Genomic DNA, 129,172 nt, shown 5'->3' on the forward strand with positions numbered 1-129,172 from the left:
AGGTTCGAATCCTGGGTCTGGCAAGTACACATATTGTTTATCAATTTATGTGTGAGTCAGGGTATGGACCTAATAGGTTGAGCAAGTGGCTGACATCCATTTCTCGTAAAAAACAAAATCTGTTAATACAAACCTCTACTCTGTGGAGGCCCATATGATCCTATTAATATCGGACATGGTCGAAAAAAAGATATACAAATACACACAAAATCTTTTAATTGACAAACAAACACTCTATCTAGTGAGAATTAGAGAATTTCTAGCAGGAGCGGAGCTCGGAGCAGGAGCACGGAGAAGTGGAACAATGAGGTTTTACCCGTAGCAGAAGCGGAGCCGGAGCACCGAAAATTTGTAGTGCTCTACTGCTTCAGATGTTTTTTTAATATTATTAAATTTTCGTCCAAAAATTCAATGAAAATATTATATTTGACATGAAAACGAATTCAAGCGACATGTCGAGTCGTAGCCAGTATACCCACTACCAAGTGAGTATCAAGAGGTTATTTTCCGTACTAAAATTAATTCTAAGTGAGAAGAGGCAGATAATGAAAGACGATTTGCTGTAGGATTTTGTTTTAATAAAATTATTAATGAAAGTGACGAATAATAAACCTTGTTTTAAAACTACTTATTTTATTATTTTTTAACATTTGTATACATATACTACCTAAACTTTTTACCCGGAGCGGAGCAGACCCTGGAGCGGAGCTGGAGCAGACCCTGAAGCGGAGCTGGAGCTGGAGCAAGTATAAAGTCCCAGAGCGGAGCTGGAGCGGAGTAACTCAAAAAGGGTCCACTCCAACCTCTGGAAAATGCCTATGTCTATGAGCTTTTCCTGCTTATAACCTGGTTTTCATGATGTGTATTGTAAAAGTTAATATTATTAATAATTGTTGATGATAAATAAAAAATCGCCTGTACTGAACAATTGATATATTTATATTTTAGCATTAGATGCACATGTAAGATAAACTGTTTACACATCTTTCTCCGTGAAATTTCTTGCATAATAATAGTTTACCGTTTGAAAGGGTGAGTATTTGGGTGAGGTCATCTCAGTTTAAGATCATTGCATAACATTACATATTATAACTGCTACCCGATGAGAAAAAAAACGTCCAAATCAGTTAACCGGCAACTGTTATATAAACAATGAACAATTTAAGAACCGGCGCTTCTGGTAAAATGTGAACTTGGGTAATTAAATTCCTAAAAAACGTTACATTTTCAACGAATGCGAGACAGTTAGTTATGCCGTAGAGAGAAAAGTGGCCGAAAATTACACTACCACTTTGACCTCGAAGGTTGCGTTTATTAAATAATTTTAATGATGTCTAATTTCGTATAATTCTCGAATTATCCAGCGATTGTTACATTAATTTTATTATATTTTTTTTATGTACAGTAACTCGCGCATTATGATTTAAAGGTGGCATACTATTAAGAATTTTAGCAATGTGAGAAATTTAATAATTAACGTGTCTTAATTTTATCTAATGCTAATAAAATGTCTCTAATTATAATTGTCTCTTGTAAAAATCTCACGAAGAAAGCATTAATTTGTGAAATCATTAAAACGAGGAGATTTCGTTTGATTATAGAATCTCAAAAGATTAACATAATATTGTTACCTTAATTTAGATCATAGATAACTACTAACTAAATACGTACATATTATTAAAAGTTTATAGTTTATGGTATTATCATAATAGGTGGCTTAATAACACAGTAGAGGTCGTAGTGTCTTCCATCTCTTCATATCCCACTCGAGTGTCCTTCCTAGCGCTTTTATCGATACCGTCCGGTTACATTATTGTAAATTGTTGTGCTCATATAATATGCAGTTCGCCGTGTGCTGTTGTATCGCAATGAGAAGGCCATATATCATTGATTTAAAAAAAATAGCGCGCTGTCCGTGAATCATTTCACCGTGAATTATGTTGTATATGTGTTACGTTACAAACCATTTAGATGCGATGCTTATTAACGCGACACACTAGTGTCTCCGTCTGAATGCGCCCATCTTAGATTATAGAAAAATAGCGCCCATTCATTTATGTGTATATTCTGCATCTCGAGACACTAGTGTCTGTGAAACGGCTCTAATAAACCGTTTACATGTTCATGGATTTACTGCTGACAGTACGTATTATCGCGGCCATAACAAGCAAATGCACTATAAACACGTATTATCGTGAAAGTTGCAAGGTTGCATGCATCATCTTTTGAGTAATCAAAACTTTCCACCCCTCTTAAGCCTCTGCTCCTCTAAGGGCAGAGTGAATGCTGCTCCCAGTCAGTTCCTTTACAGTCATCTGCTTCGCCTTATGTCCAAAAAACTGCATATTGAGTCTCAGATATATTGTCGAGAACCGTTTTTTTATCTACAGTCTCTGAATAGTCTGAATGATTGACTGGCTCTTCCTGTTCTCTGTCCAAGATATACGAAGCATTCGGCGTCAACACCACATTTTTCGAAGGCATCAATTGCCTTCCGATCGTTTGAAATATTAAATTTACTATCGAATAGTAAGTCCCATACTAAATTCACTCACACAGGGAGCGGTACCGGATAGCTGGTATGATTACTATATCATCAGTTTTACAGCTATCTATATAATTATTATAAATGATAGCTTTTTAAAACCTACTCAAATTAAACAAACATTCTTAAATAGGTAACTAACGATATCTATGATTTTTTGTCCTTGGAAACCTCATTACTTACATAATAATCACGGACAGCGACATTAAAATGTAATGGCTGGTCCACTTTTTTAGTTTCATAGTTGCGTTGGAGTTGTAACCGATATCATTAAAACTGTTAAAGATGCTTAGTGAACATAATTATGTATGCCATCATCTGACACAGTAAAGGGGAGTAATGATAAATAATTACATGACGTTGTACCTACTAATCGTTTCTGGGCATTGTGAATTAAAAATCAATTTCCATAGAGATCCGTCATCAATATAAGTAATAATTGAACATACATCATTTGAAAACATCTCATGCATATACCCACTTGGAAAAAATACGACACCCGACGGGACTTGAACCTGTAACTACTGGATTCTCTACAGTGTCTTTTTACAATTAAGCTACGAGCATTCTACTTAATTACGATGATTTTAACTAGTAGTTCATATATGAATTTCGTATTTTTTGCTATTTTTTTTTCTATTGGGTGCTTATATGTTTGAGATATTTTGAAATTATGTATGTTCAATAATCGCCGAACTAAAAGCACTCTTTACAAGAGACTTGTAAAGCCAGTGCTCACCTACGCATCGGAAACCTGGACATTAACTTTGCGAAATGAACGAGCCCTGAACATTTTTGAAAGAAAAATTCTCCGCCGTATATATGGACCGATCAGAGATTGGAGGAGACGATATAATGCTGAGCTCTACGGGCTGTACGAAGATTGCAGCGCAGTTCAGTCAATTAAGATTGGGAGACTGCGATGGCTAGGTCATGTGCACCGTATGAATGACAATGAACCGGCAAAGAGAGTGATGTCCAGCAATCCAATAGGGCGTAGAAGAAGAGGCAGGCCAAAGATTCGCTGGTTGGATGGAGCTGCCAGTGACTGCCGTATTCTGGGAGTACCGAATTGGAAAGCGGCCACACTGGATAGGTACAGGTGGAGGGAGCTGTTGGAGGAGGCCAAGACCCACACCGGGTTGTTGCGCACCTGATGATGATGATGTATGTTCAATAAAATATATAGAATGATACATTTTGAAATCTTGTGGCTTATTCGTTGAATAAAAGAAATAGTTTATTAAGTAATAATTATTGTTAAGGTGTCTAAAAGACAAGGCGGCATGGCGCGGACGACACAAACGGATTCTAACGATATTGCTCTTGATCTTAGTCTTAAACAGTAAAATCGATAGGTCGTAGGTCGTAGGTGAGCATCCCAATAACGTTAAAAATTGCAGGCCAGACAAATATCATTTAGAGAAGTTTCATAGCACTTTTGTTATATTTTTCTCCGAGCACATCTCCGATTTCCCTCCTGCTTCTTCCGCTCCTTGGAGTCCAAAAAATATTTTTTTGGTAGAACTGACATTTTTATCAGCGCAACTATTGGATAGTTCAGTCATATGTGTTTTGAAGATAACGTAATTTTACGTATGAATGTTCAAATAATGTTTAACATTATTAATATACTAAACTATTGCCAACATTAAAATAATATGCAAACGATATTTCAATTCGACAGGTGGTTTTGTCTATGGATTCGTCAAAATAAAGACATAAAACAGTTGAACTGTGACAGTGTTGCAACAAGTAATAATGATTATTCTCATTACTATCACGGTTGAAGAAACTAAATAATCTGAAAAAAAATGTTTTCTGTTGTATGTTTAATACAATGTAACTAACTAACTTATAAAAACAATAATTATCAGCTGCTGAAGATGTACTGTCTTGAATGTCTCCTAGAACTCCTTCCATAGTTATTAAGTTTTGGATCCATAATTTTTTATGGTGTTTCTTTTTGGATGATTTTTGTGTCTTGAGTACCATCATGAAACAGAATTTGTTCAAGTAATTGACAAGTATTCCAGCGGGCATTAATTGACTAATATTTAATGAAAAAAATCTCACTATATTGCAGATGTAAGAATGCACGGTTATAGATCTGTGGGTCACAGGTGCAAATTATGGCGATTTAAACTGAGAGAGGTACATTCGTGTAGTTTTTTTCAATCAGCAGTGTTTGAATCAAATGCATGTTCCGAGGCACACAAAGTAATAAGCACCTGCATTTAATTTCAGCGAACGTTATAGTAGGAACTACATATTTAAGATCTGTCACGCACTCACATGAACAATAGAATTTATTTTTAAACATCTCATAGGAGAAGCTTGGTTGATTTAGAATACTATAATATATTGAGGGTTTTGAGATGTGGCTGTATAGATGCATCCTCAAAATTTATTGGACTGATTTAGAGACAATAATTAATGTTGCCGTTGACAGATCTAGTGACAATTATTAATGTTGCCATTCTCAAATGAATGGGAAAGACCGATAAGTTCTGCGTAGTATAAAAACTATAAAATTACCGTAGAAACCTCGGCCACATTATGGGAGGAGAAAAGTACAGCATTCCCCCAATTTTTCTCCAACAAAAGATAATTTTAAACATAGCAAAGGACGAAACCGCATTTCGTGGGTAAAAGTGTAGCTCCACCGAATTGTTACGGGTAGTAAATGATAGAGCAAATATCCCCTGAGGTAAGGCTACTTCCGTTAGAGGGTGGAACGATAAGATGGATACGATACTGTCAAATTAGTACAACCAAAGTAAAGTCAGAAATAAATGCAATTGAACTATAAATTAAAAACCGCACAGCCATAAATCAAACTTTCTAAGAACGTCAATCTAGTGTTGCGTACGAAGACCGCGCACATCTACTGGTCGCACGTAACCTCTCGAAACGTATAGATATTTGGATGCGACAATCGGCGAGCCGGTATGGGAATGACCAATTTGTATGTATTCGTATTCGTTCTGGCGTCTTCGACACGCAGCCCGAAAAGAATGCAATTAGTTGATAGCAGTACTAGATGGTTTTTCAAACTTAAAAGTCGCATTCGACCAAACTGCAGAGCTCCATTTGGCAACGTGTGTTTTGTGCATAACGATGGCGTCACATCGACGTATTCGGCACTTTGTAGACGAGGCGAGTTTAGATGAGAGAGCCGGCTAAGAATTACTATATGCCAAGAATTCTTAGACCATAATTCTTTCCGATACAATTCTTAAATTATTAAAATTCATCCCCGCATATATTGGAAAACATATCTTTGATGATTGTGTAAATAATTACGTATTATATATGTATGAATTGCTGTACGAAATAAAAACAATACGTGAAACTATTAAACAAACGTTTTAAACAATATAAATGAGACTTGTTTACATATTTTGTCTACAGCTGTTTCGTGTACATTTCTGCATATGATCGGGAAGAATTGTGCGCGAAGAATTTTCCAAACACCGTATAGGTACACTGAGTTGACCGAATTGATATCAATTAATCTTTCAAAAGACGTCTTTGAAAATGAATATAATATTCATATACTTAAAGCGGAAATGGTGACATACCTCATTTTTCCTTTTGTTATTATTAATTTTTCTTTTTAACTGTAAAGAAAGTGTCATATATTTAACGGTAAGTATGAAGATATTTTTATTGTTTCCGGAAAATCTCACCTCCAGTTACTGGCGCGATGTGAGAAAACAAGAAATAATATGAGAAAAAATAATAATTATGTAATATTTAGCGAGGAAACTGTACATTTCCCAAACAGACACGTAAATAAGTAAGTATGCTTTAATGAGTATTATTCGGAGTTTTTTTTACACTTAGGATTAACAATACTTGTCTTATTGTTATTATAATAAAACAATGCGTGAATAAAATTGTAAAGAAAGCAATGGCTATGGTTTGTAGTAATTTAATTTTTTCAATTACATGTAAGTACCGAATTATTCTTATCGTTAATCTATTTAATTATTATACGCGATAATCGCGCTGAATCTAATTATAAAATCTTCAGATGTTAACATATTATCATATAATGGTAATTGATTAAATACGTACATAATAGTGTGTGTATTTATATGATATAATAGTAATTGTAAACTTAGGTGATAACTGGAACCACACTGAATAGAAATACCGAGTCGAGATAGCCAGGGGTGCTTTTATTCGACTAAAAAAAATATGTAACCACGATCTAAACCTAAAAATAAAAATAGTTAGATGCTTGTTACCTGCTACTACCTGGAACAGTTTGGCGGAACTACGTTGTCCTCTGCTACGCTTACCGTTGATCTTTCCTTGGATGAAAAGATTGGAAATGCTGTACCTTTGTCCTTTCATAATGTAGATGAACTATTGCAGTTTTCTGGTTTTGATACTACGAAAAACTTCTCGGTCCTTTCCCATTCATTTGAATATGTTAAAATTTGTCTATACCGCCATATCTTGAAAGCCTCAACTCTTCGTGACATCTCCTGGTTCATGCCATAACATCATAGAAGAGGATTGAGAGAACATAACAACGGACCATACGCAGTTTCAGACCTAGGTTAAGGTCTCATTTTGAGAAAAGCACTCCTTGAGATCTCAGTTCTAGTTTTTTTTTATTTTCTGAGAATGCCCCCCATTTCTCATTGACCCACGTTCCTAAATATTTATAGTGGATCACATGCTCAATTGATTTTAATACGGATACTAATTTTGTTTTCTTGAGGTTCACTTTTAAACCATACGAATTGCTGACCTCATTAACTCATTAATCTATCATTTGATGTAAATCCTTTAAACTATCAGCAATAATCACTATGTCATTTGGTACACTGTATATTATTTTATTAGGTTTCCCATTAACTATAATACAATACCTGCCGATTTATATTGTAAGGCTTCTTTGAAAATAGCTTCCGAGTATAGGTTAAATAGTAGAGGTGATAGTATACATCCCTGTCGGACACCACGACGAAATTTTTAGCTCTCCACTGATTTTGTTTTCAATCATAATATTATATGCTGTCTGTTTCCAATATATATTATAAGTCTTTAATAATTCAAAATAATTAATTGATAACATCCAAAACCTAATTAATTTAATTATTATATTTTTTTCATCATGTCATGTATTAAAAGAAGAAAGCTGATGATGTTCGTGTGCCACTTTTTTCACACATATTATGGAAATTGATCGTTTGAGAGACATCGAATCCGTCGTTTATAATTTAAATTACCATACCGTATTATATTAACACGTTAGGTAAGGTTAGGTTACAACACACAGTCATTGGGTAAACAATACAATGGCCTTCGAAGCGGACAAAAGCTTCCGTTATCCCGCAAAAATATCGAAGATGAAATAATTCGAATTACATGCACGGCGCACAAAGTCCCGAGACGAATAGAATTACGCGCGCTATGAATTACGTTTTCGATCTATAGGTAGAGCAAACATCGCGTGGGAACTGGCCATGATATACTTCCACCGGGACAGGCCGGTTGAGCGCCGCTGCAGGGATTTTGACAGAAGGGTGACTATGCACCACGATTTACTATAATTATCATAGTAAAGTTATATTGAAAACCAGCCATCCAAACGCCGAGATCCTGAACGCGTATTTTTCCTGAAAAGCAATCCGCTCTTGGGTTTTTTTTTTACGCAGGATGGTCTTTCTTCGTTTACAACGATGTGTACAGCACTCTCTCAGTAAACCGCCACCCCATAAACCAGACAAGTGTCCAATTAGTGAAAGCGGCGGATTATAGTGCATACATACAACATATGGTAAAAATTAAAACAGGTGTTTCGTAAAATAGTTTTTTTTTTGGAGAAATTTGTACTAGCAAATTATGGTTTTATTTATAATCAAAATCAAGTATTTACTAAATTATATATATAACTAAGTTTATTAACTAAATAATAAACAGTAAATCACTTGACACAACCAGTGAGGAGGATATTTTTGAGTGACTTAGGATTCCTGGGTTTCCCTATGACCAAAAGCTTCATTTTGTGTGTCCCGGTTACACTGGAGCACGCCATAAGTGATGTGGTCCTTGGGCATTTTACTCCCTGGTACATTACTTTCTTCGCGATGAATGTACGCTTTACGAAGGAGAAGTTTCAAAATAAACCCGTCTCATCTGAATTTGACAATCGATTACCGGCGAATTATAGAGCCTGATTTTGTGCTTTCACCTAGTAAAAATTAGTGGGGATTATAGTAGTTGTCGGATAATCGAGTGGCAGATTACTGAGAGTGCACTGTATACAGATTCAGATTCAATATTATTTTATCACGCCATTTTGTTTCTATCATGTTTTAATTTAAGCAACAAGCAGCGCCACGGCCCTGATAGGAATCGACGACGGTCCAGCAGCAGCACAACAACATATATCTCATCGGCCTCTGGCGGTCGCGAAGCCCTCGGAGGCCGAAATAGAAAAATGGAATCACCAAAGCCTACTACAGATGACTCCTACATTATTATGTAGGGGATAAAGGCCTTGCGCCTAGGTGTCTAGAGCCTTGAGCCTAGGCTCTAGACCTTCTTTATATCCGAAAGAAAGAAAGAAAATACGTAATACCAATATCAAAAATGAAACTTACTTTATCACACTATCAACTCTCTAGACTGTAAGCAATTATTAACATTACTAAGTCACTTTTTATTTCATTATCACATGTATCGTAGTCCTTACCTGAAAATTACTAGAAAAACTTACAAAATCAACGTCACCCTTGACTCAGACTTTTCAACAACTTTCCTAAATAAATTTGGCATTTTTACCTTTAACTTCGTAATTTATTATTGTTATACATTTATTTTTGTATAATATTTGTTAACCAATAACAACAACACGTTAAAGAATACAATTTCTATTAGGTGGGTCAAAACATCCCATTTACGAAAGACAATGTCGTCTATGCTCATAGTATACAAATCAATGTGATGCAACTGTTTGCCGTGCAGTTGGCATCATAATATTGACATATTGAATCAGTTTAGACAATCTGGAATGAACTAAAAAAGATTTTATACTTTCCAGATCAGACTACGGCCGCCTTAGACCAGTACAAATAAAAACCAAATGTGTAACTGCCACATACAGATGAAGCTTTCTTTTCACACTATATAAGACCGTATGGCCCAAATGAAAGTAGTGTAGTAATTAAGATCAGTAAAACAATCACACTGGTCACCGACAATGAGGAAGCAATTGGTAAAGGTGACACAATAATACTAGTGGATTTATTTAAAAATACAAAAAATGCTACAAATATAAGGAATATCCTAATTTTACAACGTTTTTATTAGCTCGTATTCTTATTTGTCCAGTGGTTGTTTATCCGGTACAAATCTTGCCCGACTAGCTAGACATTTGAAACTTTTAGAATATATCAGAACACGATGCCAGTGCATTGTTTTAATACTTTTAGCCATCTTTAAGTAGCATTGAATTCATTTTCAGTTAATTCTGTTTTGCATGAAAAATTATTATTATTATTATAAGTTTTAAAAGTTGTCCACTATTATTGGTTGCTAAGTGGGTGGTCCTAGCAACTAAATTATTAATATATACGTGCGTTACTATGGAAATCAAAATGATATTACAGTATTCTATATTTGTTTATTTGTTTGTTTTTTATTTACTTCATGTCAAGTACAAGTTTGAGCATAATAATTGACAGAAAATTTAAAAACGTTGTATATAAAAAGTTCTTTTTATCTTGTAATTATTTTTACTGAGCACCATTTGTTTAACGCTGCTGCAGAGCCTTAACCTTGGCAATAGGTAAGGGGCCCATCAAAGATCCTGGCATGGGGCCTACTTTAGGATGTGGAGGCCATCGTATAATATTAAATAACACAAATCATTGTCACCGTATTTTGAAAGTCAATACTGTTATGCCGATTAAGGTAGTGTCATTTTTATTTTCATTGAATTCCACTCGGAGCTTTTAATCGTACACTTTTTTACTCTCGAGAACATTGCCAAAGTAATCTTGTATTGTTTTTAAAGCTAAGCGATTAAAACAGTAAGCTCAACGATTTTCGATACCTCCTCATTATGCTTAGTGAATTTTAAAGAGGAAGTAATTAGATACTTAGTGTTATTACCGTGCGATTTCAATTCAGCATTCTTTTACATATATTTTTTTTTGCAAAGAAGTCATTTGAAGAGATTAAAATGAAGTTTATACTCAGTTAATTAAAATCAACAGTTAACTACGAATATTAAACACATACCTGTCTTTGTATTTCATGACAATAAGGATTAAACGGAGTTTTTTTATTGGTTGTTTAATTTATTGGCATGGGAAAAGAAAATATGTATGACAAAACCCGATGTTAGACTTTAAACCTTTACCCGAATTTTTACTTATTACAACGTTTTTCTTAGCTCGTATTCGTATTTTTCCGGTGCTTCTTTGTCCTGTACAAATCTTGCAATCGATTTTTAACCAACTTCCCGACTAGCTAGACATTTGAAACTTTTAGAATATATCAGAACACTATGCTAATGCATTTTTTTAATACTTTTAAACATCTTTAAGTAGAATTGAATTCATTTTCAGTTAATTCTGTTTTGTATGAAAAGTTATTTCGACACCATTATTGGTTGCTAGGGCTCTGGGGTCCAAGCAAGTAAATTATTAATATATACGTGCGTTACTATGAAAACAATATGACATGTCAAGTACAAATTAGTTTAAGATTGTCAAGTCAAGTTTATATGGTTCAACAGAAAATTTAAAAACGTTGTATATAAAAATTTCTTTTTATCTTGTAATTATTTTTATGATAATTTTGTCGTTTTCATACAGGTGCGTATTGCAGTTAGTAGTGAACAGTGGCACATTTAATTGCGAATAGACCCGACGCACTGACTGATTTTGGGGTCCCATACGATAGAAAAATAACAATATAATTTTAATTTTAAAAATAAATCCATGCATTCAAAGAATTCATTATTTTTACTTTGTATATATTATAGGTCTCATGAGTTTATATTAAACACGAATATAATGGAAGTAAGTGAATTACAATAGAAAAGGTACATTTAATCGAATAATTTTAAAATATATATACCTATATACCTATATTATATATGTTTCCATTAATGCCATAAAATGTGACGGTTGCGCCGCAGGCGAAAAAATCTCACAATCACGGAGTTTACGATCAAATATGTAGGTGTGTAATATTCGTAATTTCTAATTTTGTCTCTAAACAACGTATGACCGGCTGACTTCCACGTATCATCACTGGTTTTATATATTATATGAGTCGTATAGTATCAAAAGTAGATCTGTGTGTTATTCATCATTTCGAGAAATGACGAAAAACGTTTTGTTGGGTTTTTAGTGTTATAATAGCATGAAATATGTTTCTACATTTAGAAATTAGAAAAAGTTCTACTTTTGTTTCCAAAGTATTGAACAGTTCTAATTCTGATACCAAGCCCTATTTTCCATCACAATTTTATACCACACAGATATGATTTTGATTCGAATATTATATTGCTAGTCGTACATTTTGGTCACAAGAATACTTTGGCATACTTAGTTTAATTTCGATAAATTTGCGACAGTTCTACTTTTGATACTATACGACTCATATGCACTTATATTAATTTACCAAATTATAAATGTAGGAATTTCTCAGTAACATATGTGTCACTCTGTTTGTGAGAAATGCTTTTTTCACCTGTATCTTGAATATAAAACACGTAGTTTAATCAAAGAGATTGGATGGTGCTCTTTTTCAATATTCAATTTTCAATCTCTTTGATTTTAATGATAGTCACTGAATGATTTTTCAACAGAGAGTTTTCTTAGAATATTGTGCATTGTGTCTTCACTAAGTAATTCTTATTGTTCATCTAGGAGTCAGATTGTATTTTTTGTATCAGTTGAGAATATCGTATCAAGTGGACGAAACCAGTCATGACCATTATTGAGTTATGTTTAATATATTTTATTTTTTAATGTGCGTACCTACATACAATTCTGGATAAAAATAGAAGGGTACTGGAGTTAAAAAATTGATTAGGGGAGGACGTTATCCAGGGAGTTGACTGACATCTTTACATACTTTTTATGCTGTTCTAATACTGTTTTTAATACTTTTTTTTTTATTTTTTCATGTCATGTTGTGAACATCGTGTTTATATAATTTATCAAGTTTACTATAATAAATAAATTTTAATTTGAATCTTCTGTGTGCACATATGTGTCACATTAAACAGATATGGTGAGGTGTCTTTATCTTTTTCTAATCGTGTCATCCCCTAACGAAAATCGGCCACCATCAGGGCGATCGTTATTCTACCATCTGCTACACGGGACAGTATGGTAGAGTTGCAATCGTACCAATCACAGAGTTTATAAAGATGCATCCATACACTCACATCTCATGGTTTAGCATCCATACCTTCATAATATAGAAAAGAATTGAGGCACCATATCTTTATCTTCATCCATGTCGATAAACTTTCTCGACATGGTAACACTATAATTTTGTAATAATGACATAAATATCGATGCCGACGACCTATGTCTAAAGATGTCGTTTGACATAATATTTTTTTTATGTCAGATTTACCCCTGTTTACTCTTATATCTCTGAATTCTATGGTAATACTTCAATAATTGGTGCATAGATAATCCGCGAACATGTTTTATTGGTCGTCACAGTAACCATTCAGATGCTAGTAACTGAATGTTCTCATCAATTTATCAGACGGTAAATATTTAAATTAAGAAAATAAATATGTTTAGTATAGAAAATTGGGGTGATTTTGATCCATCAGTATTAAATGGGTTCACGAATTTTATTGAAGTTATACTTCTTTTGGCGCGTTTGGAAAATTAGATCAGAGTGTATTTTTGACGTGTGACATGTAACACATAATTTATTTTTTCACATGAAAATAAACGCACTCCATTGGATTCGAACCACCTATTGTTCGGTTATCAGCCGAACGCACTACCTTTCGCCACAGTATGATACTGCAATCGTCACGATTATACAGTATAATATTATAGTTTAGAATTGTTCCATTGCCTAGGCAGCGAATTTTTTATTGTCGGCCATTTTCAATTCCTTACGTAAACAAACGATTAAACGTCAGATTGACATTTGGTACTTTAAAAATAAAAACAAGAGTAACCATTATATAATTTAGTAATATAAGTTAAAGTGTATAGAAATAAACCAACGGCGTTCCAATAAACGGTCCTTTCTCTTGAATGTGTAATTTAACAAGATAATTAAGAGCTAGTCAAAGAATCTAGTTTATCACAAGTTTTGTTTTTGTTTTGTTACGCCAAATAAGTATAACTTCTAACGCGCGTACATAAGTACACACACCGATTTTTCTTTATATGTTTAGCAATCATTATAAATTAATGCTATTAAATAAAATAAAACACGATGTATAGTACTTATTTCATATAATTTAATAGTAATTAGGATCAGTTTTGTCCACTAAAATGGGATATTTTTAACTAACAAATTTTATAGTTGTTTTATATTAAAAAATCAAACAAGAAGATACGCACAATGATTAAATAATATAATTATAAAACATTAACAACCGAGAACTCCACCACCAATTCCAAAAAAAATCCACCAATAATTGACGGTTAAAATCGTCCAATAGTGGAAAAAGCGGATGTAAATCAGAAATTGGTAGGCGCACATATATTGCAAAAAGAAAATATGGAATGATCGAAAAATCTCAATTGCACTATTATGCAAACATTAGTGTTATCCATATTTTTGTACGGTGACGGTGTAAGGACAACGTAGAATCGATGTCTTCAAAATGCTGTGTTGATGCCTAAAGTTTCGGATTTTTTGGACAAGCACTGGACGAACCCATCAATCATCTAGAGACTCAAGATAAAGTAATGGCTGTCGACAACCTTTCTGAGACGCATTCTGCAGTTTTTCGGATATATTGTACGTCGTGTACCTGATAAATTGACTGATGTTTTTGGGTAGCTTTTAAGAAAGGTAAAGCAGAAGAAGAGCCTCGGAAAGAGACCAAGTGAAGGTGATTGCTGAGGGTAGCCTTTGTTTGGCGCTGAGAGAAGCAGAAGACTTTTAGTATATAATATTATCTATGAACCATCAGAGGTGGAGAGTTTTCACCTCACATGAGATAGCTGCATATCATTATGGTTACTGTCTTCAGCCATAAAGTAAATAGAATTCCGATAGGCTATATACCAATACACTAAATTTTGACGCAGGGTATTGAATATGTGAGTGCCCTATGAAAATGAACCACGCATTATAAACGTGCAATAGTGTGTGTAATACACGAATATTAAATGAGCGTCAATGCATAAACCGAAAGCAGTTGTCAGTATTCGACATATTATAATGTATTCTTGATACGTATTTAAAGTTATTCTTTATTCTTCCTTACTCGAGAACGGTTGCCAGCTTCTCCTTACCCGTTAGGTATTTCAGTTCCCTTTATTTCTGAGTTCCTTGGTAGGAATATCTTAGAAAAATGAACACCTTAAAAGTATATGATAGTTTGGGAGTCGAACATTAGCAAAACTTTAATCCATGGAGGATGTATAACATTTGAATTCACAGTAGGTATAGATTTTTGTATAAGTTTCGTTCTGTGTGCTTTCTCATTAGAAATAGAGGTCGAAAAAATGATTAAGAACTAAGGCTATAAAAATCTATAATATATTAACATTCATTCAAATTGTAGGCTTCTTGCATTCCATCCGGAGAAAATTTTCCCGACATCTAGATGGTTAAAATGTGTCTAAAATCACGAATTTTTCACATAAAAGATCTGTGTTATTTGTCTATCCGATATTACGTGAAGACATTTCCATGCCCATTATCATAGTTAAGTACTGTTTGTTATAATAGTGACCTGCAGAATAAGACGGCACAAAACGGGAATGAAATCAATTATTCGAATTCGTCAAATCGAACAAATTTGGTCGCCATTGTGAAAAACTAACCAATTACCTCGTCGACATTTCGTACGTGAGAAGGATTTATTCTGAATAAACTAAAATTGTTGACAGATTACAGTCGAGTGAATGGTATAGCCATTTACCATAGTCATTAACTATGGGGGATATCTATCATAGAATGTGATTACATACTAATTATTCATTTTTTGAGTGATGAGCGTATGTGCGCGAAACATGCGGACAAAAATCTGACATCTGTCATTTTGAACAGAAGTTAAATAAATAGTCTTAAAATGTCGTTTCCCACATGTAATTAATATTAAGAGCATACTTCAGTGAAACGGCAAATACTTTTCAACTATAGGTGCGACGAAATTTTGGGCTCACTGCCAATCGGAGAGCGAAAGTCGAGCTGTGAACACGTCAATTTGTTTTATGATGGCGTCGTGGGAATTAATTCTTAAATCGTGTAAAGATGACTAAAAAACGTTACCCATTTACTTGAAAAAGAAAAAAATGTCAATGAATATATTATTATTATTATTACTAATAGAACAATAAACATAACATTAAATGGACGCATGTTGAATTTTTATAACAAATTATGTTTTGTTCAGCACGCGTCGTTTGCATAATCTTTGCGTCGCATAGTCACGATCGTTTTAGACCGTGCCCCAGCTGAAGTATAGCCTTAATAATAATAATTTGTTATTGCTTTTTTAAGGCGGGTGACTAAAATCTAGCAGGCGTCACTGACGTATTTATTTACTTACTACTTCTCATCGCTTCAACCGAGGATTTCCCTCACCCCGCACCTTTCCGGCTTCATTCCAAATACCCAGACACTCCAAAAATGTAGTCTAGCTATTAAAACTTGGCATGCAGCAATTACCACGTGACTGTTCAACAATCTAGTCATCCGGGTCACGATCCTCGGTTATGAGTTTCTGATAAAGAAGAGGATGAAGTACCTATACAAATTATTTGTTTTTGTTCCTGGGGGGGCAGTCCGGACCCGAAAACCCTCTTGTGTGCGCCAGTCAGGTCATATTTTATCCTTTGCTGTACCTCCTCTGGTATGCTATGTAATTGGTAGATCCAGCACAGTCTTTGCATTCATAAACATATTATAATACATATTGTTGTTTTTCGATGTAATATCATTGACGCAACGTAATACTTAATGATGAGTTGGGGATTAGTTAGCGATCATTCCAAGTATAAAGTCTATTAATATAACTTACACTCCGAGGAGATTCACTCATGCTCTGATTATGAGCAAAAATGCTAATTTACTTACGCAGTGCTCTTATGATAATAGTTATGGGTAATTGTGCCGCAGAGGTAGCCATGAGCTTTTATATATTTTTTTTTTACGAAAACAGTTTATTCCATGTAGACAATTATAATAAATACTTACCTTTTTTTGTCGTTCGATCCAAAAATCGTTAATTTAAAATTTGAAATTTTCATACATTTTGATACATTATTATCACAAACTAAGATTTTATGAGGTAATATTAGGTTAGGTTAGGTTTGGTTTGGTCCAAAAATAAAGTTGTAAAATCTCATGGCCACCTCTGCGGCACATTTACCAAAACCAAGTTATGTCATAACCGAACTCACATACTCATCAAATATAAAATGGAGATAGCTCAGGACCTGGTGTAGTGAATATTTATGTGAAACTAACTAATTAAGCATATTTGCAATAAATGATTGAAACCGTCAATAAAATGGCAACATCGCTTTCCTCGATGAAAATTATTGCCATTTTTAAATTAAGATTTTCGTTAAATTATTTTTTTTTTAATTTACCTACAATATACAAAAGCAAATTATGAAAACAGCACAATATAAATTAATAGTTGTTAACATAATCAACAAATAATTGATTGATTACTTTATCAGTATTTCAATTGTACATGCACGCAACGTGGATAAAGTATCCACGCGTTAATTTTATTTGTTATTGAAATGGCAACACGCTTTTTTTGTTCATTGACATCATTCACAAAATACTTGAGAGTATTCATATTATATTTTTGGTTGGTGTTTGTGTATATAATCGGTACTCGATACGATCTAAGTTAGTTAGTTAGTCCGAAACTATTATTTACAAAAATAAATTATTTCACAGCTACTGTCATTGTTGTGTCAATATTTGGCGCAAGTGGCGCCACCACTTCGTCATTAAGCATTAGTTACTGATTTACTTAAATAAGTACTACATACTATAAACATACCACATAAGCGTGAATTTCGATAGTTTTGACATAATACAAGTCACGTAAGAACAAGAACCAAATGCCGCCTATTCGACGCTTGCATTCTGACGGTGCTGCTTTACGGTAGCGAATCATGGCACCTTACGAAGGCTCAGAACAACCGTATACTGATCTTCGAAAACAGATCTTTTCGACGTATACTGGGTGTGCGGTGGTATGACTTTAGGAGCAACGAGGAGATAAGAGAATGCACCAAGCATCCTCGAAGCCTGAAGAAGCGATGTTGGACCTGGCTCGGCCACGTGCTGCGGATGCCAGAAGAGAACCTCAACCTGGCTTGCCTGTTCTTCAAGCCGATCGGATTCCGGCGTCCTGGAAGGCCGCTAAATAGTATCTATAAAGTATATACGGCGGAGCTACGGGATGCTGGTTTGACCTGGAATGAAGCAAGAAGACTGGCGAGCGACAGGGATTTTTGGAGGCGCCGCGTGGTGTCCATATACTCCAATAATCAATCCGCCCCTTAATTATTAAGGGGCGGATATGGCCGAAGAAGAACAGTAGGGAATTAGCAATAATTAAGGTTACCCTATGCAATTCATGCGCAGTAGAAGAAATCGCAATCTGTGCAATATCAAGGTTAAGTTATACTAAATCACTCTGCATAGGGCGCTTAACCTGTAGGCTAAAATAAACTTCTGTTATTGCTACTTTGCTAGTTGACAGTGAAGAATTATTATTAATTTCACAGTCACCTACTTTATCATCTTGAATAATATTTTCATTCAGTCATTTTTCATTGTGATTATTACTAAAGTTGTTACCGTCATGGTAGAATTTTGCAATTGATAATAAATTAATAATACATTTTATGTAGGATTGTGTGAATAAATAAAATTATATTATTCGGACTTGCCTGTCATGTCACGCTCTATTTTACAAGTGAACGCATTATTTTATAAACTCATACGTATGTTTGTTTTCGTAATTATAGTGTGAATTAATTTAATGTAATGAATCGCACGTTTACAATAATACAATGATTCTTTTTACATGTTTTTTGTACTATCAATATTAACATTATCAATAGATACGGCATATCTGCAGGGACGCGCCAAGCGGCAGTGTAAACAACCATGCGAAAGGATTCAGAGGGCGGGAAAGCTCCAAAAGTAAATATTAATTTATGATTTTGTTGATAAATATAGGTACATATTTTATTTATATATGTTATGTTATGATTAAATAAATGAGTACTTTGCTCTCCGTCAAAGGGCGGCAATTTACATAGAGCGGCATAGTAAAAAAGTGGCCTGCGAAATTCTTTATATACTTTTAATTTTATTTAAAAAAAAGATATAAATAAAAGTGTGCTTCCATGCTCCATCAATCACCCACACCACATAATATAAAACATTTTAAGTCGCTGCACGTTATACCTTGGAATGTTATATATATTTTATTCGTCAAATTTGTCACCATAATAATATGATTGTTATTATAACAATAAAATTATTATTTCTTCTGTGCTTTGACATCCTTCATATTTATACATAAAAATGGAGTTTGGGGGTAAGGTGAAGATTTTGAGCTGACATCCGGGCGGTAGCCTATCAATAGATCATCATAAGTTTGCCATAATAATGACTTGGTTTGAACTGTCAATAACTTATTGGTGTAAAATCAGTTTTACTTTTACACTAATATAAAACATAAAAGCTATTTTATACTTATTCCGTAATATATTTTTTAACGATTAGGATTTTCTCCATATGTCCAACAGGACAATCTTAGCTGTTACGAAAAATACATTCTTACAGTTTAACGGCCCACATGCTCAGGGTAGGTCAAAATGGAACTTTTATGGAATTTTCAGAGTATAACCCTGGACATTCCTTAAACGTTGTAGATAATCTATTTATATAATTTTGAAGTCTTATTATCTTTTATATTTATTTTAAATATTTGATGACTGCATAAAGTATTTTTACTTTTAAACCTCTCGCTCTAATGTTTTAGAATATTGTCGTATTTCAGTACGTCCATATGAAGAGGTGTTTAGGAGGAGAGATTTTTTTGATTTATTAATTTTTAAACGCATTTACAAAACCATTAGTAAAATTAATGTTAACATTATATAGTGACATATTTACGATAAAAAATTATATTTTACAATCTTTGTGATCCCAAATTTGACAAGAATTAGGCATTTTGTTATTCAAAAATGGGCACGATTGACACATTTTAAGATAATTCTAAAGATACTGATTATAAGCTATGTCTTTTACTATTCAAATGTGATAAACATCTTACGAATAATGTTTGCTTTATAATAATTATTGACCAAAGAATAAGGTAGTATTTTTTTAAAATACGCCATTTATATTGGCATTTCCCAGTGGCTAAGCTACAACATACGGCTATAGCCATAAATTGACAAACGATAAATGAAGTAGGGAGTAAGATCATGTTAACGCGCGTGTTTGAACTAAAACTAAAACTAGTTGATTTAGTTTTAACTTAAATTTTAATTTATTTAAGATTAGTACAATTCCATTTGCATTTCAATAATCTGTATATATATATTTACAATTGGCGAATATGCATAGTGTCCATACACTCTAACGAAGGGTCGGATATGATAGAAAAGTAATAAGAGATTTATACGAAATTTAACCAATCCAATCTAATGCATAAAGTAATCTTTAATAAAAAATACTATCTAAAAAACGATTATGAAGGATTATTAATGAATAAAATGTAGCCCTACAGTTACATTGTCAATACATACATAATAATAATTTTACAACGAACCAAAAAAGATGTTACCATAATGGGGTTCTGTCATCAAATTTATCTTATTCAGTACATGAAATCGGACTTAATAAGATTTTATCGGCTAGATATCAAGATTAAAAGGTTGAATTGCCAGCACAAAAGAGAATTTGTAAGGTAACGATCTAAATAAACAGAGCAACGGTTCAGGTGTAAGTAAGTAGGTACACGACGTATTTCATAATTGACAGGCGTTTGGAATAGATTAGGCATAAAGCATTGACCATTTTAGAATAGTTTGTTGGTTTAGAATTAGACCAAGAAACGTTACTTTGAAAATGTACAGTTCAAAGTGCTACAATTTGACTTGCATTTTCACGTGAATATCGATTACTTTTGGCAATGTCTTCCAACAATAAACGTTTGTTAGTGCTTTATAAATTGTCACCTGTTAAATTCATTGTTACAACTGTACATAATTTGGACTAAATTCCAATAGACTATTATAATATAAATTTAATAAAGTTTCCAATGAATTTATTTATTTATTTCGAATATAGTATTATGGCTTTTTTTTCTTTCTAGATGCTTTTATGGATACCTCGCATTTACTATCGAGGTTTCTTAAGGACTGGCACGCAAACTACTCTACTTGATGCTAGTCAAATGAAAATTGTGCCGGCTGAGAGAATATGCCTTATTGAAAACTATTCATCTACCCGCATTGGGTATTGCTAATTTGAATTCGGCCAGGACCTATGAAACCGCCTTGCAAAAACCCTGGAAAATTCTTTGTAGCGCAAGGCGGTGATGATTCTGATGAATATTTTGTCGTATTCATTGGGATCTGAGGACTGCGATTTGTAGTCGAGTTTTTCCCGTGGTAAAAGAAATGTCGCATAGGACTGATATTCTGAGCATATACTTATCCTATCTTATATGATTGCAGTCACTGAATCTGAAAGGCATGAATCATCATTACATGTCACCAATGTATTATGGCATTGCAGCTATTGGATAATCCCTCATAATATATGACAGAATACAACTAAGGTATACAATAATTATAAATAATGGCCATGAAATAGATAAGAAAAATACAAAACCAAATATTAAACATGAAAGAAGAAGAGTATGCAAGTTTTTATATATTATAAAAGTAAAATAATAAAACAATTATAAATTTAACCTGTTTAATACATCCACAAACATTACATAGTTAAATATATATATATCAACTTTCATGGTGTCACCATTGATTAATCGCACGATACACAGCATCGTGAAATATCACACCCGTCATGTGACAGGATAGCATGAAGACCGCAGAATTAAGAGTGATATTGGTGGAAACATGAAAATTAATACTTGCCGGTATAAACAGATTATAAATGAACTCACGAATAAAATAAACGATGGACGAGGATTGCATTGATAGTATACATAAAAGACAAGGAGCCGAAAAATTATCGGTAGGTGTAGAATAATCGTGAAAACTCAATTTACATGTTAATTTCGAAACTGTTGAAAAGACTAACTAGGTTATTTTGTTACACCTTTATTGCCAGAATAATTCGTTTATTGGGAGAAGAAGTCAACAGTAGTAAATTACCATATTCATCCCTAAACGAAGCACATAGACCTATACAGAATGGAGATAGAGTTTTTCGAAAAACAGTAATAATTATTGTTAGTCATTCGTCGTACTAATTGAGACGTTGCATAGATTTAAATACAGAGCCTTGGAGAGGAGGTCGGAGCAGGAGCGGAGCCGGAGCACCAAAAATTTGTAGTGCTCTACTGCTCCGGATGTTTTTTTTATTATCAAATTTGCGTCCTAAAATACAATGAAAATAGTATATTTTGACACTTTGTAACTCTGGAATTATTTGAAATATGGCAACACTGCCGAGTGATAAATAACCTCACTTTTTTGACAGAAGAGACAAATAATGAGAGACGAATTGCTGTCGGGTTTAGATTAATAGAATTAATAATGAAAATGACGATTAGTTTAAAACTACTTTTTTATTTTTTTTAAATTTTTATAAGTACCTACATATAATATTTATTAAAACTTTTTGCCCGGAGCGGAGCTGGAGCGGAGCAACTCAAAAAAGGGTCAGCACCAACGCTCTGTCTAAATACGCATGCATTTTTTTACCAGCCCACGGCTATGTTTTTATACAAAAATATTAACAAAAAAGGTAATAACTAGCTAAAAAAATTAAAAAAATATTATTTTATTAATATGTTATCACACAAGACTTTTAAAAATGAATAAAATTAATAATAAGTGTAAACATATTTATATTTTAAAACCAAAACAACAACACATATTTTCCATATAATATAATTATTGTTCTCTCTCAGTAATTCGTACAGAAAGTTAACATACTTTGGTCATATCACGCGGCATCCCGAGATATATCAACTTTTTCATTTTATCATACAAGGGGTGATTTCCGGTAAGCAAGGCTCTAGAAGAAAAAGAACCTCCTGGTCGACGTCCGACGATAGATTCGGCACAAAAGAATATTAATTCATCGTATAATATCATATTAATAAAATTGTTAATAACACACGAATTAATAAACAGTATTCTGGATATACGCCTTATTACTTAAATGGAGTAAAAGTACAAGTATGAAGAAATGAGTTATAGTGAACTTTGCCTTGCTTTGTGCAAAGTGCACAAACACTGTTAATAATAATCAAATGACTTCCGTATTGCCACTTTAAATGCTTGGAAGTATTATGGTATCTCATAAATAATCTGTTACACATATTTCTGAGTGATGAAAACGTCTATAATAATATGTCTTGAAACAATTTTATATGCTAGTTTTTATTATGGTAATATGGATATTAGCATATATAAATAGAAACATAATTTTGTTACATATTTAATATTTCATCCATTTAATTATTTATTTAGTAAAACAAAACATTGCGGATATAACAAATCTAATTTCAGAATGTTCACAACATGAGATTTACATTATAATAAATATTACCCTCACAAGATAGAAAAAGAAAAAATTAAAAAAACAAACAGTTTTATACAGTAAAATAAAATTTCAAAAACAAAATACACAGCACACCACCGAAAATGACTATGTCTTTGAGGATTTCATTGACTAGTCTTGCACCCCTCACGGATGGTGCCTGATAAGCTTGACTCGATAAAACAGTTCTGACTCGCAATAGGCCATGGCTGATGCAACCACGTAGGCAATTGACAGTCGCATATAAATTTTAATTCTTTAGACGCCAGGATTGGAAAACATCCTTCGTGATAGTAGGGAATAATGTCTCAATAGCAGAAGTGACCTACGAGATTCAAGAAGTGAAAAGTGAGCATACCTTATTATTTATTTTTCTATAAAATATTTAAAGTTATTTATGACTTATAGTTAGAAGAATATTATCTAATATGGTTTGTTTTAGGCAGGATTTAATTAAATTTTACAAACTTACCAACACCATCTGCAATTTTTATTCATAGGTCAATGAAAACAAATAACGATGTCTGACAAAGTTTAGTTAGTGTACACTATTTATGTCGGATCTTCACAGCCTACCTCCACCCTCCGCCACTGGTATGAGGTCCTTTTTTATTTGACTTCCATGTCTATAGATACGTATTTGAAGATCTTTTGTTATAATATTATTATTATTTTAATTATAGAAAATGCATAACTCTAGTAAAATAAGTAGATTATTAAACTGATACTGAGGCTAACAGGTCAGACAAGGGGTAAAAGATTTGATGTCGTCATGGAAAGAAGCGATCTGCAGCTCTGCGATGAATGTGACGTTTTGGAAAACATTGTATATTATAATATCAGTACAATGCCTTAAATATGAACGACACAAGTACAGCTGCGAATTGCGGATATATTTGAGAATGTCGACGAATTTAAAGGTGTCCTGGTGATGGGTAAGATGGAAGAGCTTGGCAAAATTATTGTAAAGTTCTTTAACAGAATTGGAGTGACGACCTGATCGACGGATCCTGTTTTAGATAAAAAGAGGTGATATGATAGCAAGTCGCTGTCAAAGCCTCGGTAAAATTGTAAAAAAGTAGATTATTATGACCATTATGACATGATTAACAAGATAAAAATTAATGTATTTTTATATAAAATAAGTCATTTTATTATTACACAATTTGAAATACACTAATAAAAACAAAAAGTATACTTAACTCTTGTAAATTGAACACAATAAAACTTATTATTATTTGATATCATAATACAATCACAACGGTACTGCAAATTCCCACTTCCTCAAAAATAACGAACAAGTGGCTATCCAACTCACGAATATGTCGTTTGATTAAAAGCTTTCAGTGAAATAAAATTCAATCCGATTTAATGGTGGGACAATATTATTCATCATCGTTAAAGTCATTGCGGACCTGTCTCTTAAATTTATTATCATCTAACGTCATATGTTGACATGGATTGTTATAGGTTTTTTTATTGTACTAAACGTACAAGGAATCTCAACTTATCATCTGACATAATAAATATACATACATGATATTATAAATTTCAGAAGTGTAATGGCTTTTATTGAAAGTAGAGAAGAGTTATTTAATTGTGACATATTGTTACGCGAAATGTGGATACACTCCCATCATAAATAGTTTGATAGGTACATGTGACAATGCCATCTTGCTAGATGGACTCCCCTTTCAATTCATTATAAATAAAATAATATAAGAAATACCAATGCTTCTATTTCATTTAGATACTCTACCGAACAGCGATGGTTTTTTATACTATAAAATATCACTTTCGTGTTATATTTCGTAGACCAGCATTTTTTTTATTTTTGAAGTTTTTGAAGTTATACTTCTTTTGGGGCGTTTTGGAATACAGATCAGAGTGTATTTTTAGCGTGTGACGAAGTTGCGCGCGCCGATGTTACACATAATTTTTATGATTATATTAATTTTGGTCTCAAGAGTTCATGCGCATGCGCATAGTGTCATTTAGTTAGTCGTTCAATACAACCAAGTAAAGAGCACGTGCTGTAAACATAACCAATATTGTGTCATAATAAATATATGTTTATAAACAAACTTCTGGAGACCAACATTCTACACTGTTCAATTTATATTCATAAAACTTTATTTATATTGGAGTGTATATTTATTTTTCATTGTAATGATTGTGTATCAAGATTTGAGGCTATATCTATGTATTATTTATGAGTATTATTTATCAATAAATAAATAAATTTTGTGAATGTTGAATTGGTAAATAATTTTAAATCATCATGGGCACTTCTGAATCGATTATAACCGCTGTATAGCAAAAATGAGTTTTGGTCCAATACAATAATTAAATTACAATTCTAATATTATGTGCTATATGAGACACAGATGCATCGCGTACGTTTTCATCAACCTAATCCACTGTAATATTAATGAGACTCAGGTAACGGCTTATTTTGTTTTGTTACGCCAAAGAAGTATAACTTCTAACGCGCGTACATAAGTACACACACCGATTTTTTTTTATCGATTAGTTGTTACTTTCTTCGTATTTTATTAAAAATATAACTTTAAATCAATAATTTAAATATCTTAATATGGATGTACGCTTTAGGCTTCGTGTGTCTTGGGTTTGAATCCCATTTTTAACAAAAAATGACATGCTGTTTAAAAAAACACCTGTGAACACTGCAACACACTATAATAGTATAGTGATTATACCATAAACTAATTTTTGATAAAAGATAATGTCGAGTTATTAACTTATAAAACACATATTGAATAATGTAGAGATCGTAAAAGATTTTCTAAAATACTCTTCATAAAAGACATTTGATAAAGATCTTTTATGGCCTAATAGCGGCCTTTGACTAACGACACATATATTTTATTTGTTCTTGAATAATAAATCTCAAATATAACTGAGGATGACAACATAAAAGAAAATGAATTAATCTGCGTTATGTATGGCGCTTGGATATGATATTCTTTGTCTTCGATACTTCTGTAGCCCAAATCGATATCCTCAACCCTCCGCCTCCATGACACCCAGTCGTCTACTGCTCTCCTAAAGTCGTCCACCAGCAGCAATTGCTTGTTGGGTTTGCAATACCGAATAAATATATCAATACCGGTATTTCTTATTGAATACCGGTATTCGTCAAAACTAATGATAGAAAAAAAAGAAGTTGGTACCTATCAATAAATATTAAAATATATTTAAAATACTATTTTTTGCAATCTAACTACATTTATTATTTTGACCTTTATAAATATGTATAGATGATAATATTTTAGAACTGTTAATTTTTACAAAATACTAGTCCGGGTACAAGAAAATCTCTCTGAAATACGCTTGTTGGATGTACCATCAACGTTGGATCAAAAGTTATAGAATAACTGGAGATATTTGCCACGAATGTCTTCTTTTTCGAAATAATATGTTAATTCATCGCGACAATTCTATAACTATATTTAAGGGATTTTGCTTTAATATTATGTAACTTTTGTTGGTTTTAGTCAATATATTTGCGTTTTGGCAGCATAAAATTAATACGCTATCGACCGTGTTTAGGAAAAAGGACGTAACCCATACAAAATAGATTTTACAGGAGAGGCAACAAACGTTTTCTGAATGGTTTTGGTTTAATATTAATAAAAAAAATAGGCACATACACGGGTGCATGATGATTGATGATTTGGTGTAATATGTTTTCGATCTACTAATAATTTAAGAAGTTATTACAAAAAATCATTAAAATTGAGGGTAAATGCTTTTTTCCTTAAATTAATACTTAATTAAAGCTCAATTAAAACCTAAATTCAGATAATAGGCCGGCATTTGCGGCTTACTTCCTTTCTACAGAATGTGTATTTAGTTTTGATAAAAGCACTTTTCGAAAAATCGAGGATTACGCCCGTTTTTCTAAACACAGTCGAATATTTAAACAATATAGTAGTAAATAATGAAAAAATAACATTAATTCATTTACGAAAACATAAACGTGTATGCTTTATTAATACCGAAAATACCGGTATTTCGGATTTTTGAAACCAGTATTCCGGTATCGATAAATAATTGAATACTGGTATTGAAATCCCTAATTGCTTGGGATCCTTCCAAACATTATTTATGGGTATTCTTCTTATTGGTAATCCATCGAGCTTCTCCTTTGGAATGCTAGAGTTGATCTTATTTTGCAGATGTCTCACTCATCACCGAGGATATTATGTTAAATAATGCTCGTAAATAAATAGTATGTAAACATTTAAGTTTTCATTAACGAGTCTTCGTCACTGACGTGAAATACACCATGAAAAAGGTAGATAACAATTTAATAATAACGTAGACTTATGGTAGCAAATAATGTTGAAATTTAAATGGAAATGATCCCAATTACACGGGGACGGCTGCAAATGCCTAACATCTAATGTCAATGTCATCCTCTCTGGCACGGTGATAGTTTTTTTAACGGTAGATTGACTGTGGGACTGATCTGAAAACTTATTATTAGCAACATTGTCTTTCGCCGAAAATTTTCGCCAGGCAACTAAAAGAAAATGGCGCCGGCTACTTTGCACTGACAATGACACTCTTGGGAATTCAATCACCGCGAAGAGATGATAATGTCTCTTTCCAACGGACAACGTCTCGTAATCACGTTATTATAATATACTCGTAAACTGTGACTAAAATAATGACATTTTGTTTGAAGAAGGATTAAGACATGGAGCCAACTGGTTAAGCAAAGTATTGACGAATTCACTGACCATATTAAATAGGTAGATTATATGGTTACATGCAATATATTGTAAATAAGACAATGTTCACACTGAAACCAATTGGGTTATTTAAATGATCTTTTAATTGTGAAACAGAATTGATAATATATATATTTTAAGGCTCGGTGTAGCGAATTAAATAGGTAATCAAAATTTTTGATGAAAAACGATTTATATTCTAAAGACATTCAAGGCAGATAGCATAGAGTTTACTATATTTTTCTATAAATTATGAATATTAATACAATTGTCAGAAATTTAAATCAAGCGATTTGCCCCGGTAAAGAACGAGGTCCAATTGCTCATAATTTCTGTGTAACAACACAGCTTTACATACTTACTTGAAATAATTGTAGGATCACGTAAAATAGTTGCTGCAAACCTTACACCTACTTTTGGACATTTACACTAGTACTTAAATAAAATATAACAATAATAATTGTCTGCGTTGTAGTCAACTCCTTGTTATAAGGTCTCCAGAGGCCGGTTTAAGCCTAGTCCCCTAAAAAGATCGATTCTGTGGATCTTATTTTGGGTTGGATCGACATAAAGCATACCTTTCTTGCGATATATACATAGATAAAACATATACTCTGAGAATATATAATAATTAAGATCCTTTAATCCATATGTATAATAATCATTTTAAAAAGCTATCAATTCTTATTGAACACAGATTTTAGTACCTACACCTACTTGAAAAAAGTGTTTGTATCGAGTGGAAACTTCTTTCATCGGATTACATCAAATAATGTGCTTTACCAATTATTAAGTGTCGGTGCAATAATATTAATAATAATAAATACAATAATTCTAACAAACTATCAGCTATCCGAGGTATTATATTGAATTCTTTTAAATTGTATTCTTATATATTTTAGTTGTAATAATTTTAATTAAACCATTGTATTACTACATTTACATTATTACACGATTTAAAAATATAGCATTCTTTATTGATCACTTTTTGTCATCTCAGAACCATGTCAGCTAAAAAACATTTTGGTAAAACATATCTACCGAGCGTGACCTGCATCCAATACTAATTACGCCGAAATCGTCTGTACTTCCGAGGTCCGAGGAATGGTAGTTAGCTCAATCCATTAGGTCCCTAAACTAAATCAACCATATATTGAAACATATTTTTTTTTCTACCAGCTACAGAATCTAGTCTGTGTGGCAACCTTTGTCACCATTCAGAGATGTGATCTAAATATTGCAGGGTTTCCAAGGAAAAGACGTAAGAAGTTACCAATGATCAAATGGAAATTGTGCAACCATGTCCTATACTCTGAAGCGATTCAAATATAATAATATAAAACTAACATCGATCAAAATATAAATTATTTTGTCTTTTTTTACGACTAAGAAATTTGTATTGTCGTAATAGATTTTAGGGTTGATTTGAGTTACTCCATCTCCGCCCGTCGTGTATATTCAGCCCGCGATTTTTGCGTAATTGTCGAAACGTGTAGAATGAAAAGATTTTAGTACCACACTACCTACCTTGTCTCGAAACGAAGCTGCATGGGACTAATGTAGCAATCATGCTCCTTGGTACTTAAAGAAAGTGTTTATAAAATAAACAAAGAATCTTGAGTTGCTTTGCCGTCATTTATATTCAGTGACATGAAGTGTCCTCTTTACCCTCTGCCGAAACAGAGGAGTTGAAAGTGATGAATTTAAGATGGGTTATCATCGCGTGTAAGAACGATCTCTGTATTGTTTATCAACTTGTCTAACCCAACTCAACAGTACGTTTCAATACAGTATCTATTGTGAATGGTATCTGCTATAAGCGCGAAACATTGAGAAAAGAAGGAATCCAATCCAAAATTACGATAGTTGTTTTCTTTTCACAACGAAGAAAATTTTTAATTGTTTCAAATTTAATGTTCTATATTTAAATAAATATATAATTGTGCATTATCAAATCGAAAACCTCCTCGCATATTATTATGGTGGCCGATATTTTGAGATGAACTTCGATCTAACATTCCTTTCCCTCAGCCGATTTACGCTACCGCTGCTAAATTAGTTAGTTTTACTCTAATAACTAAACAAATAAAGTATTAAAAATTACTCACTTTATTGGGATCGAACCATTAATTAATCAATTATTGATATAAGCGCAACATTCTCAAAGTAAATAAGTTAATAATAAAAATAAACAGAGATGCGACGCTTTATTCATTCGCCACTGATTTATCAGCTCGCTGCAGAATTCCTTCAACGTTTTATAATGTCGCAATACTCTGCACAAGAAAACACTCTGCCTTAGACCTCCGAAGCGCCAGCACGCAACGGCCGTCGGAAGAAACGTCGGATTTTCTTTCGCGATCGCAATTAGACATCGACGCGCGGTCGATGCCGAAACCCGCGCCGTACAAACGCGAGAAAACTTTCAAGTTTAAATGAAAATCCACCAGTGATATAAGTTATTATAATAATTAAACAAAAATGTTTAATAATATTAACAATATGATAGATTATATTTTACATCCGTGCGTGTGTTTAAAATCAGTTTTTTAAATAAGTTAATATACTTTGAATGAACATTTTAAAAATTGTAATTATTGCAGTTGATATTATTTTATTCTGAGTTAAGTATATACGTGGAAAATTGTCTTGTTTTTTTAAGAACTATATATGAAAAACTTTATAACAATGTTCAGTGCAGTGCATCACAAAACATCGAGGTAAGATTATTATCTGTAGTAAAAACGTTGTGTTCGTTTAAAAAAATCTCTCACTTATACCAACTTTATTACAGCTACGCAATTAATATAATATATTACAGTAGCATATTCTTAAATATAATGTTATTAACATGTGTTCAAAGTATATATCTCTTCCTCGTCATCACCTTCATGGCTGAGGATCGAGGACAGCGCAGTTTTGGATAAACTTTCTTCAACTTTCTCTCTAAGCCTTGTGGTAGATTCTATCGGTTTCCAACGAATTCTTTTACTTGATTACTCCACTTCACCGTTTTACACCCTCTGTCGCATACAGATGATGGTTTAGAGCTGATGGGCATCTTGTGGTATCGAAGCGTTGGTTCTATGTTCCATCCAGGACATCCCTAGCAGTCGTCGCTAGGACCACGTCTCTTTGAATTTGCATGTATTAAACGCATGGAAATGGAAAACATGAACTCTGCACCAACTACATCTTTTAATTTGTTGAGATATTACGATCTCTTCATATATTATGTATTTATCAGTCGGGTCGTAGCAGATTTGACCGTTGTCATAGTGCGTTTTATTTTTTCTCACATCTCCCCGAATCACATATAGTTAAAAATAAAAATAGTACTTTAATACATATATTCAAGGTATCACAGTGCACAAAATTGGACCGCATTTAAAGTACCTACGCAATTCACTAATGTTGTGCGTACTCATGGTACTTGAACATGGAAAAACTAACTTACAAATTGTATACTCGAGCGAATTAACTACAAAGATTGCACGTTGCTTACGAGGAATAGTTGTTAGTCATTCGCTTAACATATTGAGTATCTACTCTGAACATTTTTAAATTATCAAAGTCAATTTTGTGAAGTCTGCATTTTTTTATTTATATATTGTTAGAATAAGAATGTTTAATTCAGTATGGTGCATTTAATTATTAGTTAGTTTGTGTGATTTTTGCACAATACGTCTGAAATAAAATTGTTATATGCAATGAAGACTATCATTTTCTAAACATTGTACAAAAAATAGTTTCATATTATGAAAGTGTTATTTTAACATTCTTTATAATTTACTTATATCGGCGGTGTTGTTAAAAGTCACGTTTTACCATTTCGTGAGTTATACAGATAATCTACGTATTATCCAATTATCAAATATATATTTGGTTGGAATAATGACATCTTTACTTATTAATTTATTTACTATTAACCCCACCACGATAACAAAAAAAACATAAATTCTAACTAGCAACGTACCTATTATAAATATCAATGTATCTTTTTGTATAACAAAAAATAATTTTAATATTGAAAATCATTAATGACTAATGATACAATACTATTGATGATCTATTGGTTTGTGTACAAGTACGTATTTGTTTGAATTATTATGTTATAGGCCCCTTTGGTGTTAGTTGCAAGGATTTTATTATGCTTATACTCAATTCATGATAAATTCGCATTTTTTCAAGATATTTGTATAATTTAATTGTTCGACTGTTGGATAGCTCCCCTTTTAAATCTTCTGCTGAATCGATTGCGTTATCTGCGTCAAAGAAATTACTGCAAATACCTTTCTCAATATATTATTTTCAAAGATTTTCAACGTCCTCTTATCTTTATCAGTATGGCCTACCATGAGTAAGGTTTGATAGTGTTTAATTATAATATATCAAATATTATAATTACGATAGTAATAATTTTAAATCCAAAACAGTAATATTTACAGGCCTTGAAGGAAGTCTTTACATGCATTCATCAAGTAGTATGCACTCAGTCCTATATTGCGGTATAAAAAATGTTTTCCAATAATATTTAAACCTTTAATATTGTGTACAACATAATATTAAGCACTCCTTATGAATTTTGGCATATCATATAAAAATTAACTGTAGGGTTTTTCACCACTGCAAATATCTGTACTTGTTGGGTTTGAAAAGGGGTCTTATTTAACTCCACAGCATCCAAAATTACCATTTACGAGACGGTGAAAATACTTTATCTTTCACTTATAAATGTTTATAAACATCTTTATATTTTGGCGACCAATTTGCGGTGAATTTTAATCTTTCCTCATCCTGGACCAGTCGTATCAGATCACCAACGCGTTTGACATTAGTCTACTTATATTAATAAAGTAGCCAATAAAATCTTATTCCACTCATGCCTCTGCTGCTCTCTATTTTTTACTGCATAATGAAGTAAAGTAAAATATACTTATAATTGCGTACTATATAAATATCACCTCATACAGGTTATAATACAAGGGAGAGCTCCAAGAAAATTGAATTTTAAACTATCATGATTAGGGATTATTTGGATATAGTTTCATAAGAGTACAACCTCGTTATTCTGGTCTGCGTCTCAATGATGAAAATTGCTTTAATGATTACCAATATTCGGAGAGGAGGCAGAATAATTTCTAAATATAATATATATATATATATATATAATACGTATAACCCACAGAACATATTAATAAAATCAGATAAGCTCTACCCAAGTCCCCAACACATTACATCTTGAAGCAGGGTTTTGAATGTGTGAGTGTCCAACGAAAATGAAACAAACATTATATACGTGTGATAGTGTGTGTGGCAACCTTCAAATACACCAATATTGAATGAGTGTAAGTGCATAAACCGAGAGCAGTTTTTATAATGAAGGACAAGATTAGAATGACGTATTCTTGACACGTGTTTAAGTTTATCCCATATTCTTCCACACTCGAGATCGGTTGCCTGTTACTCCACACACGTTAGGTATTTCAGTTTCCACTAATTCTGTGTGCCCTGGCATTACCAGTATAGATTCCACATTGACGAGTTAGACGACGAGGAAAAATCAGTATACATTGCAATCAGTAGATACGCAAAAAAGATACGCATAATAAAAATGTAAAGATTCTACAGTCTTACTAGAAGTGTAAGTATGTGACCGTAGCGTACTAAAGATGTAAGCTATTTATTAATCATGTAAACGCAGGTATTAGCCAATCTTACAAACACTTTTCCATTTGAGCGATTTTGATTGCACATGCGTACTGCTTCAGGTACCTATACAATATTGACTATAGCAGGGTTTCTCATTTCATGGCTCGCAGAAACAATTTCATATAATATCATGCCATCACGGGTTGAACTAAAACCACTATTAATCCATAAAACGAAATGTTTCTTCAAAGATTATTAACATATTTAAAATTCTTTTCCTCAGACATAGGTTATATCTTTATATTTTGTTTTAAATACACACGTAATTTTTTTACTCAACCTTTGAATCTTTCTTGGCTTGATGCCAGTCATATTGGTCGGTATATTTGTAAAAAATACAACATAATAAAACATATAGAAAAATAAGTTATTTAACGAAAACAGTGAAATATTAAGTATGTGTACGCACAAAAAGTATACTTAAACTAAACAGACGCAAACTAAACATATACAAATGTAACATATCAGTAATAAAATAATCACAATTAATGCTCTGTGGGATCGAGACGCTTGTTTACAATTTTACAAGTAATTTGTTGATATTTTACTACTAGAAGATGTCACCAGCTTTTTTCGTTTATATTAAAGCAACTATTCCAGTGAAATACTCTCATATAAAGAATTTGTCAAAACATAAATCATACATACGGTCACTGTGGCTATTTTTAATATCGACAAATAAATTCATTTGAATTATCAGTGATATCAATTGCAAATTGTAGTGAATATTTAAATATTCATAATTACGTCTATACTACTACAAAGCCAGACTGCCTTATTCCAATTTTCCAGAAAATCTATCAGGCTTAATTCATAAGATAGGTATTATAGAAACCCTTAATTCTAAAAACAACAAAGCCATAGGAACAATAATCTTCAATTGGGTTTTTCCAAAAGTGTTCTTTTTGACTTAGTGATGTAGTGTGGGTCTTAAGTATAGAAATTATCTCTATAAAAGTCAATTCAAATATACGATTAGTATCGAGTCTTTGCTACTGAGTGAAATATACTTAGGTATTTAATTTTATATATTGTAAATAATTTCTTCTGGATCAAAATTGTACCCTCTTGTCTAGCTTATCAAAGATAAATATTGAGAGCTATAATACTAATCAATATGCTCCTTAAAAACATATAGGTACATGTACGGTAATGTGCGATATATTTTTTTTATTTTTATTTTATTGTATATTTTACTTGTTATAGTGGTTTGATTTTTCGATACTGGAGTTATTTATGTTGGCAGGTATTTTGGGCTATGAATATAACGACATTATGATGCTGAGCGCTGCAATTCCAAAGTTATAACAGAAAGAGAGAGTACGTTGTATTAATATTTGTTCTTTATTTTGCCGAAAATTGGTGTAGCTGCTTTTAAGTCATTGGACGTTAAAGACGTACCTAGCGCGCAACGATCAGGTGGCCATTAGATATAATTAGCATGCTATTTAATTGTGGTAATTAAAAAGTAATTATCTAGTCAGCAGTCAATTTGTTAATTTATTTATTTTACTAGTCAGATTTATTTCTACAGACTTTAAGGAATATTAATTAAACATGGTCACATGTACGATAATTAGGTCATATGTGGACTTTGCATTGTATTAATTATCTCAACTGCTCCGCGACGTTAAGTAGATGACTCTTTTCACATTGATGCATGGGTATGCGACCATGCGTTGGATCCACAATATGAGTGATGTATATAACGTGGTTAGCGAATTGTAAATCTGTCTTACCTGTTTTTCATGATAATTTATATACCCTTTATATATTATATTATTCTAGTAATTTACATTATGTCTGTCTGATCCATATAAACTGCTGGACAAATTCCACACTGTAGTAATTAAACACCACTTCTCTGTCTATCCGATATTTACTTACTTTACATATATGTAGGTATAGTATGCTTCTTTAAATAAATAAATAGGACCACAGTTTCGTACTACTTGAAAGACTCTGGTTTATGTATACAACTCTAAGTATACTGTGCAGAGTATGAATTCTCACCAATAAGTATGTATGTACTATGATATACGATACAAGAACAATACCCTCGATGATGTATTGTGCAAAGAGAATGAGATTACTTATTGGAGTGGAATAAAGAAGAAAAAAAGCAATGCGGGTGAAATTGCCTACCGATTAGGATCTGACAGTCGGTAAAAGAGGAATTTTTAACCGTTTTTTCTTAACTTATGATTTCGTACTGTAAGGGGCGGCACACTTACCGTTTTTTTCCAGACGTATTCTGCAGGCACCAAACTAGAAGACTCCAACCTTCGCACTGGATTAGCCAGTTCCTCACCGGCCATGGCAACTTCGCCGCCAGACTCCACGAGTTTGGCTTGATAGTAGATGGGCCGGGTTGTACCTGCGGGCATGACCACCAAGATGTTGAACACATCCTCTGGGATTGCCCGCTTATGGAATTCGAACGAGCGGAGCTGTTTGCCAGGGTCCGTCCTCACACGGGCCCAATTGGTCATGGAGATCTGGTAGCAACCGAGGCCAACTTTGCGGCATTTGAGAAATTTGCAGCGTCGTATGGGGAGCGGGATAGTCCCGACTCTTCCGTAGACTCATCCATTTCAATTCGTGACACTCAGTATGCGGGTACACAAAGCGCTTAACGTCAGCCAAAAACAAACATTTTCTTTCTTAACTTTCTTCTTTAAGCACTACGGTGCATGGTTGCAGCATCAGTCCCGTGCGGCTCCGTCTCGGGACGGAATGAGCACTTAAAATCACTTCTTTCAGACACGTTTAAAGCGTCATAGAAAGCGGCCGTGCATATCCACGGTTGTGCATATATGACGGGTGGTGGTGGGCACTTTAACGTATGTATGTTTTACAATATGTTGTCTTGTTTAGTGTCTGTTATTAGTTTAACTTCTAAGAGCCTGATATATGGTAGTATGTCACGAATATTTATATGCTATTTCACCGAGTGTCCGCTGAAAAAAATTAAAACGAACGTGGTGCGTGTAAGAACATGCGCACAGGATTAACTTGCGAATATTCACGCAAACAACAACCGAAAACATATGACTCTTGATGCATTTGAAATATTTACAACTGCGATTACATTCGAAAATACGAATGACTACTCACAGAAGTACTGTAATTTTCTAGTTTTTATATTACGCAGAACTTATAGGTCCTTTCTCATTGGATTGAGACGTTAACATTAATTTGTCACCCGGTCAGTATGTTATGCATCCGTAACTCCCCTCTATGATATCTCTGGAATGACGATAAATTGTATTTTGTTTAATTCATTGATACCGTAAGTTACCGATTATGTACCATTGTTAAGAATATTCGATCGGTGTAATTTCTACAATTGCAATGTACTCAATATTATATTATTGATCCACTCCAATGTATCCACACTATCTAGCTGTGTTACTATAATTTTATAAATCCTTGTAGATGAACTAACCGTCACTAATATTACTTACTTACTATTTTATATGTATTTATGCTATTTTAAATGATTCTAATATTATTCAATTCAGACCATTCAACCTGTTCAAACCTAACTCAGCTTTACTATCCTGAGTTCTTTCTCTTTTATTTACAACATGTGACTGTACTTTGAGACCATGATGAACAAACATCACTGAAGATTAACATTCATCGAGTCTTATTACTGACATACACCTTCCACTGGACCACGTGAAGAATCTGGGCCCGTTGGTAAGGGTTTCCGTTGCCGAAAATATAATAATTACAAGGAATTTTGAGGATGCCTCTATATAGCCTCGATTCTTCAATCACCACTAAAAACAACAATTAAATCATATTACGTTTAAATTACCTAATATTTTTTATTGTGCCGTTTGCACAATTTTACCATTATAATATGAGAATTAAAAAAGTATTTTAATAATAATTATCGGGAATTTGGAATAATATAAATAATATAGCAAGAATTATGACTTCGTATGCGACCTTATTTGAGTACTTGTTTCGTTAATTTTGCAGCTGTCATATTTCAGTGTTGTTTCGATTTAACGTAGGTAACTCAATATCCCATGCATCTCGGACTAACCCACTACGTGGGAAGTTTCAAGCATATTTCAGTGGGTAACCAAAACTATTAAAATACATAATGGCAATTCCAGAACGTTTATTGTGACGTTAAATTGGTACATAGTATAATGAAATGGTGGCATATTGAAAGGTTTTGCTTTAATTATTTCTTACACGGGTACTATTATTTGCGATATTTTTTAATGTTGTTCATTTATATATTCTAAATAATGATGGTTCACTGTATATATTTTTAATCTCATTATATCTCAATACAGCCTTTGCACAAAAATGTGTATAATATTGTTTTACATAATTTTGCAATTAGAAATGATTGCCAGTTAATTTAATTATTAGCCTTAGAAACAGTACATATTCTATATTTACTTTAATTTATTTACGTTCGATATAACCCAATATTAAAGAAGGATTTCTTCAAAATCTTTTATATTTGATTATTTAAAATACACGATTTTATCTATATCTTGAAAATCGTGATAAAATGGGAACAAACACAATAATATAATCATTGAAACCCTGTTATTTTTTCGTGGCTTAAAATCCGTGTCATTTTTTCTCACACGAAAAGTTATGTATTTAGTGGATATATTGTATGAAAATAGTGTAAATTGAATGACTGTAAAGTAATCACTGATATTATGATAGATTTTCATTCATTAAATTAAGTTTCTTTGCTCCAAAATTATTATGGTATCTGGGACAAATACCGATACGTTTTTTATACGTTACACATACGAATACAACTTTCTTTAAGTGACAGTTTGCATGTTTAGTTGACAATTTTTTCTGTACTGAAAAACTCTCCAACACCCAAACACAGTAATTTAAACGTTTCAAATAGTATCAAACATATGATTACCTAAATTATTTCACTTTATATACTATCGTATAAATAAAAAGTGGCACATATATTATATATCATGTTAAACTAGTGTTACTGGGGTTTGTAATTACAATCTTACTGACCAGGTAAAATACATAATATACTAATTGATTTAACTTTTAAATTATTCCATTTGAATATTTTTTAGCAACCTTGGTTTTGCTTTACGGCATCTTTATACACTGTACACGTAATGTGGCAAATATACAACTGAAAAAAGCTGGAATAACTTTCTACTGTACTAAATTTATCAGTAAATAATTGGAGGGCATTGGAGAATCTTAGGTTAGGATTTACATTTAAATATTTACTGTTTCTCTCTTCTCCGCCATTCCCTAATGGCCGGCTGAGGATCGTGACCACTCTGAGCGAACAAGACTCTCCACCTCTCTCGGTCATATGCATCTCTCAGGACAAAGTGAACGCTGCCCTCAGTAAGCTCTCCAGTCTCCACAGGTTATCTGGTCCGCGTTGAATAATATATCCAAAAAAACAACATAATGTGTCTCAGATATTTTATCGAGAACCATTTCTTTATCTGGATTCTCTGGATGATTTTCTGGTTTTTCTTGTACTCTGTCAGAGAAGTGATCTGAAGCATTCGGACCACATTTCAAAAGCATCGGTTGCCTTCCAATTTGTTGCCCCTGGGGTCCGTGACTCAGATATGGAGAACACTAATATTTGCAGAAGCATCATTTTCGTGGCAATTGAGATTTCTAGATGCTTCCATATAGCCTTAAGACGTGTAATCGCATTTTTTTAAAATCTATATGCGCTGTGTGTAAGTACCTACTACATATAAATATTAAAAAATCGTCAAAAAACAACGTCAGGTTATGATTTTTTTATGTATGTGTAGGTAATGATACCAAATACAACCCCTTGCGAAGAGACGTCGCCAACCCCATACCAGGAACTTACATAAAACAACGACTACCGTCCCGTAAAATCACTATATGCCCCGCAAGTTTGCAACCCCCGATAAATATTATAAAATAAATATTTCGCAAACGAACATGAGGTTTCTGAACGTCCCCAAACTACCTGTTTGCCCTTCTCTTGACAGACCAAGCCAAAATTTACCGTTAGATCTCCAAAAATGATTATCTCAATATCAAAAATGTCAAATATCAAAAGTATTAGATCTCCAATAATTTTAAACATTTTCTCTTCGTGACATACAAAATTTCGGGTTTGCTGAAGGGTGTAACTTTACCTAGGTATATCTCTTAACGTGTTCGCTCTCAACCGGAGCATATGAAGCTCCAAAGAGTGGAGTTTACATTGGGTTCTTGCTCTGGATCAAAAATATACCTACATTAAAAAACAACATACATACTTACATGTATTTTTCTCAGCCACGGGATCGAACCCGTGACCTACGGTTTCTAATATGGCCGCTCCAGTATCCAGACCACCGCAGGTGCGTTAAGTGTGAATAATTTACCCCAAGATACAATAATATGAGTCCTGAACAAAAACTAGTCATAAGTTCGAGTGAGGAAGTATTCTACAATACCCCTTAAACTGTTATAGTCAGATAGAAGACATGTGAATAAAAGAATTAAGTTTTTAAACGTGAAGCCGGTAGATATTAGTTTGACGGGTGTGCTTAGAGTAAATTATACGAGTTCGTGTTGCTTAAATATACAGTTTTTGTGCAAAATATAAAGTTAGTAGTAAATATGTTTAGTTAATTTATTGGAAAAATGGTATTGTGTTTAAATGTGTTAGTCTTACTGAGAAGCAAGATGATGGTATAATGTTTCATAAGTAAGTTAATAATATTAATAATTACAGGATAAAAAGAACTTTTTATATACAACGTTTTTAAATTTTCTGTTGAATCATATAAACTTGACTACACTAACTTAAACGATCAAAAAAATTTGTACTTGATAGAAATAATACTGAAATGTCATATTGATTTCCATAGTAACGCACGTATATGTGTCGTTACATTTCGAAGTCAGCCAAGTCCACCTTTAGGTATTTTTGACTTTTTTGTGAATTGCTGAAGAAATACTGCTTTCTAACATTTCTGCATTATCAAAATGTGGAAATTATCAATTTTAAATATTCTATATTCGAAATAATATAAACTTTCACCTTTGTGACTGTGTATTTGAGAAAACAAAAAGATGTTTTTCTCCTATTCACCTATTATGGACTTGGCTGATTTTGAAATCTAGCGACGCATATATTAATAATTTAGTTGCTAGGACCCCAGACTCCTAGAAACTAATAATGGTGTCGAAATAACTTTTCATCCAAAACAGAATTAACTGAAAATGAATTCAATTCTACTTAAAGATGTTTAAAAGTATTAAAAAATGCATTGGCATCGTGTTCTGATATATTCTAAAAGATTCAAATGTCCAGCTAGTCGGGAAGTTAGTTAAAAATCGATTGCAAGATTTGTACCGGACAAAGAACCACCGGACAAATAAGAATACGAGCTAAGAAAAACGTTGTAAAATACTGTGCGTCGTACACAAAGAAAACGGTTTCATATAGCCGGACAATACCCCGCTTCTATGGTATTTTTGCTCTGAGGTCTTAAATGTTCCGCAACATAAAAAAAACGGGAATCACTGTGCTGACGTATCTAATTAAATATTGAGATTTTGTATGTAATGCTGTGTCCAAAAAAACTTCACTGTCTCTAATCCGTCTATTTACAAAAAAATGAAAAGAAACATTGTACCAATTATTATTCTGCATCTGAAAATTGTTCCAATTAATGGAAATAAACAACGTTAAAAACGAACCATACGTAACTTTTTTGTTTTAACCTACTTTTCACCCATTATCAATTCAGTCCATATACCTACCTAATTGAATCGTAACAAAGGTTCTCCAGTGTACGCGATATGAACGAAAACAAAAGTGAATAACCACTATTTAATATTAATATATGCGATGAAGTAATCCGGTGGTCAGTGTATGGAACAAAATAACAGATACAAAGATGGCAATAAACTTGTGAGAGTGGTATTCGGTTCTATTATGGGATAGTATGGAGTATTTTAGTCACCTAGAGTCATAAATCATATTTTGCAATTTTGTCATTTTTGAGTTAGGTATATATACCAAGTGATTCTAAAGGCATTAATAAAGAAATAATTACAAGATAAAAAGAACCTTTTATATACAACGTTTTTAAATTCTGTTGAACCATAATATAAACTTGACTTGACTAGCTTAAACGATCAAAAGGTCCGTGATTTAAGCGACGAAAAGCTATAAGTCCTAGGAGGGGTAAATGTGGAAGTCAGTGACACCTGCGAGATTTTGTTAACCCCAACCCCCTCCCGCCGCCTTAAAAAATAAATTATTATGGATATTTTTTTTCGAAATGGAACCCCCCATACCATTTACTGGTATAAATACGTGGTGTCGGCGTATACTATCGTGGCTCCCGAGATAGGAAAATTTCCGTGTTGTTTTTCAACGTGTGTTTGTTTATTGCTGGAATAAAATTGAGGAGTATATGGGTATGAGGAATGTAGCTAGATAAGTACGAGGTTAGCACCGCAAACACAGTGAGTTATATTTTTTTATTCCGTACCGTCTATAGAGACGATATTCTGACCTGACCACTGCCAGAGCCGAGTTAACTCGTCAAAGCATGTATGTCGCGTCAGGTCAAGGGCGAGTTAACTCATGCATTCCTGTAAACGTCAAAACTTTTGAATAAACAGCTGTTTGTGTATATTTTCTAAGCAATATTTATCATTTTAGTGTGAAAATAAATTTGGTAAATTTTCACAAATATTAATCCCATTTCATATTTTTAAGGGATTTATTTTATTCTAAAAATAGCTGGTCTACAAAGTATCCACCTAGTAAAAATTGGCTGGCAGTGGTAAGGTTAAGCGCATACTTTTTAAAATGACAGAATGTCGTTATTTTCCCCTTTACCCCTCAGGTCTAGAAATAGTGCCATTATAATTGCATGCATATTGCCATTGAATTTACAAAACGTCACAATGCAACTGCAGTGTAGCAGTTTTAAATGGTTAGAGGAATCACACTTGCAGAAACCCGAAGAGCTGGATAACGGGAGGTCGTTCCGAACTGGTGCGTCGCCATCTTCATAATCTCAGTTCTTCGCAAACACCTGCCATGGTCGATAGCGATGATCGAAAAGTCAGCGGCGATGAACGGCGCCTGAATTGCATTAGACATGGGTACCTACCTTGCTCTTCCTTTTCAATGGAAAAATTGATAATTTATAATAATATTATTATCATGCTACTTTTTAAACGTGATATTTTATAGATATCCAGCATTTACTTAGTGATAATACAGCATAATTAAATTTATACAGTTAGCTTATTACTAAATAATAAATGAGCAAAACACGTGCACTAAACATTTTTTGAAACTTGACGATTATCAAGTGATACACTTTACTTAGTTTACGAATGTTAACGTCTTGTCTCTTTTGTTAATTCAAAGTAGGTATTTTATTTAAATACGTTCTGGAAACGTGTATTTTAATTTTAAAAGTATCCTATTGTAAGTTCGTATGTCGAATACTAAGTATCACTGAATATAATTTTAAAAATTAAATATCAATAGGTTAGAAATATGATAACTGCTTGAGGCGCATGACTATTAGCTATCGTTTTCGTTGTAATTAGGTAGGGTGGCTGAATTGTAAACTACAATAGCGTTAATCCGATAGATGCGTGTACTAAAATACATGAATGAAACGTGTGTGCTCAGTTATGTCTGCATTCATCAATTTAAAAATTTACCATTGATATTATACCCATGATGGCCGCGCGGCTTAAGCGCTGGTCTATAGTGTCGTGGGTCCCAGGTTCGAATCCTGAATCGTGCAAGTACACATATTGTTATTCAATTTGTGAATGAGTCAGAGTATTGACCTAATAGGTTGAGCAAGTGGCTGACATCCATTTCTCGTAAAAACAAAATCTGTTAATACAAAAATCCACTCCGTGAAGGCCCATAATATGATCTTATTAGGATCCGACATGTTCGGAAAAAAAATATTGTTGTTTAATTCGATAGCTATTTTGATTATGACCCATAAATGCCATAATATTCTTTTTTTCTAATTAAAACAAATAAAAAATTAACACTATTATCAAGACAACCGAAACAGCTGATCTTATTAGGATCGGACATGGTTTTTTTATACATATTATAGATTGGAGATGCTGCAGTTATAAAATCTTAATTTTAAATATTTTATTGTATTTATGTTATTAGTGTGAATGATATGTATGTGCGTCCAATAGCTTAAATTCAAAGCGATTAATGAATTGTAATTGTAAAAAGTAAACAGTTATACAAAACAATAGTAAAACAAGCATTTTTTGGTATAGTAAACTTTTAACATACTCACCTATTTAAAATTACGATAAAAAGCGTGCGTGATATTGGAAAGATGTCACATAATGTCACACATCATAAAAAAAAACTGTTAAATTACATAGCTAAGTTACACGGTAATCGACATTCCGTTGAAACATTACATATTAAAATACAAACAGCGTAGTTTCACGTTACATTGTCGCGTTATAACAAACTATTATCAATTATTCGATAAAGATTAAAAATCATTTTCTGAGTATTGAACTCAAATCCGAATTTTTGATAGTTTTTCAATTCGCGCATAACAGTGAATAAAATAATATTAATCGATAGAGCTTGATAAAATTGTGACTTTATATTTATAAATAATTTAACGGAAATTTACTCACCCGGAAAGTGAAATAATATATTGTCAAGTTTTTTTTTAATTTTTTCATAGGTTATTGAGACCTAGGAAATTTTAATTATTAATGTCGAATAAAATAAAGACGTTTTATATAATACAGAAAAGTAGATAAAATGATAATGTACTAATTCTAGAACTATTAGCAAATATTTTGAATTTTACATACATCGTACATTAATAAGCCTGAAAAATTTTTATACAATGTATCGTCGATATTTAGATCAAAAGTTCGTAATATTTTCTTTATTTATTTATTATATTATAAATTTTTAAAGTACAAAACGTGATTCACAAAAAAATTAAATATAATATAACGCATCACCGTCTGCTATGTGTGACTTTTGTGACTGTAGGATAACTACCCTCTGGACAAAAGCACCCCGGATATTAACCTCATGTATAAAAAAACGTAAACGATTTAGCCTCATATTGTGTTGTCGGTAGATTAAATTGAATATGTCAAAAATAATTAATACATAAGTGAAAAATAAATTACATCATTTTGGGTAAGTAGCTACTAGTACTTATATAACTTTAAATAATAATATCAAAATAAAGAAATTTTCTGTACAAGTTGGTTATGTGGAATACAGCGGCAAACACATTTTGAAAATAGCCGATATACTGGGTTCTTTGCTAAGTTAACCTAACCTAAACTAGCCCAAACTAACAAATAATCCAGTATATAGGGTATTTTCAAAATGTGTTTGCCACTGTATTCCACATAACCGACTAGAATCAAATTTTCTGTTGAATATCTCAATATTTTTCGTAGGTAGGGAATTTTTCTCCCTCTGTCTATCTCTAAAGTATTATGTTAGTGTAATTTGAAATTTGTATTCATATTTTGTCCGTGTCAAATGATGTTTTATTTTATCAAAGACATTTTAATACATTAATTTTGTTAAATAAATATTAGAGTTTTTATTCGGGAAAATTTTGAAACCATGGATATTGTCCGGGAAGTTATTATAATATACAATCGTTCATCAAACATTGCAGAAGAAAAAACTTGATTAAAAGGGTCTTCATTAATTATATGAATCTGCGAAAATTCTTAAAAAAACCTAAAAAGTTTAGTCAAAAGGGAGTCTTACATTTTTAACACATTACTGAAATATTTATGACAATTCGTGTATGTAGGTACCTACCCAAAGTGTAGATAATAATATCTTTTTTCTTTTAAAAATACTACTGACAGTGACGACCTCTGCAGATAGGCATAGCATGCGTAGCTTTGGGGTGGCACATTCTAAAGATCTACCATCGTAAGTTGGCAGCCGGTCGAATTTGAAACTAAAATTGTCTATCGAGGATAAATTTGTTACAACTGTCATTTAATTTTACAACATGTTTCTCGAATTATGAATTGCATAATATTTGTACAGAAATCTACTACCAATAAAAATTATAAATTACCATTTTTTGTTAGTTATGGTAAAATTCTCAATGTCATACTAGCGCCCTCGCTGAAATGCCAATTTATGATGGTAGATCTATAAGGTGGCGGTAAATTAAGGAAAGGATGTGAATCATCCAATTGTTAGAGAAGAATATATGGAGATGCTATTTTTTGTCTTCGTCTCTAAAGAATGGTCAAGGTTTATGAGTGTATATAACAACATTTTAAATAGAAATCATAATAGAAGAGTAAATTTACATATAAAATATAGTCTGGTTCAAGTTAACATGTTGTCAATGTATGTTACCTGCTGTAGTTTACCTTTCTGTACACGTGCCAGTCAGATAGGGGTTCACGGAGATTTTAAAAATAATTTCAAGGATTCCGCAAACAAAAAAAGGTTGGGAATCACTGTAATCGGGCGGTAAGGAGTAGCCTTGACTTTGAAAAATATAAAACACTAATGACCGTAACACGCTGCATATAATTATTTACCAATTGAACATAAGTATGTACGTAATCCATCTCTCTCGGTGAGTCGTTGTAAGAACCGTTTCGCATTATGATGACCCTGAAACGTTAAGTATTACCATTGTCCAAATAATTAATTTCAGTAAGATGATTTTTGTTGTCATTTAGAGAAGACGGGGCATGTCCGCTATGTTATTACCGTTGTCATACACTGCTCATTGCGGCGCAAAAAAACGCTAAGTGCTTTTAAATTGTTGGTGTGATTCGGCTATATACAAATTGTTTCCTGCTTTAAACGTTTGACCGACGAACGGTGCGGAATAAACGACATATGCCTAATAATGATTGCCTCTTTCACTGGAAAACTCAGTTTTTTATATATGAAAATAGTTGCATACGACCTTAGCATTCATAATACCTACATGATACTGTTATGAATATTGGTAGTTTGCTAGGGCGAGGCGATTTATAACAACAGACCCATTCGCAGGCTCCTGGTTTGATTCCTGATGATGTCATAATAATAATATAATATATTCATGCGATTATCTCAAAGCCTGGGTGTTTGTGATTACTTCACTTCTATTACTATCTACTCTACTGTTTCACTACGCTACTTTTATTGGGCCTCACCATCTGTCGTAGTATTAAAAATAATATAATATACTATGTACTTATATATTATGTATACATATGTGATCATGTCTGATCCTAATACGATTATATGGGAGTTATGGGACTCTACAGAGTGGAGGTTTGTATTAAAAGATTTTTATGGATTTGGAGATGGTGAATGTACCCAGATGTCAGTAGCACCGGTTAGATTTTGTCACCCCCCATTATACGGCTGTAAAATAACAATATATTATATTATGTTTTTTTTTCGAAATGCACTCCTGCATACAATTTTTCTGTTTACGCGGCTACAATATTAATTACTAATAAAATGTAATATTATATTCCCACGATGGCCGAGTGGTTTATGCGTTGGTTTATAATGTCATTAATCCCAGGTTTGAATTCTGGGCCTGGCAAATATTCATATTTTTTTTCAATTTGTGTTTGGAGTCAGAGTATGGACCTAATAGGTTGAGCAAGTTACTAACATCCATTTCTTGTAAAAACATAAAACTGTTACACTCTGTGGAGGCCCATATGATCATATTAAAATCGGATATAATCAAGAGGAGAAGAATTGTTATATGATTTTTCATAATGAGTATTTTTATATATAATATTTTTGTCATATAACAATTCTTCTCCTCTTGATTATATCCGATTTTGTTAAAATGTTTTTGTTTTTTTTTTGTTAAAATTGATTGAGATTTGTTAAAAAACAAACATTATGATTCAAAGCCTTAAGATCGCAACACCTGCGATTTTCATCCCAGGTGTTATTATTTTTATTCGATTTCGCATTCATCTTCTTCCTAACTCTATGTAGGTCTGGGCTTTATGCAGAATCTGCCTCTAGCGAAGTCTGTCCAAAGCCACCTCCCTCTAGTTTTTCTCCCCCAAGATATTTACACTCTACTTGATAATAAGCCTCCGCCTATATTCTCATAATCTCGTCCTACAGAATATAACATAAAAAAGTATTTTTTTGCTTCTTATTGTATGGACCACCACAGATTCATATTCAGATATACTGTAATATGCTCTAAACTTCAATTATTAAATATTGTAAATTAACCTAATAGTTTTATATGACATTCATTTTATTAAAACAAAACCAATTTAATATTCATTCTCCGTTACAAATTAAAAATAATCGTATGTCGGTAAGTAATAGCTGTCATTACTTTATTTTATTTATTCTTTAATAAATCTCAGAAATCCAATAAAATTCCGCGAATCAATTATTGTCATAATCATCTTTTTAATTTAAGTAAACTAACTACCTATCTATTTCGCTCCACAGAGTTCATGTTGGCGATCCTTGCTAATAATATTCGAATACGTGATAGCCATAAAATTCATCTTTGAAATGTTTTACCGTGAGAAGTTCGCCCTTTCGATCAGTTGAGTATTATGATTCGAATTTGGAAGCAATGGTATTATTGTCTTTGACCGATACCGAATACGTATTGTACAAACAATAATATTATAATTTTGTGAACATATTATTATTGTATTATATTGAGCGTTTATGGATTTAATTTAAATATGGAACAGTTTTATAATATATAATAAAGGTATACTTGATCATCTTTTGTAAACTAATTTAAAAACGTGTATTAGATAAACATTATTTACATAACCTTTTTATAATTATTTCAATAACACGTATAATATAATATACCTATATCATAATTTATGTGCCATAAGTGGTTTATGAATTATATTCGATATAGTATTATAGAAATAAACCTTTTCCTAAAAGTTGAACATTTTTATCAATCGTTTCATTTGACACAATACACTTTCTAGTCATCGCGATATAATCGTACCTGTTATTAGTGACATCAATGCATATTATGATAAAAGTTCTAGTTTTATTTTCGATGTCTATTTTTTTGTTATCTTGAACCTTAGACAAAATGTAATTTTAGAACTATTGTAGTCCTATATCACAGTTAAATAAATACATTTGTAAATTCATTCTCTGATTCAGCAAACCTATTCAGTTTATATCTAGGGCACGAACTCAATGATGTAAAGGAATAACTAACATTCGATAATTGGGGTGCTGAATATTAAACGAATATAAGTGCGCTATTGACCAAATTCATTAAATCAACTTCTAAGTTATATAATATACAATATTCTGTAAATGAGGCAATGTTTGAAATGCTAATGTATTATGCTTTCAAGAAAAAATATTGACGTATTTTTTATGTCCATTTACACTTACTGTATCAGGTCAAACCATTCTAATTGGATACTTTGCTATAAAAATAATAACAACATTTTATGCACTAGGTCTATGGATATAATCTAACGTTAGGACGCAAAATGATTATAATTACCTATAAATTAATTTAAATTCTACATAGTGTTGTTGGTGGGCGCGCGGCTTAAGCATCGGCCTACAGAGTCGTAGGTCCTGGGATTCCTGGGTCCTGGGATTCCTGGGTCCAAATCCTTGGTCTGGCAAATACACATATTGTTTTTCAATTTGTGTATGAGTCAGAGTATGGACCTAATAGGTTGAGCAAGTGGCCGACATCCATTTCTCGTAAAAATAAAATCTGTTAATACAAACATCCACTCCGTGGAGGCCCATATAATCTTATTAGGATTGGACATGGTCGGGAAAAAAAAAATTGTTGTTTAATTCGATAGCTATTTTGATTATGACCCATAAATGCCATAATACTCTTTTTTCCAATAATTTAAACAAATAAAAAAGTAACACTATTATCAAGACAACCGAAACAGCTATCGACTTAAGAAAACATCATGTAGAATTTAATATAATTTATACTATCATTTTATAAAATGGAATTCAACCAAGCAAATGCTGTCTCAATTAATTAAAAATGTTAGGATGCTTGTATCCTTTCATTGAAAGTAGTTACATGTCCAAAACCTGTTTTTACACTTAATATGTATGGTGGTGATGTGAAAACTGATATGACTACTATTTACATATTTATCATGTCACCTGTCTACCTTTCATTCTCCACCAATAATAATCCACCAAATACCTTAATTATTTAGAGCAACTATTTCGTAAATATTTCACTATAATAATGTTAACAACAATTTTACTAATGGTTTTATAAATGCGTTTAAAAATTAATAAATCTAAAATATCTTAACACCACTGCACATGGATGTACTGAAATATGACTATATTCTAAAACATTAGAGCGAAAGGTTTAAAAGAATACTATTTTATGTAATAAAAATACTTTATGCAGTCATCAAATGTTTAAAATAAATATAAAGGATAATAAGGCTTCAAAATTATATAAATAGATTATCTACAACGTTTAAGGAATGTCCTGGCTTATACTCTGAAAATACCATAAAATCTCCATTTTGATTTTAAGGTCGAAAATTGTATAATTCTTAGAAATTGATCAGTAATAATACACTTCCTGATTTTTATTGCCGTTTCAAGAAGCGCATTTTCAAAAATATCACAGTGGTAATCGTACCAAAAACATATTAAAATTTCTGTCGGCATTTCGGAACAAGCGTACGGATCATCTCATTTAGATGGTGAGGGAGAGCGGGAGATCTAATAAATCCCGCCCCCTTTTCAGTCATTTCCATTTGCAAGTGCGCACGACTTCATATTTTCACCGCACGTGATCACTCTCCTTTATGGGATGGGATTTGCAACAATTCGTTTTATTAACATTACAATTTTTACAATGCAGAGTGCAATTTACCCCAACGCCCAACCGGAGGACGTGATTATTGGAAATAGATCCTTCTAGAGCAGGGTTGGCGAACCTTTTTACGTACGCGTGCCAAAATTTCCCAAATATTATTTTTCGGCTGTCTGGCGTGCCGAGCGGTTTTTCATGGGGGAAAATAGTTTTTAAGAATACTACTAAAAATGATGATGTTCTAGATACCACTCATAGAACATAGCACAACTATAGCTTTATCACTTTTTTCAATTACTTACGTCATTCATTTCAGCCCACCAATTTCGACACTGTCTATCAGAATAATTACTACTACTAGCTCGATCATATTTTTATTTCTTATTTGGTGAAGTCATTTTTTGAGGATAGAAATGAAACTTTTTGTTAATGTATTAATTATTCTGGCTCTTTACGCATAAATCGACAACAGAATTGCTCCGATCAGATCAGGCATTCTCTCGCTACAGTGATCTCAAGCATTGTAAATCGATCAAAATTAATGGTTCGCGGCGTGGCATCCCCCGCCGCCTGATAAGGTTAGTGCGATAATATTATATATGACGAATAAAGCCTAAGGACCGACCTATGCAATTATATATTTACATTAAACATAATGCTTATTCTTGAAAAGTATTTGCCTGCTATTTTTTATGTAATGCGATCTGTTCTAGAGTCTTTATTACGACAACATCTTTTTGGCTACGTGTTAAAACTGTGAACCAACATGCTCCGCCCATTTTTAATCGCACTTCCATTATAAACTAACAAGCTCCTCCCATTTAGTAGACAACAGCGCCTAGAAGTGTAGCCAAGAAGATGTTGTCGTACAATATGATCAATTATTATGGATTGCATATCTCATTGAAATATTACAATTAAAATGTATATTAAAAAATTAAATTATCATTTTTTCAACTAGGGGTGGTTTTCCGTGAGACGTTTACTTAATCTTAAAAGGATGTGTATTTTTCACAATCTAAGGGCCTTTGCTCATGGAGAAACTAAAATCCGACAAACTGGTTGCTGATGGAACTCATAAACTGGCCAATTACTGATGCTTCGCACACGGCGCTACTGAAACCGAATCGTATAACCTCAAACTGTCAAACCCAATGTCTTTCCTACTTCATTCTAAGTTTTTCCGTAATATATTTACGGGAATATTCTGGCAGCCTGTAATTATAAAGGCAAGAGTATTTCTCAACATCTGTCACATATTCTAAATTAAAAATCGGTTCGCCTATCTTTAACTTTTGACGTCTTGGCTTATTATTGCTGCTTATTCAGTTCAGTTTAGAGCTACCAATTTTGGTAAGAAAATATGATTTGTCATCGAATATACTGATATTGGTACCACTGTTGTATGGGTGACTGGAAACTAAGATACTGCAATATTAGAGAGAAAACCATATTTAAAAAAGGCCGGGATCTATATTTTAAGCTATGTAAGCTCACTGCTCATTAAAATTTGTAGCCTTGTAGACAATAGGTTATTTTTACTTCACTATTTTTGAGTTCCATCTCTAAGAAGAAGGTATTTTTCAATATCTTTGAATTCAATAGATAAATTCAAACGCAAGTTTGTTCAAAACGTTTAACTCTCGTGAAAAGTAGTGATTTTAGATATGTCTCTCATTTCCTTTCGCACAAAAATGCAATGTACACCACTGCAGTGCATGCTTACGTATTACATGGGTTGATCCGAGGATGTTACTGTTCGAATATTGGGTCGTCACAGACGCTACAGCCGTTCGCACAATCAGTCTTTGAATCGGATCCGGCGCATCCTTAGCGATTTATTATTGTAAAATAATGGTGTGCCGGATCACGCTTTTCGATTTGAATACGTATTTATTGGTTGTATTCACACAGTTCTACTTTACAATATTATACCTACGTTATCTAAGTCATTAGTCGTCTAGTTTTAATATTACAGACCCAACTAAAACATCATAATATATTTATACATGTCGTCACCTCAATACTACAACTAGATAACTTTGATTTGGTCATTGTTGGGACAATGAAATGTAAACTTGATTATCATAAATCTAGGCTAAAATTATTATTTAAAATAAAAATGGAAAATTGAACCTGTCTAATTCGAGGGCTTAGTGTGAAACAACACTATCTACAAAAGTGCAATTTTACAGGAGAGCCAAAAATCGTTATTTTAGATTCTTGTAACTCAACAAGGGAAATGTTTATTTAAAACCTAATGTTAATATTTTATAATTTATTGTGTATGCTTATGATGATGTTAAAATTTTTAGGGATAGTTTTTAAAAAATATGAAAACAAGGGTAACTTATGTAGTTAGCGTTAAACTTTACTGACGATTTAATAAGAAATTAGAAAAGATTGACAAAACGTTGTTTGACTATCATGTAGCCGTGAATGTAAATTTTTTTGTAGTTAACGTTGTCTGACTTTAAGCACTCGAATTGTGAACAATTAAATGATGTTCAATTATATGAAACAATATTATAGAATATAGATATATTATTTTATTTATTTAATGCATTTATGGTTTGAAAGTTATCCAATATTTTCAAACACAATATGAATACAGTTCCCATCAACTTCTGACTTATCTAGTTGTATCATTTTGCAGAGAAGGGCATATAGAATCTTATTCAGTGGCTAACTCAAAAACAGTGAAAATCAAGTTATCTAGTTGTAGTATTGAGGTGACGATGATAATATATATTCTTTTTTAACACTACAACAGGCCGTAAGGCTCAATGACAGTATAGTAGATAAACAGCTATGCACCTAAGTAGTAGAAGTGAAACACTCAAACACCCAGGCTTTGAGAAAATCACATGTTATGTAAATATAGTGTAACCTCACCGAAAATCGAACCCAGAGCCCCTCTATGAAAGGCCAGCGTGTTACGCACTGACCTACGATGGCCAAATTGCTTGCAAATGAATGAATTTATTTATAATATTATATTTATCGAAACCAATTTTAATGAAAACTATATTTTCTTCTACAAATTACAGTTTCTAATTTTGTATATATCCCACGGTGGCCGAGTGATTACGCGTTTGGCTTATAGTATCGTGGGTCCCGGGTTCGACTTCCGGGTTCGGCAAAAATTCATTTTTAATATATGTTTGGACCTTAATTACCTATGTACCTACATAATAGGTACAGCTAGTGGCTAACATCCATTTCTCATAAAATCGAAAATCTATTGATACAACCTCCACTATAATATAATTTGCTATGCGTTGGCGCATTGAGAGATGTCAAAGAATAGAAAACTTCAACCATACCCAATGCGGTCAACAGCGCATGACGTTGCTCTCACAACTTGACTGTATCGTCCAGAGTGTAGTAAAATGTCGTTCATCATCTACTCGCATAGAGATGCCTAAACTCTTGTTATCCCAATTACTAGCACCAAAGATGAACATAATTAAGGCTAAAAGCTAGGTACACCCCCAAGGAACCGGCTCAAATAAAACAAAAGAACACATGTTATTCTGAATTGTTAGATAAATTAATTCACACAACGAGGAGAATTTGCATGCTTACCCACCATTCGTGTAATTCGTTAATTGTAATTCATTCATGCAGTAAAAACATCCAGAGCCCGGTAAAATACTCATCTAATAAAACCAAATTCGCTTTTAAAGAAGTGAGATTTGTATTTAAAAAATGCATGTTTTTATATGTAAAGCTCTACAATAATTGTTAGTCGACGATTATATTCACAATTTACATTAATGACAAAGCATGTTTAAACACGATTAGATGAAATACAATTTATTTTAAATCCGAAGAAACACTTGAATAGACATACAATAAAAACGATTTTGTGATTATTTTGATCCCTACCTTTTTTGCTTGTGATAATTGCAAACCCTGTAAAGATCTAAATCAATTATTATCGCATGAATTAAACCACCATTAAAATATTTTCATAGAATAAAGTACAGCCTAAGATCATTTCAATTAATTTTTAAACATAGCTCGCGTCCTTTCAACCATGTAGCTTTTTTTCAATGATAGTAATTAAGGTAAGTATTTAGAATCATCTTTAAAGATGATAATGACGAATGACTCAATCCAAACTAGGGTTAGTGAATCGGAATCAAAAGAATCCGTTCTCGTTGATTGGTCTCGTAAAAATCATCACTAATTAAAACGAGGCAGCCTGATTGGGTAATGTTATCACAGCATGAAGGAAATTGATGATTTTTTTCCAATGACGCAATAATGAGTAGCAATAATAATAATAATTTTGATTCGTTATTAAATTATATTGATCCGAATGACTGATTGCGATCACTGACCATTGAACAGAAATATCTCTTTCTGGGGTTAATGAAATGATTTTTCATTATCATGACATTGAACTTGGAGATGTGCTCTATGACTATTAGACGTTCTGAATATGAATAAATTAAAAATCTAATGTATATAATTCAATTCCATGTATTTTATTTCTAAATTCAAATTCCATCAAGTACCTTCGGTCGATAGTATTAATATTATGAATAAATTCACTTGAAAGTAAAATATATGAGATTGTAAATAAATTTATACAAATTTAACATTCTGTAAATGAGGTATCCATTTATAATAATCCTTAATAACTATTTCATGAAAAAATATTGATATATGTTTAGGTTTAACTACACCGGACACGAAACCACCCCCAAACGAATCGGAACTATATTGCAACAATTGTCACAGTGAATTTAATCAAGATAATAATAATAATAATGAATTTTATATGCTAGCTCCTGTTTCAAGTATAAATTTATTTATTTATTTATAAAAAGAGTATTACGGCATTACAACTATTGGCCAATGCGCCATAATACTTAATAAATACAAATGTATAAAAATATCTTAATTACAAATAACAATAAAAAGACAGCATATGTAAATATAAATGAAATATGATAATTTATACAATTATAAATTTAGCCTATTTAATACGTCCACAAACATTATATAGTTAATAAAAAACAAATCAACCTTTATGGTGCCATCAAATAAGCTAATTGCACGATACACAGCATCATGAAACATAACATCTGTCCTGCGACGAGGTATCTTGAAGACCGTGGAGCTACGAGTGATATTGGTGGGAAAATAATAGGTATGGTGATTTGAAAACAGTTGTATTTCTTTCTATAGACTCTAACCACCCCAGTTTAGGTTTCTTGACTTATTTTTTCTTTTGGTCTGTTGGAGAGGATCGTTATTTTTGATAGGGGTTAAATTGGTAGTAAGTTCTTAATTTTGTTTTTATATTGGCTGTCCCAAAAATAAAATCACGGCTCGCACACTGGATTAAAGTATTTATTTACATAACCTACATACGCTTTCTCGGTATTTTATGTCAATTCAATATATTGCGCTGCCTTTATAAAATTAACGAGGAAAGCCTCTTTCCACAGATTTATATAGTTAACATGTATACTTACTCAAATGACTGCTTTGAAACGGTAATAATATGTGAGATGCACGAACTGTCAAATCTAAATCGAATTTACTTATAGATTATCCAATCCTATGATTTTTAGTATTTTGACAATGTCTTCATATTTAATCATGTACTTAATTAACTAATTGGGTGAATCTGAAATTTTAGTGGAACTATTTACTTACTGGCTTTCAGTTATGAAAGGTTTTATACAAATTTTTCAACAACATAATAATACCAAAGTATAGTATTATTGACTGCTTATCTACTCATTGCGACGGATTATCTTTTTATATGCACTGAAAATTGGTAAATAAATGTGATAGCAGTAGTGTGAAGTTCTCTTCAAATGAACTAGGAATACTAAGTCACTTTTAGCCAGTGACATCCCTAGGCGAAGTGCCACCCTTAGGCAGACTTAAAATACCGCCCTCTTTCACTTTTAAATTCAAATTCTATGAAAATTTGTTAGGTTACTTATCTACCTATTTATTTTATCCAACAAAAAAATACATACACATCATCCACTGATGATAAAAGCATATCCACAAAACCTGCTCTCAAACATCTCTTAAGTACATGAAGGTCTGAGGAGCTGACAGGTTTGGAGGCCCCCTGTGACCATTTTATTGACATTAAAAGAAAAAATAGTATAGGTTGCGAGAATTTTTTATGGCATCTTAGAAACCCGCCAAAGGTTGTAATATTCGTATTCGTTCTAAGTATGGCGTAGCTTGCCTACGCCCACGGAACGTCACTGCTTGTCGCTAACTTAATCAGTAAACAAGGGATCCTTTTTTGTTTAAATTTCCTATATTTTATTCAACATCTTTGGCAATACGTGATCTCAAATATATGAATTAGTTGACTTTAAATTTGTAGCCATTGATAGTGAGTGGTGTGCTTAATACGGCCTCAATCATTTTTCAAAATCTTTTACTCTTAACTATAGAAATTGCATTGATTAATTTCCTACTCAAAATTTCAGTATATATAAAACCATATTAACTCCAATTCAATCAACAAAGTGGGGTGAATGTATTTGTATGTAACTACATCGAGTTTAAAATGATACACGTTTTGAAATCATGCAATGTTTATTGAATAACGCATGGGAGCTTTCGAAATGCTGATATTAAATGAATTCTGGAATTGCATCGTTAACCCTTCAGGCCAGGGTGATGGTTTATGCGCCGATTGGATCAGCTATTGCCATGTCTTCTGAGACTGTATTAATTTAACCCTGTGAACAGATACTTACCCCAACTACTTATGGTACTAAAAACCTTTCGCATTTTATGTTATATAAAAGCGGAGACCATATATTACATTTAACAAATATTAATCTATGCATCCAAGTAGGTATATAAAAGTAATATAAACATATCTGATCATCATCAGACGGGGTCGATCCACTCCCCTCGTGCCACGTACATACACCGAACTTGATGAGTTCGTCTATCCAACGAGTTTTAGGGCATCGCTGTGGGCTTGAGTACCACTGCATGACGGCATTTATCCATCGGTTATCCACTCGCCGAGCGACATGTCCGGCCCATTGCCATATTATCTGTTTAACAACCTCTATCACATCGCGTACTCGTGTCTGCTTCCTTATCCATTAGTTTCTTTTGTGATCTTACCGCGTAATACCCAACATGCATCTTTCTAATTTTTTGGTTTTTCTTACATTAAGAGTCCATGTTATACACGCATATATGAACGATAGTAGCACACATTGGTTGAACACCTTACGCTTAAGACGAATACCTAGATATATTATATAGTAAGAAGGTGTGTTTGTTTGTTTGCTCCTTCCAATTTTAGATTACATAAATTCACATATTACGATACCGTTTCCATTATTGGTAGTATTGACCTGTGTGTCCCTGATAAACTATCTTAGAAATCGGGAGCATCAGTTGTTTGTTCTACCATGGTGCAGAACTAACCGGCCATTGGTAATGCCAATTGGGAGGTCAATAACTCTGTCCAACCAAATCACTTCGGATATTGACATATTCCACTTGCGCGAGATGAGTATTATAGATGGGTATTGTTTTATAAATCCTTAAAATAGCGACTGCTTAGCTCATTCGGTGTACTTCCTTGTAACCAATTTATATTTTTTATTTTTACATTTATCTACTGTTTAATAACTTACTACCGCTCCATTTCGTTTATATAATACTGTTTTAATAATATTTCTTTGTTTCTACATGTCATGTAGTGAACATATTAAATTGACACAATCACTGCTAACATTTTAATTACCATATTTAAATAACACGTTAATGACTTTAACTACAATATGTAAAAATAAATAAAATTTGAAAATAATTACTGAAACTTCAGGCCTTTATGGTTAGTTTAGAATGGACGTCAGAAAGCTAAGTGTTGGGATTTTGTTACAGGATATTCAGACATAAATTATAATGTAAAGTAGACGGGTGGTTCCTAAAGATATAATTTATTCATTTTAAGAGTTTTTAAACCATTTTTGTGAGTGGAAAAGAAGGAGAAAGATCATTATTCAGTAGGTATACCTAATGGAATGAATTAAAATTTTCTACAATCAACAATGAGTCAAAACTCGAAATATAACTCGCATACCCTTTTGAATATTCCAATATAATGACTCAATTTGCTGGTGTGAAATCTTTAGTAAAATAATTTTTGTATCTGTCCAAATAAATATTATTAACTATTATGAGCAAAGACTACCAGATTATAATATATGTATTCTCTTTGATTTTAATCTGGAAGGGAGGGCCTCAATATAACTACTTGCCCTGGGCTTCGTCTTTTCTTTGAAAGCTCCTTTACTTCTATTTGGTTTGAGATATATTAATTATAAGTAAGTTTACCCAGTTTGCCCACGGTGGCCGCGCGGCTTAAGCATTGGACTCTACGTGGGTCCCAGGTTCGAATCCTGGGTCTGGCAAGTACACATATTGTTTTTCAATTTGTGTGTGAGTCGGGGTATGGACCTAATAGGTTGAGCAAGTGGCTGAAATCCATTTCTCGTAAAAAACAAAATCTGCTAATATAAACCTCTACTCTGTGGAGGCCCATATGATCCTATTAGGATCGGACATGGTCGAAAAAAAAAAGTTTATATTGTAAGTTTGTAATATAATAGTGTGGTAAAGTTTTACCATACCTTAATCATTTACGAAAAAGGATCACATACCGGTCAGTGTTTCTATCAGAATTTAGTTGCAGGTTGCTAAGCAATTGTTCCGTTTCTTTATTATGGTCACAGAAAGGGTTTTAAATGTGAGAGCTTTTGCAATTGGTTGAGTTACGCAAGTATTACGTCACGCGCGCGAACTTTTGACTCGCGTACAAGTTCATTGACTATTTATTTATTTATTCTCTGTTTTGTTGCAGAATTAGTTCGTTGACTGTTTATTTTATTTACTTACTGTATTTTTCGATATTTTAAAGATCAATTGACCGATACATGCAGCTGTTATTTAAGCTGCCATTGAAAATAACACCAGATGGTATTATAAATACAATTAGGTACTTACCCTCTATTCAACGTTAATTGGTAACACTGAGAAATCAAATAATTATTTTCACTTAATTAAGATATAAGATAATAAAAATAAATAAAGACAAGTTCTACAAAAAAATAACTTTATTCACCCCGCACCTCACCCGGTCTTAATCAGGCGTGTCACGGTACCCTACGTTTGTGTGAAACATCATTTTTTAAACTGGGAATGTGTCAGGAGTAGTTATCCAAGACGGAGGTCATCGTGCAGTCAAGTATGCTTTAACTGAAATTACATTTAAGTTAAGAGTGTCCATGAGAGTGTGGAACGCGTAGAGACAAAATTTAAATTTGTAATAAATCACAAAAGCTAATATAAAACTGCCGAACAATTTAGTTTAGGGATCTTCACGTTGGCAGTATGAGGCCACTAAATCTCTAAACTCAACAAAATTAGCCATTGTAGCGATCAGGTCGGACAATTCGGTGGGCCCAACAGCTGGTTGAACCAACATCAGCAGCTCTTCCCTTTCCATACACATTTTAAAACATTCACAGAGGATGTGGTTTGCATCCTATATTTCTCAGCTACGTGGACATGTTGAACGGGTAACAAGATCAAGCTCATAGAGTCTGCCAGCGAAGCCACCATGACCACTCAAAAACTGACTTAATCAAAGCGGTTATCTTCATTCGCTATTTTGATAGTTGGAAAAAAATATATGTGTGAAACATATATGAGAAAATAAGACTCTCCACTCCACGCGATTATTTGCTTCTTTCAGAGTCGAGTGTAAGCTGATCCCAGGAAGCTTCTTCACTTAGTTGGTCCAGCACGCTGATGCACCTCCTCTGCTTCACTTTTATTGGAAACTACACAAACTCTTAGATTAGTTTCTCCAGATTATCTGGTCCTTGCCGAATAATATGTGCAAAAAACTGTAGAATGCGTTTCAGACTCCACGAAAATATGAAGAACACTACTGATTGGACTGGCGTAATTTTCGTGCAATTAAATTTCTCGATATTTTTTGCGATAACTTTAAAGAGTTTTATCCAATTTTACAACGTTTTTCTTAGCTCGTATTCTTATTTGTCCGGTGGTTCTTTGTCCGGTACAAATCTTGCAATCGATTTTTAATTCTATTAATTATTCGAAATATACTATATATATTATGCCACATGCGTTATCTCAAAAATGTTGTTAATATTGGCGACAAACTTTTATGATTCTTAATCAATGGTTTAACAATGTGTACGTACTTTCCATAATGCTTATGTGTTTACTGGGCTTACTGAATTTTACATAATATAAGAGAAAAAGTAGTTTAAAACTTAGGTTCTTATTTCACTAAAACCAAAAACACTGTTAGTAGGGCAGTATATACCAAATGTTTTATTACCTTAATTTTGATTCATTAAAAAAACAAAAAGCAATAGTATTTACCACGTTTTTCTTAGCTCGTATTCTTGTTTGTCCGGTGGTTGTTTATCCAGTACAAATCTTGCAATCGATTTTTAACTAACTTCCCGACTAGCTAGACATTTGAAACTTTTAGAAGATATCAGAACACGGTGCCAATACATTTTTAAAATACTTTTAGCTATCTGTAAGTAGAATTGAATTCATTTTAAGTTAATTCTGTTTTGTATGAAAAGTTATTTCGGAAGAAATCCGTAATCCAATCCACTATTATTGGTTGCTAGGTGTCTGGGGTCCTAGCAACTAAATTATTAATATATACGTGCGTTACTATGGACATCAATATGACATGTCAAGTACAAATTTTTTTGATCATTTAAGCTAGTCAAGTCAAGTTTATATGATTCAACAGAAAATTTAAAAACGTTGTATATAAAAAGTTCTTTTTGTCTTGTAATTATTTATTTGTTTACGTACATTGTATCTTGGTTTGTACTAAACATTACACATTGCCTAAAGAAACAGGTAACAGGGCAACAATGTCAGGTGATAATTTAAACATGAGGCATAGGTGAAAGGCTACGAATCACGCCCTGATATAGAAAACAAACTTGAACCTTTCGCTTTCCATACTATAAAATACCTATGTGTAAAGGACGATGGAATCGGTATTATGTAGTAAATTATTTTAGTTGAAGTAGAAGGGTATAACAATAAATAAATACCATGGAAGCTTTGCAAAAAGATTTAACTATCTAATAATAGAGGGAGTAACACAAACTTTAAGTATTAAATGGCTTGATAGTTTTTTAGTGTTGTTGAATTGGTAACAAATGACAATAGAAAATATACTTAATAATACTATATTGTATATATTGGCATCATTGTGTGCAGAAAAATAAAATGGCAACCTGCTTAGTCAAATTGTTTGATTTACCTACATACGTATTGTTATTTTTGCACACAAGGAATGAAAAAAATACTAAATATTTGGGTAAGTAGTTATAATATTACGTCATCTTCTTCTTGTGACCCGTATGATTTTACTGTCGAGCAACCTTAATAGCATACGTCCCTAGATTTTATTGATCTGTGCTTTCTTCCATGGCCAGTATATTAAAATATTATCTAATTTCATCTCGTAATCTACAAGTAGTTGAGTGATATTTTCATTGCATTCTCTTATAAAATTAACTTTCTATGTCTAAAATGTTTCCTGCGGCGCAATGTTGTTTGATCAATAAGCATCATATATGGTTAAGACGGTACTTCAGTGAAACGGTAAATAATTTTCAACTATAGGTGCGACGAAATTTTGGACTGCTGGCAATCGGAGAGCGGACGTCGAGCTGTGAACACGTCAATTTATTTCGTGATGACGACGGGGGTATTAATTCTTAAATCGTATAAAGATGACTAAAAAACGTTACCCATTTACTTGAAAAAGAAAACATGTTAATGAATATATTATTATTGTTACTAATAGAACAATAAACAGAACATTAAATGGACGCATGATGGATTTATATGACAAATTATATTTCGTTCAGCACGCGTCATTTGCACAATCTGCGCATCGCCTAGCCACGATCTTTTTAGACCATGCCTCAACTGAGGTATAAGCCTTAAGCATCTGGGACTTATGTTGGTTAATTTAATGTTGACATGTCTGCACCTTTAGTCAAGTATTTTTTTTTAATATGCTTTTGTTTTCTTTGCAGGTGGCGAGAGTGTTGGTCGTATATGTTCACAATTATTTTATTGACAAGGGTAAGTGAAATTCTTAGTTATTTATTTAAAAAAAATAGTAACCCTATTCTTTGAGCTTCATAATATATAAAGCTAAAAAATATATAATTATATAAACTGAAAGCTTTACTAGATTATTTGTTAAAACATCTTTTACTTTCGATATAATGTTTCAATATAAAATTCGAATCCCCTTATTTCATAAATATTATCTTCTTCTTAGTCGTTCCCTCATGAATTGGGATCGTAACTATTGTGTAAATGCAATAATTTTCTGACTCTCTATCTCTCACGGTCTTCTGCTTCTCTCAATGCAGAGTGAAGATTGTCCCCAGTATGCTTCAGCACGCCGATTCCTATCCTTTACTATCCAAAACCATCAGTCTCTCCAGGTTATCTGGTGTGCCCCGAATAAGACGTTTTGTCAAGAGATGTTTCTTTCTCCAATCTCAAGCAAGCCAAGGAATCCAATCTCAAGCCAATTTTTTGATCCCGGGATTTCGGGATTACAATTTGACGATCCCGGGATTGGCATTTTTTCGTTAGTTAATATAAAATTTTTATATATATAAAAAACATTGATAAAATCGGTCAAAATTAATAAATAAATAATTTATACTATTTAAGACATTTATTGTTAATATGTGCACGTTTAACCTTGGAAATACATAGGTGTATTTGAGTAACAATGGAGAAAACAGTTCTATTTATTTATGAAAAGATAACAAATACAAATACAAGTTTAATTAAAATAACAAATAACATATTCTGTTGACAATAAACATAAGCTAACATGAAGTGTTAGTTTTTTTTAATTTTTTCTAATGTTGTTACGATCGCGTAAGGGCCCGTATGGGATCAAAAAGTGGTTATTTATTATCCGCTGATTCCCCCGTGATCAGTGGGTCTCCAGAATAGCAATTTCTGGTAGAAACGTCTTACTACTATTTCTCAAATTCATGTCACGAAAGTGCGAAACATTGTTTTTTTCCCAATCTTTCTCATTTGAATTAATTTATGTGAAAAAATAAAATGAATTGGTAACACATCTAATATATAAAAATTAATGTTTGTGTGTTTGTTTGTTCGTATTTAATGCGCAGCCATACCGTTCATCCGATTGCGATAAAACTTTGTAAACTTATTGCTTGCACTTGCGGGAAGAGTATAGGCTATACTAATATATAAGAATGAATGTCTGTCTGTCTGTATGTCTGTCTGTCTGTGTGTCTGTCCCGTATGCGTTCCTATACCATTCATCCGATTGCAATGAAATTTTGGTAAGTGGTTGTATGCACACCCATGAAGGTTTCTGAATTAGAAAAATCATCATCTTCTTCTTCTTCTTCTTCTTCTTCATTCTATTTTCTTTTATTCGTATGGTTCCTATACCATTCATCCGATTGCAATGAAATTTTGGTAAGTGGTTGTATGCACATCCATGAAGGTTTCTAAATTAGAAAAATCATCATCTTCTTCTTCTTCTTCATTCTATCTTCTTCTATTCGTATGCGTTCTTATACCATTCATCCAATTGCGATGAAAATTTGACCAGTTGTTGTGCGCAAGCCCGCGAAGGTTTCTGAATTAGTACAACCATCTTCTTCTATTCGTATGCGTTCCTATACCATTCATCCGATTGCAATGAAACTTTGGTGAGTTGTCGTCCGCGCGCCTGCAAAGGTTTCTGAATTAGTAAAACCATCATCTTCTTCTTCTATTCGAATGCGTACCTACACCATTCATCCGATTGCAATGAAACTTTGGTGAGTTGTCGTGCGCATGCCCACAAAGATTTTTGAATTAGAAAATCATCTTCTACTTCTATTCTTATGCGTTCCTATACCATTCATCCGATTGCAATGACATTTTGATCAAGTGTTGTTCCCTTGCCCGCAAAGGTTTCTGAATTAGTACAATCATCTTTTTCTTCTTCTATTTGTATGCGTTCTTATGCCATTCATCCGATTGTGATGAAATTTTGACCAGTGTGCGCACGCCCGCGAAGGTTTTTGAATTAGTACAATCATCTTCTTCTTCTTCTATTCGTAGGCGTTCCTATACCATTAATCCGATTGCAATGAAACTTTGGTGAGTTGTCATGCGCATGCCCACGAAGATTTCTGATTTAGAAAATCATCTTCTTCTACTATTCGCATGCGTTCCTATACCATTCATCCGATTGCGATGAAACTTTTGTCAGTTGTTGTGCGCACACCTGCGAAGGTTTTTAAATTATTATTATATAAAATACAAAGTTTGTTGTTTGTTTGTTCCATCCAATTTTGATTTTTTTTTACTACATATTAATAACATTAATAACGTTTTCATATTTTGGATTCGATTTTAATTTAGTGTTCTTATGTTTGACCTTTACTCCTATTAGAATTATTTTCATATTGCCATATTGTATTACACAGATATTTTAATATTAAAAAAATAATTACCTATTATTATTTTTCAAATATCTAAGGTAAATATAACCACGAAGCGACCCTGTGCGAAGCCGGGTACTTCAGCTAGTGAGTAATAAATATAACTTCATTCAAACTCAGTTTATGTCTAATGTAGTTATTTGTTATTAAAAGTATTTTTTTCTGTTATATTTTCGTTTTTATTTTATTTTCCATTAAAAAAAATCAATCCCGAAAGTTTCGGAATTATGTTTACCAATCCCGGGATTCATAGGTATCGAAAATAGTTCGGAATCCCGGGATTGGAATCCCTAGTCCTGTGCTCTGTTCAATAAATACAAAGAATTCGGCTAATTGTCTTTTGCTTTTTTACACTCACGGTCTATAATGACTCCGTAGGTACAAAAATATGGAGAACACTAATCATTTACGCATAACTTTTGTGACAATTGCATTTTTCAATCCTTCCCTATAGTGGTAAGACATTTCATAGCATTTTTTATTGAATCTATGTGTGCCTTCTTAAATATTATACAAGTTATCAAAATAATCCATTGCTTCTTTTACAGCCAACACTTAGTGATTTCGTCTCACCTATCGAGACATCTACGGATTTGACAATCGTAAGCGTGGCATCTTCTACGAGTGTAGCAAGAGAAATAATTCGGCCCCCTACGCGGGGCAGTGGTGCGAGAATACCTGATGTGTTGCCTGGTGCAGATCTCTACGCTGATTCAGGGTCTGGGGATGCGGAGATACCACTTGGTGATGATGCCAAGGTATGTATTCGGATACAATATAATTATAAATTTTAAAGAACATTAAGATAATTGAAAATGTAGCAGATTGTTTTATGCGCCTAGAGTATACAAATACAGTCAAAGTTTGCTATTTGAGACACTTTTTTAAAAATTATTAACATTTAAAGTTTCAAGTGTTTTCATTAATAAGTACGTATCAAAAAAATATTGTAACCTTACCAAAATTAGGTTTGATATAAATAAAAACGATTTCAAGTGGTATTTTTTATAAAAATCGATGTTTTTTGAATAAATAATATATAATATTTTTATTTTCAATACATTAGAGAAAATTTAATAAACTGAATCATATAATAATATGTAAGTATGTAATAAACAATAAGGTGGGAAGATTATCTTTGATTTTAAATAAAAGTTTCCTTTTAATATTTTCAGATGCGTATTTTTGTTATTTAAAATACTTTAAAATCTAAATTATTAAAAAAATGTCTCAAATTGCAAGCTTTGTATATTTTTTCCATTAAGTGTGTTTGGATTCACCTCACTAGCTTCCGAATATAATAGGGTATTTAAATTATTTTTTTAATACACATGCATTTTGGTGCAAAGCTATCTACCTACTTTAAATTACTACTAATAATTTCTAAATTTAAATTATCTTCAGATATGCATAGGTTGAGTTGATAGGTTTTAACAATCATGTGAATGAAGTCTTCTTGCATTCTATACAGTGTGTCTAAATTCATAATGACCTGAAAACATATTTTATTTTACAGAATGAAACTCGAGAGGCTCTGACGCAGGAAAGCTCCGAAGAAGAGCCGGTAAGCAATAACATTATTATAACATTATGTACTTTTAACTCATCCGAATACGTAATGTTAACTTGAATAGATTTACTTTCATCTTCGTCCGTATATAAACCACCCGATTTGGTTTATTTTGACTAAGAAATATATATAAATGTAATTATCATCGTCGTCGTCAGTCGGGGTTGATCCACTCCTGGATGAAGATCTCTCCCAGCTCCCTCCACTATTATTGGTCCCTAGTTCTTTGCTGCAAAGTACTTCATTGAAATTTATGAGTTCGTCTTTGCAGCTAGTTTTAAGGCGTCCCTGTGGACATTTAGTGTCCCTTTGGTACCACTGTTATGACGGCATTAATTTGTCCAGCGGTTGTCTACTTTCCGAGTTACATATCACATATAAATTTAATATAGGTAGATAGTGATAAATATTTGATACTACGTATGACACTAATTTTACATGCTAATCTTACGTTCTTTATCTTGATTCAAACCAATAAAAGCAGATTGCCAATATTAACGTGGTTCACTAACAAAAAATCTTTGATAATTTTAGAGACATCTTGAGCTTGGCTGTTAATTAAAATAATTATATATTATTGGTACCTTGATTGAAACCACACAAGCCGATCGCCAAAATTAGCGTATTTTGTTGAGTCCTTCAGTTGTATTGCAGCCCTCGTAGTCCAGTGCATAAGGTGATGACTTTTCATTTGGTAGCTCCTAGTTCGATCTCGGTGAGATCAAAATATATTTATGGGAGCTTAATGTGATTGTTTCTCTTATATTACTAAATACGATTGATATACTACTAGATGAGGAGTTCACATACAAGTGTCATTTTAGAAATGCACCACAAAAGAAGATATTACGAATATCGTCTTATAATATTTCCTTGTAGGTATAATGCGCTAAGACCGTTAACATGGATTCCCGAATTTCACCCGTATTGCCCTGGCTGTAAAACTAAATTTGCGTTCTTGGAATAGTGACCCTAAGGGTGTCTGCAACCCAAAGCTTGCAAGCTACCAAAAATTCATGTCTGAACGGACAGAGCAAGTCGTCATGCGCTGACTATTAGTTAGAGTAAGATGCAAGCTAGATCGGGCTTACTCATAATTATTGCCAGGTCGTTTTCGAGACAAATATTAAGTGAGCTTATATCGAGTTAAGTCAGCTTATATTAAAACAGTAAGTTTTAACACTGGCCGAGTCGCTGAAAATCGGGCGTCATTTTAAGAAGCATATGATTCATCCAGTAGTATATCAATGCTAAATACACTACTGTTTCACTACACTACAGGTTAACATGGCCTGCTGTTGTTAAAAATAATTTGCATACATACTGCTAGTTAATTTCGTCACAATTATGTAGGACACGTGTGCTTCAATTGGTAACACATATTATCCGAATTTGTGAATGCGGATTCGAGTCCCGTCCGGTGTCGTATATTTTATTAGTTTACTTATCTTACTTTACTTATTTACTTACTATTAGGTTACTTAGTTATTTCTGACGTATTTTAAAATTATATATACATGGTTTCTTGTATGAAGAAGTCGAGATTTGGTGGTTGATCCGATGGATGGAGGAGCGAATTTTATTTGCGGCGTAAACAGTCGGTACAAGAGTATGTTATACTAGTTATGTTACAATACTTATAATACTGTTACGAGTTCCGAGGCTCGGTAGAATGAGATGCGGTGCGGAGCGATACAGAGACTGAGATAATAACCTATTTTCGAGTGATATGTCCAATGATGATCCATTATTTATTGACGTACTCACAATCAAAACAATATCTTGAAAAGAATATTTAGTAAATAATTATTATAATTGAGTCAACTAATTCAATTCAATTCATTTATTTTTACATATTGTGGACATTACAAATTATAAGTTTAAGACGTTCACAACATGACATTTAGAAACAACGAAATATTATTAAAACAATATTAGGTACATAACAAAAGAGATAGATCAGTATTAAGTTATTCTACAGTATAAATGTGTAAATACAAAAAAAATATATATAGGTACAAGGAAGTACACCGGATGAGTTAAGCAGACCCTATTTTAATAATTTATAAAATAACGTCCAAATATACTCATCCTCACGTAGATGGAATATATCAACATCCGAAGCGATTCGGTTGAACAGAGTTATTGCCCTCCTAATTGGCATCACCAATGGCAGGTTAGTTCTGCTCCTCGGGAGAACAAACAACTGATGCTCCCGATTTATAAGATAGTTATCAGGGACACACAAGTCAATACTACCAAGAAGTTCTCATTCACACCACGTATAAGTCGAAAAAAATACGTGGCCAAATATTGATATCTTCTAGCACTAATCTATATGGATTTACGTCATTGGCATATGGCTGACTATGTGGAATAATGGATATTGCGGAAATTATAATTGCAGTAAGCTATTTACTGAGTTTGCCAAATTGGACACCATGGGAAATGGATATTAAGGAATTTATAATTATTGCGGTTAGTTATTTAATATCGCCGATCAATATGCTGAAATGGATTTAGTTGTATATCCCTATGTTTATACCTAAATAATAAACTTATAAAACACTCATAACGGTCATAACATTAAGTTTCCCCGTTTAAAATATGGCAATGTACCTTTTGAAATTATTCTAAGTACCCGGATTACCTGTTCTGAAATTTCGCAACGCCAGTTCCCGCTGAAACAGTAATAAAAATATGTTTTTCGCAGTCGCAAATCATCACAATTACCTCACAGTTTACGGTGTTATGCGCATAGGAAATTAAATGTGTGACACCACTATGACAAAGTAGTGTCAACACACCTACTCAATAATTACTCGAGAAGACTCTGAACATGCACAAAGACAGATTTGTTACAAAATTCAGCTTAAATGATATAGTAAAATAGTGTTTGAGGCTTTCACGGTTGTTTTTTTATCGTAGTATATTCTTGGGTTTTCACCGTGTCTCCTTCTTACTTCTTTACTCCACGTTTCGGGCTCGTTGCAGAGGCCATTATCAAGAGATATGTTTTATGATTAAATGTAGTGTAGGTGTGTGAATGTGACAGATTACTCTGAGCAACGTTTGCTCTTAGATAATCGGATTCCTTTTGACATTCTTAGAGCAACGTTTACATTCACACACCTACACTACATTTAATCATAAAACATACCTCTTGATAATGGCCTCTGCAACGAACCCAAAACGTCGAGTAAAGAAGGAAGAAGGAGACACGGTGAAAACCCAAGAATATACTACGATATAGTAAAATAGCTTTTTCTTTTATTGTGATTCAGCCAGGAGCGAAGCCGTAGGGGCGGATTCATTATTAGTCTGAGTCAGGGATTTTCGTGTCCGCACCCCCCTCCATCAGAGATGGACCTCATGACTGAGAATCATGACAAAAAAATAAGCTCTACTCTTCCAAATATCCTTTAGGTACATAAGGGCCTGATGAGCTGACAGGTTTGGAGGCCCCTTATGAATATTTTGTATGTCAGGTAAACATTAGGCAAAAGCAAGAATAGTATAGGTTGCGAGAATTTTTTATACATCTTAGAAACCTGCCAAAGGAGTATTCGTTCTGAGTATCGCGTGGCTTGCCTACCCCCACGGAACGTCACTGCTTGTAGCTAACTTAATCAGTAAACAAGGGGTCCTTTTTTGTTTAACTGACTGAGAATCATGACAACAAAAAATAAACTATTGTAGATTTATTCGGAAGCTAATGTGGTACAGACCTACAAACTTATCTGATGAATGGGATGGGAGATTCACTGTCGAAAACTACTCAATCGACTGGACAAAATCTGACATTCGAATGAAATTTTCAAAATAGCGTCCTATGGTAGTTTGTAGTTCCATTGTTGGCCATTCTACAGATAAGTTTGTAGGTCTGTAAATACTCTGTCTACCAGAAAAAATATACGAAGATTTAAATTCGAGACATTTTTTTATTAATTTACATATTTTTAAAGTATTTTAAATAACAAATACATAAACTAACAATTAAAAAAAAAAAACGTTACAAAATTTGAAATCGTTAAAGGATCTCATCCTCTTATTAGGTACGTATCATTTTGTGGTCATGTTTATTGCCTATACAAATTTAGATTATAGAATAGATTTTTGGCCAATTCATCGTTTTGATGTTTTTTTATATATAGTAAAAATATCGATTTTCATAAAAAAAAAAATATAAATGTGTATAAAATGAAATCCTTTCTATTTATAGGATGTAGATACCGATGCTGCAAATACAATGTGTGTATAAATATATTGTATGAAACAATACAACACTAATTATAATTTTGGCTCATTACGCGCTCACTTTGAGCTAGGTTCATGGTGTTTATTGCCGCTCGCGTAAAATGACTGAGGGCATGGGAAAAACAAAAGTGCCAGATGCCAGTGACGGTCCGCGTATGGGGAAAGAAAATAAACCATAATTAATCATTTTCTCTTCAATAGTAAGGATATTTTCAAAATGGGGATATTTAATAACCAAACCAATCTAGTTAATAGCGAAATGGTCCGTAATACGCCGCTGACGCAAGTGCATGAATGTAAGAAAATCGGCATGTTTCATAATATAATCAATTTCAGTGTACTAAATCTAAATTAAGCATATTTTTTATCGCCGCTTTCTTGGTGGGACAATTATTGATTCCAATGATTTTTGTTAGATGAATATTAGCATGGGGCACTGTTCTGATTCGTGAAATAAGCAAGGTCTTCGATCCGGCTCGTCCGGCTTGTGAATAATTAAAACGTAATTAAAATCATAATTTTATTTTATTAATTAACACGCAACTTATTTCTAACTAGTCTAAAAATATTAAGTTTTTTTTTAAATATTAATAACCATACCCTTTGCTTTTTCGTACAAGGTGGTTGGGTGGGTTAGTTGCATTGATGTGGAGCTAATTAGGTTCCTCCATTTATATCTTCAATTTTCTTTATGTCCAGGAGTTCAAATAACCCGTTACCCAAAAAAAAAATAACAAATTATCATGGTACTTTTTCAATAAAGGGTGATTTTTTTATTATTATTAAAATAAATTAAATACATAGAGTTTTTTCTCCTAAAACTTGATATTATTTGAGGGTTACGGACAGTGATGATTGTATAAATATTTCATGATGTATGGTATAGTGTAAATCTTAGAAATCGGGAGCATCAGTTGCTTAAACATTCTCTCGAGGAACAGAACTAACCTGCCATTGGTGATGCCAATTAGGAGGGCAATAACTCTGCTCAACCAAATCACTTCAGATGTTGATATATTCCATCTACGTGAGGATGAGTATAGGTGGACGTTGTTTTATAAATTCTTAAAATAGGGTCCACTTAGCTCATTCGGTGTGCTCCCATGTTTTATAATTTATATTTTTTTTATATAATTTTGTACATTTTACTTTACTTTTCATACTGTTTTTGTGATACTGCATATATTTATATCTTCTTTACACTGTGTCTTTGTTTTTAAATGTCATGTTGTGAACGTCTTAAATTTGTAATTTGTAATGTTCACGATATGTAAATAAAAAAAAAATGAATTTTCAAAATTTAAACAAACAAAACTTATTAATCTGCGTAGTTATAGTGCAGTTTAATTCTTCTGTCTTCATTCACTTTGAATGAACATCTTCAAAAAACTACTTGAATTTTGTCATTAGAATGTAATTGTATTCTTCAGCGATGTTTTCGTTGCAACGAGATGACAAGTCAATTGAAACTCTCAACGCCGTCACTGTGAATAGAAAATTGAGACGCCTTCTTATAAAACTCACAACGATTCTCAGGGCATTGAATTGTTTATTTTATAATGCCAGCTGTTTAAATGTCAGTCACATGGAATCATTGTCACTCAGCTTTGCACAACGGGATTTTTCCGCTCTGCGAATGACACTAGTAATTTTGTCACACATTACGTATGTATTATTACATTACACTATTTGGTGGAATATAATGTAAATAGATATTCACCGATTTCGACTATCAAGGTGATGAAAAATTGGTCAACTTTTTTTCCATTATCACACGACTTGTTCAAAAGCTATTATAATAAAACTACTATAATCTTATAGACCTAATACAAACTTACACATAGCTAATGAACTAAGTTGTAGTGCCACAGAACAGATGATAATAAATATAATTCCGATAGGCTATATACCAATACAGTCAATTTTGATGCAGGGTTTTGAATGTGTGCGTGTCCTACGTGTAAAATGAACCATTCATTATAGAGTGCAGTAGTGTGTGTCAATGCATAAACCGAGAGCAGTTGTCAATTATTCGACGAATTACGTATTCTTGTGTGTAAATTTATCCCGTATTCCAATGACATTAATATGGACGAAGCATCTAGAAAATAAAATGACACTCACTTTGTGTCGGGTCTGCCGGATGGCGAAATTCATATTTTAATATCGGTATCCTACGCTCAAATGAACATTCTGCTTGCAAGCGGTCTGGCGACACCGCTGGGTCTGCCCATACAAAATTTCTGACTGTCAGGTTTCGACTCCACCGTTATTATTATGTTACAAAATGCCAATGTGCCTAGTTAAAAATTGTAAAAAAAATCTACTAAACACTCCAAGAAAGATGGGATATCACTTTGCATGTGTTAGTATTATTTATTATTTATAAAATGCCATTTTAAGACATTGATGAATGTTTATTCAATGCAATTGAATGACAGGAACCATTGGACAGTCAGTCGCCTGTGATTCGCTGAGCTCGCTTGCGTCTAATCTCCGAGAAGTCGTAAGTAACCGAGAATCTGTTTCTAACGCAATGAGTCATGACACTAATACGCCATTACAATAAAGGTTATATTACTATAAATTCTCGAAGCTTGTATCGCATAATGGAAATGGATACGTCAATGGTCACGTGACATCTACCTATACATCTGTGAATGACTTTCATGGACAATTTCTCGTGCGCGCCGGGTATGAAGTGAGTCGTCCATTTAATATGTCATTGCCGTATTCTTCTTTACTCGAGATCGGTTGCCTACTTCTCCTTACCCGTTAGGTATTTCAGTTCCCATTATTTCTGAGTTCACTGTTTAGTGCAGTTGTGACTTTCTATGACGCAGTTGAGACGGTTGCTTCGTCATAAAATACCTGCCGACCAATGTTTTAAAAATGCGAATTTATCACAGTTCATATTTTATAAGGTACTACAAATCCCTCTGGTCTATCATATACTTATTTACTATGCCACCGCCCCGCCCCGTTTCTGTCCTTTACATCGCTATGAAATCACTGCCATGACGTTGGCTGTAGAATAAAAATCGATTAGCGAAATAAACAAATGTCCAACATAACTATTTGAATATTATAAGATAGAATAAATTTTTGGGCTGTCACCGATTTTACTCATAGTCTCAATGTTTTTGGCTCATTTTCAAGCCCCACTTTATAATATATAACATAACATTAAAACAGATACTCAAATTCTATTGAATATAAACAATATATTCCTTCAATGTGTCAACATATATATAAGATTTTCTACGGCTGCACACACTTTAGTATAAACTATTGTAATACTAAAAGTCATATAACTCCGCCTAGTTATAGTTCAAACTCTTTAAAATATCCATTCTCTGTTTAATATGAAAATAATGATATCATCGCAACAAGTAAGTTCGTTGTTTTACTACTTTTTACAAGCTTCCAGTGAAATTTTGATCGTCAAAACAACAATAATTGTATACAATCCCTGGTCACTTTTTGTACTGTATTAAAACAAACGGAAAACTCGTGAGAATTGTGTGACATTGTATTAAAAACGAAACTGTGCGTAGTTAACTGTATTCTTTTTATATCTATTATTAGATTTGTAGCTGAGATTAGATACTATCATATTAAGCAAAAAAGGGCCTTTATAAGTCATCGGTAAATAATATCTCAAAAATTTCTGCCGGTATGTTGAGAGGTAAGTCAGTAAAAAGGGTAGAACGTATAAATACCTCGTTTACCATGATAAGTGTAAATACAGAAACAGAGTACTATGAGATCGAGATATCAAGAAACATGTTCAATAATTTGTTATTTGATATTTCAGAGATATTCCAATGTCCATTATCAAAATATATAATATCACCATATACCTAAGCGGGTCTAGGACGATTTGGCACCGGGACAACTGGACGCCACGCAATTCGAAATTAAATAGACGTTAGGTACCTACATATTATAAGTACTTAAAAATATTATTATTATATTATGATTTAATAGTTGGTGAGAATTTAAATACTTTGCACATGTAAATAATGATTTAATCGTGGATATGTTTAAGTTCCAACGAAAAAAGAGTTTTTTTTATTTTATATAAAGCCTTAGGCATGGTAATTCTCATTTCGTAATAAAAAACATCTACTAAGTAGTAGATAGAAATTGATTAAAATTCCTTGTCTACGTTCTGTATACGTGTCTACGACATGGGGTGTCCAATTGTTCTGGCGTCCAGTTGTCCCATTCCCTACTTAAGCAATGGATCCTGAAAATCTTTACAAAATGAAAAATGATAACACATATCCAAAAACAAAACATGTTATGAAAGTACATTCCACCACGTATTTGTAGAGTATGCATATTGTTTTATGTCTTGCCTCCTTCAGAGAGAGTTATCAATCCTGGACAACGCTTTCCAGTTGTTTTGGTGCAGACCATTCATATCACTTTCCGCAATTCGGAAGTTTTATTGCTATCAGAAGATGCTTACATAACCAGCTGTCTTGCTAGTAACTTTTCCGGCATTACAGCGTAGTCTCTCTATTTCAATTTGTCATCTGATCGTTTTGAATCCTCATTATACATCGACTTTTGTGTAACAGTCTTAATCCCATGACTCTGTTCTCAAAAATACCCATATTTCTCTCATCCTGTTTGTTGATTTCCCAGAATTCTGATCAATACATTAATACTAGCCGCAGGATAATTTAATATACCTATAGTTTCTTTTGTAAGTAATCTGTTTTTCAAAAGCCTTTATAGACCAAAATAGCACCTGTTAGCGGCGTTGATCCGGCGATTTATTTCGACGCATGTGTTATTTGTATTAGCGAAACAGTTTCAAAAGCATCGCTGCCAACGATAATACTTCTATTATCATTTGTACTGTGGAGAACTCGCATATATTTTGTTTTCCTTTAAATAAATGCCTCTTTCTGGGCTTTTGTGGACCGAGCAATTATATCAATATCATCGGCGTATGCCAATAATTGACCTATGAAATACCATGCAATTGACTTCCAATTTTGCATCACGGATAACCTTTTCGAGGGCTAAGTTAAACAGAAAACAGGCAAAGTGTAGTTTCCAATGTAATACCATTCGTTGTCAGTCCATTTTTAACCCGCACATTATTTTATCATATTCACAAGTTTTTAGGGTATGTTTAGCTCCCTCATGGTGGCACATAATTATTGGTTTCTGTTAACAGTCATAACATAAAAATATGACGGGTTGAGATACAAAACTGATATTATATTTCTTAATTTTGTCACATGGTGAAAATTTGGTCTATTGTTAATCTGTTTTTTTTTCAATCTACATTGGTAGTGCCTAGTTATACCCACTACCCAAAAAAATCAATTATTGTAGATAATTATCCTCATACTTTATATCGTGTCCGAAAATTTCTACCTATGCAGTTTGCCGTATCACACTTCACCATAGAATGCTGTATCGGAAATAAATGGTCGTATATTAAATACCATCCAACCTCTTTGGGTCGTATAGTACTGAGGTAAAATTCATGTCTAAATAAAACACGGTTCTTGTCGGTTTACAGTAAGCCAGCGGCAAACAAATTTTGAAAATAGCCTATATACCTATTGGATTATTTGTTAGCTTAAGTTAGGTTAGGATCTAATAAAATTGGAACATTATTGTATGCAATTTACGAACAACGCGTATTTTTTTCATCTCGGTGCTATATAGATGACCGTATAGTATACAGTCATCTCTTTCCGATAAGAAAGCTCACGGCGAACTGTGATACGGTGAAATGTAATCATACGTACAATAATTTACATGTAATCCGTTTATATTGACGAGGGCTGTGAAACTCTTCAGAGGTTGAGTTCATTAATAAATCAATGCAGTGAAATGAAAAGTGTTTTTGGAGTTGCCGCGAGCGGTAAAATTCTAAATCGGCGGCTGTGACCTCAGACGAATAAGCCATCGGCCAGCGCTCAACAGGCAGTTGGGCAACGTCACTCGGAAGTGACTTCCTGCGCCGCAGCCTTCGAGGTTGCAGCTCACAGCCTGCGCGATACAATCGCCAGCCCCGTCGCATCCTTCCACACGGCGGCAATAATTAAAAATTTCATATTGCAGAATTTATGCCCGAGTCTCGAATAACCGCGAACGCCGCCAGATGGAAAGATCTGCGGGGGTCTAGCAAATGATTATTTTAGCGTTGGTCGTAAATGAATTTTAATCGCAATGAATAGTTTTTCTTTCGCTAATGGCGGATCGTCAATTTTATTGTTCTCAAATCGACAAAGTCATCTTAAATGAAAAGAGATTCATTATCGTTTTGATACGATCTTATATAATTGACGTACCTAAATTTAGGTTACCTACCGGCGAGAATTATGTACGCCCGCTTCAACGCATCTATTCTATACATAAGGCTGCTATCGAGGGTAGTTTATCATATTTATGTATTGAGATATTATAATATTATTGTTACAATAAGTTCGCCGTCTAAACTGTCAAAACTTCTAAAAGTTAACACAGCCAAGAGAGGTGCTGTTAAAACCTAACACTTTTTGACATTTCAGATGGTTAATAATTAACCGCCTCAATACCAGCGCTCGAAATGGACTAGAACGCACCGGAGCGTAGCTTATGTTCGTGAAATCCCCGAGATTATTGCTCAGTCTCGTGTAAAAGTTAAAAACTGTAATACGATTCGTAAATTATTAAGTAGATATTAAAAAGTAATATAATCATTTACATATTTAAATATATTTTTATACAAAACTTATCGAAATCATCTTAAAAATATATGTAAATGACGTGGCGTAAATCATCATTTTCATCTGCCGCGCGACAACATGTCCAAATCTTGCATGCCACAAGACTGTCCCATTTAACCGTCTAATCTTGGCAGGTATTTAACAAACAAAATCATGTACATTATTTTCATATAAGTAAGTAATACTTGCACTTAAATTACATAAATATGTTAATATTTTCGGAAAATTATCGAGCGCTCCGGTTCGTAAAATTGTTCATTTCGAACACTGCTCAATACATATATGATAAACGATCCTCGATTGCCACCGATAGCCGCCTTTTGTATAGAATAGACACACTCAAGATTTTAATTCGAATACCTCGTCTGGTATTTTTTTTCAATATTTTACCTACTTATATAAACGTTTCATGCGTACTTTTTCGAATTTGTTTTATTGTTTCATCGGAAATAGCGCAGAATGGTAATAAACTTACCAAATATTTTTTTCAATCAACGAATAATTCACAACACGTAATTTAAGGAGCACTTTAGTTGTATGACAACTAGTTATTTCCGTCGTAATTAGGTAGGATGCAAATGGCTCGATTGGTAAAGAAAATTGACTGGAATCCGATGGATGTACGTTCGAGTCCTGTCCGGTGTCATATTTTTAGTATGTATGTTTCTGACACGTTTTAAAATAATGTATGTTCTGGAGTGTTAAAGCGCACAAATTTCTACGATGTAGACTGTGAAAACTACATTTAAATTCTTAGCAATATTTCCTCGTATAGACGTGCATAAAAGTTCAAAGAAATGATTTTACATATGCATTTGTGTAGCGGGATAAGTTTACAGTCCGTTTTATAATTTGTATGAGGACATATTGTATGTTGGTCTGGCAAAGGTTCAAATAGACTATATGACGATCGGGCACATATATGCTAAGAGCGTTTTAGTGTCTATGATCAAATCTATGCCATTCCGACATTTATACATACATATTGTATGACAGCTATGACATCGTATTTACACTCTGTGACACCCAGTGACACAGGACGCCAACAAAAGAAACGGGTTTTTCGACATATATATGACTGATCGTCATAGAGTGTATTTGAAGCATTAGGCATAATGATCTATGGTACAGTAAAGTTGACGTTGACGATCCTCTCCAAATCATTCCCTGAGAATGCGGGAATATTGATATACATCTAGGGTATTTGGTAAATTATGATAAGTTTAAACCTTGAATTTCTCCCTGCAAACCGAGAAAATAAAATCAGGAAACAATATCATTAAATATCTGAATAATTTAGATTGTCCAAATGAAAGAGAAATGTTCTCCAGTTAACGAAACCCTGGAAGATCCTCAGAGATAAATCAGACCAGCTCGACATGTCCTTTTTATTTAGAGCAGCGATGGAAAGGGCAAAAGTATTCGATATTATCATCGTCGTCATATAACTAAAGCTTACAACATATGGTAAAACTGTTACCTATCTCGAAATTACTACTTTTTCACGTATCATAAATTGATGAAAGACCACAAGAATTTAAGGTATTATAATATATCGTCAGTGTTTTGTAAAAAGGGCAAATCAACCATTTTGGCGAAATCGAGATTTTAATGAAAATACAATATGTACCCCACTAGCTTTGTTGTGTAAAATATCCACTCGATTAAAATTAAATTAATTAAAATTACGAATAAAAAACGAATGTGACATATTAGGCCTTTTAAAATATTATATAATAATGCCTTTTATAATGTCAGTATTCTTTCTAAGCTTTATTATAAACTTGTTAGATATTTATAATCATCCACAGGTCATAAACAAATAAATGTCAATAGTTAAAAATCCTTCTCCTGTAAAATAGCATTTTGGTTAATTCGCCCTTTTTACAAAACACCGACGATATAATATACGGTTCGATATTTTCTGCAGGAAATAAGGAATGGAAATGGCTCTGAGTGATACATGGCAATACAACAGACGCGATGTATACACTAGAATAGCGACGATGGACAATAGGATGCGTGCCTTACTTGTTTTGCGAGAAAATCACGGTTATAATATTACTGCGAAAAACTATTAAAAGAAAAACATAAGATTAGCGATTTTAGCTGACTGTAAAATATGTTTTTTTTAACAATTATTATTAAAGGCTACATGAAATTTGATCATATAGGTACCGTTTAAAAATTAAGGTACGCCGATCCGATTGCTTCTCGTTTATAAGACGTAAGCAGGTCTAATATGTTTATTGTCTATCGTTACTATCACCGACAGCACCTTGGTCGACTCTTTGGCAAAATTCTGATTGTGAAACACTTATAGAACCTAAACCGGGATATCGTTAAACTTCCCGGCCACAGACAATACGTAACAACTGGAAAAAGGAAAATCGACTCTGGACGCATATTTATTGTCAGTGAAAATACTTATTAGAACTAAATTTAAAAAAAAAGTTCTTATGCAGGCATGTCAGCATAATAATATGTTGAGCGAGAATGCTGAAAAGCTGTAGATATAACTAAAAAAATCCATCGGCATAGACGCAGACTAATTGTTTTGCCAGAGAGAAAATTCCTCTTCACTCAATGAGGTCTACCAAAATCAAAAACTTAGACATGTATGCTATAACGGAAACAAATTAGGGGAAAAGAGTTTGCTCGAAGCTAATAATGCTATTTTTGCCTATTATTTTTTACTCCCTTGACACACCATCCATTGTTATAAATTTCATATTTGTTTAGTTTTTTGGCATCTAAAAAAAGGTTCACCAAGTATGGTGGTCATGAGAATTCCGGTATCATCTTCAAAATACACGCCGAGAAATATTTATTCATTTAAGAGGCTAATCGACAATTGGTTCTCAGCATGAAATTGAGTCGTGAGTGTTCACGTATTAGACAATGTCACAAATTAAATTTAGCAAAATATGCATATTTAGTTAAGTATTTATGAATATTTCAAACAGTAATAACAAATATTACGATATCTATAAAAAGCCGCCATGTTGTTTCAATTCCAATCTGCCAACTTAAAAAATACTATTTTTCTCTCTACCACCTAAGAATACCATACTAGAAAAGTTCCAAAAATACTACGAAAGGTTTCAATACTTACTAAAATATCATATAGCTTCCTTTCGTTATAGTCAAACCCTTTTTGATACTATATATATATATATAATTTTAATCGCAATTAAAAGAATAAATCATTAAATTGTGTACCTACTTATCATAAACCATAAACAATCTATTAATTACGTGTTATTCAAAAGAAGCGCGTCAAAATTGCATAACTATGTAAATATACCTCCATACTAAAAAAAAACAATGAATAGGTATTAGGCTAACCAACGTAATATTTATAAGGTCAACCAAAACTTACGACTAAATCTGCAATACGTTGTTAATTAGAACGGCATGTACCCACATACATATTAATTATAATATAAACACATAATATCTGTAAATATATTATAATACTGACGTGTTATCGTCCATATTACATCTAAGGCATTTAAAACACGGCGTGAAGGTTAAAGACCTATTTTATTACGGTTGTTAAAGGCACGCGTGAAGAATGCTTAAATATATTTGCTGTGAAAATTTACTCTAAAAGATTTTGATCTAACACAAAATGTTTTCGTATTAATTCAGTGGCGGATCGTCCCGCCAGAGTAAAAGGCGTTACAATCTAAGGTCGTTCAAAAAAGCCACCATTTTTTGTATGACTGTGGTCTAATGTTTAACTGTATTAAATTTCATCAACTGATCAACAGAATCAACTAATTTCACGGAAATTTCGCAGATTCATGATAACTGATTGATTAAATCAACTAACATTCCATAAAATACGAAACACTGGTATTTTATATCGATGTATATTTCATGCATGATCAAAGATAATTTCCTTGTGTAAAAAAGGAAATATAACCATCGTATTATGCTATTCAACTCTAGATTAATCTAGCATCATTTCTTTTATTCAAGTGACTAATTAATCATATTAATACTATCTACGAGGGTTTTCGATGGAATTTGAATTTAAATTCTAATGGATTTATCACCAATTATGGATTATCAATACCCGTTGTTATTTATTATTAGTAGGTACTTATATTATTGATATATCTCATTAGTTAACTCCATTAAATTCCCAAAATATTGCCATCGTTTTCCCAGTATTGAAATATTTACACCTGTGGAATGTATTATTATTGATTATTATCTAATGATCTATTATTAGGGTTTTGACGATGTATACGCCTATTGATTGTATTATTAATGATAAAGTAGGGGTTTGTTTACAAACACTTCAACTATTCATAATTATTTGTTTGTTATATTTTTTAATGTGATCCTTGACTTAATAGGTAGGTAATAACGTTTTTACCTACTTTATTGTATTAATTTATTATATTAGTTAGCATTAACACTGTATTCGTTGTCAGTGTGTATTTACCATCGGTGAGTGGGCATAGTGCCTTTAGATGTCGAAAGGCGAAACCCGGGTCGCGAAAAACGACTAAAATGTAATAGTAAAAAACTAAATCCATTAGTCTAATTAATCGACATGACATTTCGTTTTATTTAAAATAATTAATAGTACATACTTTAAGGTTACATGTAAATTGTACGCATTTTTGGCCATAACACATTTCACCGTAAGCCGTTTTATTGAAAATGTGTGGCCGTATAGCATTGAGATAATAAAAATATACGTTGTTCGTGGATCATTGTAAGCAGTAATGTTCCGATTTTAATTGATTCAATAAGATCATTAATTTCATATTGATTTGTATTAAATCTCTAATAATAATGCTGTTATTATTATCAGATATTTGATATAACTTAATACTTATGAGCACCTACCGGAATTTTATATAAATTTATACGAAATGATTGTATTTATAATTTACTTACCTGGCTAAATATTTTCTTCTGTTTTTCCCTTGCATTTCGGTGATTGAATGAATTTGAACGCATTACTAAACAACCATCTATTTCCGATACAACATCTCATGGTGAATTGTATTCCGGCCAAATACATGCGTACAATTTTACGAACACGTTACTTGAGACCACCTTACGAACATACCAATTATTGAAACATGCATCATCTATCCAACTCCGACCAACGCGCTTTACCAATTAAGCAATTTATACAATATTAATTACACCGAAATACGAGTATACTATGAATGCGTTATCTCAAATTTCGTTAATATCGGCGACCATATTTTGTGATTATTTTTTAATTAATGGTTTAATAATAATTTTATACTTAGGTACCTTAATTCCTAGGTGGTGTGAGGACCACGAGGGTGTAAATCTTGCGTATTATTCAATGAACAATAAAAATAGTTTAATTGATAATTAATAACTTCATACCATAATAATTAAAATTGTCATTTTCATAACGGGGATAATAAGTACAGAGATAAATACGAACTCATTGTAAGCGGGTTTATTATCATTTATCAAGTATGACACAACTCACTGCATCAGTTCAACCTCTCAGTATTCTTTACATTACATAACTTGAACTTAAATTAATAATTAACTAAATAGTATTATAAGATTTGGCTAAGATTTCGGGGTGAATAATCTATCAAAAAAAAAAGCTGCTGACAACACAATATCAAGTTGTATCCATGTAAGTGTGACTTCAGTTTATTGTTATACACAATTTATTTCAATATGGTGTTAACATTGTTAACTATCAATAAAATTCTTGATGGATATTTAGGATCGGTATTGTCCGTTTCAAGAAGACATTCTCAATAACTGCATCTCATCTGCCTACTAGAAAACGAGGTGAAATCAGTAGGTACACATTGTGTTTTATTTTAATTACTGTTATATAAAACTCAAAGTTACTAGGTATATATTTACCAAATAGTTATAATATTATATAATAAGTGATATGTACACAAATAATAATTGCTATTACCGTTGAACTGATTAACCATGGATTATTTATTATTGGTAAAAAGTCAGTTTGTTTAATTAAATTAAGTACAATTATTATATCAGTGGCAAAGGGTGAGGATAGATCCGACATAAATAGTGCATTGTAAATTTTGTCAGTCATATTTATTTGTTTTCATTAAACATAAGAATACAAATTGCAGGTGGTATTGGTTAGTTTTTTTAATTCAATCAAATCATCTTCTGTCTATAAAATGTCTAAAATGTGCCATTAAATTACACATTTAGATATTTTATAGATATAAGCAATATAAGCATATTTTTATCTATTCTGATTTGGTTGAGCAGGCTTTAATCGAATTTAAATAAACCATCTGCAATTTGCATTATTAGTTCAACAAAAACAGATGAGTATGACAGACAAGGTGTGCATTATTTTTGTCGGATCTCCAAAACCTACCACTACTATTATGGTTTGGTCTATGCAGGGTTTAATTGAATTTAAAAAAAGTTTACCAATACCATCTGCAATTAATTGTTTTTTTCTCAAACTCCGTAGATACGGCTATTAAAACCCTTGATTGCTCCGTAACTATAGCAGTTACGGTTTGGATTTATTTACCGATCTTATACAAAAACTCTGCAGAATACAAATATCTGAAAACATGAAAATACCTAAATACGTCAGTTACGGCCTCTGTGCTTAGTACGGCAGCATACTTATAGGTATGTTTTTGTTGAATTAAGAATACATACTACAGACGGCGATGGTTAGTTTTTTAAAATTCTCAAAGTTCTGCCAAAACCAACCCATAATCTATAAAAAAAATATTCTTCTATCTATAAAATATCTAATAAGATCTAGATAAATGAATATTTTTTTACTGTTATCTATTATGGCTTGGATTAAGCAGGGTTTAATTGAATTTTAAAAACCAACCAGCACCATCTGCACATTGTATACTTACTTAGTTCAACGAAAACAAATAAGTATGTTTGACAAACTTGAATGTGCACTAATTTATGTCAAATCTCCACAGCCTACCTCCACCTTTCGCCACTAGAATATTATATAATACTCATTACACATAATTCAATGATGATCAGGACCTGTTTCGTTTGTTTTGATATGACATGCTCATTTAATAAGAGATTAAATGATGTGGAGTAAGTATTATACTGATCTGCTATGTAAAAATACTGAATGTAAAAAGAATCCAATAATTTTACATAATATAAGGGAGAAAAGGGTAGTTTAAAACTTGGGCTCACATTTCACTAAAACCAAAAACACTGACTTTTTTACTTAGTAGGGCAGTATATACCAAGTGTTTATTACCTTAATTTTGATTCATTAAAAGAAATAATAGGTAGCCAGCCATATATTTTATATTAGGTGTTAAAATCATTGTACGTTTGTGTCACAAAACGCCTTCATCCGTCACTGACATCAGTGGTTATTTTTTTAAGAGATTGCAACACAATGATGAGTTCATTATAATAATTATATTACATATTTACAAAAAGTTGACAAACAATTTGAATTTTTTTAAGATGCAACAATCTCATCAAGTAGGTAAAGAAAAATACAATTGAAAATTTATTAAGTACCTAATTTATTTTTAGCATTCAAATCTCTGTAAAATATGTCATCTTGATTATAAAGACAATATAATAATTATATATGGCGTGTTTTAAATGAGGTAAGGATTATAATATATTTTTGAAATATTATATTATTACGTATACATTAATAAAAGATTGAAGTGCACAAAACAGATTGATAAGAATTAAACGCGAAAGCCAGTCGTCGTCACAGTCCAAGACTTTCACAACAGTTTTGGTTCATGATTTAATGAGGGACGAACCCGTACGTCTTCAAATTTTATAAATATTTGACAAACTTTAATACATATTATGTATGTATCATTTCATCATCATTATCATCGTCAGGGGCGCGACAACCCGGTGTGGGTCTTAGCCTCCTCCAACAGCTCCCTCCACCTGTCCATATCCAGTGTGGCCGCTTTCCAATTTGGTACCCCCAGAATACGGCAGCCACTGGCAGCTCCATCCAACCAGCGAATCTTTGGCCTCCCTCTTCTTCTACGTCCTATTAGATTGCTGGACATCACTCTCTTTGCTGGTTCATTGTCATCCATACGGTGCACATAACTTAGCCATCGCAGACCCCAATCTTAATTGATTGAACTGCGCTGCAATCTTCGTACAGCCCGTAGAGCTCAGCATTATATCTTCTCCTCCAATTGGTGCCATCCTTGATCGGTCCATATATACGGCGGAGAATTTTTCTTTCAAAGATGTTTAGGGCTCGTTCGTTTCGCAGAGTTAATGTCCAGGTTTCCGATGCGTAGGTGAGCACTGGCTTTACAAGTGTCTTGTAAAGACTGCTTTTAGTTCGGCGAGATAGTGTGCGGGACTTAAAATGTTTTAACAGGCCAAAGTAGCATTTATTCGCAGACATGATTCTCTTGTTGATTTCTTCTGTAATATAATTATGTCGAGTTACAAGAGATCAATAAAACAAGGTATATGAAACTGTCGACCGTATCAAACTTGTATGCACCAATATCTAACTTTAGTGCAACTTCTCGTGGTGTGACATAGACAGGCATGTATTTAGTTTTTACCTCGTTTATTTGTAAACCCATTCTTTTGGCAGAGGCATCATTTCATGGTTATCCAAAACTCTTTTATTCTTGTAACAAAATCTTTCACAGACTCCTAACTTATATAATAACTAGATGAGCCTAGAATGTACGAAAAATATCTAAATTCGTGTTAATTATTAGAAACGTTATGCTAGCATCTATAATTATTTAGGAACATACCTTATATAAAATAAATATTTCCTAATAATCCCCCTATAAAGTTGGTACCTAATCCCATCATCTGTTTTTTAACCACTGTCAAGGAAAAAGTCTTGCATAGGTATGTAAAAGTATTATTTCCACAATTAATCATCCAAATAGACAGAATGTTTTCACCTTTCAATAAAGCTTTTTCATGCTTTGACAAATCTTCTCCGTTATTTTAAGGAACTATCACAAAATAATATGCACATATAATCAGATTAATAAACTATGCAGTGTGTGATACGAACGACAACAGGGCCATTTTCTTTATTTTGTTTATCTGTCATGTCATGAATTGAATTCAAAATAATATTTTTGAAATTGGAACTGCGGTGAAACTGAAAAAATTAATTAGGTAGGTATACATCATTTATTAAATCATACATTTTCGATGTAAAAATGTACATTAAAATAGGATATTAAATGAGAAGATATTTTCTAATTAAAATACATAATTATTCAATGTAATTATGTCCATTTCGTGTTGGATTTTTTCAACTAATTCGAAGTAATAAAATTCGATGTGCTAAAAATTTACAATACTTGACATATTATTATTAAGTTGTGATTATGTTGAGAGGCACGTCGCGTACTATCACGTGACGTCACAGTGCCGCGTTTTTCTTGGTGTTAATAATATTATCAGACTGATGCTCCCATCCCGTAGCACATTTTGAACCTTTTAAGTTAAAACGAACATTATCAGTTAGCAAAATCTGCCAAAATCACCAGAACAGCAATGAGGTCACCCCATGCTTTACCGCACTGCATTGACACCTACATGATTCAATGAACGTTTTTATCATTTTCTACATGCCTACACATTTTCCACTCATATCAAAATAGCGTGTTTTTTGGTTTTAGCGGTTGGCCCTATGTATTTTTATAAGAATTTTGTCTATTATCTATGGTCTGTAGCTTGGGTTCTGTTCAAAATATTATCTATGGATACAATATCGCAAGTAATTTTAACGTACGCACACGTAGAAACTGTTTATAATAATAATTTAAAATACTAATACATTAGAGTTGGAACATCGTTCAAAATATTCTGCAAAATGACGAAACTATAGATTAAATTTGTCGCCGTGACAGCGTGACAGTACGCAACGTGCATCTCAATATAATCACAACTTTACAGTATTACACGAACTGCGCATTAACCCATCGATACATTGTAATAAAACTAGAAATCCCCGTGAACAATCATAATAATTGACATAAGTATGACCAACATAAAAAAAACTGCACACACACACACACTGGTGTTATGAAAAATTGCAGAGTGTTTATATTATTTTTATCTATGTGGGGATCTGTAAATTACTGTGTAGGTACATGGCTTTTCGTGTTCATACTCGAGCCAAAAACGTTACCAACGGAAAACACCACGAAATAAAATTATTACCTTCCATTCATTATTCATAATTAATTGCGTAATGATATTCTTTCATAATAGTATTTTTAAATGGAATAATAATTTCATTCAAGAATTTTGTGGATTCTTATCAAAATATTTTAAACTTTTATAAAGCACATAAACGTTTAATCGCTTTATCAGCGGAAAATAATACGTACTTGCTTATTCAGAAACTACATTTTATATTTATTTTAAATCTACGAATAGTGAGCTAAGTAGGTGAATATCGGAATTTTATTTATTTAATTAATCCAGTATTAAACATTTTTTTATTGAACAAAAAATCACAAGATTTAAGAATTTAACATTCTTTATTGAGCATACGTAATTTGAAAACATGTCAGAGAAATATACAATTTAGAAAGCAAAGCACAGTGTGAATTTGTAAAAACACTAGTTAATTTCCGGGTGACAAATGTTGAAGTTCTCAATCGAATGGGGTAGGACCGATAAGTTCTACGTAGTATCAAAGCCAGGAAACTACAGTACCTCGGCCGCATTATGAGAGGACAAAAATACAGCATTCCCCAACTTGTCATTCAAGGAAAGATCAATGGGAAGCGTAGCAGAGGACGACGCCGCATGTCGTGGCTTAAGAACCTCCGTGATTGGTACGAGTGTAGCTCCACTGAACTGTTCCGGGTAGCAGACGACAAAGATAAGATCGCCTTGATGGTGACCGACCTCTGCTAGGGGATGGCACAATAAGAAGAAGAATTTCTTCGCAATTAGATAATACACATGTAGCTTAGTTGGTAAGAGCATATGGGCGCGAATAACCGGTGACACAGGTTCAAATCCCGCTGGGTGTCGTATTTAAAAAATGTAGTGGTTATTTTTCTAATGTGTTTTCAAGTGATGTAAGTAAAAAAATATAATACCTTACGAATTGTAATATTTTTTATTAATATATCCCTCGTTTCACACCCAAAATGACGCCTAGTATTATGTTTAAGATCCATTATCTCGAAAATTATCGATCGACAAGTAATTAATGACATCCGTGATATTTTATCCGGAAATCGTCCATGAGGAATCAACTAGTGATGATTTCAGATCGATGGGATACTTACATAAATAATATGTCAGTCTTTTAGGTACCTTGTACCTATGGAGAGCCATATTTGGTGTACCGAACCGCCCCCAAATTTTAAAATAATTAATTATCACTGCATTAATAGTTATTTACCGAATTTCGGGTATCTTGGGTATACTTTAAATAGGCGTAAACATTTTGTGGACGGGACAAAGAAGCTTTAGAGATTTTAGATTATATTTTTCATAATATTATAGTGTAGATTTATTGATTCGATAATAATATGATATTTTTAGATTAAGGGAAATGCACCACATATTGTATAGTGAAAATACAAAAAATATACAGTTGATAATATTGTCACCTCAATACTGTAACTAGATAACTTGATTTTCACTGTTTCTGAGTTAGCTATTGAATATGATTCTACATTTATTTTCCTTCTCTACAAGATGATAAAGCTAGGTTTGGGAACTGTATTAACTTTGTGTTTGAAAATATTTTGTAACTTTAAAACCATAAGCAAATGCATTAAATAAATAAAATAAAATATATCCACAACATTAGTTAATATTTCTCACAAGACAATAATCACAATTTTCTATTTTTGTTTTAAATAATAATTTTAACCTAGATTTATGATAATCAATTAAAGTTTAAATTTCATTTTCCAAACAATGACCAAATTAGAGTTATCTAGTTGTAGTATTGAGGTGATGAATTATTATGATATACATGTAGGGGTCGTCGACGTGAGGGCCAATGGAGTTGTGACGAGGAGAGATGAGAAGTCGTTGTCGTGATTATGAAGGGTGTGAGTTTATTTAAATTGCATAAGTACAGGTGTATAATTGTTACAATAATGTGAATCACAGCGCAGAGCGATGTGCTTCGTTCGAAAACTTACAATCCAATAATTCTCTTTTTATCAATCATGACGTGCTGATTATTTTTTTTATCAACTTATAATTATGTAATAATTAGGCTATTAACTAACTAAGTGAGAACAGATATACAAAGATTATTGTCGCGGTCATTGATCTACAAAGTTAGCTATAACTTGATACCTACACGGAAATGCCTATTAATTCAATTTGTAATATGAATATGTAATATCGCCATATACATAACAGATGATAGAACACATAAAAATCAGTAAATATTTTAAACATTGTAATACGAAAGACAATAGAAAACATAATGATCGAAGAGTAATTGTTAGAAGGTAGAAATTTAGCTTTTTTTTAATTCATAACAATATCAATTAGCTTATTACATAAATATATCGCGACACTTGTGGGTTTCATACAAATCGTTGTATATTATAGTATTGTAAAGGTGTTCAGCAAGGCGACACGACCTCAGCGAACCATTTAACACTACTCTAGAATATCTATACAGACAATGACTGGGAGAACAGGGGCCCGATTTCCTAACTATCGTCTCGTGTGGCACCAGACGACATGACGTAATTGTGACGTCAGCCAATACACGCTCGAGCGGGCGGCATGTATTGGCTGACGTCACAATTACGTCATGTCGTCTGGTGCCACACGAGACGATAGTTGGGAAATCGGGCTGCAGAGGAGTCTCTGTCAATAACAAATACCTGAATCACCTGCGCTTTTCAGACGACATTGTTGTCTTTGCAATAAACCTATATGATAGGACGCAGGACCTTGCAAATGAAAGCCGTAAAGTATGTTTAAAGATAAAATGTCTCGAAGACTAATGTAATGATAAACTGCCTTGCAAAATAGTATCCACTGAACAAATGCAGTAATGCTGTGTTACCAAAAGGACATTAACTTACCCAATTCAGCGGATATACGTAGCACCAAAGAACCAAGGGCCGAAAGGTTGGGAGATAAGCGCCAGGAGGTGCCTTCTTATCCAATAATCAACATTCTTTGATTTTTATTCTGTTATAAAGCGTATGATTGTCTTATTTTAGGTGGTATTCCTGTCAGACTCGTCGGCGTACGTCCCGGTTCCAGCGCTGAGGGCCAGGAACCCGCAGACAGCCGTCACGAGCGGAGAAGCAGCCAGCAGCAGTAACGATCTGGAGTGGAGGATCCCAATCGAGTCCTGGGACAGAGAGTACAGGCGGTTCAGGAGCAACAACACAAGAGTACAACGTGAGTAGTACTTTATTGTTTTACATTGTGTGATATGCATTGCTAAACGCTTTGATCTGGACAGAGGGAGATGGGAGTAATAAACATGAATTTGACGGGATCCAGTGACGTCCCTAGATAAAATGCCACCCCTAGGCAGCGCCAAAATGCCGCCCCACGTTTTTATACAGTATTTAACATCCTTTCATGAGTCCAATATCTAAGAAATGTGTTATATGGATACATTACTAACAAAATATCTGACTGTAAATATTCGCAAATCTGCACGTGTCGTTTTTGGTCACCAAGAACATCGAAGGGCAACGGAAGTAAACTAGACATCACGAACCCGACAAAACCATTGAGCTGAATTTTTTAATGGAAAGATAATTTCGTTATTATTAAGTTTAGGTAGCTATTTCTATGTATTCCAAAAAATTCTCCTCGATTTGTCGCCCCTCGAGAAACTGCCGCCCCCAAGCGACGCTCAATCTGCCTACCCCCACGGGACGTCACTGACTGGATCCCAGCGATTTGAGTAGCATAGCGTCTTTTGTGGGACGGTCCAAGTCATATTACTGATATTAACGAAATCTTCTCTGACTCAGCATATAATTACCCTATGGGTACTAACAATTAATATTTATAATGTTTAATTAAAGGAAATATATTAAAAAATTGTACCTTATATAAAAATAATAGATACATTTTTTTATTATTATAATTTTTTTCTTTATTAAACACCACATCAGGCCGTGAAGCCCAATAATAGTGGTAAAACTCCCAGGCTTGAGGAATTTACATATTAGATGTAAACATATTATTTTGACCTCACCGGGATCGAACCCAGAACTCCGGGATGGAAGGTCAGCGCCTTAAGCACTGCACCACGAGTTTTGGTATTAGAAAACGTTTATTGTTTAAGTAATCATTCAACTCTATCAGAACCGCAGGTGAAGAAAATCTTATTTGCAACACTTAAAACATGTAACTTTCTCTTGTCATCCTTAATTTTCAACATCGAAAGTAGGACGTAGGTTTCTCCCTGAAAGGTCCCGCGCTACTCGGATTGCTGGGCACACTTTCCTGCCAAATTTCAGCTCCTTATCTTGGAGGTCCAGCACGCGTACCAACTTGACTATACCTTGAAGTTATACTTCTCCAAAAATAATATAGAATTCATGTACCTATACGAAGTCTGCACACTTATATAAACGATTTGGATTGTAGTTTTATTAAGGGCACAATTATTGTTGTGACACAAGGCCTGAACAAAAACGATGCATAAGTGCGAGCAGTGGCGCACCCAGGATTTAATATTGGGGGGGCCCAAGGAGGAGAATGTAAATTAGTCCCATAGGATCTTTTTCTTCTTCACAGCCTAATTTCTCGTTTATCGGTCTTTTGTCTATTGCACTCGGTGTACCTACACCATGGTCCCCACATTCTGAAACGGGCCCTCAGGCTACGATATTTGGCGGCCCCCCTATCTACCGCTAAGATTAAAGGCACTGTGAAACACTACATTAACGTTCTTCAAATTGTGTTTCAGTTCAAATTAAGGGTACTTATACAATGAATTATTGGCGATTTTTAATACATCTACTTTAATATTGACCTGTCGAGTATCGACACATAATAATCAAAAAATATATTGCACAATTATATAAGTAATTGAAAATGTTCATGGGCATAAAGTATAATATATTTTTTTACTGGGGCTTTACCAGGGCCCCTGCCCCCCCCCCCCTGGGTGCGCCACTGAGTGCGAGTGAGAAAGTATTCGGCACCCTTATAATCTCAGCGACACGCGCTAGAGTAAGATAACAAGTTTACAGATATTTGAGATGGTTTGCTATGGTGTCGCCGCCAAATCTTAGTTTGTTGCTTAACTAAGCGTCGATAACCTGTGAGCGCGTGTTGCTAAAATTGCTATTTTTTGTGTAAAACATAAAGTCAGTTGTAAATATTTTTAGTTAATTAAGTAGAAAAGATGGTTCTGTGTATTGTATTAAAATGTGGTAGCCGTACTAATAAGCAAGAAGATGGTATTACGTTTCATAGGTAAGTTGATACATGTTCGTGATAATTTATTTGTATATTATTATATATTTTAATATCAAGTGACCTAATGTTTCTTTAAAATAACTTAAATTATGGATAGCTTTACCTAATGATTGCATTTTGACCGCTTAAAAATACTATATAACGTAAAAAAATATAACATTATATTTTAATTCTGAGCGTCTAGTGCGAGCACTTTGGGCGAGCACTAGCGAAATGGTCTATGGTCTCTCATTTGTATACGAATGCGTTCGCTCGCCCACAAACCAAACGCACGGCACGCAGCTTCATTTAGCAATGCAATGGGTGGCGTCTAGATGTATCTATAGTCCACGGTTGTGACAATGTTATATGTATCATAATTATTATTACAAGAGCTTCGAATGAATGAGTTCCGGTCGCAATTAGAATTACATACTAACAGATGTTGTTGATTGAATAAACTCACTCATTATATCAATTTGTCTAAAGCATAACTTACTAAATAAAAGTTCTCTGATACATTCATTGTCGTTAGATTATATTTTCGGAGGATCAAGTCCGAGCTAAAAAATGCCAGTGTATAAAACGCGGCCGAGTAAATTCGAGACCTTGCGTAAAAGTGGAGAGATTTTATCGAGACTTCAACTAGTGTGACGGATTTTAAACTATAATTCGCTAAAGATGACCGACTTTACACAGTCCGTTATTGGATTGATTAAAAAGTAATTATAAATACAATATCTTTAGACGAAAAGTATCTTTTACTATTCTTCAGCCGTTTTTTTAATGTAGATTCTGTAACTCCGTTATAAAAGTATGTATTATAATTTAAAATTTAAATAAATTATTTATTCTTATTGGGTTTTTAAATTTGAGATAGTAATTATTGTCGTGGAAACTTCTTTTAAAAATTAAATCAATTCAATATTGAACTGTATATATAAACAACATTTTTTATAATAAATAAAAAAAACACTATTATAATTATAGTGGCATCTTATTGGAGTAGGCACGTCATACGCTGTATAGGGGCAGTTCATTATAAAGGGCGGCGAATGAGGGAACAAATACCTACATCAGGGTTTCCCAAACTATGTTCCGCCGAACCTGAACAGGTGTTCCGCGACCATTTGGAAAGGTTTTATACACTGCAACACATTTAAAGATCTTCTACTAAGTAGAAGTAAAATAAGTAAAACTAAAATAATTAAAGAATCTACTTCGTATTAAAAGGCGAGATTGACCAGCCAAGTGAGATAAACGCACATCACAAACATGCACGAATAGTAAAAAAATGTAGCCCCTTCACTTCAAGTGTGCTAACATTTGTTAATATGTGGTTTTGCCACACTTACAATTTTTGATTATTGTCGATATTTGACGAGTGTTGTGCATATCAACATAAAAGTTGGTGTATTAAAAATACAAAAAATCGGTAAAAATACCCTTAATTTTACCTCGAACACCATTTGGAATATGCAACTGTAGATCGTCACATTGCCTTTAACTTTAGCGATAAGCAGGGGGCCCGCCAAAGATCCTAGCCTGGGGGGCCGCTTCGGGATGTGGGGGCCATGATCTAGGTACAGATGGAGGACCATCTTTTCTCACAACGTGCACATGAAAAAGATGAGGTATATTGTTTATAACTGACCGGCTGACAAGTCTTGTCAGTTTAACGACAGTTGGCAAATTGGCAGAACGGTTAGCTGCGCTAATAAATAACCTTCAAAATAAGCTAAGTGTTCAGTTAAAATTTCCGGATTTGCGAAGTGCCATTGCAGAAAAGGTTTGGGAAACCCTGACCTACATATATTACAATTTTTTGAGAGCAATGGCGGTGTTACAAAGTTCATGCGATGCGGTCGCTTAGTCACGAATAGGTAAGTCTAAGTAGGTACTTCTTAACGAGTTTTCGGACAATTTGAAACTAAAAATTAATGAGGGCTGCATTCTAGGTATGCGTAAGGGTGGCCCTTTTCTTGAGACGTCACTGCTATTATAAGTAAACATAACTGTCGAGGAGAGAGTCCGCAGTAGTATGTAGGTAGTGTGTTAAAAAAATCTACAAGTCATAAATCTGGTATGTAGATGAATCTATTGCATCTTATTGTCGCCTGTCTGTACTTCATTCCTCACGGTCATATGCGTTGTATTGAAAAGTAGTCGTACCTATCTCAGAACTTAACCATCTCATGGATACAGTAGCCGTTTAAAAACATGTAATTATACGGAGAGTAAAATGTATCTTCACTCATAGAATCGTTTCCATTTTTACTTTTTCAATTTAATCTAAGATATCGTTATTTTATCCATGAATGCAATGAGAAATGGGTATTCTCATAATAATTATTCTCAATCCGTATTAAAAATATATCAAGCGCGAAATGTATAAGGTACAACTACTGCGAAGATAGAAGCATATTAAACTGACTTGCTTACTTACTCCAACAAATCGTTACGTACGTCTATTCCTTTGCGCATTTAATTCAACCGTGCGGCGTCCAATCTCCCGGCGTCCAATTGAGCCAGCGTCCGATTGTACCGGCGGCTAATTAGCGGTGGCCAATCGCCCGCGGCTAGGCGCCAAATCGGCCTAGACCCTTATCAACACATTTTACTTTTCTAATATGTTGGTCTATATATTATGATTGCTGTTATAATCTAATTAAACACTCTTTGTTGTAGCTTGGTAGACTTGATCCATGTCTCAAAATCCATGGTTGAATATGACGATTAGGCACTTCATAAGCATATTTCTCGAATAAGATGTTATATTTAATAATCTGTACTTTGTGTAGACCCATATAATATGATCGCGGACCAGCATCTAAAAGAAACTGGAAATGTGACATTGTCGATTAATTTGTTGCTAAAATAATTTACCCAATCGGTTTAAAACTTTGCTGCCCGGAATTCTACTCTTTTCAATTTTAATTCTTTCTTCAAAATCTTATAAATCAAAACTAATAAATTTCTATTATTAACAAACAGGTTGGATTTGAGATGACGATATATTAAAAATAAACTAGGTATCTACATATTACACAGTATTTCCCACGTACCAGAGACTACAAATTCGTATTTTTTTATTATATACTTTACTGTCCCGATTAATAGTTTAAACGGTTAACTTATCGTCACAATTAATATCCTCAATGCATAAATATGATAAACTACCGTTGATAATCGTCGATAGCTGCCAAAATCCATCTTGTGTATAGAATAGCTTCGCTGGTGTTAATTGGCTTAATTTTGATTCATTAAAAAAACAATTGGTAGCCATATAGTTTATATTAAGTGTTAAAATCAATTTACGTCTATGTCATAAAACGCATATGTCACTGGTATAAGTGATTATTTTTAAAAGATTGCAACACAATGAATGATGAGTTCATTATAATAATTATATTATTTACAAAAGTTGACAAACATTTTGATTTTTTTAAGATGCAACAATCTCATCAACTATATCGCTCTAAAAGCTAACACAGCCAAGAGAGATACTATTAAAACATAGCACTTATTGTAACAATTACAACTAACTTATTGTAAAAAATATAATACCTACCTCAATACATACATATGATAAACTACCCTCGATAGCTGTCGATGGCGGCGCTGTGTTACTATTAGTTTGGAAACATTTCACTTTCACACACATAAGTATAGTTTTTTGAAAACTTATTTTTATACGCTAGATATAATAGATTCGTAGGTTTATTCTTTTGAATAGAGTTATATTCGTTGCATCAATGGCATTTATTCCGTACGCACAATAGGTAAATAAAATCTTTCGCGAGGAAGCCTCCATTATTAGACGATTCGTAAAATATAATTGTAATTAAAATGATATTTTAATAACCCAAAAGTGAGAAAATAATCGTTTTTGGCGATTTGCAATGAAACTAATTATTAATATTTTTCAAACACAATCGTAATGACCGGTGAAATAAAACCTTATTTATGATAGATTGCGAAAACTTTATTGACCATCTGATATTTCTAGGTTTTTCGGCTGGTTTAGTTAATTTCATGATAATACAATATGTAAGTAATACCCCGTTTACGGCGGCTCTCGTGGTACAATGGGTAAGGCGCTGGCCTTCCACCCGAGAGTTCTGGGTTCGATTCCCGGTCATGACAAAAAACATTTATGTGTTTTTCTCAAAGCCTGGGTGTTTGTGATTGTTCAAAATTACTAACAACCGCCTTGTACGAAAAAGCAAGGACATGGTTATTAATAATTCTAAAAAAAAAAAATACCCCGTTTACACGTGCATGGATTTAATGTTGAGAGTACGTATTATCGCGGCCATAACAAGAAAATGTACGTGTAAACATGTAGTATCCGGCAGTTGCAAAGTTTGGAAGCTTCTGAATTTTCATGCAACAGTTGGGATTTTGGCGATAGGGGTGAACCTGTCGGCAAAAAAACGAACTACACCGCGCAAAGTCTCATTTTGAGGTTAACCGATTTTCACTAACTGTCAAATATTAGGATAAATGACAACATCACGTTCGTTTACTCTTGAAGAATGAGTATGTGTATTTAAACAACTTTTATGTTGAAAGCGACCAAACGAACGGATGAGACGTATTCAATTAAAATATATCTAAATCATTTTAAAAAAAAACTCATAAATATAACTACACATTAGACAAAATCCTATAAAAAAATTGGACCGAGTGTGATTCTTATTCACATCTTTCACTATCAGAATGAGCTATCGACCCATCTAATAATTTAAGCGAATTAATATTAATAAGTACGCTATATCATTATATAAATACAAGAGAGAAAACATTCTTAAAATTTGCGTATTCTCAGTAAATGTGTTTGAATGATAAACATGTAATATTGAGTCTGGGACGAATTAGACATTCGTGAATTATAGGTACTTTTAAAATATATGTTTAATATTAATATTGAAATTATTATATCATTATTTAATATTTGGTGAGAAATTAAATATGCATACATACGTAAATAATGATTTAATTGTCCTTATGTTTAAATTCCACCGAGAAGAGAGTTCTTTTAATTTTATATAAACCTCAGCCATGTTAATTCTCAATCCGCAATAAAAAAAAAATATGTTAAGAACAAAATGAATCAAAACTATTAAGTAGTAGATAGAAACCAATTAAAATTCCTCATCTACTTTCTATATAGCATCGTAACGAACGTCTATTTATTTCATTCGACAGTGCGGCGCCCAATTGTCTTGGCGCCCAGCTGTACCATTCCCATAATAGTGTTATTATTATTTTATTTATTAAGGAAACAAACAGTTACACATTGATTACAAAATTTTTAAATATCACAATGGAAAGTTATTGCAACCAGCAATGTATAAATTATAATATAGTTAAGCCTCACAAGACAGAGAGTAAGAATAACATAAATATAAAGAAATTACATAAGAAAATTACATGAGAAGAATGAGGAAGATTAATGAATAATTAAATTATATACAAAAAAGTAACATTTAAAAAAATGTATATGTATATCTATTTATACAAAATTTTGGAGATAGCGCGTTTAAGTGATAGCTTAAATAGCATACCAAATTACAAAGATCTGCATGCGGATTATCCCGACTATCTTTTCGATAACATTATTATGATAAGGGTAAATTTTGTTGGAAAGAATATGTTTTGAGTAGGTACCTATGTTATAATGTATTTATGTGTGAATTAATAATTACAAAATAATATTTTTCTGTTCACAGATATCGAAGCCGAGTGTCAGGATGAGTACATGAAGATCAGAGTTGGATTTAATGGATCGTTTTCTGGACTTGTCTACTCAGCTGGTAAATAATATAATGTATTTGGATACTCTTTAGCTTTTGTTTCACTAATGCGTTCAACGTAATATTATGCTATATGTAGAAACATGAATACTCAGCCTACCAGAGGCACTTAGTGGAAAATACTAAGCTTGCAATTTGAGACGATGTATTGACAAGTGTTTTAATTAATCAATACGTATCTAACAACGTTAAAAAGGAAAATATATTTTTATTCAAAGTCAAAGATAAACTCACAATAATTTAAAATGCGAATTCGTAAAGAATCCCATATTTTTATTAAAACATATTTTATGTTTATAACTAAAATGTAGTTTATTAACATTTCTTTAATACAGTAAAAATATTTTTTATCGATTTATATTTTTAATGTATTTTATATTTATTTTAAGAACATTGATTTTATAAAAAATAAAAAAGTATTTATATAACATAAATTATCTTTGTCGAATGTAATTTCAGTACGGTCAAAATACTGCCCATAACCTATAATAGCCCATTGGATCCATAGGTCAAAAACCTATAACCGTACCTAAGATTTGATCTAGTCTTAGTAGTTCTAGTAGTCGTAGACCTAGTCGGGTCTCACATCTACCCTCGTCTCGATGCACACAGCTCGAATGAGACATTTTAGTTTGAAAAAAAAAACGGCTAGTCTCGCAAAGAACAAATGTCGACAAATAATGTACAGAAGCTGCTTTTTCATTAGTTTCGGCTAGTTGATGTATGACCGTATCCCAGTCGAGACGATTTTTAATGTGCGACTGGGCTTAGAGACGAGCATTATTCCACTATTTCAGAGCGGACGCTTTACCTATTCCAAACCAATGTTCATACTTCGTTAGTATAATTATAGTACATATTGTCCGACAACAAGAAATTGGCAATAACAGGAAGTCGCTGTAGTTGCACGTAGAAAAATTCTCAGTGACGTACCTGTCATGGCGGCAACGTGTGTAAGAGGGTTGTTTAAATATTGTATCGGCTCTCGTTTTAGATGCGACTCCTTTTCTTCTTCACAATAAACAAAAAGTTTACTAATAATAATTATAACATCACTTGTGATCGTTTTAGACACATTTTCATTATAAAAAGCTTCAAATAACAATTAGGGCGTAAAATGAAATAATAAATTTGGGGGCGTTCCTAAATTGAAAACGGAAGTGCGATTAGCTGCACTGGGAAGGATTGTTAGTAATTCACTGTTTTAACACGTGGACAAGAAATTCTTGTTCGACAATAGTTTTAACATGCAAATCGAATTTATTCAGTCATTGCGCTGAAAGAAACGTCACAAAATGGTTTATCAAAATTATATCTACATGAGAAATAAAGAAAACAAAATTGTACCATAGTACGAGGGTGGGTCAATAATTCCTTAGAAAAAAGCATTAAAACAGTTTTTATTTTTGTATTTTTTTTTTATTTCTCAACATAATCTCCTTGGAGCTCAATACACTTGGTTAGACGTTTCTCAATATTTTTTAAACCGTCAGAAAAATAAGTTTTCGGAAGGTCCTCAAAATATGCATTTGTCCGATCGATGACTTCTTCATTTGAAAAAAAAACGTTGCCCACTTAGCCATTTTTTTAAGTTTGGGAAAAGGAAAAAGTCACTGGGGGCTAAATCTGGCGAATACGGTGGGTGGTCGACCAATTCGAACTTCAATTCTTCAATTTTAGCCATTGATCGTAAACATGTGTGCTGTTAACCCTTTTATATTAAAATGTTTAATAACAGTTCTAAACTCAATTTTCTCCATTTTTGTAAACAAGCAATTTTTTTTTTTTAAATGTACGAGAAACACACAACAACCCGACCAATCTGATTGAAACTTCGCAGCATACTGAATCGGTAGTGCCGCTGCATGAAAACAAACCGCTTACAGTACTAGTCGCGCCACCTGTCGGCTTTTCTAAGGACTTATTGACCCACCCTCGTATATTATAGCAATTTTTCTTTTATTTCGTTAACTGTCAATTCATGGTGGAACTGCATTGTATTGTTGTTTTAATTTAATAAAACGCAAGTTGAAAATGTCCCTCTGAGGCGGACAAAACCGGTCCTAATTTATTGATTAAAAGTGGAATAAGAAGGTATTACAAAAAAAAATGCATTTTATTAAATTAAAACAACAATATTATAGCAAATCAAATTAAATTATTATCCATTTAACCAATCATGCCCATTGGTTAAATTATTTAAATGCTTTGTAATTTATCTAGCCTCGACTAAACACAAGGGGGAATGTACCAGCCAAACAATAATAATGTGCATCTCAAGTAAAGTTGTATTTTTAAAACAAGGCTGTTTGCATATTGTTTTAAAAAATCTCACAAAGATATGTAATTCTCAAATTACACATCAAATTTAAGGAAAAATCACGCATACGATAGGCAAATAATAATTACGTTATGATATTCTCATGTAACTAATTGATATTTTATTCTTTTGTTATTTTTTTAAACCGCAAATACAGTATTGTTAATTTAACACCACAAGAACAGCTAAAGCATGAATATGTTTGAAGAATTATTAAAAAGATATTATTATTTACATAATACTTTTGTGAAATATGCATATTATTAGTGTTGTGCCAGTGTATAGAATATCATTTTCACTAAGTTGTGAAATAAAATGTTGGAAATATTTAATTTGATACAATGCATAATTAGATTATTAATAATTATTATTAAACATTACTGTATTTTTACAACGTTTTTCTTAGCTCGTATTCTTATTTGTCCGGTCCGGTACAAATCTTGCAATCGATTTTTAACTGAAATGAATGTGATGCTGGAAGCGGACGCTGAGAGTATCGTGGATGGTCAAACGAACCAATGTTTCTATACATAAGCGAACTTCATATTTAGGTCAGACTCTTTTCGCTTTGCCTTGGCGCGGTTTCTCTATTTTACAACGTTTTTCTTAGCTCGTATTCTTATTTGTCCGGTACAAATCTTGCAATCGATTTTTAACTAACTTCCCGACTAGCTAGACATTTGAAACTTTTAGAATATATCAGAACACGATATCAATGCATTTTTTAATACTTTTAGCCATTTTTAAGTAGAATTGATTTCATTTTCAGTTAATTCTGTTTTGTATGAAAAGTTATTTCGGAGGAAATCCGTAAAAAGTAAAACTATTATTGGTTGCGAAGTGGGTCCTAGCAACTAAATTATTAATATAAATATATACGTGCGTTACTATGGAAATCAATATGAAGTGTCAAAATTACATTTCAGTATATTTATTCAGTATTTCTATCAAGTACAAATTTTTTTGATCGTTTAAGCTAGTCATCAACACGATGCCAATGCATTTTTTAATACTTTTAGCCATCTTTAAGTAGAATTGAATTCATTTTCAGTTAATTCTGTTTTGTATGAAAAGTTATTTCGACACCATTATTGATTGCTAGGGATCTGGGGTCCTAGCAACTAAATTATTAATATATACGTCCGTTACTATGGAAATCAATATGACATGTCAAGTACAATTTTTTTGATAGTTTAAGCTAGTCAAGTCAAGTTTATATGGTTCAACAGAATTTAAAAACGTTGTATATAAAAAGTACTTTTTATGTTGTAATTATTTTTCATTCAAATTCACGATTTGTTCAGTAAAGTAGACTGGCGGTTACGATCGACGGGTCACCTGTCAAAACTAGCTTCTTCTTCGACCTGTCCGACCCTTAGTTGGAGCATATGGACACTACACACCGTCTCCAAGCATCGCTGCCGCTAACCAGTCTTCTTTGCATCTTCCCAGCTTCCCGTAGTTTTGCTGGATACACTGTGGATCACGTCCGCAGCACGTTATCAAGACAGGTCCAATATCGCCTCTTCACTCTCAGTGTGATAAGAGGCTGCTGGGTCCGCTCTCTATGTTACTCCTAAAGCAAACATTATATTTTCGAAGCTCAGTATACAGTTGCTCTGAGGCTTCGTAATGTGCCATGATTTACTATCAAAAGCAGCACCATCTGAATGTAAGCGTCACATGGGTGGCTTTTTATTTAAACCAAATACAGTCGTGAGTCCCAGATATTCCACATCAAGTTGACTGTTGGTCCGGTCATTCCCATTCTTATAGAGCGCTGTCTATTTGCATAACTGATAGGGTGAAGTTCGCATGCTTTGTTTTTTATATCAAGCAATGTATAAATTTAGATTTATTCCAAGTTATTTTGTCACAAAATAAATACTGAAAGAATCCTCCTCAAAACAGTGAAAAAATAAAACTCGCTCAAGTACTTTCCTTATGCCAGCCATCGGGCTAAAGTTCTCACAACTAATATGTGAGAGGAAATGCTAGTCGTCCTCTAAAACGGATAGCAAGTTGAAGAATGCTGTACTTTTATCCTCTCATAATGAAGCAGAGGTAATGAAGTTTTCTGGTTTTGAAACTACGCAAAACTCAGTCCTTTCCCATTCATTTGAGAACGTCGACATTTTTGTCACTCGGTCAGTCTAATGAATTTTGGTTTTGCGTCTATAAAGCCACGTCTCCTAGTTTTGCGTCCATAAAAAGGGCTGAGAGATCATAGCATCGAACCATACGCAGTCTAAACCGGCTCTCATATCTAAACTCGTCTGCCTAACAGCCATAAATCAAACCTTACAGGAACGTCGATCCAATGTTGCATATGAAGAACGCACACATCTACCGAGCGACAATCGCACGTAACCTCTCGAAACGTATAGATATTTGAATGTGGCGACCGGCGAGCCAGTATATGAATGACCAATTTGTAGGTATGTGTATGAATTCTGGCGTCTTCAACTCTCAGTCCGAAATGCATGCGATTTGATCACTAGATATTTTTCTCAAACTAAAAAGTCGCATTCGACCAATCTGCGGAGCTCCATCTGGCAACGTGTATTTTGTGAATAACGATGACGTCATATCGACGTATTCGACACGTTACAGATGAGTTTTGATGTGCTGTGGTAACGAGGTGTTCCATTTTGAGAAAAGCATTCATGGCCGTGGCAAAAATATAAAATATAATACTTTTATGATGTATGTATTCCAGGATATGCATACGATCCAGAATGCATGTACATCAATGGATCCGGCAGAGACTACTACGAATTTTACATTCAGCTAAACAGATGCGGAACTTTGGGGAAAAACACCAGACACGAAGATCCGAGGAAAACCCCATCGGTAAGATATCTCTTTGTAGATTACTTTGATGGTGTAAATCTGTCAATTCTGGACGAAAATATATTCAGTAAAATAAAAAGTATACTTGATTAGTAGGTACTTAAAACATCTGTGATGAGCTGAATATCGTAAAATTTATAATGATTGTTTGCTAGAACACGTAGATAGAATGAAAAACACATCAGCGTCGAAGCGTTTCACATTGACAAAGTTAGAGGGACTACAATTCCGGTGGACCTCCGGACTTTAGGCGTATCCAACTGGTGTTCCTGGATAAAAGAGAGTCGATGGTGGAGACTGGAGAGCAGGGAACACAGAATTAATGGGAATTGAAATACCTAATGGGTGTGGAGTAACAGGCAACCGATCTCCAGTGTGGAAGAATATTGGATAAACTTAAATTGTCAATAATACATTTGTCCTTCGTTCTGACAACTGCTCTTGGCTTACGAACTGACGCTCGTTCAATATTGGTCTATTTGAAGGTAGCAACACACACTATTGCACGTCTATAATGTGTAGTTCATTTTCGTGAGACACTCACACATTCAAAACCCTCCGTCAAAATGTAGTGTATTGGAGTATTAGACCATGTCCGATCCTAATAGGACAATATATGAACCTCCACAGAGTGGAGGTTTGTATTAACAGATTTTGTTTTACGAGAAATAGATGTTAGCCAGTTGCTCAACCTATTAGGTCCATACTCTGACTCCTACACGAATTGAAAAACAAAACGTGTACTCGACAGATCCAGGATTCGAACCTGGGACCCACAACGCTATAGGCCTACGCTTAAGCTGTGCGGCCATCGCATATAGCCTATCGGAATTCTATTTATTAATCTGTTCTGTGCTGCTAATATTAACAGCCATTATTAAGTTTGATCAATACTTATCGATCGGTCTTGTTGTGGGGGAAAGTTTATTTGCGTTCAAAAAGTTTCTTCAAAGTATTCATCAGGTAATTATTTTATTTGCAGAAAAACTTCATGTGGAATACTGTAACAGTACAATATAATCCACTGATCGAGGAGGAGTTTGACGAACATTTTAAAGTGACCTGCGAATATGGCTATGACTTCTGGAAGACTGTCACTTTCCCCTTCTTGGATGTGGAGTAAGTGCCTACTTATTTAAAACATTGAAATCATTTGTTTTGCTTCGACCATGTCCGATCCTAATAGGATCATATGGGCCTCCACAGAATAGAGGTTTGTACTGACAGCTTTTGTTTTTTTACGAGAAATGGATGTCAGCCACTTGCTCAACCTATTAGGTCCATACTCCGGCACAAACAAATTGAAAAACAATATGTGTAATTGCCAGACCCAGGATTCGAACCTGGGACCCACGGCATTATAGTACAACACTTAAGCCACGCGGCCACCGTGGCCTATTTAATAGTGTATAAATTAATTACACGTATTTTTGAAATAAATTAATTAATATTAAGCTTGTGATCGACATGAACTTTCCTAGTTTATTTACAGCGCTCGAAATGGAAAAGTTTACGAACCGGAGCGCTTGACATTTTTCTGAAGATATTTACAGTCATAAAATTTTGGGTGTATTTAATAAAAATAAGTGTGTTAGATTTTCTATTATATGACCTATCTAGCTCAGACGGTAAAATTATTTTTTCCACGATACGAAGCGATATTTTTACCGATTTCACGAACATGAACGACGCTCCGGTGCGTTCCGGTCAATTTCGAGCCCTGGTTTATTATCGTAACGTAACCTTAGATTATTGACGTTTTACGACGTAGGGTTAAATCAATCTGAATAAAAAGCACTCACAGAAAAACAACATGCCAGCCAGAGTAGGCCATGATATTAGCATACTATAGTTAAGTGCTCGGCAACTTCTCTGCGTAGAGGTATTACTATTTATATTTTTTATTATATTATTATTATATATTATTTTTTATATTATTATAGGTATTAGTAATGGTATCGTGTCCTATATTATAATCTCAAATTATACCGAATTGTAAAAAAGATATATTTTAATGTACCTATTCCATTTTTTTGTACTGCTGTCATCACTTTATTGAAAACATATAATTTGGAAAAGCTTCACAAATATAAATACATAAAAATCTTGTACGAGTGTAATAACTTTAACACATTTTTCATGTCGAGCGAGAACTCTCTCTAACCACTAAGCTACCGACCTTGAAAATATCACCTACTAAATACGCTATGTAAGGTTCTTTTAATTAATATACGAATTATATTTTCATGTAATTACAAATTTAATTAACTTTTCCAGGGTGGCAACCGGGAACCCCGTGGTATTCACGTTACAACCGCCTGAATGTTATATGGAGATCAGGAATGGATACGGAACCAACGGCGTGAGGGTTGCAGGTCCCGTTAGGGTTGGGGATCCTCTCACGCTGATCATCTACATGAGGAGTAAATATGGTAAGAGAAGCATTATATCAAGTACCTATCGTCTGCATAATATTGGGCCAAAAGTTTTTTATTTGTCATGGGATACAAAAATATTATTAATTATTATCGTAGTATATTCTTGGGTTTCCACCGTGTCTCCTTCTTTACTCGACGTTTCGGGCTCGTTGCAGAGGCCATTATCAAGAGATGATATGTTTTATGATGAAAATGTAGTATATGTATGTGAATATAAACGTTGCTCTAAGAATGTCAAAAGGAATCCGATTAGCTAAGAGCAAACGTTGCTCAGAGTAATCTGTCAATCTTTACGACCAGGGATACCGGCTCGAATATTAGATTTTGCTGATAGGGCCGAAAGCCATGACGTTTTTATGACGATATTATTATCCATTTTATTCAATTACCTTTTGCTACTTTTCAAATAACATCATGATTCCGTGTTTTAAAAAGTTCTTATTTTTCGGCAAAAAAACAGTTCAAAGAACGATTGGTTGTCATGTGCAGTAAATGTTTACCATTCAATGCGTTTTGCAATGAACGAAACAAATAGCAGTCTGTTGGTACCAGGTCTGATGAATATGCTGCCGTTCCAAAGAAGAAGGCAGTAACTCGCAAAATTTTGTGAAATTGAGTTATGAATGCCATCCGTTGGCTAATTTTGAAAGATTCTGTTCGCTTTAAAATTAGTATAATCACTAAAATACAGTTAAAATCCTTAGTAAAAAATAGACATCTTCTAAAATAATACATTTTTTTAGCAAAATGGCAGTAATTGCATCTATTCATTGCAGTTATTGCTTGTTTATCACCGTTTTTTATTAATTCACAGTACTAAAGTTTGAAGAAAAACACATAATGTCATTTATCTCGAAAGTGTGTGAGAGTCAGTTACTGCCTTCTTCCTTAGAAAGGCAGTATGGAAGATGTGGTAACTCATCACATTCAAGTTGCAATATATTGTTTAACGAGTAATCAAAGTTTGATGATATTCTCTATGTTATCGCGATGAAATCATAACACATTTGCGAATCACCAATTCTGGACGTTTCTGTTTGATAGTATCATTTAATGTATCCAGTTGCGGACAGTACACGTCCGAATAAATGGTTCCGTTTCTCGAAAGCAGCTCAAAATACACAACACCTTTAAAATTCACCAGACCAGGGAATCCAATCCCGAGCCAAAATTCTGATCCCGGGATTGGCATTTTTTTCCATTGTTAATATATAATTTTTATATTTACAAATAAAATTGATAAAATCGGTCAAAAATAAATCGAATATATTTATACTATTTAAGACATTTATTGTTAATATTGTACGTTCAATGATAGAAATACATAAGTTGAATGGAGTACATAATATTGTAATATAAATAATAATGTGAATTTAATATAAGATTGCTATTTCTGATAGTAAAGACTTAATGAATGGGTTAGCGAGATTTAAAATAGTAAAGCAAATCATAGTGTACTTATGGCCTTTCCACTTCATAAATCTAATTAGTTAGCCAAATATGAAACTGCCGTAAAACGTATGAGATCATGGTGGAATTACTTTGTTAATAATGCGAAGCATTGTTTTTTTCCAACCTCTCTCATTTTTATTATTTTGTGTGAAAAATAAAATGAATCGGCAACTTACACATGGGTATTTATAAATAAAACTTCATTCGAACTCTATTTCTAATGTAGTTATTTGTTATTAAAAGTATTTTCTGTTATATTTTCGTTTTTATTTTATTTTCCATAAAAATTGATAAAAAAATCAATCCCGAAAGTTTCCGGATTATGTTTATCAATCCCGGGATTCATAGGTATCGAAAATAGCTCGGGATCCCGGGATTGGAATCCCTACACCAGACTGACAGTATAACTTCTTTTGTGGACAACATTACCAAAGCGTGTAGTAAAATCTCTTGTCTTCCTAATTTGTCTCCGAGACGATGGATGGATGGTAAGGCAGGAGAATGACAGAGACTATTCGTTTTTGAAATATAGTGCTGGAGGCGGATGGTCAAACGAACCAATATTTCTATATATTAGCGAACTCCGTATTTGAGATGGACTCTTATCGCTTTGCCATGGCGTGGCTTCTCTATATTTTCGATTTAGGTATAGCACGCAGGGAGGATGACAATCTGAAAAAACTCGTGATTTAGTTTAGAGGACGAAAAACTGCTAAGAATTATTAATAATGCTACGAACTTGCTAAGGGTTTTACAATGACACAAACCCTGTGCCAAAGCCGCAAGCTGTGGGGAAATGGGACAATTGGACACCGGGACAATTGGACGCCGCACTGTCGTAGACACGTATACAGAACGTAGACGAGGAATTTTAATCAATTTCTATCTACTACTTAGTAGTTTTAATTCATTTTACTCTTAACATAATGTTTTTTTTATTGCAGATTGATAATTACCATGCCTAATGCTATATATAAAATAAAAAAGTCTTTTTTCGTTGGAAGTTAAACATGTGCACGATTAAATCAATATTTACGTGTGTATATTGAAATTATAACCAACTGTTAAATCAATATATAATAATTTAAATATAAATAATATATTTTTTAAAGTAGGTACCTATAAGTACCTAACGTCTATCTAATTTCGAATTGCGTGGCGTCCAGTTGTCCCGGCGCCAAATCGTCCTAGACCTAGCTATGGAGAGGGTGTCAGATGGCCAAATCATTTGTGTTACCTCAGTCATGGGGTCTCAAATAAGCCTCCTAATGATAAATATTTTCTTTTCTCTTGCAATTAATTGTGAGTGTACCTAGTATTTTTTTAATTTCCGTACTATTTCAAGGTGTTCTCTAATTATAAAGTATATCTATTGTTTCTTTTCAGACGGATTTGACATTGTAGTGAACGACTGCTTTGCACACAATGGGGGAACAAAAAGAATTCAGCTAATCGACGAATATGGGTAAGGTTTACTTTTTAACATTTCCATAATCATCAACGCACACATTAATTACAGCGTACATCATCATTGTTCAGTGTTAGTAATTCAGGGCTTCAAATGGACCGGAGCGGACCGGAAAATCCTCGATTCTATCGCTACGTCTCGTGGAAAAAATAATAATTGCGTCCCGATTCATGAATAATTATTATTATTAAGATATAATAATTGGATTTATTTACATCATATTTTTTGATGAAATGTCGTGTTATTAGAAATAATAAACATTACGAATGTTTTGTCATAAGTTTTTTAAGTTTTACTTATTCCACAATAATTATTATGATATACTCAAAACTAGTTACATCCTAATGGATATTTTCAATTGGAAATCGGTCTTGGGTTTTGGGTGTATTACAATAATTGAGGGGATTAATAGCAAATGGACTACTCTCCGTCGCTTATATATTTAAACATTGAGATATAAGGATAAACCATTTCATGTATTCAACAAATAATTCTCAAGATTTGAGAATGTAACATTCTATAATATTGAATATAGATAATTTGAAAACACCTCAAATACATTACTTATAAAAAAGTGTCCGGAAACTTGTACGTATGCAGTTCGCTGTATCACACTTCACCGTGAAATGCTGTATCGGAAATATATGGCCATATATTAAAGACCGTCCAACCTCCTTGGGTGGTATAGTTCTGACATAAAATTCATGTCTAAATAAAACACGGTTTTTGTCGGTTTACAGCAGCAAACACATTTTGAAAATAGCCCATATACTGGACTATTATTTTGTTAGGTTAGGTTACGTTAGGTTTTCATTCTTGAATTTTGCCAAAATCAGTAATGGTCATATTGAATCTAATCAAATTGGAGTCCGTATAGCAGTGATCCGCAACCTTTTCTCACCCACGGCACACCAAAGTTCTTCCGAGAATTCCACGGTACACCACACGTAAAACAATTTATACACCAAAACATGGACCCCACTTCCTAAAGAGGGACCCCAGGCCAGGATCTTTGGCGGGCCCTCTACCTACCGCTAAGGTTAAAGACAGTGTGATACTCTAAAATAGCGTTTTTCAAATGGTGTTGATTGTAAGTTTAGAGATTTTTTGTATTTATAAATACATCCACTTGAATTATGGTTAGCTGTCGGGTTGAGAACAATTTTATTATTTGTCGAGCATTGACATAATAATAAATTGTATCTTACAATCGTATGTTTTAAAATATTAATACGAAAATAGGCGACTTTTTTTACTTTTCTCGCAAAATTGTAATTTATGTTTATCTCACTTATCTGGTTGACCTGCCACGCCAGTCTGTCCTGAGCCTGGGCCCCCAGAGAGCCCTGTCAGCTCCCCCTTGTAGAGGCCATGCGCCATAATTACATTAGTATATGTTTTTCTATTTGATAAATAATTAAATATACAAACAACATAACACACGACGAAGAACTTAGTGTACAGATTGCCATGTATTTGTATTATCAATAACTAATTAATGTGATAACTTAGCTTTTTTCAATGAAAAGTTTTATATATTTTGACTTGATATTTGAAAGAGTAACCCGAAGCCGTCGGTCAAGACCCTTCAAGCAAGACTGCTTATTATTTTTAATTATAACTTGAGTTGAAAAACTTTGCTCACCTAGATATGTCGTATAAAATGGGAGCTGAACTGCGATAGCCTTGTCGGAAATCCGAGGATATTCTTTATTAACCGAAATCCTGAAAATAGCCAATGGAACATCGGCGAAGTTCAGTTTTAGCGTCCGGTCGTTTCTCAATTCAACCAATTCCTCTCGAATTTATAGGGAAAGCGCTTCTATAGAATCTTCTATGAAATTTTTTTTGCAAGTTAAAGTTAAATGTTTTTGAAACGGATTCAAAATTAATTGTTTGTTTTCAATGGTGGTCTGGTAGGTCCTTTGGTACATTTGTAGAGATCCTTGTCTTAAAATTATTTGTGTTGTTTTGGGAGCAATGTACCGCGGCACACCGATTGCGGAGCACTGCCGTATAGTATACGGTCATCTCTTTCCGATAAGAAATCTCACTTCGAACTGTGCCACGGTGAAATGTTTTACGTACAATTTACATGTAACCGAAAAAAAATACGACCCCCGACCGGGCTTGAACCTGTAACCACTGGATTCGAGCCAATGTGCATTGATCAGTGATTTTCTTGTGAGCGGCAAGTTTCCATTACATCTTCTGGTAGGTGCATATTTGTCAGAATATGACAGGCAGTAGCGAATTAGGTTAAGTTTGAGTTACGCTGTCCCTATACCAATGTTGTTATGTGTTTCAGATGTCCAGTGGACGACAAATTAATATCGCGATTCCGAGGCTCGTGGTCTGAGAGTGGAGTCTTCGAGACGCAGGTCTTCGCCTACATGAAGACCTTCCGGTTTACTGGATCGCCGGCGCTGTACATCGAATGTGACGTCAGGATGTGTCATGGAAGATGTCCGGTAATTTGAAGAAGAATCTTTTAGTTGTCAATGTAATATAATTAATATACAGTATAACCCCTATTTTACGTTTTTTAAGGGACTGAAGAAAAAAAACCTAATTGGAGGGAAAATGTAAAAGGGGGGTATTGAAAAAAAGAACATTTAAATTTTATGTTTCTAAAAAAATAACTTTTTATTAAAAAATAACATTCAATCAAAATTTTTATTGAAAAATCGTTCGAATGTCACGACCCAACAATCGACCCAATCATTGTCAAATGCGCGTAACTCGCATATTTTGAATATTTCCGACGTAAATCGCGGGAAAGAAAAACGTAAATGCGGGTATTAAATGTACTGAAATACATCGGGACTGAAAAAAATAGACGCAATTGCCGGGAAAACGTGAATTCCGGACACGTAAAAACGAGGTTATACTGTACATAGGTACTTTATAGTTGTCAAGGAAATAGATGGTATATAATATATCTTGTTACGCCACTGGGTGTCGACTTCTCCGACTGTTTCAGTGTTCTGTTTTCAGGCCGTTCCATCGGTGATTGTTAATAAACAAAATTTAACAAAACATAATATTTTTAATGACATATTTTAGACCCAGCCTTGCCACTGGAGGAACGTGAAGAACCACAAGAAGCGTGACGTTGTGGCGGAGACGAGCAGCGTCGGTCCCAGCACCCTCTCCGAGAACATCAACCTCTTCCAGTCGTTGCGAGTTCTTCAGGAAGGCGAAGATGATGAGGACTACTCTAGGAATTATACAAAAAGTACGAAATTAAATTACAAACTACCTCTACTTAGCTGCAAAATATTAAACGTTACCAATTTGTTATATTATTCTCCTTCGCTTCTCGCACTCCGAGCCCTTTTTGTTAAGAGCGTACTTCAGTGAAACGGCAAATAATTTTCAACAGTAGATGTGACGAAATTTCTTACCAGTTGAGGTGTCCGCACGTCGATTTGTTTTGTCATGGCGTCGGATGAAAATATTCTTAAATCGTGTAAAGATGACTAAAAAACTTTACGTATGTAGGTAGGTACTTAAAAAAGAAAACAAGTCAATGAATATAGTTTTATTATTAGTAATTTAACAATAAACATAACATTAAATGGACGCATGGTGGATTTTTATGACAAATTATATTTCGTTCGGCACGCGTCATTTGCACAATTTGTGTATCGCCTAGTCACGATCTTTTTAGACCATGCCTCTACTGAAGTATAGCCTTAAGCATAGGATAAGCTTGGTTATTCACAAAGAGGGTGCTAGAAAACTCAATGGGCGTTGAAAGATGCCAGGGGACGCTCTTCTTCTTATCGTGCCATCCGCTAGCGGATGTCGGCCACCATCAGTGCGATCTTCGCTTTATCCTCTGCTACCTGGAACAGTACGGTCGACCTACACTCGTACCAATCGTTTTAAGTACCTATACAAATTGCTATGCTATCCTCCTTATTCATTTTTATTCCTTTTCATCGCTACAACAGACCATGCGGCTCAATAATAGTAGTGTAGTACCTAGTTGAAGTGAAAAAAATTACATAAATATTCAGGCTATCCGGCAAATGCATTGTGATATCACCGGAAATCAAGCCCCAGAGCTACAAATGAGAAACCAGTGTCTTAATTGGACTACGAAGCCCGCGTTGTCATTTTGGGATTTGGAGTTTGTTCTTGGAGATTGTATTAAAAAACTTTTCGCAAAGGTGTGTTAACTTATAAATATTCTGCTTGCATAACAACAAACATCACATTCAATAGGTTTTTTACCGGCATGTGTCATATTATGTTTAAATGATACGTTCTGCTTATAAAAGCACAATCATCAAATTTATATATTAGTATCTTTTTTGATTGACTTGAAATAGTCAGAATTTATATTCAAATTCCATCAAGTAAGCTCAGTTGATAGTATTAATTTAATAATCTATTTCTTAATTCTCATTTACAGCTACGCCCGATGCTAATCAGACTTGTATGAGATCATCAATGTTCTCCACAATCATTGCGACAGGTTGCGTCCTACTCTGTCTGATGTCGGGAGCCTTGGTCGCAGCCTGGACCAAGCTGAGGAATCCGAAAGTGTTCCCTAATCAAGGAGAAGAAATGTTCGAGAGCTACGTTCAGCACAAGGGCAGAATAAAGTAGAGGATTCCACACATTAACATTGAGAATTATAGGAATATTCAATTGAAGCGGTGTTGAATTAAAAAGTTAAACTGATGAATAAATAATGTATTTTGTATTTGGTAACACTGAATGCATAATAGGTAGTTTTATCCTTATTAAAGTAGGTGTAGTCTTCCCAGTGAATGTTTTTAAAACACAATATTCACAAATATTCAATTTTTAGATTCTAAAACACTGTCATAACTTAACGCACTAAGAGTTGTATAATTGATCTTAGGATATAACCTTTCTGTACCTAATCAAGGTAAAAATCGATGAGTGTGCGGACATGTATGTCCAGTTTTGTGGATTTTGAGAAAATCTATATTGAAAATAAAGTGGACATACTTTGTCCACTTTATTTGGCACTAACTTCTCAATTGATATCCTATTTGGATGTATAATATTTTTACAGTACTTATAAAGGTATGATGTTGACTGACATTACGTATAATTAAACGCTTTCAATCAAAACTGGACCTACGATATCTGTGCACCGGCCAATCGTTATGATGTATATTCATTTAATGAACATTTAATGCAGAAAGATGGAAGACATGATTTCTTTTGAAATGATCGTTGTCTATATCACGAAAGAGACATCCGATATACTAATAATTCCATTAGTATTACAGGTGGTTTAATTTGAATTATTATTAAGCATTGCCTGACAGGACTTTACGTTACTTACTACCTATTTTTTTAATGAAGACTTCTAAATACATTACAACAGTATAATAACAGATAAATATGTATGTGTAATTCGTAACTAATATTTAAATATTACTATTTGGTGTGACTTGTTGGAATACAATGAGTTGTGTAATTACATAATATTCATTAAATAGGTTTCTATTTTCATAATATGATCTTAGAATCAATCAGTATTTACTGTGATGTACCTAAAATTCCATTTTATATATTGTAAGTAGTGGGCTTGATTATGATGATCCAGAGGCAAAAACAATGTGTCCTTTTGTCAATCTTTTTCTCAAAGTTTGATTCTAATTGTCGTCACTGGAAACAGCCTTTATATTGTTATCTGTGAACTCACTATGTACATCGATATCTTACAGTTGATTACCATCATTAGACCAGGCAATGCAAAGTCTCAGTCGCGTTTACTATTAAAGCGGAATTTAGCACACCGCTGAAGTGTTAGTCCATTACTCTGTAGTGCTTTCCAACCAGCGTGTCACAACACACTGGAGCGCCGTGAGAATAACTCATTATGTGTTGTAAATTTTTTGTCAAGTGCAAATATGTTATCATTTCAAGCAAAACTTTTAATTAAACAATTTTGGTGTGTCACTAAATCAAGATTAATTTTAAAGCGTGTCGCTTACTCAGAAAGGTTTAAAAACACTGCTGTATTGTGCTAGCACAGGTGGTAAATTCCGCTTTAAAAGAAAACATGACAACTAATTCGGATGGCATAAGTCTCGATTTAATATTTTATACACTACCTGATATATTATAGCGGGATTTAAAGCGCATTGGTTTATCTTTTATACATATTTAACCGATTAGTATTATGGCATAGGTGAAGATTACTAAATTAAATTTAAACAATTTAGGATTTAGTTCTCGATTCTATACTATTGTGGATGTTTTATTTGAAATAATATGGCCATCGAAAGCGGAAAGGTGGGTGACACTATAAATAAAAAAAAATCCAAATAAATAAAGTTATACTGGTTTTGTCTGTCATTTTCTTCTCTATGATTTCTCGATGGCCATAGAAATACTAAACACCATAATATGTTCATAATTTTACACTATTTTACGATGTCTAAACTGTTTTATTTACTAGTGAGAATATTATATTATAAAGCATATCAATTATTATTATGTAATGTATGTTTATTTTATAATTAGGTATTGTCGAATACTGTATTATCATAGGAAATGATTTATTCACTATTGGACACACAGTGAGGATAAATATTTTTGCTACAATCTCGTTTAAATATGTCTCCTTCTGTGTGTCTGGCAAAGGTAATGAACATATTGTCATGTTCATGTTCATTTTTTAATGTTGGTAGGCTGTGTTGATAAATTCTAAACGTTACATCAATTAGTTACTCAATACTATTAAGTTTAATGTAACCCCATTGTAATATCATTGAAATTTCATTGGATTGTATGAAATTGGTAATTTTTTGATTACCATAATGTGACTAATAATGGCAGATACGATTTATTTTCGTACATAAGAAATAGGCAGGGGCTAATATGTTTAATCTCTATGGTTACTATAGCTGACTCTGTTTAGATCGCACTCATGTTATCCTCTTGTTTCATGCCCAAATCATCAAACACTACATACTGCTAATGCGGCATTTTTATATATATTTATTATAACACATGTAATATATCAACACAAAGAATGAATATTTAAATGTTTTTTTTTGATCTCCAGAATGGAAAATATCGACAAGAGGTATGATAGGTATTATTTAAAAATAAGTTGATATTTAAATAGGTAAAAATTATAATATTATTCCCTAAATCAGTAATACCTATAATATAACATGGTTGTTTATGGAAAGAATGCTTCCCTTAAAACCAATATTATCATTTAGCCATATAATATTTATAGCATTATAAAAATATTATTTATATGAGTATAGTTTCTATTTTAAGTTTTCTTTAAGGAAAGTCCCTTATTAATACTTTTTAATGAATTGTATTGATTATTTTAAACTACACTATATCACAAGTAAAATTAATCTCATATCACATCCGACAACGATTACAATTTCATTAATTTATATTTATTTCATCAATCATTGCCAATTTGATATTTTGGTTTTTTCGGTTATTTTCATTAATTTATAATATTCATTTTAACTATTATAAGCCGTGTAAATAGTTACTTCATAGAAGTTATTTTTATTTAAGAATCTAAGAAGTAGATTTATATTTAATTTAGAGATATATATAGTAACATTTATTATATTAAAAGAACGAATACAGGAATGTCATGATATATTTGTATTCAAATAACACAATATTATGTATTAATTTCAATACATAAAATTAATGGAATACATACCGGTAGGTAGGTGCTGAAAAAAAATTAAATGCATATCACTTGTATAACAAATTTCTGTACATGGTAAGTATTAATTATTGATTGCTAAATTATGTGGAAAGACTTTATGTTGGCATCTATAATTTAGGAATGTGCCTAATGTAAAATAACAGAAAAAGATTGCCCCCCTATAAAATTGGTACCAAATCCCATCATCGTTTTTTTTAATCACTGCCAAAGGAAAATGTCTTGCGTGTGTAAAAAGTATTATTTCCACAATAATATTAATGATTTGTCAGAATGTCTTTTAAAACCTTCCAATAATTATTAATCTTTTTCACGATTTGTAAAATGTCCTACATTTTTTTAAGAAACCACCGCGATTGAATATATAATATGCACATTTAGTTTAATCATTACCCATTTTTAGTGCGCAACACGAATGACAGCTATGTTATTTTCATGTTATTGACTTCAAAATGATGTTTTTAAAATTGGAAATGCGCAAAAGACCAGTGCGCATGTAAAACTATATTATAAGATTAATACTTACCATATTATCATCAAGAGTAATGTGAATAACTTTATAATCTTGCAAACAATTCTTGCTTACAGGGTTTGCTTGTTTAATTTATTATCTTAATAATTAAAATAAAAATATATTTGTACTTTTATACCAAAATTATTAATTTAAATAAACGTGAGTGCGCTATGAATATTTTGAGTTTGATTTATTAACCCTTTAAATAGTTTAAATGCTAAACAACGATATATCGTCATTCATAATACCAGCGAAAAATGCTAACAATGATCATTGTTAATTGAACATTCTACTGACAGGTGTGACACACTTCGGTGTTCATGTTTTGTTATCAAAACAAATCGTAGTTGCGATGGGCAGTTGTCAGCAGATTTCTCAATCATAGCCTAGATCAACAATGACTATTATGATTTATGAAATTGCAACCTAGAAAGACATTGACTCTCATATGGTCGTATGCATGAGATTCCCAAAAACCTTATAGGCTATATACTGCACGTTTGTGCGCATGAGTACAAACGTAATTAGCTGTTAAGTGACGTCACGAATGTGACATCTCATGTGTCATGGTGTTCGTATTACAAAATTTCATTCCCCGATAAATAATTCAAAATTTTGAAATTTTAAATGTGTCTGAAAGTGTGCGAACGGTACCATATAAATTTAATAATTATACATGAATAATTATTATGAACTTTAAATAATTTATCAGCTATTTTATCACATGTATTTTATAATTATTCTACTGTACGAAAGGTTGTATTGCCAGTAAACTTTTCCATTTGGTGGCAACACTGAATACATTTGGTGGCAATACTGAATATTATTATGACTAACTTCACTTCAATTATTTGAGATGTCAAAACAGAATAAGAATAAATGACAGAAAATGCAAATGATTTAGACAATAATATGTAATGATCTCTGTATAATATTATCATTTATACCAATCACCGTATGACACTATTGATGTTTCCAGTGTATTTGAGAGTTGTGCCTTGTTTATTACAGTTATCTTACAATAATTAACTAGGTAAGTAGGTACCATAATATTTTAATGCCATATACAGCAGTAGGTACATATTTTTGCGGTGGTTTAGAGCGGAGATATTTTATCGTAATCTTACGTAAGTCCATCTTATGTCTCCATGAGAAATATTGCAAGCGAAATAGGTACGAGGCATTTTATCAGTTACCTACTATCTAGATTATAGACTAGGGATCAAAATTATACGTATTTTGTAAACAGCACGACTAGGAACTGTTTTTAAAGTTCGCAAATGTTTTACAGAATCTACAAAACGAACAAGGGCCTCAACCAAACGTTTGTTGCAATGAATGCAAAATTAAAATGACATTTGAAAGTGACAGCTGAGGCAGCCATTTTTAATGGCGCGTGACGTCAGATCGCTTACGTCACAAACAGTGTTATAAGCTATTCGATGGAAAATCGGTTAAATAGCTTATAAAGAATTTGGGAATCTCATACATACGGCCCATAGTGTATTGAATATTCAAGTTGTATATATCGCACCCTGAGTGTAAAATTAAGGCATCTGCAAATTTTTCAATTTCAAGATTAAATGCAAAACAACTGCAAAAGTCGTGAACTTGATAATGTAAAAGTGAAGTAACTGAAAGAACATGTATTATAATGTAGATATAAACCAAATATTATTGTTTTTTTTAGAAACTCTATTTCTCCTAACAAAACGAAGACTTCAAACCCTAATATATCCAAAATATGTCTTTTACGATGCCATGGTTTTACACTCACGGTGCGATATAGTGAAGGACGACGATAGAAACAGTCACTTCTCACTCGACCACCATCACCCCATAGTTCGCTCTCAGTATTATCTTAACAATAGTTCGGTAGTCGTTGCTACTGGATTGCGGCTTGGTCTAAACATAGCTCACCACGATTACTATATACTGTAAATCTTCAGTCCTACAATTTATTGTAACTCTGTATCCAGACGAAGTCTACATCTATCTCTGCAACCGCTGTCCTTCAATCAACCCACATCACCTTCTCCTCATTCATTTCCTAAACTTCTTTTGCAGGTTAAATGATTTATGTAACGTGAGAAACCAGCGATTAAATTGAATTTTACTAGTGGCAAATGCTAAGCAATCACAGCAGCAAGCCACTGCTGGATTGATACTGGTTTTAAAAGTAGGAAACAAAAAATAAAACATGCATTGAACCATTAACATTTTAGGGTACACATAAAAATAATATATTTTATTCAAGAGAAATAATTAAACATAAAATAAAACTCATATCATCAGAATTATTTTTTAATATTGCCATTGTTTCACAAAATATTTACCTAACAATACAAATGAATCAAATAAATCATACAATTCCGGTTAAAAGGGTAAATTACAATTTTAATTAAACATACAGTCACTTCGTCACCCCACTTCTATCAGATAAGGGAAAAATATTAACTTTTTAATTATTCACGAATGTACGTACTTTTGGTCTCTCTACAATAGGCACTATTATAAAATTTGATTGATCGGCCGAGACCTTGCTACATGGAATTCTAATCCACTTAATATCACATATATTTGGAAACAACATTGAATGCCGTAACTCAAAATTAATATATGTTAACGATAAATATAGGGTGACGACGTGCATAACTGTGTATACACCTTGGTTTAACTACTATGTGTGTATACATATTTACTCGAGTGACTGCATATCTCTCACAATGCATTGTTTGTTATATCTGTTACGGATATTATTACGATGTGTGAAAAAAAAATGTAATATTAATTATACTTAATCAATTAATTTTCTCAATGAATGAAATAGGTTTCTACAACACCAATGGACAAAATAAAATGTGCTGGATATTTATTTACGATTGCAATTAGATGAAAGTCAAAATAATAATTCATAAATATAGTTTTATTATAATCTTACTATGTAATAAATATCATCTTGCGGTTAACTCAAAGATTTCTTTTTTTCTTGAACGTTCATCAAATAATAAACTTGTTTAACTAAAAATAAGCAACAAAAAAAATGTATATTATATGTAATAATACTTCACAACTCTTTTTTTATATTTCAATATAAGTAACCAATTATGATTTGAAATCTTCTATCTATTATGACTAGAAATGAAAAAAATCATCACCATATCATGATGAGCTGACATATTCCACATATATTTTTAAAAAGGTTTTATTTGAACAAATGGTTTTAAAACTATCAAATTGCATATCGAGACATACACGTCACCGCAGTTGTTTCGGAACTAAAACCGTCGCAATAACACCGGTATGCAAAAAGCGTGTGACGTAATACTGTCATCGCATACAGCGCCATGACGTACATGTCAATATATAGAAGGCGCACTATAGTGAAAAGTATTTAACATTTAATGCAGATACTGTGAAGTGTGTTTCGTAAGACATAATAATTTAAATAAAACATAACATTCCCATATCTATAGGGTTATTTACGAACATGGAATAGGTTAGCTCACCCGCAAGGTGATGAAATTGAATGATTATTTATTTTAATTTTTGATTCAAACACTGCATCAGTCTTGAAAGTAATAAAGCAACAAGGATATTTCATAATATTTTTATGTTTTAAAAAACAAATAATAAATGAAAACTAAAATACACTGTATTGATTCCAATAGAGTTTTACATGTATACAATGACTAGTATAATATAACATTGAATGTATCTTGACATCCCTGCATCTGAAACCCTCCCCGGCAACAATTGTATATTTTTAAGATCTGGGCTCATCGAGGGTGTACCAAAATCTAGCCGCACTGCCTGTAGATTTACAGAATTACCGAATGACATGCTGTGTGCATCTGCAGAGCAATTTGGCCATACACGTAAGATAACAAAAAATGTTGCGAATTTGACTTTATAGTCATAAATATCACACCGTGTTTACGCCATTCAAATCCTTCAAATTAATTTCTTTCACTAGTCTGTAGTTTAAATTTAATGTAAACAACAATATACTGAAATAATCTAAATCAGGTATGTCCAACGGGATAGATTTTGGTCAATCGCTCCGTATAAATTCACTTGTAATATAAAATGATTTCATTGATACTTTGAAGGTGAAGCATTAACCATTCTCATTTTTATTTCTTTTAACCGATTTACATGAAAGTTATTTTTAAGTTAAACACAGAAGCCCGTGTGACCGTATCGTATTACTTAATTCGTATTGTATCACTCACAGCCTGGCGTGTGAGAAAGAGAAGACGTGAATCCCCATGCTTTAAGTTGAGGCATAGTGTTCTACTGTCGCACAGTAGCAAAATAGTTTGACAATTAGTGCAACGAGTATACAATATACTATTTCATGACGAAAAGTATATTGTTCTTTAATTTTTATCACCTCAGTGTCTCCAGCCAAATATAATAGCTTTGTTCAAGTTGATTGGTAACGTGAGTGTAGTAGATTAATTACAGCCTACTTGAAATTGGATATGCCTGATATAAATCATCAATTCGATATTATATATACCTAGTGTTATTTCTGCAACCAGCTCACGACCTCCGTTCAACATAACAATTTAATAATATATGTGGGATGCTTGGCTCCTAGAGTCATGGCCAACAGCTAACCCAGCAAATAACACGCTATTGCATTATATTGGAATCAATACAGTACATATTATTTAAAAATTTACTCACTACACTAAACATGAACCTACTTCTACTTACATATTAAAATTAACGGTGAGACGACATATAAACTATTGTGCTCGGGACATGTGCGTAAAACTATATCGATACAATATTTAAAAGGAATGTGGTGCGGGTCCGATCTTATCACATAATCTAACGCGCTTTAATTGATAAATTCCTTCGTATCAGTCATTTTCTATACATTTTTTTTTATTCCTTACTTTTCTAATAAAAACATTTTTTCGCCATTTCACCGATGCAAATACCAAATCACAAATACCGATTTAGTTAGCTAAGGCCGATAATTTCTTACCATTCATAATGACGCACCTAAAAAATACTTGGATATTTTATTTTTGACAACATTCTTCGTTAATTCTTTAGTTGTAACTTTACAATGTTTAGAACTGGAAAACCATCACCACAACGCTAAGTCAAAAATTGAGCCCCCTCCGGAAAAATAGCAATAATGATTTTAGACTAGTACATTTCAACTGATGTGCCGAAAACTAGCATTATCACAATAGGTAATGTTCTTTTTACAGAGAAACGCTCAATTAATGTTAAAAGAAATTCATTATTTGGATACTGTAGGTGTTAGGGCGGGGCGGGGCGCATGTTCAAAAACACATGGAAGAGTATGATATTTATATTTACCTACGCCAAGTGTCCTTTGCAGTCACAGTAGTTTAGGGACATACCAGTAACCAGCCACCCTTAAATATCTGTCAGATCCGTTATATCTTTAATAATTACTATTAAAATATTTTAAACAGGGGTAGAGAACCTTTTCAAGTTAGCTGTAACCTAATAAGTTTGCATTCAAGAAACTTTAATTAGATGCATGATCTGACCACCATGTACATATGTAATTGGGTTAAAAACAAATTAGTTACCAACGTTATGGCGATTTATTTTCGTAATTATTTATTTTGACACAGCAAAGTATAATTAAACGGAAAAAATTGTTGTTATTAAAGTTAACTAACCTTTTAATGACTATATAAATATTTTAAATGAGATTAAAATACTATTTTCAGTTTGATATCACGATTGTCAATGTCAGTGAAGCTGTCATTGTATTCTCCAATTAATAAATTGCATATACTGCAGCGTATTCTTCAACTGATTTACACGGATTCTGCCAACTGGAGAAAATGTTTATAAGAAATTTTCTTCCAAAAGAATAGTTCTGTTCGAGAAGGATTATTTCATTCTTTAATACTTATTCAATTTAAGATTAAAATAAAATAATAGAAAAATGAACAAAAACTTAATGTAAAAAATAAAAGGTTTTGTTGCAAGAACTTTGGATTGATTCAAATGGCCGCAGATTCCCCGCCCCTGGTTTTAATGACAGTTTACAGTTAACATCATCAGCTCCAAACTGTAGAATTAACAATTAAATCAGTTTCACGATTATAATGGAGTTCTATTACGTACACACTGATTCACTGAATCAATTTACATAGTTGTAAAGATTAGTAATACTTTTGACTCTTTCTGATTCTTTACAGATCCCATGCTCAGCAGGACATAAGACCATGTAAATGTAAACCCAGGTAAATCAATCATGACATGCATTATAACCCCCGATATACAAGATATTCATTCAGAAGCAAGAAGCTATTGAACGACAGCCATTTTTGCGGGATTGCATGGTCCATATAGAGAGCAAACTTTTTGAATGAAGTTAGGTCAACTGTCAATTGGACTGATCGGTCATGCTGACTTGATTGACAGGAGGTTTATTATAATCACGTTTAAAAACTTTGCGGAGTTATATGGAAAGTGAGTAGATGTAAACTGGTTCATGAACGCTTTATCACCATTTACCGTCATATTAAATTGTTACTGTAAACAAGTCTTGTGATATAAATAGGGGACGAAATATTTCATAATATGGACTATATTTTACAGGCGTTAAGGACATATTATTATTTTCTAACATGCCGCAATAAATTTCACTAAATAATATTGCAAATAGATACATGTATCGTATACTTACATTACTCATCAAATAAAAACTGTATGGGAAGAATTACATACTTATTTCAATGCTTTGTATCTATTCAAATTCCCACTTTTAATGTTGTATTTAAACCAGAGCTGTAAATGGAATCCGAACTGAAGCATGAAACCCTTCAATTATTCCGAATCGTGAGAACCACGAATCGGAACCCCTTAAAAACGTCCAGGTTACGGAGATTTTATAATTTAAATAAACACGAATTAATAAAACGATGTAATGTTTTATAAAAGTATTTTACTAATGCCTACAAATTATGGCGTTCATATGCTCCACCTGGCAAAGATATCTTGAAATACATGAGTTTTTTAATTTAAATAAACTATCCATAAATAAAATAGCCAAAGAACCGAACGTTTACAAAATTATGGTTTTCTAACAGCTCTGATTTAAATAAAAAATTAACAAAAACCACAGTATTATATTTTTTTAATACTACACAGAAAATAAGCAAAGTTAGTAATGTGTATGCAAATTTAATTGCAATAAAGAATATTTTTAACTCATTAGTTTCATTTTAAATCACAATATTTTAAGCAAATAAGAAACAGATTTTGAAAATTTTATTTCATAACAATCTTCCTATTTTTTTATTATGTTTTGTGCATATTTGAAAATGGAATAATTATGTAACGCTTCAGAAACAAATTAATTTGCACAATTATTTATTTTATATAATATGTACATATACATACATGTTTCCTTTGTGAGACCAAGAGAAAAAAATGTGATGAGATCTTTATATAATATGGCAGACTAAGAATATACCCACTGTTACTATAAACACAGCGAGATTTTTTTGTGAGAGTTATGTCACGAAAAACATACATATATATGTGCATAATAAATAACATGAGAGTGAGATACAACCATATTATTTTATAAAAACTACAACATAAATTGTATGTCTTAAATAATTTACAAATTAAGTTACTTTTGTATTAATGTCTTAGCTTCCGCCGATGACACACAGGACACGACGTGGGAAGATGTGGAATTTGCGAGAGTCTTACATGGTAAGACACCGCATTACACTACCCAGTTTAGTAGAGAGATTGTGTAGTATTTTACACTTCATTATCTTAGAAAGTTGATCAACGGCATATTTTTTTACAATCTGAAGAATCGATTCGACTAATAATAAAAAAGATAATCTAGTGAAACTGTAAACTGAGTTGTCAACACTCTTACTTTCCCCCATTTACAAGGCTCTGCAGTATTTGTGACATATTTTTGTTGAGTGGTCGCACTGCTCACAATACCCGCACTGTCTTATGCGAGCTTTGCACTATAGACTTGTAATAATTTCATATACACTACAGTCCGTGGATATACACCATCAGACCAGAAACTAATTTTACATATTGCCATCCCCCACGAATTTTGTATCATGAGATAAAAAAAATCTCGCTGTAGCGTTCGTCATATACAAACATGTTTACAATTTTACCATAACCAATCAAAATATTTTTAAACGAAAATAAGCCTTCCCGTTCAAAGGTTTAATACATTTTTATACGTAATTTGAGCACACAAGAAACTTATTATAGCACTTAGTGATTCTTGCTATATTAATTTAATATATAATATTATATTGATAGTCAATATCGATCATAAGATTTTAATATACTCAGATGGATACTATATGAAAACAGATCAGAAAACGTTCATGATAAAACTATCTTACTAGATTACAATGATTATACATGTTGATGATTTTAAAATGATGATAATAATAATATTAGACATCACTGGAGAAGGGTGGCGGTGGGCTGTGGAGATCTGATAAAAATAGTGTAGACTAAACTTAATCAGTTATATTTATTTGTTTTCTTTGAAATAATAATACAAATTGCAGATGGTGTAAAATTAAATTAAGCTCTGCCTAACCAAATCATAATTGATCAATAAAAGATAAAAAATATTCTTCTATCTATAAAATATCTAAAATGTTGCCATTACACATATCACACAAAATTTTAAATATTATTATAGATAGAAAACAGATGTTTGGAACGGATACTGGGTGTGCGGGTGGTATGACTTTAGGAGTAACGAGAAGATAAGAGAACGAACCAATTAGCCTCTCATCACGCTGAAAGTGAAGACGCGACGTAGAACCTGGTATGATGCGGATGCCAAAAGAGAACCTGAACCCAGCTTGCCTGTTCTTTTCAAGCCGACCGGATTCTGGCGTCCTGGAAGGCCGTTAAATACTATCTATAGAGGGTATACGGCGGAGCTACAGTATGCTGGTATGACCTGGAATGACGGAAGACTGGCAAGCGACAGAGATTCTTGGAGGCGCAGTGTGGTGTCCATATGCTCCAGCTAAGGGGCGGACAGGATAAAAGAATATATTTTATCTATTATCGTTTGGGCCAACTTTTGGACCAAAGGAGCCAAATGAGTGGCACAACGATGAAAAAAAATTCGAGAGCCATACCTACATATATTTTTACAAATATGATTTATTTACCTGGGTTAGGCCAAAGATGTTAAAAAAACCTTCTTCTATGAGATGGTGCCTAAATGTATGAAATTGAAGTAAAAACAAAAAAAACTGCTCCACTGATTAAGTTAGCTACAGATGACTTTGCTTTGCGGATCTGTTTACATAGAACTTCACACTACTGCTGACATTTATTTTCCAATTTGCAGGGCATATAAAAAAACAATCTGTCACAATGACTAGATAAGCAGTCAATATTTTTTTTTTTTTCGACCATGTCCGATCCTAATAGGATCATATGGGCCTCCACAGAGTAGAGGGTTGTATTAACAGATTTTGTTTTTTATGAGAAATGGATGTCAGCCACTTGCTCAACCTATTAGGTCCATACCCTGACTCACACACAAATTGAAAAACAATATGTGTACTTGCCAGACCCAGGATTCGAACCTGAGACCCACGGCGTGATAGTCCAGCGCTTAAGCCACGCGGCCACCGTGGGTGTCAATAATATTAGACTTCAAAATTATTATGTAGTTGAAAAATCATGTAAAATTTTTCTAAAACCGTTTATAACCGCATTCGAAAATGTAATCACTATGAACATTATAAATGGCCGCCACTGCGTATGTAAGAAAATCAGAATGGCAACTGAGCGATATTAATATTTGTGGAGTTTTAATTTCAAATGTCACAAGAGAAATATGGTATAAGACTCCTTCTATGTATAGTCCAAATTCTTTGGTTTACGCAGGGTTTAACTAAATTTTAAAAGCTAACCAACACCATCAGCAGTTTGTATTATTAGTTCAATGAAAACAAATAAGTATGACTGATAAAGTTTAGTATGCACTATTTATGTCAATCTCCACAGCCTACCTCCACTCTTCGCCAATGGACTACGATACAGTAACAGATTTTCTGACATATAAAAAAAAAACAAATTCTGCATACCGACTGCTAGTAAAAACTTCAATTATCAACTGAACTAAGTGGCCATTCATAGACGGAAACTGCATGTGGTTTTGTACCACTTGACAAACAAAACCTATGATTTTTACAAAAAAATACATTTGAAGTATATAAGTGCTAACCGTATATTTTTATATACACATACGCTTATCGCTACCTGAAAGCAACAGTGGCATAAGTCAAAAATGCTAGTTTCGAGTTTGAACTTTAATGTTTATGTCATACAAATGAAATAGTTAGCTACACGTTTATTTTGTTTGTTCGGCGGTTTATAATAGATGATAATGGTAGAATTTTTTGTATACCATTATTATTTAGGGTTATTTCAGTTGCTTTGAAGTTACAAGACAATTTTAATAAATGCAACAGTGGCATTTTGTCTTTTAAGTGGGGTATTACATTATTTTTTTTTAATCTTAGTGATTCATTATTTAGGTATAGCTTTCAACAATCGATTGGCATACTTATCTCAATGTTGCTTTCAGGTAATGTCATGTACTTAGTGAAAAATATATTTCCATGAACAGGAATCATAAGTTTAGTATAAATATATGTTACACAATATAAAAGAACATTCAGTTTCTATCTATGGATAGCCTCTTCCGGTTCTGTGCCAAAGCGAACATGTTCGCGGATATGGCCGGGCGTACAATGCCGGCCATACAAAAAACGCGGACTTGTTCACCTGTCTTTGAATACAGAATGCCAGTCTCAGGCGTTTGTTTTGAATAATTTAAAATTCGGAAGAATACTGGTCCAATAATGAGACATTTTGTATATGATTGGTAAGTGTTTATGATAAACTTTCAATATATTTAAAAAAAAAAAAAAATTAATAAGGTTTATTTTTGTTAAAAAATTCACGGCCTCTCACTTGCCGCCATACAAAACCTCCCGGCACAGATCAGGTGGGAAAGTGCTCTAAATAGGTCTGAAGTTAAGAATTTAATCCTGAACCTGTAAACTTTGTAGGAAAGATATTCATGTCATTGATTTCATGACAT

General features: G+C 33.0%; 1 protein-coding gene across 1 annotated transcript; it reads left to right on the forward strand.

Annotated features, from left to right (window-relative positions):
• Positions 1-40,346: 40,346 nt before the first annotated feature.
• On the forward strand, positions 40,347-114,427 carry LOC147070835 (uncharacterized). The gene is made up of 13 exons (XM_085949253.1): positions 40,347-40,376; positions 66,013-66,222; positions 66,981-67,028; positions 91,249-91,320; positions 91,363-91,432; positions 99,193-99,276; positions 104,316-104,449; positions 105,432-105,568; positions 106,727-106,881; positions 109,726-109,804; positions 112,116-112,278; positions 112,874-113,045; positions 114,231-114,427. The coding sequence occupies exons 1-13, from the start codon at positions 40,347-40,349 to the stop codon at positions 114,425-114,427; spliced, it is 1,551 nt and encodes a 516-aa protein (XP_085805379.1).
• The last annotated feature ends 14,745 nt before the right edge of the window (positions 114,428-129,172 follow it).

This window comes from Rhyacophila brunnea, unplaced genomic scaffold (assembly GCF_057557595.1).
Source record: "Rhyacophila brunnea isolate RB1 unplaced genomic scaffold, BYU_Rbru_1.0 scaffold_21, whole genome shotgun sequence".
NCBI classification, from domain to species: Eukaryota; Metazoa; Arthropoda; class Insecta; order Trichoptera; family Rhyacophilidae; genus Rhyacophila; species Rhyacophila brunnea.

Excerpts from the sequence above, each read along its gene's own strand:
- LOC147070835 (XM_085949253.1), top strand. The coding sequence starts at position 40,347 with ATGGCCGCTCCAGTATCCAGACCACCGCAG. Across the intron at positions 67,029-91,248 it reads AAAGCTCCGAAGAAGAGCCG|GTGGTATTCCTGTCAGACTC; the intron begins GTAAGCAATAAC and ends GTCTTATTTTAG. Across the intron at positions 91,321-91,362 it reads CCAGGAACCCGCAGACAGCC|TGGAGGATCCCAATCGAGTC; the intron begins GTCACGAGCGGA and ends AACGATCTGGAG.